Below are 112,263 nucleotides of genomic sequence, written 5' to 3' on the forward strand. Positions count from 1 at the left end.
AACGCGTTGGGCCCAACTTGAACACACCCCCACACACCCCCACACACCCCCCACACGCCCCCACACACACCAGAACTGCCATTTGAGAAGGCATCCAGAGTTTAGAAAAAAAATGTCTTCCCCTGGGCAATCATCTTTTGGGCTCTCTCCACAGTGAGTCCTGGTTGTGGGCCATGGGGCGTCTGGAGTGGCAAACCATTTCAGGCTATCGCTTCTCGGCCTTTTGGCTAAGATCAAGTGTAGTATCTGTTCTTATCAGTTTAATATCTGATACGTCCCCTATTTGGGGACCATATATTAAATGGATTTTTAGAACAGGGAGCTGGAAATGGAGCTTGCTCTGTCCACTCCACGCATTGACCCGTTATTGCAGTATCTCCGGGAACAGTGCACCCCTTCTCTGATCCGGTTTCCAAAAACAGATTGAATTGAAATCAGCCCAGCAAGTTGTCATTTAACACTTTCTGAGAATTCTTTTCAGGGTCAAAGAAGCACGTTTCAGGTGGCAAATGTAGCAATTTGCTCAGTTTCACTGGACCGTTTGCAACATTTCCTGTGCCTTGCTTTCACCTGTGCATGTTCAGCATTGGATTGCATCCAATATGCAATCAATCAATCAAGCAATCAAGCAATCTTTGCTGGTTGCAACAGGTGTGTTAAGATGTAGGCCCGAATGAGGCCTTTGTAACAGTGTTGCTAATATATTGTGCCATCTACAAAATTAGGCCCCTGCCTGCCTGCCTGCCTGCCTGCCTGCCTGCTGTCTGTCAGCATGAAGTGTTTAAATTGAAGTATCCTACGAGTAGTTCGGCCATACATACTACATTTGTGACCGCATGCACAAATTCCTTTGTAAAACATTGGCTCCCTCTTGTGGACCACTGACTTTTAATTATGTGGTGTATGATATGTATTTCAATAAAGAAGGAAAAATGGTGTCTGTGATGATCTTGAATGTGCTAGTCTTGTCTATTTTGTCTTGTACTGTGTGAGTAGTATTCTAATGCTTTTGACCAACTGGGTGCGCTGCTGCTGCTGCCTGCCTGCCTGCCTGCAGTAGATAGAATCTATGCACGGAACCTTCACCTGCTGCTGCTGTCACAATGGGGCCTTCAGCCATTGACTCCGGAACTCTCACGTGTCACAATGGGCTCTGGACTTATCTAAGGCAGAGAAAAATGGCGCCGTCTTCAGTCTGCTGCTGGAACAGCAGCAGACCACATGGCAGGGGGATTGTCTTTTTTTTTTTTAAAGGGGCAATTTGCAGACTTGCACTAATAGTTGCACTCTGGAGCGCCAAAGGGATGGAGGGTGTGTTCAGATGGGCGGAGTTATGCAGATCAGGCGGAGTTATGCAGATTAGGCGGAGTTAGGCAGATTTTTTAAAAACGCGTTGGGCCCAACTTGAACACACCCCCACACACCCCCACACACCCCCCACACGCCCCCACACACACCAGAACTGCCATTTGAGAAGGCATCCAGAGTTTAGAAAAAAAATGTCTTCCCCTGGGCAATCATCTTTTGGGCTCTCTCCACAGTGAGTCCTGGTTGTGGGCCATGGGGCGTCTGGAGTGGCAAACCATTTCAGGCTATCGCTTCTCGGCCTTTTGGCTAAGATCAAGTGTAGTATCTGTTCTTATCAGTTTAATATCTGATACGTCCCCTATTTGGGGACCATATATTAAATGGATTTTTAGAACAGGGAGCTGGAAATGGAGCTTGCTCTGTCCACTCCACGCATTGACCCGTTATTGCAGTATCTCCGGGAACAGTGCACCCCTTCTCTGATCCGGTTTCCAAAAACAGATTGAATTGAAATCAGCCCAGCAAGTTGTCATTTAACACTTTCTGAGAATTCTTTTCAGGGTCAAAGAAGCACGTTTCAGGTGGCAAATGTAGCAATTTGCTCAGTTTCACTGGACCGTTTGCAACATTTCCTGTGCCTTGCTTTCACCTGTGCATGTTCAGCATTGGATTGCATCCAATATGCAATCAATCAATCAAGCAATCAAGCAATCTTTGCTGGTTGCAACAGGTGTGTTAAGATGTAGGCCCGAATGAGGCCTTTGTAACAGTGTTGCTAATATATTGTGCCATCTACAAAATTAGGCCCCTGCCTGCCTGCCTGCCTGCCTGCCTGCCTGCTGTCTGTCAGCATGAAGTGTTTAAATTGAAGTATCCTACGAGTAGTTCGGCCATACATACTACATTTGTGACCGCATGCACAAATTCCTTTGTAAAACATTGGCTCCCTCTTGTGGACCACTGACTTTTAATTATGTGGTGTATGATATGTATTTCAATAAAGAAGGAAAAATGGTGTCTGTGATGATCTTGAATGTGCTAGTCTTGTCTATTTTGTCTTGTACTGTGTGAGTAGTATTCTAATGCTTTTGACCAACTGGGTGCGCTGCTGCTGCTGCCTGCCTGCCTGCCTGCAGTAGATAGAATCTATGCACGGAACCTTCACCTGCTGCTGCTGTCACAATGGGGCCTTCAGCCATTGACTCCGGAACTCTCACGTGTCACAATGGGCTCTGGACTTATCTAAGGCAGAGAAAAATGGCGCCGTCTTCAGTCTGCTGCTGGAACAGCAGCAGACCACATGGCAGGGGGATTGTCTTTTTTTTTTTTAAAGGGGCAATTTGCAGACTTGCACTAATAGTTGCACTCTGGAGCGCCAAAGGGATGGAGGGTGTGTTCAGATGGGCGGAGTTATGCAGATCAGGCGGAGTTATGCAGATTAGGCGGAGTTAGGCAGATTTTTTAAAAACGCGTTGGGCCCAACTTGAACACACCCCCACACACCCCCACACACCCCCCACACGCCCCCACACACACCAGAACTGCCATTTGAGAAGGCATCCAGAGTTTAGAAAAAAAATGTCTTCCCCTGGGCAATCATCTTTTGGGCTCTCTCCACAGTGAGTCCTGGTTGTGGGCCATGGGGCGTCTGGAGTGGCAAACCATTTCAGGCTATCGCTTCTCGGCCTTTTGGCTAAGATCAAGTGTAGTATCTGTTCTTATCAGTTTAATATCTGATACGTCCCCTATTTGGGGACCATATATTAAATGGATTTTTAGAACAGGGAGCTGGAAATGGAGCTTGCTCTGTCCACTCCACGCATTGACCCGTTATTGCAGTATCTCCGGGAACAGTGCACCCCTTCTCTGATCCGGTTTCCAAAAACAGATTGAATTGAAATCAGCCCAGCAAGTTGTCATTTAACACTTTCTGAGAATTCTTTTCAGGGTCAAAGAAGCACGTTTCAGGTGGCAAATGTAGCAATTTGCTCAGTTTCACTGGACCGTTTGCAACATTTCCTGTGCCTTGCTTTCACCTGTGCATGTTCAGCATTGGATTGCATCCAATATGCAATCAATCAATCAAGCAATCAAGCAATCTTTGCTGGTTGCAACAGGTGTGTTAAGATGTAGGCCCGAATGAGGCCTTTGTAACAGTGTTGCTAATATATTGTGCCATCTACAAAATTAGGCCCCTGCCTGCCTGCCTGCCTGCCTGCCTGCCTGCTGTCTGTCAGCATGAAGTGTTTAAATTGAAGTATCCTACGAGTAGTTCGGCCATACATACTACATTTGTGACCGCATGCACAAATTCCTTTGTAAAACATTGGCTCCCTCTTGTGGACCACTGACTTTTAATTATGTGGTGTATGATATGTATTTCAATAAAGAAGGAAAAATGGTGTCTGTGATGATCTTGAATGTGCTAGTCTTGTCTATTTTGTCTTGTACTGTGTGAGTAGTATTCTAATGCTTTTGACCAACTGGGTGCGCTGCTGCTGCTGCCTGCCTGCCTGCCTGCAGTAGATAGAATCTATGCACGGAACCTTCACCTGCTGCTGCTGTCACAATGGGGCCTTCAGCCATTGACTCCGGAACTCTCACGTGTCACAATGGGCTCTGGACTTATCTAAGGCAGAGAAAAATGGCGCCGTCTTCAGTCTGCTGCTGGAACAGCAGCAGACCACATGGCAGGGGGATTGTCTTTTTTTTTTTTAAAGGGGCAATTTGCAGACTTGCACTAATAGTTGCACTCTGGAGCGCCAAAGGGATGGAGGGTGTGTTCAGATGGGCGGAGTTATGCAGATCAGGCGGAGTTATGCAGATTAGGCGGAGTTAGGCAGATTTTTTAAAAACGCGTTGGGCCCAACTTGAACACACCCCCACACACCCCCACACACCCCCCACACGCCCCCACACACACCAGAACTGCCATTTGAGAAGGCATCCAGAGTTTAGAAAAAAAATGTCTTCCCCTGGGCAATCATCTTTTGGGCTCTCTCCACAGTGAGTCCTGGTTGTGGGCCATGGGGCGTCTGGAGTGGCAAACCATTTCAGGCTATCGCTTCTCGGCCTTTTGGCTAAGATCAAGTGTAGGATTTTCTTGCATTTGGTCGAAGTCCTTTAGGTGCCTGGGGTACCCCGCCTCTCGGCCTTGGGTGCGGGTCCCACTCTTGTAGTGGGATCCAATCCCTTGTTGCTATAGGGAGGTGGGCTTAGTCCCTAGGCAACGAGTTGCGATCGCCCTAGCCAGGTAGTCTTTGGATTACTTGGTGCCCTTTCCTTGTTGCGGAACACCCCCGTTTGTTGCGGAACACCCCCGTTTTTTTTTTTTTTTTTTCCTTATAGCCATGGACCCAGATCCTGGTGATGTTCCAACCTATGCTCTTCTAAAGCATACGGTTAGGATTTATTTTGAGAAAGGTGGAGGAGATGGCCGTGGACTAAAATTCGTGGTTGGCAATGTCCTGGAGAAGGCTCTTTCAGTCCGGAAACACGAAATCCTGGCCATCCAGGACTATCCAAGACGTGGTATCTATGATGTGACTTTTACCGGAGAAGGTATCCATCAGCATGTTTGTAACCAGGTCATCTCCCCTGATGTGATTATCCAGAAAAACCCTGAACTTAAAGGGGTTAAATTTGCTATTCATGATTTAGAAGAGACCAGGCTCTTGATTGTTAAAATTTATTCACCCCATATGCAAGAAAGCGAAATCGGAAGATACCTGTTGGGTTTCTTCAAAAAAGTCAATTGTTTGGGGAAGATTTTGAATGAATGCGGCATTTGGACCTCCAAATGGAGATATGTTGTAACCTGTGTCAAAAATGCCTCAAAACCTGGAGGAGTAGATTTACCACCAGCTCGTTTTAAAATTGGCAAAACGAATGGCGACCTCTATTTTAATGGCATGCCGTCCTTCTGTAGAAAATGTAAACTATATGGGCATTCAAATTGTGACCCGACCTGTGCAAAATGTGGGAGCCAGGAACATAAAACCGAGCAATGCCAGACAGAAAATATGTGTACAAATTGTCTTGCAAAAGATCATTCTTTTTCATTTTGTCCTAACAGGAAAAACACAAAAGGAGCACAACCCGAGAAGGAACAGCCTCCGGCCCCCTGCCAACCCTCGGCTGGTTCTGCTGTCCCCGAGACAAAGGAGGATGAGGAGGAGTCGATGGACGAGTCGAATGAGGTACCTGGTACAGGTAAGGATGGCTACACTGAAGTGAGAAACGAGAAAGCGAGACGCAGGAGGGAACGGCAGAAGGAGAGCAGGCAGCAGAAAGAGGACCCCGCAGAGGGTACAGCTGCTTCTGCAAAAAGCCAACCCTTGTCTCTGCGATCTTCCGGGACGGCTCTAGGGCGCGGAAAATCGGACTCAAAAAGGCGGAAAGTCCAGGAGAAAACAGGTGGTGCATCAAGGGAAGTACCCCCACAGGAACCCCCTGATGGAGGTGGGAAACCCGAAGAGATGCCCATGGAGGAGCGGGCAACCCCACCCTCTTCAGAGATGGAGAGGGGGTCTGGGGTGGCTACCTCAGCCATTCCTGTAACTCCGGTCAGAGGACAGCCGGCACCCGAGCTCGATCTGACCCCTCCGATTGGTCCCCTGGAGGGGGGGCCGGTGGGAGATCAGGAGCAGGGATGGGGGTCGGCCTACCTGACAAGTAAGGTCTTATTTATGGAGAGTGAGCTCGTCCCGGAAAGTGTAATGCCATCCGAAGCCCTGTCTGATGGAGAGTCCTCCGAGATCTCTTCCCTCATGACCGTCGCCGACAAGACCGAACCCTCCGATGAGGACATATAAGCCAGCTGAGGTAAGAGTTTTTGAATTTCGTACATCTTATTTTCTCTTATGGCGGGGATCTCTGGAATATCCCTCAACGCTAGAGGGATTAAAACAAAACCCAGGAGGTTGGCGCTCTTTGACTTTTTGTACACTTTGTCGGCATCAGTTATCTTCTTACAGGAATGCAATATTCCACACTCTTTAAATTATAACAAGTATAAAACAGATTGGACACATGGACCCTCAGTGTGGTCAGGATCAAATGAATCCAGGTCAGCAGGGGTCGCCATTCTTTTTAAAGGTAATGTTTTTATTGACTCAGTTCAAGAGGTTTTACCAGGCAGGATTTTATTGGTTAAAGCTTTTATTAATGGTTTTAAATGGCAGTTTTTAAATTTTTATGGATCTACTGAGAAAAATGAAAGAGCAAAAATGTTAGAAATGTTACCCCTTTTTATTAATGATTCTGATCCTCTTATTTTAGCAGGTGATTTTAATTGTATTATGGGTGGGGAGAAAAGATTCTCCAATGCGGTAAGCAGAAACTACGATAAAACCTCTTTTATGCTCAGAAACGTTGTGCATGATTTTAAACTTATCGATTGTTTTAAGGAATGCAATATGAATCTCCCTGCTGAAGAGTGGGTAACCTGGAGCAATGTGAACTGTAGCTCCAGAATTGATTTTATTTTTTGTTCTAATTCCATACTGCCTTTTAAATGTGAGCTTTTAACCAATGTCTTTTCAGACCATAAACTTTTACTTTTTAATGTTAATTATGATGATTTTAAGAAAAAAGGTAAAGGTGCCTGGAAACTAAATGTCTCTCTCTTAGATGATCCAGAAATTTTAACCAGTTTTACGGAATTTTATACAAATTGCAAACAAACTAGAGATCCCCGTACCCCTATTAGTAGGTGGTGGGAAAAAATGAAGAAAAATATTAAAGATTTCTTTATTAAAGTTGGAGTACAAAAAGCTAAAGAAAAGAGAGAGATTTACAACCTCCTAAATACCCGACTGCAAACCCTCTACAAACTACGTGAGCATGACATTGATGTGGATAAAGATATTTGTAATCTCAAAATTGAAATATCAAGATGCTTGGAACAAAGAGGGAAGCAATTAATCTTTCACTCAAAAGTCAAGCATATAGAAGAGAATGAAACTTGTTCCCGTTATTTCTTTAAAAATATGGTCGGAAAAAGGGTATTTATTAATTCTTTGGAGGGAGAAAATGAAATAGAGGGAATTTTAAAAAAAGTCCACCTATTTTATGCTGACCTTTTTAATAAAAAAGTTATAGACAATAGTTTTATGGAAAGCTCTATGGAAGAAATCACAACTATTTTAGACCCAGTGTCACAAAACTTTTTGTTACAGGACCTGAGCAAGGAAGAGGTGGCTGAAACAGTGAAAAGTTTTAAACCAGGAAAAGTCCCCGGGCCAGACGGTATCCCCATAGAATTTTATTCCAGTTTTTATGAGCTTTTACAAGAAGATCTTTTAAATATTTTAAGTGAGGTTTTTAATACAAAAACTCTCCCCACCTCTTGGAAAAAGGGTGAGGTTTCCCTTATATATAAAAAAGGGGACAAAACAGACATAAAGATTTGGAGACCAATAACCCTTTTAAACTGTGACTATAAAATAATGGCCAAAATTTGTGCAAACAGACTCAAAAAAGTGGTGGGAAACATAATACATCCTAACCAGGTCTGTGGTATACCAGAGAGAAGCATATGGGAAAACCTAAATTTAATTAAAGACATAATTGATGACACTAAATCAAGGGGAGGTGGAATGGCGGTCTTATCCCTTGATTTCGAGAAAGCTTTTGATAGAGTATCTCACGAGTTCCTTTTTAATGTTTTAAATAAAATGGGTATACCAGAAGGTTTTTTAGAGTCACTTAAGGCATTTTATAAAGACTGCACAAGCAAAATTGTGATAAATGGTTTTAAAACTAAAGACGTTGTTTTAAAATCTGGGGTTAAGCAGGGTTGTCCCCTGTCCCCACTTTTATTTATTTGTGCTCTTGAACCCCTGCTATGTGCCCTGAGGAGGGATAAACAAATCCGGGGAATCCCACTGCCTGGTGGAGGGGGTCTGGAGGCTAAAGTCACAGGGTATATGGATGATGTAGCCATAATATGCAGGGATTCTCCTTCCATACAAAAAGCCTTAAGGCAGGTGGAGTTTTTCTGCTGTGGGTCTGGTTTTAAATTAAATTTTAATAAAAGTTCTATTTTTAAGGTTGGCAAGGTGGTTTTAACAGATATCCAAGTTCCTGAGAGGGACTCTGTTCAAGTTTTAGGTGTTATTTTTAATGAAGAAAATAAAGGCACTGAAAGCTGGAATATGGTGGCTCAGAAGGTAAACCAAAAGCTGTGTATGTGGAATTTGAGGAAAATGACTATGGAGGGGAAAATTTTAATTATTAAAATGGTCATATTGCCGCTTTTATTATATTTAAGCCTGGTCTTCCCCCCTCCAAACGGCATTTTTAACAAAATAATTAAAGCTTGTTTTACCTTTTATTGGAGTTCCAAGATGGAAAAACTAAAGAGAGAGCTGGTGGTAAAATCCAAAGGTAATGGTGGCAAAGACTTCCCAGATTTTAGAGCTTTTGTTTTAATCCGTTTCTTTGTCCTGTGTTTTAATTCCCTTTTTAAAAATACTTACTGGTCATATTTTATACGTTTTAACATTGGTTTTTTTATGAGACGCCTTGGGTGGTTTGAAACAGTTTTAAATTCCCCATATGCTTTTAACACACCCGAAAACTATAAAATCTTAGGTACCATTGTTAACACATATGACCTAAAGGGCATAAACACAGAGGCCCTAGGGGATAGCAAAAAGATCCTAAAGGGCCTCAAAGGAAAAGAACAAGTGACGCAGATTGAAAACTTTAATGATCCTAAGTGTTTAGAGATTTGGAAAAATGTTAATGCCTCGTATCTTTTTAATTCCCAGAAGGACCTGGCCTGGAGCTGTGTGCATGATTGTCTTCCATGCCGGGCATTCCAGCACCGAAGAGGACTCGTGAGATCCGCCAAGTGCCCAAGAGAGGACTGCCAAAGGGAAGAAACAGTGCTGCACATTCTTTGGACTTGTCAATTCACAAGACAAATATGGACAAAATTTTTCCCTTTACTCCAGAAAATAACTGATTTGAAAGACTTAAGTTTTGAGACTGTTTTGTTTGGATGCATGGAATGCCCCAACGCAACTAAGAGGATCATCGCATGGAAGACAATCAGCACCATCAAAGAAGCTCTATGGAAGGCCAGGAACATCCTTCTTTTTAAACATGATGTTTTATCTGTGAAAGACGTTTTATCATTGGCTTTTAGTGAGATGTATATTTATTTTTTATTGGACAAGAAAAAGAATCTTTTATTGTCAAAGCAATGGATGGTAGAAGAGTGGAATACCATAATTTGAACGCTACCATAAATGCGAATTATTGGCCGATGCTTGTATATTACTTGTCTTTACTGCATGTAACATTGGAAAAAAAAAAAAAAAAAAAAAAAAAAAAAATTCTGATTGATATGTTATTAATGCTTTAAATATGTGATACACTGTATACATACGTCTTTTTTTTTTCTGTAATTGCTTTTAAAACCTTAATAAACGGGTGTACCTAAATGTGGGTACTTCCAAGTTAAAAAATCTGTTCTTATCAGTTTAATATCTGATACGTCCCCTATTTGGGGACCATATATTAAATGGATTTTTAGAACAGGGAGCTGGAAATGGAGCTTGCTCTGTCCACTCCACGCATTGACCCGTTATTGCAGTATCTCCGGGAACAGTGCACCCCTTCTCTGATCCGGTTTCCAAAAACAGATTGAATTGAAATCAGCCCAGCAAGTTGTCATTTAACACTTTCTGAGAATTCTTTTCAGGGTCAAAGAAGCACGTTTCAGGTGGCAAATGTAGCAATTTGCTCAGTTTCACTGGACCGTTTGCAACATTTCCTGTGCCTTGCTTTCACCTGTGCATGTTCAGCATTGGATTGCATCCAATATGCAATCAATCAATCAAGCAATCAAGCAATCTTTGCTGGTTGCAACAGGTGTGTTAAGATGTAGGCCCGAATGAGGCCTTTGTAACAGTGTTGCTAATATATTGTGCCATCTACAAAATTAGGCCCCTGCCTGCCTGCCTGCCTGCCTGCCTGCCTGCTGTCTGTCAGCATGAAGTGTTTAAATTGAAGTATCCTACGAGTAGTTCGGCCATACATACTACATTTGTGACCGCATGCACAAATTCCTTTGTAAAACATTGGCTCCCTCTTGTGGACCACTGACTTTTAATTATGTGGTGTATGATATGTATTTCAATAAAGAAGGAAAAATGGTGTCTGTGATGATCTTGAATGTGCTAGTCTTGTCTATTTTGTCTTGTACTGTGTGAGTAGTATTCTAATGCTTTTGACCAACTGGGTGCGCTGCTGCTGCTGCCTGCCTGCCTGCCTGCAGTAGATAGAATCTATGCACGGAACCTTCACCTGCTGCTGCTGTCACAATGGGGCCTTCAGCCATTGACTCCGGAACTCTCACGTGTCACAATGGGCTCTGGACTTATCTAAGGCAGAGAAAAATGGCGCCGTCTTCAGTCTGCTGCTGGAACAGCAGCAGACCACATGGCAGGGGGATTGTCTTTTTTTTTTTTAAAGGGGCAATTTGCAGACTTGCACTAATAGTTGCACTCTGGAGCGCCAAAGGGATGGAGGGTGTGTTCAGATGGGCGGAGTTATGCAGATCAGGCGGAGTTATGCAGATTAGGCGGAGTTAGGCAGATTTTTTAAAAACGCGTTGGGCCCAACTTGAACACACCCCCACACACCCCCACACACCCCCCACACGCCCCCACACACACCAGAACTGCCATTTGAGAAGGCATCCAGAGTTTAGAAAAAAAATGTCTTCCCCTGGGCAATCATCTTTTGGGCTCTCTCCACAGTGAGTCCTGGTTGTGGGCCATGGGGCGTCTGGAGTGGCAAACCATTTCAGGCTATCGCTTCTCGGCCTTTTGGCTAAGATCAAGTGTAGTATCTGTTCTTATCAGTTTAATATCTGATACGTCCCCTATTTGGGGACCATATATTAAATGGATTTTTAGAACAGGGAGCTGGAAATGGAGCTTGCTCTGTCCACTCCACGCATTGACCCGTTATTGCAGTATCTCCGGGAACAGTGCACCCCTTCTCTGATCCGGTTTCCAAAAACAGATTGAATTGAAATCAGCCCAGCAAGTTGTCATTTAACACTTTCTGAGAATTCTTTTCAGGGTCAAAGAAGCACGTTTCAGGTGGCAAATGTAGCAATTTGCTCAGTTTCACTGGACCGTTTGCAACATTTCCTGTGCCTTGCTTTCACCTGTGCATGTTCAGCATTGGATTGCATCCAATATGCAATCAATCAATCAAGCAATCAAGCAATCTTTGCTGGTTGCAACAGGTGTGTTAAGATGTAGGCCCGAATGAGGCCTTTGTAACAGTGTTGCTAATATATTGTGCCATCTACAAAATTAGGCCCCTGCCTGCCTGCCTGCCTGCCTGCCTGCCTGCTGTCTGTCAGCATGAAGTGTTTAAATTGAAGTATCCTACGAGTAGTTCGGCCATACATACTACATTTGTGACCGCATGCACAAATTCCTTTGTAAAACATTGGCTCCCTCTTGTGGACCACTGACTTTTAATTATGTGGTGTATGATATGTATTTCAATAAAGAAGGAAAAATGGTGTCTGTGATGATCTTGAATGTGCTAGTCTTGTCTATTTTGTCTTGTACTGTGTGAGTAGTATTCTAATGCTTTTGACCAACTGGGTGCGCTGCTGCTGCTGCCTGCCTGCCTGCCTGCAGTAGATAGAATCTATGCACGGAACCTTCACCTGCTGCTGCTGTCACAATGGGGCCTTCAGCCATTGACTCCGGAACTCTCACGTGTCACAATGGGCTCTGGACTTATCTAAGGCAGAGAAAAATGGCGCCGTCTTCAGTCTGCTGCTGGAACAGCAGCAGACCACATGGCAGGGGGATTGTCTTTTTTTTTTTTAAAGGGGCAATTTGCAGACTTGCACTAATAGTTGCACTCTGGAGCGCCAAAGGGATGGAGGGTGTGTTCAGATGGGCGGAGTTATGCAGATCAGGCGGAGTTATGCAGATTAGGCGGAGTTAGGCAGATTTTTTAAAAACGCGTTGGGCCCAACTTGAACACACCCCCACACACCCCCACACACCCCCCACACGCCCCCACACACACCAGAACTGCCATTTGAGAAGGCATCCAGAGTTTAGAAAAAAAATGTCTTCCCCTGGGCAATCATCTTTTGGGCTCTCTCCACAGTGAGTCCTGGTTGTGGGCCATGGGGCGTCTGGAGTGGCAAACCATTTCAGGCTATCGCTTCTCGGCCTTTTGGCTAAGATCAGGGTTTATTGCCCTGGTCTTGGCTGAGAGGTGCTTGGGGTACCCGGCTCCTTGGCCTGGGGGGATCGTCTCACCTCTGGTGGGACTTCACCCCCCTGCTGCTATTGGGGAGTCGGCTTAGTCCTCTTGCATCCGGTTGCGATCCCCCGGCTATAGGCCGTTTCCCTGTGACTTCCCTTGTGGGAGTACTTCTTCTATTTCCTGTGGTAGGATATACCGACAGTTCTGCATCATGAATTTCGTGAAGAACACCATCCGGTTGACCGTGGACCCGAGCAATGGAACCAAGAACAACGTCGTTTTCATGATCCGGGATCTTATTGAGGAAAAGGCTGGAGCAAAGCGTGAGGAGATCTTCAGCTGTAACGAGTTTCCTCGACAAGGTAACTACGATGTGACTTTTGTGGACCAAAATGTTTGCCTGAATGTGTTCGAGTGGCTTCGAGGCAATGCTGAGGATCCTCTTCTGGAAGGAGTTGGCTGGATACCGTTGTTTGGTCTGCAGGAAAAAGAGGTGACTGTAACTGTGTATAACCCCTTCACAGATCCTGCTTTGTTGCAGAGTTTTCTCTCACAGTATTGTGACTATGTGAAAGTAGGAGAACGGCAGGTGAACATTTTAGGAATCTTTAACTGTAAATATGTTTATCGTGTGAAATTGAAGAGGGACCCTGACTGTGTGGGTGGTTTCAGGCACCCCCCTGCAAATTTCTCTGTGGCAGGTCACAGAGGTTTTTTGACCTACCCAGGACAGCCTCGTTTTTGTAGGAGATGCTTTTGTTTTGGACATGTACAGGCAGAGTGTACTAAAGGACAGTGCTGTCGAAACTGCAGGAAAGAGGGGCATACCGCTAACCAATGTCCTTTGCCTAAGACCTGTGATGTCTGTGGGAGTAGTACGCATATGTACAAGGACTGTCCCATGAGTGCACCCAGACGGTCCGACAAGGAGCAAATGGAGGAAGAGTTGGCCAGGAGGGAAAGGGCAAAAGTTGTAAAAGAAGTTGCAAGGTTTGAGAGGGAGGAGGAAGAGAGAAGGAGGCGGAGTGCGAGTAGAGCCATGCCCCCTCCAGATTCAGAGAGTGTGAGTCTGAGGCCATGTTCTAGGGCAGAGAAAGAGGAGAAAAAGGAGGAAAAGAAGAAGAAAAAGAAGGAAAAAGAGTGGAGGAGGGAAGAGAAGGAGTTTTGGAGGGCAGCTGCAGAGGTGGAGGCGCATCTTCCTGAAATGGAAGTGCAGGGGCAGTTGCCTGAAATAATGACCTTTAGTGAGGCAATGGACGCCGCGGAGAGCGATGCGCAAATTTCGGAGGTGGATAGCCCTGAGCATTTGTCTAATCCTGAACATATTGAGGAGTTTGAGTCAGATGACGATAGAGCTGCAAAAAAGAGCCGGCGGGAGGATGATGGAGATGATGAGGAGGTGGAGAGTAGTACTCCTCAGAGAAAGATTGGCCCTGCAAGAAGGAGGACTGAGGGTGGTGAGATCAGTGGGTCAGACACTTGTTGTTCAATTCAGATGGTGGAGGAGGATAGTGGTGATGCTGGATAGTGTTACCATATACTGCACTAAATGTGTTGTTTTTTTTCTCTTGTGAGCTTTGGCTTAGGCCAAAGGCTTTTATTTTCTGTGTAGTTAGTTGAAGTGTGGATTTTGTAAATATGGGGTTTACCATAATTTCACAAAATGTTAGAGTGTTTAAAAGTAAAGTTAGGAGAGCTGCAATTTTTGAGTTTTTAGCTATGCAAAATGCATCTATTTTTTGTTTACAAGAGTGTGGGGTAGTGGATGGTGTGAAAGGGGATGAATGGTCTTATGGTGCGTCTGTGTGGTCAGGGAGTGCATGTAATAAGAATGATGGGGTGGGAATATTGGTTAAAGGGAGAGAGGTGGTTTTGAATGATTATCTGGTGATTGAGGTAGGGAGGTGTATTTTGGCTAATTTTGAGTATAGGAATGTAAAGTTTTGTGTTATTAATATTTATGCGCCGGTTGATAAGAATGAGCGTAAAGCTTTATTTGAAAAAGTTAAGCTTTTTGTTCCAGGGAGGATGCCTGTAGTGGTTGTGGGGGATATGAATTGTGATGTGGGGAAAGTGAATGTGGATGTGTCAGGGAAGGCTTTGTTGGAGTTAGTGAGTGATTTTGATCTGGGTGATATGCAGCGTGTGTGTAGTGTGAGTCCTGTGTTGAATACTTTTTTTTCTGAGAGTGGAAGGGTGCAATCTAGGTTGGATTATTGCTTTATTTCAAAAAATATAACTGCTGTTGATTATAAGCAAGAAAATGTTTTGTTTTCTGATCATGTGTGTATGAAGTGTGAGGTGGATATAAAGGTTGGTGGAGTGTTTGGGAAAGGGTTGTGGAAGTTAAATGTGAAGTTGTTAGAGAGTGAAGATGTGAGAAAGGAGTATGCAAGACGGTATGAAGGGTGGTGTAAGCGTAAAAATGGTTTTGGGAATGTTTGTGTTTGGTGGGATTGGGTGAAGAGACAAACAAAAATATTCTTTAAAAGTTTAGGGTATAAGTGTGCAGCTATTAAAAGAGAGAATTTTGTTAAATTGAATGCACGTTTGAGTGTATTGTATAAGTTGAGGGAAGGAGGAATGGAAGTGGAAGAAGAGATATTACAGGTGAAAAAGGAAATTAATGACTTTTTGTTAGAGAAAGGGAGGAGTATAGTTTTTAGAGCAAAAATTGACAAAATGGAACATGATGAGAAATGTTCACGTTTTTTCTTTAAAAAGGTGTTTGGGAAGAAACAGAGTATGAGTGTGCTGAATGGGGAGGATGGAAGAGAAGTGAGTGGTGAGGATATGTGTGAAGAGGTGGCTAAGTTCTATGAGGAGTTGTATGCAGTGAAGTGGAGGGATGAGGGTTTGGAGAGTGATGTGTTAAATATGTTAGAAAGTAAGTTGTCTGAGACGGAAAGGGAGAGTGTGATGTGTGAGGTGACTAGTGATGAGGTGTGGAAGGTGATGAATAGTATGGCGCTAAATAAGACGCCAGGGGAGGATGGTCTCCCAGTAGAGTTTTATCGAGTGATGTGGGATGTGATTGGTAATGACTTTGTGGAGGTGTGTAAGTATATGTGGTTAAATATGGAGGTGGCTGAGAGTATGCGTGCGGGAATGGTTGTGTTGATACCTAAAAAGGGGGATTTGAAGAGTTTGAGGAATTGGAGGCCGATAACGTTATTAAACTGTGATTATAAAATCTATGCAAAATTAATGGCGAATAGGATGCGTGATGTGATAGAGAGTGTGATTGGGGATGAACAGTGTTGTGCGGTACCTGGGAGGCGTATACATGATTGTGTGTGTATGCTAAGAGATTGTCTGTGGGACTGTATGGGGCGAAAGAAGAGTGCGTTTTTGTTGAGTTTAGATTTTGAGAAGGCGTATGATAGATTATCGCATGGGTTTTTGTTTAGTGTGTTGCTAAGAATGGGTTTTCCAGCTGATTTTGTTGGGAGAGTGAGGAGTTTATATAAGGATATTTACAGTTGTGTTTTGATGAATGGTTATGTGGGAAGGAGAGTGAATGTCTTTTCAGGGGTTCGTCAAGGGTGTCCTTTGTCACCTGTGGCCTTTATTTGTGCAATTGAGCCTTTGTTGTGTATGCTGAGGAAAGATAAGGTGGTTAGGGGCGTGCAAGTGCCAGGAGGAGGGGGTAGAGAGTGGAAAGTTAGTGGTTATATGGATGATGTGTGTGTATTGTGCGATTCAGAATGTTCGGTGAGGCGGGTGAAGTTATTAGTGTCCTTTTTTTGTGGTGCGTCTGCATTTAAGGTTAATTGGGAAAAGAGTGAGTGTAAGGTATTTGGAAATGGTGTTTTAAGTAGGGATGTTGGAGTGAATGTGGTTAATGGGCCTATTAAAATATTGGGTGTGAAGTTTTCAGAGAAGTTGGATGGGAAGGAAAGTTGGAATGATGCGAAAGAGAAGGTTGAGCGGAAGCTGTGTTTTTGGAGGTTGAGAAACCTTACGTTTTTTGGAAAGATCTTAGTTATAAAGAGTGTGGTGTTGCCGATTTTTTTGTATGTAGCAGTAGTGTTTCCACCAGGGTATATGTGTGTGAGGAGTTTGAATAGGATTCTGTTTGTGTTTTTATGGAATTCAAAGATGGAGAGGGCTAGGAGAGAAATTTTGGTGAAGAGATTGGAGAAAGGTGGGTTGGGTTTTCCAAATTTGGAAGTTTTTTTTGGTGTGAATATTGTTGTGTATGTGCTGAAAGTGATAAGGGCGGATGGGAAATTTTCATCTATGTGTAGGTATTTATTTGGAGCGTATCTGTTTAAGTTAAAATGGAGAGAAAGGGATTTGAGGTGTCCGGTTGCTTTTGAGGTTCCTGTATGGTATGTGTGGGTTTATAAGTTTTTGGTGAAGTATGAGTTGTGTGATGTGGATGTAAGACTAGTGGAAAAGAAGAAGGCTGTGTATAGAATGATTGAGTGTAGGGAGATAGAGTGTGATATCAATATGGTTAGAGGAGCTGATGTACAAAAGGTGTGGAAGAAAGTACGGATGGATGGTATGACAAACAGACAGAGTGAGATTGTGTGGCAGTCATTGCATGGAGTGTTACCAGTAAGAGAGTTTCAGAGAAATAGGGGTTTAGTGAGGAGTGAGAGGTGTCCGAGAGAAGGTTGTGGTGGGTGTGAAAGTGTAATACATGTGTTCTGGAATTGTCAGTACGCTAGAGATGTGATTGGAAGAATGGGTCCTTTGTGCAAAGAACTGTGTGGTGTGAATTTTTTATCCTTTGAGTTGTTCATGTTTGGTTTAGGGTTGTGTGATGGAGTGAAGGAGAGAGTGTTGTGGTTAATGCTTGCATGTATAAAGGAAGTGTTATGGGATGTGAGAAATGTGCATGTGTTCAAGAGGAAGAATATTGAGGTTAGAAATACCGTGAAGGTGATTTTGGGGAAGATATATGTTTGTTTTTTGTGGGATAAGAAAAGGAAGGGGGAGGTGGATGCGGAAGGAATTTGGAAAGTTAAAAAGTGGAGATATTTTGTTAATACTTCTTGATTTGTTCTTTTGTTATGTAAATATGTATTTTGAAAAAAGAAAGATTTTTCCGATGATGATGGGAACGGCTTTTTGTGTTTCAATTTTGACACAGCTGTTTGGGTATGTTTCTTCGGTTTTGGATTTCTAGACCGTGAAATTCCCCATCTGAGGGAGAAAAAAAAAAAAAAAAAAAAAAAAAAAAAAAAAAAAAAATCTGTTCTTATCAGTTTAATATCTGATACGTCCCCTATTTGGGGACCATATATTAAATGGATTTTTAGAACAGGGAGCTGGAAATGGAGCTTGCTCTGTCCACTCCACGCATTGACCCGTTATTGCAGTATCTCCGGGAACAGTGCACCCCTTCTCTGATCCGGTTTCCAAAAACAGATTGAATTGAAATCAGCCCAGCAAGTTGTCATTTAACACTTTCTGAGAATTCTTTTCAGGGTCAAAGAAGCACGTTTCAGGTGGCAAATGTAGCAATTTGCTCAGTTTCACTGGACCGTTTGCAACATTTCCTGTGCCTTGCTTTCACCTGTGCATGTTCAGCATTGGATTGCATCCAATATGCAATCAATCAATCAAGCAATCAAGCAATCTTTGCTGGTTGCAACAGGTGTGTTAAGATGTAGGCCCGAATGAGGCCTTTGTAACAGTGTTGCTAATATATTGTGCCATCTACAAAATTAGGCCCCTGCCTGCCTGCCTGCCTGCCTGCTGTCTGTCAGCATGAAGTGTTTAAATTGAAGTATCCTACGAGTAGTTCGGCCATACATACTACATTTGTGACCGCATGCACAAATTCCTTTGTAAAACATTGGCTCCCTCTTGTGGACCACTGACTTTTAATTATGTGGTGTATGATATGTATTTCAATAAAGAAGGAAAAATGGTGTCTGTGATGATCTTGAATGTGCTAGTCTTGTCTATTTTGTCTTGTACTGTGTGAGTAGTATTCTAATGCTTTTGACCAACTGGGTGCGCTGCTGCTGCCTGCCCGCCTGCAGTAGATAGAATCTATGCACGGAACCTTCACCTGCTGCTGCTGTCACAATGGGGCCTTCAGCCATTGACTCCGGAACTCTCACGTGTCACAATGGGCTCTGGACTTATCTAAGGCAGAGAAAAATGGCGCCGTCTTCAGTCTGCTGCTGGAACAGCAGCAGACCACATGGTAGGGGGATTGTCTTTTTTTTTTTTTAAAGGGGCAATTTGCAGACTTGCACTAATAGTTGCACTCTGGAGCGCCAAAGGGATGGAGGGTGTGTTCAGATGGGCGGAGTTATGCAGATCAGGCGGAGCTATGCAGATTAGGCGGAGTTAGGCAGATTTTTTAAAAACGCGTTGGGCCCAAATTGAACACACCCCCACACACCCCCACACACCCCCCACACACCCCCACACACACCAGAACTGCCATTTGAGAAGGCATCCAGAGTTTAGAAAAAAAATGTCTTCCCCTGGGCAATCATCTTTTGGGCTCTCTCCACAGTGAGTCCTGGTTGTGGGCCATGGGGCGTCTGGAGTGGCAAACCATTTCAGGCTATCGCTTCTCGGCCTTTTGGCTAAGATCAGGGTTTATTGCCCTGGTCTTGGCTGAGAGGTGCTTGGGGTACCCGGCTCCTTGGCCTGGGGGGATCGTCTCACCTCTGGTGGGACTTCACCCCCCTGCTGCTATTGGGGAGTCGGCTTAGTCCCCTTGCATCCGGTTGTGATCCCCCGGCTATAGGCCGTGTCCGAGTGACGTCCCTCGTGGGAAGTTTTCTTCTTTCTGCTGTGGTAGAATATACCGACAGTCCATCGCTATGAATTTTGTCAAGAACACCATCCGGTTGACCGTGGACCCGAGCAATGGAGCCAAGAACAACGTGGTATTCATCATCCGGGATCTCATCGAGGAAAAGGCTGGAGCAAAGCGTACGGAGATCTTCAGTTGCAACGAATTTCCTCGTCAAGGTAATTACGACGTGACTTTTGTGGACCAAAACGTTTGCCTGAATGTGTTTGAGTGGCTACGGGCTAATGCTGAGGATCCTCTTCTGGAAGGAGTTGGCTGGATACCACTGTTTGGGTTACAAGAAAAAGAGGTAACTGTGACTGTGTATAACCCCTTCACGGACCCGGCTTTGTTGCAGAGCTTTCTCTCGCAATATTGTGAGTATGTAAAGTTAGGAGAACGGCAGGTGAATATCTTGGGCATCTTCAACTGTAAATATACGTTTCGTGTTAAATTGAAGAGGGACCCTGATAGTGTGGGTGGTTTCAGGCACCCTCCTGCAAATTTCTCTGTGGCAGGTCACAGAGGCTTTTTGACATACCCAGGACAGCCTCGTTTCTGTAGAAAATGTTTTTGTTTCGGACATGTACAGACAGAGTGTACTAAAGGACAGTGTTGCCGAAATTGCAGGAAAGAGGGGCATGCTGCTAACCAATGTCCTTCGCCTAAAACCTGTGATGTCTGTGGGAGTAGTGCACATATGTATAAAGACTGTCCCAATAGTGCACCTAGGCGGTCCGACAAAGAGCAAATGGAGGAAGAGTTGGCCAGGAGGGAAAGGGCAAGAATTGTAAAAGAAGTTGCAAGGATTGAGAGGGAGGAGGAAGAGAGAAGGAGGCGGAGTGCGAGTAGAGCCATGCCCCCTCCAGATTCAGAGAGTGTGAGTCTGAGGCCATGTTCTAGGGCAGAGAAAGAGGAGAAAAAGGAGGAAAAGAAGAAGAAAAAGAAGGAAAAAGAGTGGAGGAGGGAAGAGAAGGAGTTTTGGAGGGCAGCTGCAGAGGTGGAGGCGCATCTTCCTGAAATGGAAGTGCAGGGGCAGTTGCCTGAAATAATGACTTTTAGTGAGGCAATGGACGCCGCGGAGAGCGATGCGCAAATTTCGGAGGTGGATAGCCCTGAGCATTTGTCTAATCCCGAACATATTGAGGAGTTTGAGTCAGATGACGATAGAGCTGCAAAAAAGAGTCGGCGGGAGGATGATGGAGATGATGAGGAGGTGGAGAGTAGTACTCCTCAGAGAAAGATTGGCCCTGCAAGAAGGAGGACTGAGGGTGGTGAGATCAGTGGGTCAGACACTTGTTGTTCAATTCAGATGGTGGAGGAGGATAGTGGTGATGCTGGATAGTGTTACCATATACTGCACTAAATGTGTTGTTTTTTTCTCTTGTGAGCTTTGGTTTAGGCCAAAGGCTTTTATTTTCTGTGTAGTTAGTTGAAGTGTGGATTTTGTAAATATGGGGTTTACCATAATTTCACAAAATGTTAGAGTCTTTAAAAGTAAAGTTAGGAGAGCTGCAATTTTTGAGTTTTTAGCTATGCAAAATGCATCTATTTTTTGTTTACAAGAGTGTGGGGTAGTGGATGGTGTGAAAGGGGATGAATGGTCTTATGGTGCGTCTGTGTGGTCAGGGAGTGCATGTAATAAGAATGATGGGGTGGGAATATTGGTTAAAGGGAGAGAGGTGGTTTTGAATGATTATCTGGTGATTGAGGTAGGGAGGTGTATTTTGGCTAATTTTGAGTATAGGAATGTAAAGTTTTGTGTTATTAATATTTATGCGCCGGTTGATAAGAATGAGCGTAAAGCTTTATTTGAAAAAGTTAAGCTTTTTGTTCCAGGGAGGATGCCTGTAGTGGTTGTGGGGGATATGAATTGTGATGTGGGGAAAGTGAATGTGGATGTGTCAGGGAAGGCTTTGTTGGAGTTAGTGAGTGATTTTGATCTGGGTGATATGCAGCGTGTGTGTAGTGTGAGTCCTGTGTTGAATACTTTTTTTTCTGAGAGTGGAAGGGTGCAATCTAGGTTGGATTATTGCTTTATTTCAAAAAATATAACTGCTGTTGATTATAAGCAAGAAAATGTTTTGTTTTCTGATCATGTGTGTATGAAGTGTGAGGTGGATATAAAGGTTGGTGGAGTGTTTGGGAAAGGGTTGTGGAAGTTAAATGTGAAGTTGTTAGAGAGTGAAGATGTGAGAAAGGAGTATGCAAGACGGTATGAAGGGTGGTGTAAGCGTAAAAATGGTTTTGGGAATGTTTGTGTTTGGTGGGATTGGGTGAAGAGACAAACAAAAATATTCTTTAAAAGTTTAGGGTATAAGTGTGCAGCTATTAAAAGAGAGAATTTTGTTAAATTGAATGCACGTTTGAGTGTATTGTATAAGTTGAGGGAAGGAGGAATGGAAGTGGAAGAAGAGATATTACAGGTGAAAAAGGATATTAATGACTTTTTGTTAGAGAAAGGGAGGAGTATAGTTTTTAGAGCAAAAATTGACAAAATGGAACATGATGAGAAATGTTCACGTTTTTTCTTTAAAAAGGTGTTTGGGAAGAAACAGAGTATGAGTGTGCTGAATGGGGAGGATGGAAGAGAAGTGAGTGGTGAGGATATGTGTGAAGAGGTGGCTAAGTTCTATGAGGAGTTGTATGCAGTGAAGTGGAGGGATGAGGGTTTGGAGAGTGATGTGTTAAATATGTTAGAAAGTAAGTTGTCTGAGACGGAAAGGGAGAGTGTGATGTGTGAGGTGACTAGTGATGAGGTGTGGAAGGTGATGAATAGTATGGCGCTAAATAAGACGCCAGGGGAGGATGGTCTCCCAGTAGAGTTTTATCGAGTGATGTGGGATGTGATTGGTAATGACTTTGTGGAGGTGTGTAAGTATATGTGGTTAAATATGGAGGTGGCTGAGAGTATGCGTGCGGGAATGGTTGTGTTGATACCTAAAAAGGGGGATTTGAAGAGTTTGAGGAATTGGAGGCCGATAACGTTATTAAACTGTGATTATAAAATCTATGCAAAATTAATGGCGAATAGGATGCGTGATGTGATAGAGAGTGTGATTGGGGATGAACAGTGTTGTGCGGTACCTGGGAGGCGTATACATGATTGTGTGTGTATGCTAAGAGATTGTCTATGGGACTGTATGGGGCGAAAGAAGAGTGCGTTTTTGTTGAGTTTAGATTTTGAGAAGGCGTATGATAGATTATCGCATGGGTTTTTGTTTAGTGTGTTGCTAAGAATGGGTTTTCCAGCTGATTTTGTTGGGAGAGTGAGGAGTTTATATAAGGATATTTACAGTTGTGTTTTGATGAATGGTTATGTGGGAAGGAGAGTGAATGTCTTTTCAGGGGTTCGTCAAGGGTGTCCTTTGTCACCTGTGGCCTTTATTTGTGCAATTGAGCCTTTGTTGTGTATGCTGAGGAAAGATAAGGTGGTTAGGGGCGTGCAAGTGCCAGGAGGAGGGGGTAGAGAGTGGAAAGTTAGTGGTTATATGGATGATGTGTGTGTATTGTGCGATTCAGAATGTTCGGTGAGGCGGGTGAAGTTATTAGTGTCCTTTTTTTGTGGTGCGTCTGCATTTAAGGTTAATTGGGAAAAGAGTGAGTGTAAGGTATTTGGAAATGGTGTTTTAAGTAGGGATGTTGGAGTGAATGTGGTTAATGGGCCTATTAAAATATTGGGTGTGAAGTTTTCAGAGAAGTTGGATGGGAAGGAAAGTTGGAATGATGCGAAAGAGAAGGTTGAGCGGAAGCTGTGTTTTTGGAGGTTGAGAAACCTTACGTTTTTTGGAAAGATCTTGGTTATAAAGAGTGTGGTGTTGCCGATTTTTTTGTATGTAGCAGTAGTGTTTCCACCAGGGTATATGTGTGTGAGGAGTTTGAATAGGATTCTGTTTGTGTTTTTATGGAATTCAAAGATGGAGAGGGCTAGGAGAGAAATTTTGGTGAAGAGATTGGAGAAAGGTGGGTTGGGTTTTCCAAATTTGGAAGTTTTTTTTGGTGTGAATATTGTTGTGTATGTGCTGAAAGTGATAAGGGCGGATGGGAAATTTTCATCTATGTGTAGGTATTTATTTGGAGCGTATCTGTTTAAGTTGAAATGGAGAGAAAGGGATTTGAGGTGTCCGGTTGCTTTTGAGGTTCCTGTATGGTATGTGTGGGTTTATAAGTTTTTGGTGAAGTATGAGTTGTGTGATGTGGATGTAAGACTAGTGGAAAAGAAGAAGGCTGTGTATAGAATGATTGAGTGTAGAGAGATAGAGTGTGATATCAATATGGTTAGAGGAGCTGATGTACAAAAGGTGTGGAAGAAAGTACGGATGGATGGTATGACAAACAGACAGAGTGAGATTGTGTGGCAGTCATTGCATGGAGTGTTACCAGTAAGAGAGTTTCAGAGAAATAGGGGTTTAGTGAGGAGTGAGAGGTGTCCGAGAGAAGGTTGTGGTGGGTGTGAAAGTGTAATACATGTGTTTTGGAATTGTCAGTACGCTAGAGATGTGATTGGAAGAATGGGTCCTTTGTGCAAAGAACTGTGTGGTGTGAATTTTTTATCCTTTGAGTTGTTCATGTTTGGTTTAGGGTTGTGTGATGGAGTGAAGGAGAGAGTGTTGTGGTTAATGCTTGCATGTATAAAGGAAGTGTTATGGGATGTGAGAAATGTGCATGTGTTCAAGAGGAAGAATATTGAGGTTAGAAATACCGTGAAGGTGATTTTGGGGAAGATATATGTTTGTTTTTTGTGGGATAAGAAAAGGAAGGGGGAGGTGGATGCGGAAGGAATTTGGAAGGTTAAAAAGTGGAGATATTTTGTTAATACTTCTTGATTTGTTCTTTTGTTATGTAAATATGTATTTTGAAAAAAGAAAGATTTTTCCGATGATGATGGGAACGGCTTTTTGTGTTTCAATTTTGACACAGCTGTTTGGGTATGTTTCTTCGGTTTTGGATTTCTAGACCGTGAAATTCCCCATCTGAGGGAGAAAAAAAAAAAAAAAAAAAAAAAAAATCTGTTCTTATCAGTTTAATATCTGATACGTCCCCTATTTGGGGACCATATATTAAATGGATTTTTAGAACAGGGAGCTGGAAATGGAGCTTGCTCTGTCCACTCCACGCATTGACCCGTTATTGCAGTATCTCCGGGAACAGTGCACCCCTTCTCTGATCCGGTTTCCAAAAACAGATTGAATTGAAATCAGCCCAGCAAGTTGTCATTTAACACTTTCTGAGAATTCTTTTCAGGGTCAAAGAAGCACGTTTCAGGTGGCAAATGTAGCAATTTGCTCAGTTTCACTGGACCGTTTGCAACATTTCCTGTGCCTTGCTTTCACCTGTGCATGTTCAGCATTGGATTGCATCCAATATGCAATCAATCAATCAAGCAATCAAGCAATCTTTGCTGGTTGCAACAGGTGTGTTAAGATGTAGGCCCGAATGAGGCCTTTGTAACAGTGTTGCTAATATATTGTGCCATCTACAAAATTAGGCCCCTGCCTGCCTGCCTGCCTGCCTGCTGTCTGTCAGCATGAAGTGTTTAAATTGAAGTATCCTACGAGTAGTTCGGCCATACATACTACATTTGTGACCGCATGCACAAATTCCTTTGTAAAACATTGGCTCCCTCTTGTGGACCACTGACTTTTAATTATGTGGTGTATGATATGTATTTCAATAAAGAAGGAAAAATGGTGTCTGTGATGATCTTGAATGTGCTAGTCTTGTCTATTTTGTCTTGTACTGTGTGAGTAGTATTCTAATGCTTTTGACCAACTGGGTGCGCTGCTGCTGCCTGCCCGCCTGCAGTAGATAGAATCTATGCACGGAACCTTCACCTGCTGCTGCTGTCACAATGGGGCCTTCAGCCATTGACTCCGGAACTCTCACGTGTCACAATGGGCTCTGGACTTATCTAAGGCAGAGAAAAATGGCGCCGTCTTCAGTCTGCTGCTGGAACAGCAGCAGACCACATGGTAGGGGGATTGTCTTTTTTTTTTTTTAAAGGGGCAATTTGCAGACTTGCACTAATAGTTGCACTCTGGAGCGCCAAAGGGATGGAGGGTGTGTTCAGATGGGCGGAGTTATGCAGATCAGGCGGAGCTATGCAGATTAGGCGGAGTTAGGCAGATTTTTTAAAAACGCGTTGGGCCCAAATTGAACACACCCCCACACACCCCCACACACCCCCCACACACCCCCACACACACCAGAACTGCCATTTGAGAAGGCATCCAGAGTTTAGAAAAAAAATGTCTTCCCCTGGGCAATCATCTTTTGGGCTCTCTCCACAGTGAGTCCTGGTTGTGGGCCATGGGGCGTCTGGAGTGGCAAACCATTTCAGGCTATCGCTTCTCGGCCTTTTGGCTAAGATCAGCTTTGGGAAACCTTTGCTGGTCTGGTTGAGGGGGTTGTGATCGGGGTCCCTGTAAGGGGGCCCCGGGTCGTGATTTGGGTTGCGATCGTGGGTTGGCCGTTATTGGAGAACCTGCTACCATGGATTCATCAGTGTCTCGTGGTGTCGAGGACACGGTTCGGTTGGTCGTGAAGAAGGAGTTTCTGGAGAAGATTGGATTGGATGACATCGTGATGGAGTTACTGAAGCCTCTACCTTGTGCACAGGTAAAAAATGTATTAGCGCTACAAGAGTTTCCAAGGAAGGGAATTTATGATGTTACCTTTTCTTCTGAGGGTCTGTGCCAGGAGTTTTATATGACTTTGGAAGAATGGAAAAGAGAGAAGAGTAAGCCGATTTTGGAGAAGATTGATGTGGACCCACTGTTTATGAGAAATTTTAAAGTGGTTATTGTACACATGTATAACCCCAAAGTGTCGGATAGTACGGTGCGTACTTTTCTGGACAGATACTGTGAAGAAGTAAGATTTTTGTACAGAATGGTTAACAAGTATGGATATCTAAATGGAAAGAGAAAATTTTTGGTGCGTTTTAAGATTGGAAGCAATATGGCGGAAGGAGTAAAGTCAATTCCTGCTTTTTTCTCAATTGGTGGGGAGAGAGGTTTTTGTTTTTATGAGGGGCAGCTTGAATTTTGCAGGAACTGTAACAAGTATGGACATGAGCGGAGTTGTTGTCCTCAGGAGGGGGAGGTGTGTAAAAATTGTGGTAGGACAGGACATAAAGTGAATGAATGTGCTGCAAAGAAGGTTTGTGATTTATGTGGAAGGGAGGGCCACTTTGCCAAGAAATGTGTGCTCTGGAAGACGGACAGATCCTTTGCTGATGTGGTGGGAGTTGGTCGGGAGTTTACACGTGCAAAAGGGGTTTATAGGGGCAGTATGAATAAGTCTGAGGGGAAACCAGGCGGGAGTGAGGTTAACAAAGCTGAGGGGGTTAAAACTCAGACTCTGACTCCCAGTGTGATTGTTGAGAATGTGGTGAAAGGTTTGGAGGAGGATGGGAGTGGTAGTAAGGCTAAAGAGGAAGACTGGCAGGTGGTGGGGAATAAAAAGTCAAGAAGGAGTCAGGGTGGAGCACGAAAAGGGTCTTCGGTGGCTTCTCAGAAGGTTGGGAGTGATAGTGTGACTGAGACAATATTTGGGGAAGTTTTGAATAGCTTCAATGATGGGGGTGATTGTCCTGACCCTGTTTCTAATGCAGATGAGATGGAATGCCAGGGGGAGGAAGATTCAGATGATGACCACACAATTACACCTGGACAAAGAGGAGATTCTAGTGAGGAGTGTTCAGATATGGAAGAAGTGTCTGAGTGGGATGATGTGGAGTCTTCCTCCAGTAAAAAATGCAAATGGGAAGAGGGAGATGTAGGTGCCCTGGGGAATTCTGGGACACCTGCTGATTTGCATGTTAACAGGGATTCTGGTGCAGAATCGCCTGACGTTGGTTTGGTATTGCAGAGAAAGGTGCTGGGTAGTCAAGGACAATCATAGGTTATTATGATGGCGTGTCTAAGTGTACTGCACCTTTTTGTGCTGATGAGTGTAATAGTTGCATCATGTAATGTGAGAGGAATTGGGTCAGTAGTAAGAAGAGCAGCAGTATTGGATGAGCTGAGGTCTGTGAAGGCTGATGTCATTTGTTTGCAGGAATGTGCAATAAAGTCAGCACCTTGTGAGGAGGAGTGGGCAGTGGGAAAAGCCTTTTGGTCTGTTTGCACTGATAATAAGAATGAGGGGATTGGAATTTTACTTAAAAATAGTTATTTTAATGTCATAGAGTGTAAAGTTTTAGTTCCTGGCAGATGCATGGTTTTAGTCCTGGAGTTCCTGGGACACAGGATAAGAGTTTTTAATGTGTATGCTCCAAGTGAGAGGCGGGCACGTGTAACCTTTTTAGAAACTCTTAAGTTTTTAATGCCGGGGCGAGATTTTACAGTGGTGGCCGGGGATTTTAACTGTATTAGGAATGTCAAGGATCGTGAGAGCTCTTCAGACGTAAAGTTGGATGTCACTTCCAATATGATAAATGAGATTGTGAAGGATTTGCATTTTACTGACGCGGGACTTATGGTGAACGCTGATGAACGTTTCACATATGTAGCGGATAGTGGGCGGTGGCAGTCCCGTTTGGATTATGTTTTTGTGTCCGAGGGAATGAAGGTGGTCCAGTGTGAACATGTGAGGAGAAGTTTTTCTGATCATAAGATGGTCATAACAGAGGTGAGCGTCACGGATTCAGTGAGTTTTGGTAGAGGAGTATGGAAGCTAAATATAAGCTTACTGGAGGATGAGGAAGTGACTGAGGGCTTTAAAAAATTGTTTGGAGATTGTGTGGCAAAACAAAATGGCTTTAAGAATATTCTGGAGTGGTGGGACTGGGCAAAGGAAAGGTTTGCTGGTTTTTTTAAGCATATTTGCTATCAGAAAGTGCGTGATAGGAAGGAAAGAGAAGCCAAGATGTTGAGTAGGTTGAATGTATTGTATAAATTTAAGAAAGCAGGGATGGAGGTGGAGGAGGAAATATGTAGGCTGAAAGAGGAACATAGGAAGTCATTATTGGAGAAGGGCAGAGCTATTGTGTATAATGCTAAAATTAAGCATATGGAGGAAGATGAAAAATGCACACGGTATTTTTTTAAAAAAGTTTTTTCTTCAAAAGGTTTTTTAAATCTGTTTTAACGCCTGATGGGAGTGAGGTGGAGGGTACTGAAATGATGGAACAGATCTGTGAGTTTTTTAAAAATCTTTTCAATAATGATAGTAGAGCCACACAAGAAGAGATGGTGGATTATTGTAGGGTTCTAAGTAATGACATTCCTGAATGCAATGCTGGTTTTTTATCTGATGATGTTAAGGAGGAGGAAGTCAAATGTGCGATGGATGGTATGGCAAAAGGGAAAACTCCAGGGGGAGATGGGCTGCCTGTCGAGTTTTACATGGCGTATTGGCACATTCTATGTAAAGAATTTTTTCGGGTTGTGCAATATGTTTTTGATACTGGGATCATGTCTCCCTCTATGTGTAAAGGGGTGGTAACTCTGATACACAAGAAGGGGGATAGACGAGATATTAAGAATTGGCGGCCGATTTCTTTGTTGAATGTTGATTACAAAATAATTGCAAAAATAGTTGCTAAACGGTTGAGTGAAGTAATTGGTTTTATGGTGGGTGACTATCAGGTCTGTGCAGTTCCTGGACGTAAAATCTCAGACAATTTAATTTTGTTAAGAGATCTGATTTTTTATGCTAATCTAAATAAGCAGGCATTGTTTGTAGAGTCAGTGGACTTTGAGAAGGCCTATGACAAGATCTCGCATCGTTACATGTTTTTAGTACTTGAGAGGCTGGGGGTTCCTAAGAAAATATTGAGAGTAATTAAAGGACTGTACACTGGGGCAAGTAGTCAGATTCTGGTGAATGGTCATGTGAGCCCTGGGTTTGGCATCCATTCGGGTGTTAGGCAGGGTTGTCCTCTCTCCCCATTGATTTTTATTTGTATGATTGAGCCTCTGCTGAAGTATGTACAGAAGGACAAACATGTGAGTGGAGCCTTTGTGCCTGGTGGAAATGGGAAGAATGTGAAGTCCTTAGGCTACATGGACGACGTGGCCTTTGTCTGTAGTTCTCAAGTGGATTTGAGAAGGAATAACTTGCACCTTAGAATTTTTTGTAGTATATCAGGGATGAGTATAAACTGGAACAAGTGCCAGCTATGCAATTTTGGAAGACAAGAAGATGTGGTGGTGGATGGAATCCGGGAAACAGAATGTGTGGAAATATTGGGGATGATTTTTGAGAAGGATCTGAGAGGAAAGGCGAGCTACAAAAAATTGGATGAAAGAGTGGAGACAAAGTTGAATTTTTGGAAGCTGAGGAGACTGTCTTTAAAAGGGAAAATTTTAATAATAAAGTCCGTTGTACTTCCATTGCTACTATACACCACAGTGATTTTTCCCCCTGGAGTTTTGTGGATTAGGAGGATGACAAGGAAGCTTTTTGTTTTCTTTTGGGGATCCAAGATGGAGAAGATAAGGAGGACGGTTGTCATGAGTAAAAAAGGCCTTGGAGGATATGACTTCCCCAATATTGAGACTTTTATTCGTTTACAGTATTTTTTAACAGTTTTTAAGATTTTACAGTGTAATAACCGGACAGCTGACATGTGCAGATATTTTGCAGGTTGGATGTTTGTCAAATGGGGCTGGTGTGAAAAAGACCTGAGGAGACCAGTGTCACAGATATTACCTTCATTTTATGTGTTTTTGAGGTCTTTTTATGATCAGAATAATTTGGGCCCTTTAGGCAAGCCTGATAAAAAGAGGATTATGCAGCATTTGAGAGACAAAGAAGTTTTAAGTGATGTGCCATATTGCACTTCTGCGCAGTCGCTGGAAGTATGGGAATTTTTTTGTGTACCTGGAGTTACTAATAGGCAAAAGGACATTGTGTGGCTCTCATTGCATCGTGTTTTACCTACAAAGTCTTTTTTGTGTGGAAGGGGGATTAAAGTGACGGAGCGGTGCCCAAGAGAAGGATGTGGAGGAAATGAAGATATTTGCCATGTTTTTTGGGAATGTTTTTTTGCAAAAGAAATTTTTATGCTTTTAAAGCGTTTTTTTTCTACACTGTGCGGGTTTAATGGCTTTGATTTTGAGCAAGCTTTTTTGGGACGAAATTTTAATGGACCCTCTAATGAGCGAATAACTTGGATACTGTGTGCGGTTTTTAAAGAAGTTTTATGGGATGTGAGGAACTTACTTATTTTTAAGACTGTTATTATTACTCCTGAAGAAGCTAAAAAGATTTTTTTATCCAGAGTTTTTTTGTGCTATCTGTGGGATAAGGATCGGTTGGGAGAAGAAGATGCTGAACGTTTTTGGTTTTTTTCAAGATGGCAACAGCTGATGTAAGTACCCTCACTTGTTTTATTAGTTTTTGGTTTTGTTTTTGAGGTTTTTCCGCATGATGATTAATTGATCCTTGTGAGTCACAATACGTGAAATGATTAAGTATTACGCTTGTATATAAGGATCTTTTATCTGAGGAAAAAAAAAAAAAAAAAAAAAAAAAAAAAATCTGTTCTTATCAGTTTAATATCTGATACGTCCCCTATTTGGGGACCATATATTAAATGGATTTTTAGAACAGGGAGCTGGAAATGGAGCTTGCTCTGTCCACTCCACGCATTGACCCGTTATTGCAGTATCTCCGGGAACAGTGCACCCCTTCTCTGATCCGGTTTCCAAAAACAGATTGAATTGAAATCAGCCCAGCAAGTTGTCATTTAACACTTTCTGAGAATTCTTTTCAGGGTCAAAGAAGCACGTTTCAGGTGGCAAATGTAGCAATTTGCTCAGTTTCACTGGACCGTTTGCAACATTTCCTGTGCCTTGCTTTCACCTGTGCATGTTCAGCATTGGATTGCATCCAATATGCAATCAATCAATCAAGCAATCAAGCAATCTTTGCTGGTTGCAACAGGTGTGTTAAGATGTAGGCCCGAATGAGGCCTTTGTAACAGTGTTGCTAATATATTGTGCCATCTACAAAATTAGGCCCCTGCCTGCCTGCCTGCCTGCCTGCTGTCTGTCAGCATGAAGTGTTTAAATTGAAGTATCCTACGAGTAGTTCGGCCATACATACTACATTTGTGACCGCATGCACAAATTCCTTTGTAAAACATTGGCTCCCTCTTGTGGACCACTGACTTTTAATTATGTGGTGTATGATATGTATTTCAATAAAGAAGGAAAAATGGTGTCTGTGATGATCTTGAATGTGCTAGTCTTGTCTATTTTGTCTTGTACTGTGTGAGTAGTATTCTAATGCTTTTGACCAACTGGGTGCGCTGCTGCTGCCTGCCCGCCTGCAGTAGATAGAATCTATGCACGGAACCTTCACCTGCTGCTGCTGTCACAATGGGGCCTTCAGCCATTGACTCCGGAACTCTCACGTGTCACAATGGGCTCTGGACTTATCTAAGGCAGAGAAAAATGGCGCCGTCTTCAGTCTGCTGCTGGAACAGCAGCAGACCACATGGTAGGGGGATTGTCTTTTTTTTTTTTTAAAGGGGCAATTTGCAGACTTGCACTAATAGTTGCACTCTGGAGCGCCAAAGGGATGGAGGGTGTGTTCAGATGGGCGGAGTTATGCAGATCAGGCGGAGCTATGCAGATTAGGCGGAGTTAGGCAGATTTTTTAAAAACGCGTTGGGCCCAAATTGAACACACCCCCACACACCCCCACACACCCCCCACACACCCCCACACACACCAGAACTGCCATTTGAGAAGGCATCCAGAGTTTAGAAAAAAAATGTCTTCCCCTGGGCAATCATCTTTTGGGCTCTCTCCACAGTGAGTCCTGGTTGTGGGCCATGGGGCGTCTGGAGTGGCAAACCATTTCAGGCTATCGCTTCTCGGCCTTTTGGCTAAGATCAGGGTTTATTGCCCTGGTCTTGGCTGAGAGGTGCTTGGGGTACCCGGCTCCTTGGCCTGGGGGGATCGTCTCACCTCTGGTGGGACTTCACCCCCCTGCTGCTATTGGGGAGTCGGCTTAGTCCCCTTGCATCCGGTTGTGATCCCCCGGCTATAGGCCGTGTCCGAGTGACGTCCCTCGTGGGAAGTTTTCTTCTTTCTGCTGTGGTAGAATATACCGACAGTCCATCGCTATGAATTTTGTCAAGAACACCATCCGGTTGACCGTGGACCCGAGCAATGGAGCCAAGAACAACGTGGTATTCATCATCCGGGATCTCATCGAGGAAAAGGCTGGAGCAAAGCGTACGGAGATCTTCAGTTGCAACGAATTTCCTCGTCAAGGTAATTACGACGTGACTTTTGTGGACCAAAACGTTTGCCTGAATGTGTTTGAGTGGCTACGGGCTAATGCTGAGGATCCTCTTCTGGAAGGAGTTGGCTGGATACCACTGTTTGGGTTACAAGAAAAAGAGGTAACTGTGACTGTGTATAACCCCTTCACGGACCCGGCTTTGTTGCAGAGCTTTCTCTCGCAATATTGTGAGTATGTAAAGTTAGGAGAACGGCAGGTGAATATCTTGGGCATCTTCAACTGTAAATATACGTTTCGTGTTAAATTGAAGAGGGACCCTGATAGTGTGGGTGGTTTCAGGCACCCTCCTGCAAATTTCTCTGTGGCAGGTCACAGAGGCTTTTTGACGTACCCAGGACAGCCTCGTTTCTGTAGAAAATGTTTTTGTTTCGGACATGTACAGACAGAGTGTACTAAAGGACAGTGTTGCCGAAATTGCAGGAAAGAGGGGCATGCTGCTAACCAATGTCCTTCGCCTAAAACCTGTGATGTCTGTGGGAGTAGTACACATATGTATAAAGACTGTCCCAATAGTGCACCTAGGCGGTCCGACAAAGAGCAAATGGAGGAAGAGTTGGCCAGGAGGGAAAGGGCAAGAATTGTAAAAGAAGTTGCAAGGATTGAGAGGGAGGAGGAAGAGAGAAGGAGGCGGAGTGCGAGTAGAGCCATGCCCCCTCCAGATTCAGAGAGTGTGAGTCTGAGGCCATGTTCTAGGGCAGAGAAAGAGGAGAAAAAGGAGGAAAAGAAGAAGAAAAAGAAGGAAAAAGAGTGGAGGAGGGAAGAGAAGGAGTTTTGGAGGGCAGCTGCAGAGGTGGAGGCGCATCTTCCTGAAATGGAAGTGCAGGGGCAGTTGCCTGAAATAATGACTTTTAGTGAGGCAATGGACGCCGCGGAGAGCGATGCGCAAATTTCGGAGGTGGATAGCCCTGAGCATTTGTCTAATCCCGAACATATTGAGGAGTTTGAGTCAGATGACGATAGAGCTGCAAAAAAGAGTCGGCGGGAGGATGATGGAGATGATGAGGAGGTGGAGAGTAGTACTCCTCAGAGAAAGATTGGCCCTGCAAGAAGGAGGACTGAGGGTGGTGAGATCAGTGGGTCAGACACTTGTTGTTCAATTCAGATGGTGGAGGAGGATAGTGGTGATGCTGGATAGTGTTGCCATATACTGCACTAAATGTGTTGTTTTTTTCTCTTGTGAGCTTTGGCTTAGGCCAAAGGCTTTTATTTTCTGTGTAGTTAGTTGAAGTGTGGATTTTGTAAATATGGGGTTTACCATAATTTCACAAAATGTTAGAGTCTTTAAAAGTAAAGTTAGGAGAGCTGCAATTTTTGAGTTTTTAGCTATGCAAAATGCATCTATTTTTTGTTTACAAGAGTGTGGGGTAGTGGATGGTGTGAAAGGGGATGAATGGTCTTATGGTGCGTCTGTGTGGTCAGGGAGTGCATGTAATAAGAATGATGGGGTGGGAATATTGGTTAAAGGGAGAGAGGTGGTTTTGAATGATTATCTGGTGATTGAGGTAGGGAGGTGTATTTTGGCTAATTTTGAGTATAGGAATGTAAAGTTTTGTGTTATTAATATTTATGCGCCGGTTGATAAGAATGAGCGTAAAGCTTTATTTGAAAAAGTTAAGCTTTTTGTTCCAGGGAGGATGCCTGTAGTGGTTGTGGGGGATATGAATTGTGATGTGGGGAAAGTGAATGTGGATGTGTCAGGGAAGGCTTTGTTGGAGTTAGTGAGTGATTTTGATCTGGGTGATATGCAGCGTGTGTGTAGTGTGAGTCCTGTGTTGAATACTTTTTTTTCTGAGAGTGGAAGGGTGCAATCTAGGTTGGATTATTGCTTTATTTCAAAAAATATAACTGCTGTTGATTATAAGCAAGAAAATGTTTTGTTTTCTGATCATGTGTGTATGAAGTGTGAGGTGGATATAAAGGTTGGTGGAGTGTTTGGGAAAGGGTTGTGGAAGTTAAATGTGAAGTTGTTAGAGAGTGAAGATGTGAGAAAGGAGTATGCAAGACGGTATGAAGGGTGGTGTAAGCGTAAAAATGGTTTTGGGAATGTTTGTGTTTGGTGGGATTGGGTGAAGAGACAAACAAAAATATTCTTTAAAAGTTTAGGGTATAAGTGTGCAGCTATTAAAAGAGAGAATTTTGTTAAATTGAATGCACGTTTGAGTGTATTGTATAAGTTGAGGGAAGGAGGAATGGAAGTGGAAGAAGAGATATTACAGGTGAAAAAGGAAATTAATGACTTTTTGTTAGAGAAAGGGAGGAGTATAGTTTTTAGAGCAAAAATTGACAAAATGGAACATGATGAGAAATGTTCACGTTTTTTCTTTAAAAAGGTGTTTGGGAAGAAACAGAGTATGAGTGTGCTGAATGGGGAGGATGGAAGAGAAGTGAGTGGTGAGGATATGTGTGAAGAGGTGGCTAAGTTCTATGAGGAGTTGTATGCAGTGAAGTGGAGGGATGAGGGTTTGGAGAGTGATGTGTTAAATATGTTAGAAAGTAAGTTGTCTGAGACGGAAAGGGAGAGTGTGATGTGTGAGGTGACTAGTGATGAGGTGTGGAAGGTGATGAATAGTATGGCGCTAAATAAGACGCCAGGGGAGGATGGTCTCCCAGTAGAGTTTTATCGAGTGATGTGGGATGTGATTGGTAATGACTTTGTGGAGGTGTGTAAGTATATGTGGTTAAATATGGAGGTGGCTGAGAGTATGCGTGCGGGAATGGTTGTGTTGATACCTAAAAAGGGGGATTTGAAGAGTTTGAGGAATTGGAGGCCGATAACGTTATTAAACTGTGATTATAAAATCTATGCAAAATTAATGGCGAATAGGATGCGTGATGTGATAGAGAGTGTGATTGGGGATGAACAGTGTTGTGCGGTACCTGGGAGGCGTATACATGATTGTGTGTGTATGCTAAGAGATTGTCTATGGGACTGTATGGGGCGAAAGAAGAGTGCGTTTTTGTTGAGTTTAGATTTTGAGAAGGCGTATGATAGATTATCGCATGGGTTTTTGTTTAGTGTGTTGCTAAGAATGGGTTTTCCAGCTGATTTTGTTGGGAGAGTGAGGAGTTTATATAAGGATATTTACAGTTGTGTTTTGATGAATGGTTATGTGGGAAGGAGAGTGAATGTCTTTTCAGGGGTTCGTCAAGGGTGTCCTTTGTCACCTGTGGCCTTTATTTGTGCAATTGAGCCTTTGTTGTGTATGCTGAGGAAAGATAAGGTGGTTAGGGGCGTGCAAGTGCCAGGAGGAGGGGGTAGAGAGTGGAAAGTTAGTGGTTATATGGATGATGTGTGTGTATTGTGCGATTCAGAATGTTCGGTGAGGCGGGTGAAGTTATTAGTGTCCTTTTTTTGTGGTGCGTCTGCATTTAAGGTTAATTGGGAAAAGAGTGAGTGTAAGGTATTTGGAAATGGTGTTTTAAGTAGGGATGTTGGAGTGAATGTGGTTAATGGGCCTATTAAAATATTGGGTGTGAAGTTTTCAGAGAAGTTGGATGGGAAGGAAAGTTGGAATGATGCGAAAGAGAAGGTTGAGCGGAAGCTGTGTTTTTGGAGGTTGAGAAACCTTACGTTTTTTGGAAAGATCTTAGTTATAAAGAGTGTGGTGTTGCCGATTTTTTTGTATGTAGCAGTAGTGTTTCCACCAGGGTATATGTGTGTGAGGAGTTTGAATAGGATTCTGTTTGTGTTTTTATGGAATTCAAAGATGGAGAGGGCTAGGAGAGAAATTTTGGTGAAGAGATTGGAGAAAGGTGGGTTGGGTTTTCCAAATTTGGAAGTTTTTTTTGGTGTGAATATTGTTGTGTATGTGCTGAAAGTGATAAGGGCGGATGGGAAATTTTCATCTATGTGTAGGTATTTATTTGGAGCGTATCTGTTTAAGTTAAAATGGAGAGAAAGGGATTTGAGGTGTCCGGTTGCTTTTGAGGTTCCTGTATGGTATGTGTGGGTTTATAAGTTTTTGGTGAAGTATGAGTTGTGTGATGTGGATGTAAGACTAGTGGAAAAGAAGAAGGCTGTGTATAGAATGATTGAGTGTAGAGAGATAGAGTGTGATATCAATATGGTTAGAGGAGCTGATGTACAAAAGGTGTGGAAGAAAGTACGGATGGATGGTATGACAAACAGACAGAGTGAGATTGTGTGGCAGTCATTGCATGGAGTGTTACCAGTAAGAGAGTTTCAGAGAAATAGGGGTTTAGTGAGGAGTGAGAGGTGTCCGAGAGAAGGTTGTGGTGGGTGTGAAAGTGTAATACATGTGTTCTGGAATTGTCAGTATGCTAGAGATGTGATTGGAAGAATGGGTCCTTTGTGCAAAGAACTGTGTGGTGTGAATTTTTTATCCTTTGAGTTGTTCATGTTTGGTTTAGGGTTGTGTGATGGAGTGAAGGAGAGAGTGTTGTGGTTAATGCTTGCATGTATAAAGGAAGTGTTATGGGATGTGAGAAATGTGCATGTGTTCAAGAGGAAGAATATTGAGGTTAGAAATACCGTGAAGGTGATTTTGGGGAAGATATATGTTTGTTTTTTGTGGGATAAGAAAAGGAAGGGGGAGGTGGATGCGGAAGGAATTTGGAAGGTTAAAAAGTGGAGATATTTTGTTAATACTTCTTGATTTGTTCTTTTGTTATGTAAATATGTATTTTGAAAAAAGAAAGATTTTTCCGATGATGATGGGAACGGCTTTTTGTGTTTCAATTTTGACACAGCTGTTTGGGTATGTTTCTTCGGTTTTGGATTTCTAGACCGTGAAATTCCCCATCTGAGGGAGAAAAAAAAAAAAAAAAAAAAAAAAAAATCTGTTCTTATCAGTTTAATATCTGATACGTCCCCTATTTGGGGACCATATATTAAATGGATTTTTAGAACAGGGAGCTGGAAATGGAGCTTGCTCTGTCCACTCCACGCATTGACCCGTTATTGCAGTATCTCCGGGAACAGTGCACCCCTTCTCTGATCCGGTTTCCAAAAACAGATTGAATTGAAATCAGCCCAGCAAGTTGTCATTTAACACTTTCTGAGAATTCTTTTCAGGGTCAAAGAAGCACGTTTCAGGTGGCAAATGTAGCAATTTGCTCAGTTTCACTGGACCGTTTGCAACATTTCCTGTGCCTTGCTTTCACCTGTGCATGTTCAGCATTGGATTGCATCCAATATGCAATCAATCAATCAAGCAATCAAGCAATCTTTGCTGGTTGCAACAGGTGTGTTAAGATGTAGGCCCGAATGAGGCCTTTGTAACAGTGTTGCTAATATATTGTGCCATCTACAAAATTAGGCCCCTGCCTGCCTGCCTGCCTGCCTGCTGTCTGTCAGCATGAAGTGTTTAAATTGAAGTATCCTACGAGTAGTTCGGCCATACATACTACATTTGTGACCGCATGCACAAATTCCTTTGTAAAACATTGGCTCCCTCTTGTGGACCACTGACTTTTAATTATGTGGTGTATGATATGTATTTCAATAAAGAAGGAAAAATGGTGTCTGTGATGATCTTGAATGTGCTAGTCTTGTCTATTTTGTCTTGTACTGTGTGAGTAGTATTCTAATGCTTTTGACCAACTGGGTGCGCTGCTGCTGCCTGCCCGCCTGCAGTAGATAGAATCTATGCACGGAACCTTCACCTGCTGCTGCTGTCACAATGGGGCCTTCAGCCATTGACTCCGGAACTCTCACGTGTCACAATGGGCTCTGGACTTATCTAAGGCAGAGAAAAATGGCGCCGTCTTCAGTCTGCTGCTGGAACAGCAGCAGACCACATGGTAGGGGGATTGTCTTTTTTTTTTTTTAAAGGGGCAATTTGCAGACTTGCACTAATAGTTGCACTCTGGAGCGCCAAAGGGATGGAGGGTGTGTTCAGATGGGCGGAGTTATGCAGATCAGGCGGAGCTATGCAGATTAGGCGGAGTTAGGCAGATTTTTTAAAAACACGTTGGGCCCAAATTGAACACACCCCCACACACCCCCACACACCCCCCACACACCCCCACACACACCAGAACTGCCATTTGAGAAGGCATCCAGAGTTTAGAAAAAAAATGTCTTCCCCTGGGCAATCATCTTTTGGGCTCTCTCCACAGTGAGTCCTGGTTGTGGGCCATGGGGCGTCTGGAGTGGCAAACCATTTCAGGCTATCGCTTCTCGGCCTTTTGGCTGCGATCGATCAGTTTAACTGTGAGATTGTAGTCAGGTCGGGTGCTTTCGGTACCCTCTCTCTCGGCCTGGGGGGATCGCTCCTCTTCGGAGGGGCTTCACCCCCCTGCTGCTATAGGGAGAGAGGATTAGTCCGGAGCAACGAGTTGCGATCGCCTTAAAAGGGCGCTAGCCTTTTTTTGTGTTTACAGCTGGAGTTCTTTCTCGGAAGGATGCCGGCTGCACTTACCTTTGCATCGGGTGAACCCCGGATGAGGAACACGGTCCGTATCGAGGTCTTGGAGAGATTCCGGAAGGAGAAAGAAATCCGCTACGTTTGCAACACCGTCCTTCTTGGGATCCTGGAGTTCGGCAGAGAGGACATCTTCTGTTTTCAGGACAATGAGCAGAAAGGTACTTATACTATTACCTTTAGGAGCCATGGTTGTTGTCAGCAGTTGGTCCAAAAGGTGAATGACAACATCTTTGCTGATGAACTGGAGGGCCTGGTCTTCTCCCTGCTTTTCGTCCAAGAGGAGGTACAAATGATTGTTTTCTTTCCAAATCCTTTTGTGGAAGTACTGGACATTTTAACCTGTTTGCGTCGCTATTGCGATGAAGTAACCTTTCAAGGGAATGTTAAAAACGCCGTTGGTTTCTGGTGTGGCAAGCGGAAATTCCTGGTGCGGCTGAAGAAAAATCCGGAGGGCTTTGGAGGAACAGAACATCCCCCCTCTACCATCACCATTGGGAAGAGCCGTGGCTACTTATTCTACACAGGTATGCCTATGTATTGCAGGAACTGTGGCAAGATGGGGCATACCCAAGGGAATTGTGTGGAAAGAAGGGCATTCCGCTGCAGCAATTGTGGTCAATTCGGACACTTCATGAAGGATTGCCCTCAAAAGAAGGCTTGTAACCTATGCGGGGAGGTTGGACATATGTTCCGAGGATGCCCACATAGGACTAAAGTCCGTACGTATGCAGAGGCGGCTGAGAGACCCGTGCCAAGGCAGGAACCAGCTATTGTCCCGGTCCATGCTGAGCTGAGTATCCCGGAGACCGGAGTAAGGCCTGAGCCAAGTCCCACTGTTCCTACAGCAGGGGAGGCGGCTGAGAAGGCCAAGGGCGCAGAGGAGAAGGTGGGGACGGAGCAGGAGTGTGGTGGCCCTCAGGGAGGCCCTCCTGTGTCGAAGTCCCGGAAAAAGGGCGGAGGGCGGACCACCCAGAGACTGGAGCAGGGGGACTCTCCCGTTGGGGGGGTAACCCTTGTGTCGAAGGTCTCGAATGAGGCTGGTGTGTTGGAGCAGAGCGCCCCCACTATGTTGGCGGTGGGGGGCACTGTGGCGAAGACCCCAGTCATTCCCAGGGACTCGAGCCAGCAGACCGCAGTTTTTTCTCCTACAGGTGATGGTGTGGATGAGGTCATTGTGCCAGATCCGGAGGCCCCCCAGGAAGTAAGAGGCCATGTAGCTATCACAGAGGACGACTGTACGAGTGAGCTGCCTGAGCCTTCTGGAAAGAAGCTGCGAGGGGATACTCTTCTGGAGGCCAATCCAGAGTCTCCGGATGTGTGTTTTCCCAGCGGAGACATGTGGCTGAACACGGACTCTTCTGGGTATCCATTACCGGGTTCCTCGGATCCCCAGAACATTGACTCTTTTTCCACACTGCCAGATGTGATTGAGGAGTTTATGGAAGTCATTGAGGATATCTCTCCTCCCTCATGACATAAATGCCATCCATGAGGTGTCTCTCACTTAATGTGAGATCTCTAAAGAGCCCTGTCCGCAGGGCTGCTCTTTTTGATTTTTTTGAAACATTAGACTTTGATATATGTTTTTTACAGGAGTGTGGTCTGCAGCATGGAATCCGGTATAACGAGATAAAAAAGGACTGGAAACTAGGGCCCTCTGTATGGTCGGGCTCGAACGAAAACAAGTCTGCTGGTGTGGGTCTGCTCTGCCGAGGTAATAACATCATCATCTCCTCTGTTACTGAGATTGTACCCGGCAGAGCTATCCTAGTGCATTTGTGTTTTAATAATTTTAATTTCCGTGTCATTAATGTGTACGCTCCACCAGATAAACAGGAGCGTATACGTTTGTTTGAAATTCTACCGGTATTCTGTGTAGGGTCATCTCCTCTCTTGGTAGCTGGGGACTTTAATTGCCTGAATGTGAATGAGCGCCGAGGAGGGGGTGACCCAATCCGTAAGTTAGATAAGTCGTGTTTTTTACTAAATAGCTTGCAGACTGATTTTAAGTTATGCGATGCCTGGAGGTCGCTTTCGCCGACGGACCCAGGATTTACTTGGTCCGGTCGGGGAGTGGCTTCCAGGATCGATTTTATGTTTTTATCTGAGGATTTTAGCCCTGTACAATTTGTTTTAATGCCTAATTTATTCTCTGATCATAAAATGTTAAGCGTAAAGATAGAGTATCAAGGAGAGCTGAGGATAAATAGAGGTTTGTGGCGTCTGGGGGTCCATTTGCTGGAAGACCCTCAGGTGAGGTCAGACTTCTGTAATGCCTACCAGGAATGGAGACAGTTAAGGCCTCCATATATTAAAATCCTATCCTGGTGGGAAGTGATCAAAGATAAAATAAGGTTTTTTTTTATCAGGGCTGGAAAGAGGAAGGCGCGGCGGAAAAAGCAGATTTATGTAAATTTAAATATGAGACTGCAAACTCTCCATAAATTTAAAGAGATAGGACTAGAGGTGGAAGATGATATTGCAAGCCTAAAAACTGAAATACAATTGTGCCTTGATCAAAAAGGTAAAGAAATAATTTTTAATTCCAAAGTGAAACATTTAGAAGAAGGTGAGAAGTGTACACGTTTCTTTTTTAAAAAAGTGATGGAGAAAAAGGAGACGATCACCTGTCTTGATGGAGAAACAACTGTGGAAGGTATGAAGAAGGTGGCTTTTAATTTTTATAGAGACCTTTTTAGTAAAAAAAGTGTAAATAATGTTTTTTTACAAGATGCTCTTAATATCCTGGATTTTAAGTTAAGTTCTGTAGACCAGGGGTTTTTAATAGAAGATCTTAGCATGGAAGAACTTTTTAGTGTTTTTAAAAGTTTTTCAAAAGGGAAAGCCCCAGGAGCAGATGGTCTACCTGTTGAATTTTATTTGACTTTTTGGGATGTTTTAAAGGAGGATCTTTTAGCACTTTTTAAAGAGGTTTTTATGTGTTCAGAGCTGCCTAAGTCATGGAGGAGGGGGATAGTGTCCTTAATTTATAAGAAAAAGGGCGCTCGTGATGACCTCAGGAATTGGAGGCCTATCACCCTCCTCAACATGGACTATAAAGTTTTAGCTAAAATTATTGCTTGTCGTTTTAAAACTGTGATTAATAAATTGATACAACCCGAACAAGTATGTGGAGTACCAGGGAGGAATATTGCTGAGATTTTAAATGTTATTAGAGATGCAATATGGTACTCTAGGGATAGAAGTCAGAGCCTGGCCCTGTTGGCGCTGGACTTTGAAAAGGCGTTTGACAGGGTCTCGCATGAGTATCTTTTTAAAGTTTTAAAACAAATGGCGATCCCCGACATGTTTTTATCTCGTATTATGATTTTATATAATAATGTGTTTTCTCAAATTTCTGTCAATGGTTTTTTAACAGATTTTATCCCGTTGGAATCCGGAGTGAAGCAGGGGTGTCCATTATCCCCAATTCTTTTTATTTGTGCTATGGAACCCCTGCTGTGTATGATCCGGAGAGATAAAGTGGTCCGAGGGGTTCCTATTCCGGGTGGAGGAGGGGCCCAAGTCAAAGTATTTGCCTACATGGATGATGTTACTGCCATCTGTACAGATCCTGCTTCACTCCGGAGAGTGGTAATGTGCACCAATTTTTTTAGTCAGGCTTCAGGTTTTAAAATGAATTTTAATAAAACTGAATGTTTGATTTTGGGTTCCTGGGATACAAATGACCTACCAGCAGTAAAATTGAGGCACGACGAGGTAAAAATTTTGGGTATAGTATTTGATGCTAAAAATGATGGACACGTGAGCTGGGAGGAGGTACAGCATAAAATGGTGAAAAAGCTCTCCTTCTGGAATTTGAGATGCTTGTCGATTGAAGGGAAAATTTTAATTATTAAATCTGTTTTATTGCCTATGATGCTTTATGTTGCCATGGTATATCCTCCTTCTGAGTTGATACTAAAAAAACTAACTCGATGTATTTTTATGTTCATTTGGGGATCAAAAATGGAAAAGCTGAGGCGAACGGAAATGTACAAGAAACAACAAAATGGAGGAAAAGATGTCCCTGACTTGCATTTGTATTTGTATGTAAATTTCTTTTGTTTTTGTTTTAAAGTTTTTAACACTAATTCTACTTTTAGTCTGTTTTTAAAATATACTTGCGGTTTTATCTTTAAAAAATGGTTCAGGCCATGTTTATCAGCACCCATTTTATTATGCCCGCCCAAGCATTTTATTGTTTTAGAAAAGGTGATAAGGACTTATAAATTAAAGGACTTGGATGCCGATCTCCTTCTGGACAGAAAAAAATTGATGGTTCATCTGAGAAGAGAAGAAGGAGTGTCCCCTGTGAGCAACTTCTCCTGGAGTAGATCCAAGCGTGTGTGGAGGAACGTTTTTGGGAAATTCTTGGCCAACATTCACAAAGACATCGCATGGATGGCTGCCCACCAGTGCCTCCCAACCAGAGACTTCCAGCACAGGAGAGGCCTGGTGGCGCGGGCAAAGTGCCCAAGAGACTCTTGCCGAGAGGATGAGACTGTTTTGCACCTTTTCTGGAACTGCTGTTTTGCACAAGAACTTTGGGGGAGATTGGGGATACTTTTAAAATGGGTTTGTGGTCTTAAAGATTTTAGCTATGAGTATGTTTTATATGGACTTTTTAATTGCCCCACTACACACCAGTTCAAAGTATGCTGGTGTATAATAAACTGTGCCAAAAATGCAATCTGGAAAGCGAGAAACATTTTACTTTTTAACCGTGATTTTATCTCTGTAAATGATTGTATTAAATTGGCTTTTAGTGAAATGTTTATTTATTTCTTAAAGGATGTTAAAGATGTGGGGAAGAAGGAAGCGAATCGTAGATGGTGTTTTTATATGTGGAATACTGTTTTATATTAAGTTGTTTCATGTTGTTGTATTTTATTATTGTAATTGTTTATGTTTCTTTTGCACAAAAGGTTTCATTTTTTCTTGTTGTTCTATGTCTTATGACTAAATAAAATTTTGTTGAAACCTTATCTGTTCTTATCAGTTTAATATCTGATACGTCCCCTATTTGGGGACCATATATTAAATGGATTTTTAGAACAGGGAGCTGGAAATGGAGCTTGCTCTGTCCACTCCACGCATTGACCCGTTATTGCAGTATCTCCGGGAACAGTGCACCCCTTCTCTGATCCGGTTTCCAAAAACAGATTGAATTGAAATCAGCCCAGCAAGTTGTCATTTAACACTTTCTGAGAATTCTTTTCAGGGTCAAAGAAGCACGTTTCAGGTGGCAAATGTAGCAATTTGCTCAGTTTCACTGGACCGTTTGCAACATTTCCTGTGCCTTGCTTTCACCTGTGCATGTTCAGCATTGGATTGCATCCAATATGCAATCAATCAATCAAGCAATCAAGCAATCTTTGCTGGTTGCAACAGGTGTGTTAAGATGTAGGCCCGAATGAGGCCTTTGTAACAGTGTTGCTAATATATTGTGCCATCTACAAAATTAGGCCCCTGCCTGCCTGCCTGCCTGCCTGCTGTCTGTCAGCATGAAGTGTTTAAATTGAAGTATCCTACGAGTAGTTCGGCCATACATACTACATTTGTGACCGCATGCACAAATTCCTTTGTAAAACATTGGCTCCCTCTTGTGGACCACTGACTTTTAATTATGTGGTGTATGATATGTATTTCAATAAAGAAGGAAAAATGGTGTCTGTGATGATCTTGAATGTGCTAGTCTTGTCTATTTTGTCTTGTACTGTGTGAGTAGTATTCTAATGCTTTTGACCAACTGGGTGCGCTGCTGCTGCCTGCCCGCCTGCAGTAGATAGAATCTATGCACGGAACCTTCACCTGCTGCTGCTGTCACAATGGGGCCTTCAGCCATTGACTCCGGAACTCTCACGTGTCACAATGGGCTCTGGACTTATCTAAGGCAGAGAAAAATGGCGCCGTCTTCAGTCTGCTGCTGGAACAGCAGCAGACCACATGGTAGGGGGATTGTCTTTTTTTTTTTTTTAAAGGGGCAATTTGCAGACTTGCACTAATAGTTGCACTCTGGAGCGCCAAAGGGATGGAGGGTGTGTTCAGATGGGCGGAGTTATGCAGATCAGGCGGAGCTATGCAGATTAGGCGGAGTTAGGCAGATTTTTTAAAAACGCGTTGGGCCCAAATTGAACACACCCCCACACACCCCCACACACCCCCCACACACCCCCACACACACCAGAACTGCCATTTGAGAAGGCATCCAGAGTTTAGAAAAAAAATGTCTTCCCCTGGGCAATCATCTTTTGGGCTCTCTCCACAGTGAGTCCTGGTTGTGGGCCATGGGGCGTCTGGAGTGGCAAACCATTTCAGGCTATCGCTTCTCGGCCTTTTGGCTAAGATCAAGTGTAGTATCTGTTCTTATCAGTTTAATATCTGATACGTCCCCTATTTGGGGACCATATATTAAATGGATTTTTAGAACAGGGAGCTGGAAATGGAGCTTGCTCTGTCCACTCCACGCATTGACCCGTTATTGCAGTATCTCCGGGAACAGTGCACCCCTTCTCTGATCCGGTTTCCAAAAACAGATTGAATTGAAATCAGCCCAGCAAGTTGTCATTTAACACTTTCTGAGAATTCTTTTCAGGGTCAAAGAAGCACGTTTCAGGTGGCAAATGTAGCAATTTGCTCAGTTTCACTGGACCGTTTGCAACATTTCCTGTGCCTTGCTTTCACCTGTGCATGTTCAGCATTGGATTGCATCCAATATGCAATCAATCAATCAAGCAATCAAGCAATCTTTGCTGGTTGCAACAGGTGTGTTAAGATGTAGGCCCGAATGAGGCCTTTGTAACAGTGTTGCTAATATATTGTGCCATCTACAAAATTAGGCCCCTGCCTGCCTGCCTGCCTGCCTGCTGTCTGTCAGCATGAAGTGTTTAAATTGAAGTATCCTACGAGTAGTTCGGCCATACATACTACATTTGTGACCGCATGCACAAATTCCTTTGTAAAACATTGGCTCCCTCTTGTGGACCACTGACTTTTAATTATGTGGTGTATGATATGTATTTCAATAAAGAAGGAAAAATGGTGTCTGTGATGATCTTGAATGTGCTAGTCTTGTCTATTTTGTCTTGTACTGTGTGAGTAGTATTCTAATGCTTTTGACCAACTGGGTGCGCTGCTGCTGCCTGCCCGCCTGCAGTAGATAGAATCTATGCACGGAACCTTCACCTGCTGCTGCTGTCACAATGGGGCCTTCAGCCATTGACTCCGGAACTCTCACGTGTCACAATGGGCTCTGGACTTATCTAAGGCAGAGAAAAATGGCGCCGTCTTCAGTCTGCTGCTGGAACAGCAGCAGACCACATGGTAGGGGGATTGTCTTTTTTTTTTTTTAAAGGGGCAATTTGCAGACTTGCACTAATAGTTGCACTCTGGAGCGCCAAAGGGATGGAGGGTGTGTTCAGATGGGCGGAGTTATGCAGATCAGGCGGAGCTATGCAGATTAGGCGGAGTTAGGCAGATTTTTTAAAAACGCGTTGGGCCCAAATTGAACACACCCCCACACACCCCCACACACCCCCCACACACCCCCACACACACCAGAACTGCCATTTGAGAAGGCATCCAGAGTTTAGAAAAAAAATGTCTTCCCCTGGGCAATCATCTTTTGGGCTCTCTCCACAGTGAGTCCTGGTTGTGGGCCATGGGGCGTCTGGAGTGGCAAACCATTTCAGGCTATCGCTTCTCGGCCTTTTGGCTAAGATCAGGGTTTATTGCCCTGGTCTTGGCTGAGAGGTGCTTGGGGTACCCGGCTCCTTGGCCTGGGGGGATCGTCTCACCTCTGGTGGGACTTCACCCCCCTGCTGCTATTGGGGAGTCGGCTTAGTCCCCTTGCATCCGGTTGTGATCCCCCGGCTATAGGCCGTGTCCGAGTGACGTCCCTCGTGGGAAGTTTTCTTCTTTCTGCTGTGGTAGAATATACCGACAGTCCATCGCTATGAATTTTGTCAAGAACACCATCCGGTTGACCGTGGACCCGAGCAATGGAGCCAAGAACAACGTGGTATTCATCATCCGGGATCTCATCGAGGAAAAGGCTGGAGCAAAGCGTACGGAGATCTTCAGTTGCAACGAATTTCCTCGTCAAGGTAATTACGACGTGACTTTTGTGGACCAAAACGTTTGCCTGAATGTGTTTGAGTGGCTACGGGCTAATGCTGAGGATCCTCTTCTGGAAGGAGTTGGCTGGATACCACTGTTTGGGTTACAAGAAAAAGAGGTAACTGTGACTGTGTATAACCCCTTCACGGACCCGGCTTTGTTGCAGAGCTTTCTCTCGCAATATTGTGAGTATGTAAAGTTAGGAGAACGGCAGGTGAATATCTTGGGCATCTTCAACTGTAAATATACGTTTCGTGTTAAATTGAAGAGGGACCCTGATAGTGTGGGTGGTTTCAGGCACCCTCCTGCAAATTTCTCTGTGGCAGGTCACAGAGGCTTTTTGACATACCCAGGACAGCCTCGTTTCTGTAGAAAATGTTTTTGTTTCGGACATGTACAGACAGAGTGTACTAAAGGACAGTGTTGCCGAAATTGCAGGAAAGAGGGGCATGCTGCTAACCAATGTCCTTCGCCTAAAACCTGTGATGTCTGTGGGAGTAGTGCACATATGTATAAAGACTGTCCCAATAGTGCACCTAGGCGGTCCGACAAAGAGCAAATGGAGGAAGAGTTGGCCAGGAGGGAAAGGGCAAGAATTGTAAAAGAAGTTGCAAGGATTGAGAGGGAGGAGGAAGAGAGAAGGAGGCGGAGTGCGAGTAGAGCCATGCCCCCTCCAGATTCAGAGAGTGTGAGTCTGAGGCCATGTTCTAGGGCAGAGAAAGAGGAGAAAAAGGAGGAAAAGAAGAAGAAAAAGAAGGAAAAAGAGTGGAGGAGGGAAGAGAAGGAGTTTTGGAGGGCAGCTGCAGAGGTGGAGGCGCATCTTCCTGAAATGGAAGTGCAGGGGCAGTTGCCTGAAATAATGACTTTTAGTGAGGCAATGGACGCCGCGGAGAGCGATGCGCAAATTTCGGAGGTGGATAGCCCTGAGCATTTGTCTAATCCCGAACATATTGAGGAGTTTGAGTCAGATGACGATAGAGCTGCAAAAAAGAGTCGGCGGGAGGATGATGGAGATGATGAGGAGGTGGAGAGTAGTACTCCTCAGAGAAAGATTGGCCCTGCAAGAAGGAGGACTGAGGGTGGTGAGATCAGTGGGTCAGACACTTGTTGTTCAATTCAGATGGTGGAGGAGGATAGTGGTGATGCTGGATAGTGTTACCATATACTGCACTAAATGTGTTGTTTTTTTCTCTTGTGAGCTTTGGTTTAGGCCAAAGGCTTTTATTTTCTGTGTAGTTAGTTGAAGTGTGGATTTTGTAAATATGGGGTTTACCATAATTTCACAAAATGTTAGAGTCTTTAAAAGTAAAGTTAGGAGAGCTGCAATTTTTGAGTTTTTAGCTATGCAAAATGCATCTATTTTTTGTTTACAAGAGTGTGGGGTAGTGGATGGTGTGAAAGGGGATGAATGGTCTTATGGTGCGTCTGTGTGGTCAGGGAGTGCATGTAATAAGAATGATGGGGTGGGAATATTGGTTAAAGGGAGAGAGGTGGTTTTGAATGATTATCTGGTGATTGAGGTAGGGAGGTGTATTTTGGCTAATTTTGAGTATAGGAATGTAAAGTTTTGTGTTATTAATATTTATGCGCCGGTTGATAAGAATGAGCGTAAAGCTTTATTTGAAAAAGTTAAGCTTTTTGTTCCAGGGAGGATGCCTGTAGTGGTTGTGGGGGATATGAATTGTGATGTGGGGAAAGTGAATGTGGATGTGTCAGGGAAGGCTTTGTTGGAGTTAGTGAGTGATTTTGATCTGGGTGATATGCAGCGTGTGTGTAGTGTGAGTCCTGTGTTGAATACTTTTTTTTCTGAGAGTGGAAGGGTGCAATCTAGGTTGGATTATTGCTTTATTTCAAAAAATATAACTGCTGTTGATTATAAGCAAGAAAATGTTTTGTTTTCTGATCATGTGTGTATGAAGTGTGAGGTGGATATAAAGGTTGGTGGAGTGTTTGGGAAAGGGTTGTGGAAGTTAAATGTGAAGTTGTTAGAGAGTGAAGATGTGAGAAAGGAGTATGCAAGACGGTATGAAGGGTGGTGTAAGCGTAAAAATGGTTTTGGGAATGTTTGTGTTTGGTGGGATTGGGTGAAGAGACAAACAAAAATATTCTTTAAAAGTTTAGGGTATAAGTGTGCAGCTATTAAAAGAGAGAATTTTGTTAAATTGAATGCACGTTTGAGTGTATTGTATAAGTTGAGGGAAGGAGGAATGGAAGTGGAAGAAGAGATATTACAGGTGAAAAAGGATATTAATGACTTTTTGTTAGAGAAAGGGAGGAGTATAGTTTTTAGAGCAAAAATTGACAAAATGGAACATGATGAGAAATGTTCACGTTTTTTCTTTAAAAAGGTGTTTGGGAAGAAACAGAGTATGAGTGTGCTGAATGGGGAGGATGGAAGAGAAGTGAGTGGTGAGGATATGTGTGAAGAGGTGGCTAAGTTCTATGAGGAGTTGTATGCAGTGAAGTGGAGGGATGAGGGTTTGGAGAGTGATGTGTTAAATATGTTAGAAAGTAAGTTGTCTGAGACGGAAAGGGAGAGTGTGATGTGTGAGGTGACTAGTGATGAGGTGTGGAAGGTGATGAATAGTATGGCGCTAAATAAGACGCCAGGGGAGGATGGTCTCCCAGTAGAGTTTTATCGAGTGATGTGGGATGTGATTGGTAATGACTTTGTGGAGGTGTGTAAGTATATGTGGTTAAATATGGAGGTGGCTGAGAGTATGCGTGCGGGAATGGTTGTGTTGATACCTAAAAAGGGGGATTTGAAGAGTTTGAGGAATTGGAGGCCGATAACGTTATTAAACTGTGATTATAAAATCTATGCAAAATTAATGGCGAATAGGATGCGTGATGTGATAGAGAGTGTGATTGGGGATGAACAGTGTTGTGCGGTACCTGGGAGGCGTATACATGATTGTGTGTGTATGCTAAGAGATTGTCTATGGGACTGTATGGGGCGAAAGAAGAGTGCGTTTTTGTTGAGTTTAGATTTTGAGAAGGCGTATGATAGATTATCGCATGGGTTTTTGTTTAGTGTGTTGCTAAGAATGGGTTTTCCAGCTGATTTTGTTGGGAGAGTGAGGAGTTTATATAAGGATATTTACAGTTGTGTTTTGATGAATGGTTATGTGGGAAGGAGAGTGAATGTCTTTTCAGGGGTTCGTCAAGGGTGTCCTTTGTCACCTGTGGCCTTTATTTGTGCAATTGAGCCTTTGTTGTGTATGCTGAGGAAAGATAAGGTGGTTAGGGGCGTGCAAGTGCCAGGAGGAGGGGGTAGAGAGTGGAAAGTTAGTGGTTATATGGATGATGTGTGTGTATTGTGCGATTCAGAATGTTCGGTGAGGCGGGTGAAGTTATTAGTGTCCTTTTTTTGTGGTGCGTCTGCATTTAAGGTTAATTGGGAAAAGAGTGAGTGTAAGGTATTTGGAAATGGTGTTTTAAGTAGGGATGTTGGAGTGAATGTGGTTAATGGGCCTATTAAAATATTGGGTGTGAAGTTTTCAGAGAAGTTGGATGGGAAGGAAAGTTGGAATGATGCGAAAGAGAAGGTTGAGCGGAAGCTGTGTTTTTGGAGGTTGAGAAACCTTACGTTTTTTGGAAAGATCTTGGTTATAAAGAGTGTGGTGTTGCCGATTTTTTTGTATGTAGCAGTAGTGTTTCCACCAGGGTATATGTGTGTGAGGAGTTTGAATAGGATTCTGTTTGTGTTTTTATGGAATTCAAAGATGGAGAGGGCTAGGAGAGAAATTTTGGTGAAGAGATTGGAGAAAGGTGGGTTGGGTTTTCCAAATTTGGAAGTTTTTTTTGGTGTGAATATTGTTGTGTATGTGCTGAAAGTGATAAGGGCGGATGGGAAATTTTCATCTATGTGTAGGTATTTATTTGGAGCGTATCTGTTTAAGTTGAAATGGAGAGAAAGGGATTTGAGGTGTCCGGTTGCTTTTGAGGTTCCTGTATGGTATGTGTGGGTTTATAAGTTTTTGGTGAAGTATGAGTTGTGTGATGTGGATGTAAGACTAGTGGAAAAGAAGAAGGCTGTGTATAGAATGATTGAGTGTAGAGAGATAGAGTGTGATATCAATATGGTTAGAGGAGCTGATGTACAAAAGGTGTGGAAGAAAGTACGGATGGATGGTATGACAAACAGACAGAGTGAGATTGTGTGGCAGTCATTGCATGGAGTGTTACCAGTAAGAGAGTTTCAGAGAAATAGGGGTTTAGTGAGGAGTGAGAGGTGTCCGAGAGAAGGTTGTGGTGGGTGTGAAAGTGTAATACATGTGTTTTGGAATTGTCAGTACGCTAGAGATGTGATTGGAAGAATGGGTCCTTTGTGCAAAGAACTGTGTGGTGTGAATTTTTTATCCTTTGAGTTGTTCATGTTTGGTTTAGGGTTGTGTGATGGAGTGAAGGAGAGAGTGTTGTGGTTAATGCTTGCATGTATAAAGGAAGTGTTATGGGATGTGAGAAATGTGCATGTGTTCAAGAGGAAGAATATTGAGGTTAGAAATACCGTGAAGGTGATTTTGGGGAAGATATATGTTTGTTTTTTGTGGGATAAGAAAAGGAAGGGGGAGGTGGATGCGGAAGGAATTTGGAAGGTTAAAAAGTGGAGATATTTTGTTAATACTTCTTGATTTGTTCTTTTGTTATGTAAATATGTATTTTGAAAAAAGAAAGATTTTTCCGATGATGATGGGAACGGCTTTTTGTGTTTCAATTTTGACACAGCTGTTTGGGTATGTTTCTTCGGTTTTGGATTTCTAGACCGTGAAATTCCCCATCTGAGGGAGAAAAAAAAAAAAAAAAAAAAAAAAAAATCTGTTCTTATCAGTTTAATATCTGATACGTCCCCTATTTGGGGACCATATATTAAATGGATTTTTAGAACAGGGAGCTGGAAATGGAGCTTGCTCTGTCCACTCCACGCATTGACCCGTTATTGCAGTATCTCCGGGAACAGTGCACCCCTTCTCTGATCCGGTTTCCAAAAACAGATTGAATTGAAATCAGCCCAGCAAGTTGTCATTTAACACTTTCTGAGAATTCTTTTCAGGGTCAAAGAAGCACGTTTCAGGTGGCAAATGTAGCAATTTGCTCAGTTTCACTGGACCGTTTGCAACATTTCCTGTGCCTTGCTTTCACCTGTGCATGTTCAGCATTGGATTGCATCCAATATGCAATCAATCAATCAAGCAATCAAGCAATCTTTGCTGGTTGCAACAGGTGTGTTAAGATGTAGGCCCGAATGAGGCCTTTGTAACAGTGTTGCTAATATATTGTGCCATCTACAAAATTAGGCCCCTGCCTGCCTGCCTGCCTGCCTGCTGTCTGTCAGCATGAAGTGTTTAAATTGAAGTATCCTACGAGTAGTTCGGCCATACATACTACATTTGTGACCGCATGCACAAATTCCTTTGTAAAACATTGGCTCCCTCTTGTGGACCACTGACTTTTAATTATGTGGTGTATGATATGTATTTCAATAAAGAAGGAAAAATGGTGTCTGTGATGATCTTGAATGTGCTAGTCTTGTCTATTTTGTCTTGTACTGTGTGAGTAGTATTCTAATGCTTTTGACCAACTGGGTGCGCTGCTGCTGCCTGCCCGCCTGCAGTAGATAGAATCTATGCACGGAACCTTCACCTGCTGCTGCTGTCACAATGGGGCCTTCAGCCATTGACTCCGGAACTCTCACGTGTCACAATGGGCTCTGGACTTATCTAAGGCAGAGAAAAATGGCGCCGTCTTCAGTCTGCTGCTGGAACAGCAGCAGACCACATGGTAGGGGGATTGTCTTTTTTTTTTTTTAAAGGGGCAATTTGCAGACTTGCACTAATAGTTGCACTCTGGAGCGCCAAAGGGATGGAGGGTGTGTTCAGATGGGCGGAGTTATGCAGATCAGGCGGAGCTATGCAGATTAGGCGGAGTTAGGCAGATTTTTTAAAAACGCGTTGGGCCCAAATTGAACACACCCCCACACACCCCCACACACCCCCCACACACCCCCACACACACCAGAACTGCCATTTGAGAAGGCATCCAGAGTTTAGAAAAAAAATGTCTTCCCCTGGGCAATCATCTTTTGGGCTCTCTCCACAGTGAGTCCTGGTTGTGGGCCATGGGGCGTCTGGAGTGGCAAACCATTTCAGGCTATCGCTTCTCGGCCTTTTGGCTGCGATCGATCAGTTTAACTGTGAGATTGTAGTCAGGTCGGGTGCTTTCGGTACCCTCTCTCTCGGCCTGGGGGGATCGCTCCTCTTCGGAGGGGCTTCACCCTCCTGCTGCTATAGGGAGAGAGGATTAGTCCGGAGCAACGAGTTGCGATCGCCTTAAAAGGGCGCTAGCCTTTTTTTGTGTTTACAGCTGGAGTTCTTTCTCGGAAGGATGCCGGCTGCACTTACCTTTGCATCGGGTGAACCCCGGATGAGGAACACGGTCCGTATCGAGGTCTTGGAGAGATTCCGGAAGGAGAAAGAAATCCGCTACGTTTGCAACACCGTCCTTCTTGGGATCCTGGAGTTCGGCAGAGAGGACATCTTCTGTTTTCAGGACAATGAGCAGAAAGGTACTTATACTATTACCTTTAGGAGCCATGGTTGTTGTCAGCAGTTGGTCCAAAAGGTGAATGACAACATCTTTGCTGATGAACTGGAGGGCCTGGTCTTCTCCCTGCTTTTCGTCCAAGAGGAGGTACAAATGATTGTTTTCTTTCCAAATCCTTTTGTGGAAGTACTGGACATTTTAACCTGTTTGCGTCGCTATTGCGATGAAGTAACCTTTCAAGGGAATGTTAAAAACGCCGTTGGTTTCTGGTGTGGCAAGCGGAAATTCCTGGTGCGGCTGAAGAAAAATCCGGAGGGCTTTGGAGGAACAGAACATCCCCCCTCTACCATCACCATTGGGAAGAGCCGTGGCTACTTATTCTACACAGGTATGCCTATGTATTGCAGGAACTGTGGCAAGATGGGGCATACCCAAGGGAATTGTGTGGAAAGAAGGGCATTCCGCTGCAGCAATTGTGGTCAATTCGGACACTTCATGAAGGATTGCCCTCAAAAGAAGGCTTGTAACCTATGCGGGGAGGTTGGACATATGTTCCGAGGATGCCCACATAGGACTAAAGTCCGTACGTATGCAGAGGCGGCTGAGAGACCCGTGCCAAGGCAGGAACCAGCTATTGTCCCGGTCCATGCTGAGCTGAGTATCCCGGAGACCGGAGTAAGGCCTGAGCCAAGTCCCACTGTTCCTACAGCAGGGGAGGCGGCTGAGAAGGCCAAGGGCGCAGAGGAGAAGGTGGGGATGGAGCAGGAGTGTGGTGGCCCTCAGGGAGGCCCTCCTGTGTCGAAGTCCCGGAAAAAGGGCGGAGGGCGGACCACCCAGAGACTGGAGCAGGGGGACTCTCCCGTTGGGGGGGTAACCCTTGTGTCGAAGGTCTCGAATGAGGCTGGTGTGTTGGAGCAGAGCGCCCCCACTATGTTGGCGGTGGGGGGCACTGTGGCGAAGACCCCAGTCATTCCCAGGGACTCGAGCCAGCAGACCGCAGTTTTTTCTCCTACAGGTGATGGTGTGGATGAGGTCATTGTGCCAGATCCGGAGGCCCCCCAGGAAGTAAGAGGCCATGTAGCTATCACAGAGGACGACTGTACGAGTGAGCTGCCTGAGCCTTCTGGAAAGAAGCTGCGAGGGGATACTCTTCTGGAGGCCAATCCAGAGTCTCCGGATGTGTGTTTTCCCAGCGGAGACATGTGGCTGAACACGGACTCTTCTGGGTATCCATTACCGGGTTCCTCGGATCCCCAGAACATTGACTCTTTTTCCACACTGCCAGATGTGATTGAGGAGTTTATGGAAGTCATTGAGGATATCTCTCCTCCCTCATGACATAAATGCCATCCATGAGGTGTCTCTCACTTAATGTGAGATCTCTAAAGAGCCCTGTCCGCAGGGCTGCTCTTTTTGATTTTTTTGAAACATTAGACTTTGATATATGTTTTTTACAGGAGTGTGGTCTGCAGCATGGAATCCGGTATAACGAGATAAAAAAGGACTGGAAACTAGGGCCCTCTGTATGGTCGGGCTCGAACGAAAACAAGTCTGCTGGTGTGGGTCTGCTCTGCCGAGGTAATAACATCATCATCTCCTCTGTTACTGAGATTGTACCCGGCAGAGCTATCCTAGTGCATTTGTGTTTTAATAATTTTAATTTCCGTGTCATTAATGTGTACGCTCCACCAGATAAACAGGAGCGTATACGTTTGTTTGAAATTCTACCGGTATTCTGTGTAGGGTCATCTCCTCTCTTGGTAGCTGGGGACTTTAATTGCCTGAATGTGAATGAGCGCCGAGGAGGGGGTGACCCAATCCGTAAGTTAGATAAGTCGTGTTTTTTACTAAATAGCTTGCAGACTGATTTTAAGTTATGCGATGCCTGGAGGTCGCTTTCGCCGACGGACCCAGGATTTACATGGTCCGGTCGGGGAGTGGCTTCCAGGATCGATTTTATGTTTTTATCTGAGGATTTTAGCCCTGTACAATTTGTTTTAATGCCTAATTTATTCTCTGATCATAAAATGTTAAGCGTAAAGATAGAGTATCAAGGAGAGCTGAGGATAAATAGAGGTTTGTGGCGTCTGGGGGTCCATTTGCTGGAAGACCCTCAGGTGAGGTCAGACTTCTGTAATGCCTACCAGGAATGGAGACAGTTAAGGCCTCCATATATTAAAATCCTATCCTGGTGGGAAGTGATCAAAGATAAAATAAGGTTTTTTTTTATCAGGGCTGGAAAGAGGAAGGCGCGGCGGAAAAAGCAGATTTATGTAAATTTAAATATGAGACTGCAAACTCTCCATAAATTTAAAGAGATAGGACTAGAGGTGGAAGATGATATTGCAAGCCTAAAAACTGAAATACAATTGTGCCTTGATCAAAAAGGTAAAGAAATAATTTTTAATTCCAAAGTGAAACATTTAGAAGAAGGTGAGAAGTGTACACGTTTCTTTTTTAAAAAAGTGATGGAGAAAAAGGAGACGATCACCTGTCTTGATGGAGAAACAACTGTGGAAGGTATGAAGAAGGTGGCTTTTAATTTTTATAGAGACCTTTTTAGTAAAAAAAGTGTAAATAATGTTTTTTTACAAGATGCTCTTAATATCCTGGATTTTAAGTTAAGTTCTGTAGACCAGGGGTTTTTAATAGAAGATCTTAGCATGGAAGAACTTTTTAGTGTTTTTAAAAGTTTTTCAAAAGGGAAAGCCCCAGGAGCAGATGGTCTACCTGTTGAATTTTATTTGACTTTTTGGGATGTTTTAAAGGAGGATCTTTTAGCACTTTTTAAAGAGGTTTTTATGTGTTCAGAGCTGCCTAAGTCATGGAGGAGGGGGATAGTGTCCTTAATTTATAAGAAAAAGGGCGCTCGTGATGACCTCAGGAATTGGAGGCCTATCACCCTCCTCAACATGGACTATAAAGTTTTAGCTAAAATTATTGCTTGTCGTTTTAAAACTGTGATTAATAAATTGATACAACCCGAACAAGTATGTGGAGTACCAGGGAGGAATATTGCTGAGATTTTAAATGTTATTAGAGATGCAATATGGTACTCTAGGGATAGAAGTCAGAGCCTGGCCCTGTTGGCGCTGGACTTTGAAAAGGCGTTTGACAGGGTCTCGCATGAGTATCTTTTTAAAGTTTTAAAACAAATGGCGATCCCCGACATGTTTTTATCTCGTATTATGATTTTATATAATAATGTGTTTTCTCAAATTTCTGTCAATGGTTTTTTAACAGATTTTATCCCGTTGGAATCCGGAGTGAAGCAGGGGTGTCCATTATCCCCAATTCTTTTTATTTGTGCTATGGAACCCCTGCTGTGTATGATCCGGAGAGATAAAGTGGTCCGAGGGGTTCCTATTCCGGGTGGAGGAGGGGCCCAAGTCAAAGTATTTGCCTACATGGATGATGTTACTGCCATCTGTACAGATCCTGCTTCACTCCGGAGAGTGGTAATGTGCACCAATTTTTTTAGTCAGGCTTCAGGTTTTAAAATGAATTTTAATAAAACTGAATGTTTGATTTTGGGTTCCTGGGATACAAATGACCTACCAGCAGTAAAATTGAGGCACGACGAGGTAAAAATTTTGGGTATAGTATTTGATGCTAAAAATGATGGACACGTGAGCTGGGAGGAGGTACAGCATAAAATGGTGAAAAAGCTCTCCTTCTGGAATTTGAGATGCTTGTCGATTGAAGGGAAAATTTTAATTATTAAATCTGTTTTATTGCCTATGATGCTTTATGTTGCCATGGTATATCCTCCTTCTGAGTTGATACTAAAAAAACTAACTCGATGTATTTTTATGTTCATTTGGGGATCAAAAATGGAAAAGCTGAGGCGAACGGAAATGTACAAGAAACAACAAAATGGAGGAAAAGATGTCCCTGACTTGCATTTGTATTTATATGTAAATTTCTTTTGTTTTTGTTTTAAAGTTTTTAACACTAATTCTACTTTTAGTCTGTTTTTAAAATATACTTGCGGTTTTATCTTTAAAAAATGGTTCAGGCCATGTTTATCAGCACCCATTTTATTATGCCCGCCCAAGCATTTTATTGTTTTAGAAAAGGTGATAAGGACTCATAAATTAAAGGACTTGGATGCCGATCTCCTTCTGGACAGAAAAAAATTGATGGTTCATCTGAGAAGAGAAGAAGGAGTGTCCCCTGTGAGCAACTTCTCCTGGAGTAGATCCAAGCGTGTGTGGAGGAACGTTTTTGGGAAATTCTTGGCCAACATTCACAAAGACATCGCATGGATGGCTGCCCACCAGTGCCTCCCAACCAGAGACTTCCAGCACAGGAGAGGCCTGGTGGCGCGGGCAAAGTGCCCAAGAGACTCTTGCCGAGAGGATGAGACTGTTTTGCACCTTTTCTGGAACTGCTGTTTTGCACAAGAACTTTGGGGGAGATTGGGGATACTTTTAAAATGGGTTTGTGGTCTTAAAGATTTTAGCTATGAGTATGTTTTATATGGACTTTTTAATTGCCCCACTACACACCAGTTCAAAGTATGCTGGTGTATAATAAACTGTGCCAAAAATGCAATCTGGAAAGCGAGAAACATTTTACTTTTTAACCGTGATTTTATCTCTGTAAATGATTGTATTAAATTGGCTTTTAGTGAAATGTTTATTTATTTCTTAAAGGATGTTAAAGATGTGGGGAAGAAGGAAGCGAATCGTAGATGGTGTTTTTATATGTGGAATACTGTTTTATATTAAGTTGTTTCATGTTGTTGTATTTTATTATTGTAATTGTTTATGTTTCTTTTGCACAAAAGGTTTCATTTTTTCTTGTTGTTCTATGTCTTATGACTAAATAAAATTTTGTTGAAACCTTATCTGTTCTTATCAGTTTAATATCTGATACGTCCCCTATTTGGGGACCATATATTAAATGGATTTTTAGAACAGGGAGCTGGAAATGGAGCTTGCTCTGTCCACTCCACGCATTGACCCGTTATTGCAGTATCTCCGGGAACAGTGCACCCCTTCTCTGATCCGGTTTCCAAAAACAGATTGAATTGAAATCAGCCCAGCAAGTTGTCATTTAACACTTTCTGAGAATTCTTTTCAGGGTCAAAGAAGCACGTTTCAGGTGGCAAATGTAGCAATTTGCTCAGTTTCACTGGACCGTTTGCAACATTTCCTGTGCCTTGCTTTCACCTGTGCATGTTCAGCATTGGATTGCATCCAATATGCAATCAATCAATCAAGCAATCAAGCAATCTTTGCTGGTTGCAACAGGTGTGTTAAGATGTAGGCCCGAATGAGGCCTTTGTAACAGTGTTGCTAATATATTGTGCCATCTACAAAATTAGGCCCCTGCCTGCCTGCCTGCCTGCTGTCTGTCAGCATGAAGTGTTTAAATTGAAGTATCCTACGAGTAGTTCGGCCATACATACTACATTTGTGACCGCATGCACAAATTCCTTTGTAAAACATTGGCTCCCTCTTGTGGACCACTGACTTTTAATTATGTGGTGTATGATATGTATTTCAATAAAGAAGGAAAAATGGTGTCTGTGATGATCTTGAATGTGCTAGTCTTGTCTATTTTGTCTTGTACTGTGTGAGTAGTATTCTAATGCTTTTGACCAACTGGGTGCGCTGCTGCTGCCTGCCCGCCTGCAGTAGATAGAATCTATGCACGGAACCTTCACCTGCTGCTGCTGTCACAATGGGGCCTTCAGCCATTGACTCCGGAACTCTCACGTGTCACAATGGGCTCTGGACTTATCTAAGGCAGAGAAAAATGGCGCCGTCTTCAGTCTGCTGCTGGAACAGCAGCAGACCACATGGTAGGGGGATTGTCTTTTTTTTAAAGGGGCAATTTGCAGACTTGCACTAATAGTTGCACTCTGGAGCGCCAAAGGGATGGAGGGTGTGTTCAGATGGGCGGAGTTATGCAGATCAGGCGGAGTTATGCAGATTAGGCGGAGTTAGGCAGATTTTTTAAAAACGCGTTGGGCCCAAATTGAACACACCCCCACACACCCCCACACACCCCCCACACACCCCCACACACACCAGAACTGCCATTTGAGAAGGCATCCAGAGTTTAGAAAAAAAATGTCTTCCCCTGGGCAATCATCTTTTGGGCTCTCTCCACAGTGAGTCCTGGTTGTGGGCCATGGGGCGTCTGGAGTGGCAAACCATTTCAGGCTATCGCTTCTCGGCCTTTTGGCTAAGATCAAGTGCAGTATGTCTTGGTCTGGCCATAAGGCTGTGCTGTAAGGAGTGGAGGAAAGAGAAGGCGATCTTAAGGAAGATGGGAGTGGTAGTCCGCTTCGCAGGGACCGGTGACGCCCGGGTCCGTAATGGATTTCGTATTGATGTCGCGCAGGAGAAGAGGATGCATTTCTCGCTGGGATATTTGGTAAATATGATCCTTTATGACACGCTGAAGGTGAAGAAGGAGGACATTGTCTGCCTGCAGGAGTTCAGGAAAGATGGACGGTATGTACTGATTTTCTCATCTGCTGGAGCCTGCCAGAACTTATACAGAGCACTGAGAGACCATGCTGATAATGCCCTACTCACAGGACTGACATTTACTGTCCTTTATTCTAGAGGGGACATACCCCTAGTAGTTTTCATGCACAATCCTTTTGTGCCCCTGGAGGAAATTGTGAAATTTCTGAAAAGACACTGCTCCTATGTCCAGTACGCCCACAGAGTCATCAGCATGGAGTCTGGGCTCTGGACAGGGAAGCATAAATTTTTTGTCCGTTTTGGTGTGGACCCTCAGGGCCCTGGGGGGATCCATTATCCCCCTCTGAACTTCTCTATTGGGAGGGATAGTGGGTATTTGTTTTTCCCTGAAGCCCCCTTCTACTGCAGGAGATGCAATGAATATGGACACATTGTGGATAACTGCCCCACTGCAATGCTCTGCAGAAAATGTAATTTGCCTGGACATTATGCAAAAGACTGCCCTAACCCCATAGTGTGTAATGGCTGTGGGGAGGCAGGACATATGTACAGGGAATGTAGAGCAAACAGTGCTGCTGGAGCCAGGCTGTATGCCCAGGTAGCGTCTGCCAGCCCTACATTCTCTGGTGGCAATGCTCTGCAGGAACGCCGACCTCATGGCATTATTACTGAGAGAAAAATCTCCCCTGCAGCTGCAGGTAATCAGCTTACCTCAGGTAATCAGCAGCCAGCTGTGTGTGACTCACCCAGAGCTCCAGACACTGAGGGGAGAGCGGGGGGCGTGGCTACAGAGGCTGAGGAATCTGTGACTGCACAGGAGGTGTCAAAGGGGGCGGAGCTAGAAACGGAGCTCAGCTCCCAGCTCCCAGGACATCTCTCTGCCTGCGGGGAGGGAGACATGGAGGTGTCACTGAATAAAACACCTCACTGGGACACAATGCAGACAGAGGAGGAGGAGGAGGATGGCAGTGACAGTGAGTGTGAAGTGAAGGAGCAGGGGGATTTCACAGCAGCAGTGAGGCCAGCACATGAAGCCAGTGGCCAAGCTGTGAAGAAGCCCCGCCTGGCATACCATTATGCAGATGAGAACAGTGCAAGTCCCATCAGTGACAGGGAGTACCCTGACATCAGCTTCTCCCCTGACATGGCTTTTTTAGAGGGGGTTCCTTCTCCCAGCTGTTATCAGTCCGCCTGCCTGCCTCCAGAAGGACAAGGCTGACACAGAAGTGGTGGGTATGTAAAAACTTGCATAAAAAAGTGCTGATATGGCTGCCAAAGCTGCACTTAATGTCGTATCCCTGAATGTGAGGCAGATAAAATCTAAAGGACGCAGGTCTACTGTGCTGAAATATATGAAAAATCTGGGAGCCGACATTTACTGCCTGCAGGAGTGCGGATTATCGGAAGTTCCGAATGATCAGGACTGGCCTCATGGACAGCACATATGGTCTGGGTCACATGTAAATAAAAATGATGGTGTGGGGATCCTGCTGGGGAACAAGCAGTACTGTATGGACAGTTATACAGTGGTGGAGGTGGGGCGGTGTATTATAGCTGTAATTAGGTATAGGGGGCTGCGGGTCAGAGTGGTGAATGTATATAGTCCTACTGCAAAGGAAGAGCGTCTTGCTCTGTTAGAGAAATTATCTTTGTTTTTGCCAGGAAAGATTCCTACAATTTTTGTTGGTGACTTTAATTGTGTCACAGATGATACCGGTGATGTAACCGGTAAAAAATTATCTCATTTAATTTCTGATTTTTCCTTTTTAGATGCCGCAATGGTAAGTTCAGACAATCCTCCACCTACGTACAGGGCAGATAGAGGGGGGATTGAGTCAAGAATTGACAGGATGTTTTTTTCCAAAAATTTTGAATGTTTTAAGTTTGAACAAGGTTCGGTCCCTTTTTCAGACCACGAGTACTTGAGGGGTCTGTTCCAAGAGAAGGGGAGTTTTGTGCATGGCAGGGGTGTATGGAAGCTGAATGTGAGGCTGCTGGAGGATGAAAGAGTGATGAGTGATTTTAAGAAGAAGTATGAAAGATGGGGGTACTGTAAAAATAGGTTTGCATGTGTGTTGGAATGGTGGGATTGGGTAAAGCAGGAAATAAAAAAATTCTTCAGAAAATGGGGCTATAAAAAAGCTGCCATGTATAGAAATAAATTCAAAGATTTAAATATGCGGATTGAATGGCTGAGAAAATGCAGTATGTCTGGGATTGATGTGAATGACCTATTAGTGGAAGCAAAAAATGAGCTAAAATGTCTGATTGAGAGAAAGGGAAAAGAAATTATGTACAGGACAAAAATAGAACATCTGGAAAAAAATGAAAAATGTACCAGATATTTCTTCAAAAAAATGAATGGTAAAAAAACGGACATGGATGAGTTATTGGACGAGAATGATAAGAGTGTAACTGGAGAGGGTGTGATGAAGGAGGTAAAGGGTTTCTATGGCAGACTATATGACAAAAAATGGATTGACTCTGGATTGATGATTGAGGTGTTAGGCAGTATGGAGAGAAAATTAGATAAGGATGAATGTGAGGATCTGTGTGATGATGTGATTCTGGATGAGGTCAAAAAGGTGGTGTTTAGTGCTCAGAAAAATAAAACACCAGGAAAAGATGGATTACCAATAGAATTGTATGTGAAAGCGTGGGAGTGCATGGGTGCGGATCTGACTGAAGTATGCAAGTATATGTGGGAGAATGGAGAATTGTGTGAATCAATGAAGGAAGGTGTGGTTGTGCTCATCTATAAAAAAGGGGAAAAGAAAAAATTGGGGAATTGGAGGCCAATTACACTGCTAAATTCGGACTATAAAGTGTATAGTAAAATACTAGCGAATCGTATGCGTGAAGTAATTGGTAAAGTTGTGGAAGATGACCAAGTATGTGCTGTGCCTGGGAGATGTATAAATGATAACCTGATGTTGTTGAGAGATATACTGGGTGACTGCAAAGATAGGAAGCAGAAGTGTATGGTGTTGGCTTTGGATTTTGAGAAAGCTTTCGATAGAGTGTCGCATGTGTTTATGTTCGAAGTGCTGAAAAAAATGAGTTTCCCCAAAAAATTCTTAGATGGTGTGAGATGTCTGTATGAGAAGGTGTCGAGTGAAATTTTAGTGAATGGATGGTTGAGTGATAAATTCCTGATCAGATCAGGAGTCAGACAAGGGTGCCCTATGTCCCCTGTACTGTTTATTAGTGTCATTGAACCACTGCTATGTTTGATTAGAAGAGAGAAACTCATAAGAGGAATGTTAATACCTGGAAGTAAAGGAATGAATGCTAAAGTACTGGGATATATGGATGATGTGGTGATTGTGAGTGAAAGTATTGCGTCAATGAGTAGAGTGAAATTATTATTGGATTTTTTCTGTGGTGCGTCTGCTTTTAGGGTAAATTGGGATAAATGTTGTTTTAAATGTTTTGGCGATAGGAGAATTAGGATGGATGGTGTGACATGTATGGAAGGACCAATAAAAGTGCTGGGTGTATGGTTTAATGAGGATCTAAGGGGTACAGAAAGCTGGGATGAGTGTGGTTCACGAATAGAGAAAAAGTTGAATTTTTGGCGTATGCGTGACCTGACATTGAATGGGAAGGTACTCATAATTAAGGCAGTGATACTGCCCATTTTGCTGTATGTGGCTGGAGTTTTTCCATCTCCATACAAAAAAATAAAAAGAGTACAAAAATTAATATTTACATTCTTTTGGGGAAGTAAAATGGAAAAATTAAAAAGAGAACACCTATATAAAACATGTGAGAATGGTGGTATGGATTTCCCAGACATTGAAATTTTTTTGAGCCTCAATTATATTAAAACAGTGGTAGTCTTAATGGGGAAAAGAAACAAAGGGGCGTATATGGTACGATATATGGCTGGATGGATGTTGTATGGGTTATGTTGGGTGAAAAGAGATGGAAGCGTGCCTGTCGCATTTAAGTGTCCTGTGTGGTATGATGTGATTGAGAGGTTTATTAGGAAGAATGATCTGTTGGCTGTGACTATGAATGAGTTTAAGAAACCAAAAGAAGTAAGGAAGAAAATGAGAGCAAATGAGATTGAATGTAACATCAACGATTTGAGGTTCAATGAGGTAACGGATACATGGGAAAAGTTGGGTACAAGTGGAATGTCAAATAAACAGAAGGATGTAGTATGGATGGCCATGCATGATATACTGCCTGTAAGAGAGGTGCAAAAAAGAAGGGATCTGATTAGAACGAATGTATGTCCGAGAGATGGGTGCGGTGCGAGTGAAACTGTGAGACATGTGATGTGGGACTGTGATTATGCGTATAGTGTGTGGAAAGGTGTGGGTGGTCTTTGTAAAGAACTAGCAGGTGTAAATTACATTAATTGGAGGGTAGCAATGTTTGGAATGGGGGCATGTGGTAAGATGAATGAAAGAATTTTATGGCTGATAATGGTATGTGTAATGGAAAGCTTATGGGATGTGAGAAATTTGGGATTATTCAAGAGAAAAATGATCCCTGTAAATGATTGTATAAGGTTAATACTATCTAGACTATATGTGATATACAAATGGGACAAGAGTAGAGGTGGTGAAGGATTGGACGCCGAAGGCATCTGGAAGGTCATGAAATGGCATTATCTGGTGAAGTACCAGTAACTCTAGTGTGTTCATTGTTTATCATACATGTTATTTCTATCCCTGTTTTTGGAAATATTCTTGAGTTAAAAAAATAAAGAATAACCATGATGATGAGTTATATTTAAGCAACAACAATGAGTTTTTCGGAAGACTTACATACTGTTGTTTATAAAACAACCTGAATGGTTTTAAAAAAAAAAAAAAAAAAAAAAATCTGTTCTTATCAGTTTAATATCTGATACGTCCCCTATTTGGGGACCATATATTAAATGGATTTTTAGAACAGGGAGCTGGAAATGGAGCTTGCTCTGTCCACTCCACGCATTGACCCGTTATTGCAGTATCTCCGGGAACAGTGCACCCCTTCTCTGATCCGGTTTCCAAAAACAGATTGAATTGAAATCAGCCCAGCAAGTTGTCATTTAACACTTTCTGAGAATTCTTTTCAGGGTCAAAGAAGCACGTTTCAGGTGGCAAATGTAGCAATTTGCTCAGTTTCACTGGACCGTTTGCAACATTTCCTGTGCCTTGCTTTCACCTGTGCATGTTCAGCATTGGATTGCATCCAATATGCAATCAATCAATCAAGCAATCAAGCAATCTTTGCTGGTTGCAACAGGTGTGTTAAGATGTAGGCCCGAATGAGGCCTTTGTAACAGTGTTGCTAATATATTGTGCCATCTACAAAATTAGGCCCCTGCCTGCCTGCCTGCTGTCTGTCAGCATGAAGTGTTTAAATTGAAGTATCCTACGAGTAGTTCGGCCATACATACTACATTTGTGACCGCATGCACAAATTCCTTTGTAAAACATTGGCTCCCTCTTGTGGACCACTGACTTTTAATTATGTGGTGTATGATATGTATTTCAATAAAGAAGGAAAAATGGTGTCTGTGATGATCTTGAATGTGCTAGTCTTGTCTATTTTGTCTTGTACTGTGTGAGTAGTATTCTAATGCTTTTGACCAACTGGGTGCGCTGCTGCTGCCTGCCCGCCTGCAGTAGATAGAATCTATGCACGGAACCTTCACCTGCTGCTGCTGTCACAATGGGGCCTTCAGCCATTGACTCCGGAACTCTCACGTGTCACAATGGGCTCTGGACTTATCTAAGGCAGAGAAAAATGGCGCCGTCTTCAGTCTGCTGCTGGAACAGCAGCAGACCACATGGTAGGGGGATTGTCTTTTTTTTTTTTTAAAGGGGCAATTTGCAGACTTGCACTAATAGTTGCACTCTGGAGCGCCAAAGGGATGGAGGGTGTGTTCAGATGGGCGGAGTTATGCAGATCAGGCGGAGCTATGCAGATTAGGCGGAGTTAGGCAGATTTTTTAAAAACGCGTTGGGCCCAAATTGAACACACCCCCACACACCCCCACACACCCCCCACACACCCCCACACACACCAGAACTGCCATTTGAGAAGGCATCCAGAGTTTAGAAAAAAAATGTCTTCCCCTGGGCAATCATCTTTTGGGCTCTCTCCACAGTGAGTCCTGGTTGTGGGCCATGGGGCGTCTGGAGTGGCAAACCATTTCAGGCTATCGCTTCTCGGCCTTTTGGCTGCGATCGATCAGTTTAACTGTGAGATTGTAGTCAGGTCGGGTGCTTTCGGTACCCTCTCTCTCGGCCTGGGGGGATCGCTCCTCTTCGGAGGGGCTTCACCCCCCTGCTGCTATAGGGAGAGAGGATTAGTCCGGAGCAACGAGTTGCGATCGCCTTAAAAGGGCGCTAGCCTTTTTTTGTGTTTACAGCTGGAGTTCTTTCTCGGAAGGATGCCGGCTGCACTTACCTTTGCATCGGGTGAACCCCGGATGAGGAACACGGTCCGTATCGAGGTCTTGGAGAGATTCCGGAAGGAGAAAGAAATCCGCTACGTTTGCAACACCGTCCTTCTTGGGATCCTGGAGTTCGGCAGAGAGGACATCTTCTGTTTTCAGGACAATGAGCAGAAAGGTACTTATACTATTACCTTTAGGAGCCATGGTTGTTGTCAGCAGTTGGTCCAAAAGGTGAATGACAACATCTTTGCTGATGAACTGGAGGGCCTGGTCTTCTCCCTGCTTTTCGTCCAAGAGGAGGTACAAATGATTGTTTTCTTTCCAAATCCTTTTGTGGAAGTACTGGACATTTTAACCTGTTTGCGTCGCTATTGCGATGAAGTAACCTTTCAAGGGAATGTTAAAAACGCCGTTGGTTTCTGGTGTGGCAAGCGGAAATTCCTGGTGCGGCTGAAGAAAAATCCGGAGGGCTTTGGAGGAACAGAACATCCCCCCTCTACCATCACCATTGGGAAGAGCCGTGGCTACTTATTCTACACAGGTATGCCTATGTATTGCAGGAACTGTGGCAAGATGGGGCATACCCAAGGGAATTGTGTGGAAAGAAGGGCATTCCGCTGCAGCAATTGTGGTCAATTCGGACACTTCATGAAGGATTGCCCTCAAAAGAAGGCTTGTAACCTATGCGGGGAGGTTGGACATATGTTCCGAGGATGCCCACATAGGACTAAAGTCCGTACGTATGCAGAGGCGGCTGAGAGACCCGTGCCAAGGCAGGAACCAGCTATTGTCCCGGTCCATGCTGAGCTGAGTATCCCGGAGACCGGAGTAAGGCCTGAGCCAAGTCCCACTGTTCCTACAGCAGGGGAGGCGGCTGAGAAGGCCAAGGGCGCAGAGGAGAAGGTGGGGATGGAGCAGGAGTGTGGTGGCCCTCAGGGAGGCCCTCCTGTGTCGAAGTCCCGGAAAAAGGGCGGAGGGCGGACCACCCAGAGACTGGAGCAGGGGGACTCTCCCGTTGGGGGGGTAACCCTTGTGTCGAAGGTCTCGAATGAGGCTGGTGTGTTGGAGCAGAGCGCCCCCACTATGTTGGCGGTGGGGGGCACTGTGGCGAAGACCCCAGTCATTCCCAGGGACTCGAGCCAGCAGACCGCAGTTTTTTCTCCTACAGGTGATGGTGTGGATGAGGTCATTGTGCCAGATCCGGAGGCCCCCCAGGAAGTAAGAGGCCATGTAGCTATCACAGAGGACGACTGTACGAGTGAGCTGCCTGAGCCTTCTGGAAAGAAGCTGCGAGGGGATACTCTTCTGGAGGCCAATCCAGAGTCTCCGGATGTGTGTTTTCCCAGCGGAGACATGTGGCTGAACACGGACTCTTCTGGGTATCCATTACCGGGTTCCTCGGATCCCCAGAACATTGACTCTTTTTCCACACTGCCAGATGTGATTGAGGAGTTTATGGAAGTCATTGAGGATATCTCTCCTCCCTCATGACATAAATGCCATCCATGAGGTGTCTCTCACTTAATGTGAGATCTCTAAAGAGCCCTGTCCGCAGGGCTGCTCTTTTTGATTTTTTTGAAACATTAGACTTTGATATATGTTTTTTACAGGAGTGTGGTCTGCAGCATGGAATCCGGTATAACGAGATAAAAAAGGACTGGAAACTAGGGCCCTCTGTATGGTCGGGCTCGAACGAAAACAAGTCTGCTGGTGTGGGTCTGCTCTGCCGAGGTAATAACATCATCATCTCCTCTGTTACTGAGATTGTACCCGGCAGAGCTATCCTAGTGCATTTGTGTTTTAATAATTTTAATTTCCGTGTCATTAATGTGTACGCTCCACCAGATAAACAGGAGCGTATACGTTTGTTTGAAATTCTACCGGTATTCTGTGTAGGGTCATCTCCTCTCTTGGTAGCTGGGGACTTTAATTGCCTGAATGTGAATGAGCGCCGAGGAGGGGGTGACCCAATCCGTAAGTTAGATAAGTCGTGTTTTTTACTAAATAGCTTGCAGACTGATTTTAAGTTATGCGATGCCTGGAGGTCGCTTTCGCCGACGGACCCAGGATTTACATGGTCCGGTCGGGGAGTGGCTTCCAGGATCGATTTTATGTTTTTATCTGAGGATTTTAGCCCTGTACAATTTGTTTTAATGCCTAATTTATTCTCTGATCATAAAATGTTAAGCGTAAAGATAGAGTATCAAGGAGAGCTGAGGATAAATAGAGGTTTGTGGCGTCTGGGGGTCCATTTGCTGGAAGACCCTCAGGTGAGGTCAGACTTCTGTAATGCCTACCAGGAATGGAGACAGTTAAGGCCTCCATATATTAAAATCCTATCCTGGTGGGAAGTGATCAAAGATAAAATAAGGTTTTTTTTTATCAGGGCTGGAAAGAGGAAGGCGCGGCGGAAAAAGCAGATTTATGTAAATTTAAATATGAGACTGCAAACTCTCCATAAATTTAAAGAGATAGGACTAGAGGTGGAAGATGATATTGCAAGCCTAAAAACTGAAATACAATTGTGCCTTGATCAAAAAGGTAAAGAAATAATTTTTAATTCCAAAGTGAAACATTTAGAAGAAGGTGAGAAGTGTACACGTTTCTTTTTTAAAAAAGTGATGGAGAAAAAGGAGACGATCACCTGTCTTGATGGAGAAACAACTGTGGAAGGTATGAAGAAGGTGGCTTTTAATTTTTATAGAGACCTTTTTAGTAAAAAAAGTGTAAATAATGTTTTTTTACAAGATGCTCTTAATATCCTGGATTTTAAGTTAAGTTCTGTAGACCAGGGGTTTTTAATAGAAGATCTTAGCATGGAAGAACTTTTTAGTGTTTTTAAAAGTTTTTCAAAAGGGAAAGCCCCAGGAGCAGATGGTCTACCTGTTGAATTTTATTTGACTTTTTGGGATGTTTTAAAGGAGGATCTTTTAGCACTTTTTAAAGAGGTTTTTATGTGTTCAGAGCTGCCTAAGTCATGGAGGAGGGGGATAGTGTCCTTAATTTATAAGAAAAAGGGCGCTCGTGATGACCTCAGGAATTGGAGGCCTATCACCCTCCTCAACATGGACTATAAAGTTTTAGCTAAAATTATTGCTTGTCGTTTTAAAACTGTGATTAATAAATTGATACAACCCGAACAAGTATGTGGAGTACCAGGGAGGAATATTGCTGAGATTTTAAATGTTATTAGAGATGCAATATGGTACTCTAGGGATAGAAGTCAGAGCCTGGCCCTGTTGGCGCTGGACTTTGAAAAGGCGTTTGACAGGGTCTCGCATGAGTATCTTTTTAAAGTTTTAAAACAAATGGCGATCCCCGACATGTTTTTATCTCGTATTATGATTTTATATAATAATGTGTTTTCTCAAATTTCTGTCAATGGTTTTTTAACAGATTTTATCCCGTTGGAATCCGGAGTGAAGCAGGGGTGTCCATTATCCCCAATTCTTTTTATTTGTGCTATGGAACCCCTGCTGTGTATGATCCGGAGAGATAAAGTGGTCCGAGGGGTTCCTATTCCGGGTGGAGGAGGGGCCCAAGTCAAAGTATTTGCCTACATGGATGATGTTACTGCCATCTGTACAGATCCTGCTTCACTCCGGAGAGTGGTAATGTGCACCAATTTTTTTAGTCAGGCTTCAGGTTTTAAAATGAATTTTAATAAAACTGAATGTTTGATTTTGGGTTCCTGGGATACAAATGACCTACCAGCAGTAAAATTGAGGCACGACGAGGTAAAAATTTTGGGTATAGTATTTGATGCTAAAAATGATGGACACGTGAGCTGGGAGGAGGTACAGCATAAAATGGTGAAAAAGCTCTCCTTCTGGAATTTGAGATGCTTGTCGATTGAAGGGAAAATTTTAATTATTAAATCTGTTTTATTGCCTATGATGCTTTATGTTGCCATGGTATATCCTCCTTCTGAGTTGATACTAAAAAAACTAACTCGATGTATTTTTATGTTCATTTGGGGATCAAAAATGGAAAAGCTGAGGCGAACGGAAATGTACAAGAAACAACAAAATGGAGGAAAAGATGTCCCTGACTTGCATTTGTATTTATATGTAAATTTCTTTTGTTTTTGTTTTAAAGTTTTTAACACTAATTCTACTTTTAGTCTGTTTTTAAAATATACTTGCGGTTTTATCTTTAAAAAATGGTTCAGGCCATGTTTATCAGCACCCATTTTATTATGCCCGCCCAAGCATTTTATTGTTTTAGAAAAGGTGATAAGGACTCATAAATTAAAGGACTTGGATGCCGATCTCCTTCTGGACAGAAAAAAATTGATGGTTCATCTGAGAAGAGAAGAAGGAGTGTCCCCTGTGAGCAACTTCTCCTGGAGTAGATCCAAGCGTGTGTGGAGGAACGTTTTTGGGAAATTCTTGGCCAACATTCACAAAGACATCGCATGGATGGCTGCCCACCAGTGCCTCCCAACCAGAGACTTCCAGCACAGGAGAGGCCTGGTGGCGCGGGCAAAGTGCCCAAGAGACTCTTGCCGAGAGGATGAGACTGTTTTGCACCTTTTCTGGAACTGCTGTTTTGCACAAGAACTTTGGGGGAGATTGGGGATACTTTTAAAATGGGTTTGTGGTCTTAAAGATTTTAGCTATGAGTATGTTTTATATGGACTTTTTAATTGCCCCACTACACACCAGTTCAAAGTATGCTGGTGTATAATAAACTGTGCCAAAAATGCAATCTGGAAAGCGAGAAACATTTTACTTTTTAACCGTGATTTTATCTCTGTAAATGATTGTATTAAATTGGCTTTTAGTGAAATGTTTATTTATTTCTTAAAGGATGTTAAAGATGTGGGGAAGAAGGAAGCGAATCGTAGATGGTGTTTTTATATGTGGAATACTGTTTTATATTAAGTTGTTTCATGTTGTTGTATTTTATTATTGTAATTGTTTATGTTTCTTTTGCACAAAAGGTTTCATTTTTTCTTGTTGTTCTATGTCTTATGACTAAATAAAATTTTGTTGAAACCTTATCTGTTCTTATCAGTTTAATATCTGATACGTCCCCTATTTGGGGACCATATATTAAATGGATTTTTAGAACAGGGAGCTGGAAATGGAGCTTGCTCTGTCCACTCCACGCATTGACCCGTTATTGCAGTATCTCCGGGAACAGTGCACCCCTTCTCTGATCCGGTTTCCAAAAACAGATTGAATTGAAATCAGCCCAGCAAGTTGTCATTTAACACTTTCTGAGAATTCTTTTCAGGGTCAAAGAAGCACGTTTCAGGTGGCAAATGTAGCAATTTGCTCAGTTTCACTGGACCGTTTGCAACATTTCCTGTGCCTTGCTTTCACCTGTGCATGTTCAGCATTGGATTGCATCCAATATGCAATCAATCAATCAAGCAATCAAGCAATCTTTGCTGGTTGCAACAGGTGTGTTAAGATGTAGGCCCGAATGAGGCCTTTGTAACAGTGTTGCTAATATATTGTGCCATCTACAAAATTAGGCCCCTGCCTGCCTGCCTGCCTGCCTGCTGTCTGTCAGCATGAAGTGTTTAAATTGAAGTATCCTACGAGTAGTTCGGCCATACATACTACATTTGTGACCGCATGCACAAATTCCTTTGTAAAACATTGGCTCCCTCTTGTGGACCACTGACTTTTAATTATGTGGTGTATGATATGTATTTCAATAAAGAAGGAAAAATGGTGTCTGTGATGATCTTGAATGTGCTAGTCTTGTCTATTTTGTCTTGTACTGTGTGAGTAGTATTCTAATGCTTTTGACCAACTGGGTGCGCTGCTGCTGCCTGCCCGCCTGCAGTAGATAGAATCTATGCACGGAACCTTCACCTGCTGCTGCTGTCACAATGGGGCCTTCAGCCATTGACTCCGGAACTCTCACGTGTCACAATGGGCTCTGGACTTATCTAAGGCAGAGAAAAATGGCGCCGTCTTCAGTCTGCTGCTGGAACAGCAGCAGACCACATGGTAGGGGGATTGTCTTTTTTTTTTTTTAAAGGGGCAATTTGCAGACTTGCACTAATAGTTGCACTCTGGAGCGCCAAAGGGATGGAGGGTGTGTTCAGATGGGCGGAGTTATGCAGATCAGGCGGAGCTATGCAGATTAGGCGGAGTTAGGCAGATTTTTTAAAAACGCGTTGGGCCCAAATTGAACACACCCCCACACACCCCCACACACCCCCCACACACCCCCACACACACCAGAACTGCCATTTGAGAAGGCATCCAGAGTTTAGAAAAAAAATGTCTTCCCCTGGGCAATCATCTTTTGGGCTCTCTCCACAGTGAGTCCTGGTTGTGGGCCATGGGGCGTCTGGAGTGGCAAACCATTTCAGGCTATCGCTTCTCGGCCTTTTGGCTAAGATCAGGGTTTATTGCCCTGGTCTTGGCTGAGAGGTGCTTGGGGTACCCGGCTCCTTGGCCTGGGGGGATCGTCTCACCTCTGGTGGGACTTCACCCCTCTGCTGCTATTGGGGAGTCGGCTTAGTCCCCTTGCATCCGGTTGTGATCCCCCGGCTATAGGCCGTGTCCGAGTGACGTCCCTCGTGGGAAGTTTTCTTCTTTCTGCTGTGGTAGAATATACCGACAGTCCATCGCTATGAATTTTGTCAAGAACACCATCCGGTTGACCGTGGACCCGAGCAATGGAGCCAAGAACAACGTGGTATTCATCATCCGGGATCTCATCGAGGAAAAGGCTGGAGCAAAGCGTACGGAGATCTTCAGTTGCAACGAATTTCCTCGTCAAGGTAATTACGACGTGACTTTTGTGGACCAAAACGTTTGCCTGAATGTGTTTGAGTGGCTACGGGCTAATGCTGAGGATCCTCTTCTGGAAGGAGTTGGCTGGATACCACTGTTTGGGTTACAAGAAAAAGAGGTAACTGTGACTGTGTATAACCCCTTCACGGACCCGGCTTTGTTGCAGAGCTTTCTCTCGCAATATTGTGAGTATGTAAAGTTAGGAGAACGGCAGGTGAATATCTTGGGCATCTTCAACTGTAAATATACGTTTCGTGTTAAATTGAAGAGGGACCCTGATAGTGTGGGTGGTTTCAGGCACCCTCCTGCAAATTTCTCTGTGGCAGGTCACAGAGGCTTTTTGACGTACCCAGGACAGCCTCGTTTCTGTAGAAAATGTTTTTGTTTCGGACATGTACAGACAGAGTGTACTAAAGGACAGTGTTGCCGAAATTGCAGGAAAGAGGGGCATGCTGCTAACCAATGTCCTTCGCCTAAAACCTGTGATGTCTGTGGGAGTAGTACACATATGTATAAAGACTGTCCCAATAGTGCACCTAGGCGGTCCGACAAAGAGCAAATGGAGGAAGAGTTGGCCAGGAGGGAAAGGGCAAGAATTGTAAAAGAAGTTGCAAGGATTGAGAGGGAGGAGGAAGAGAGAAGGAGGCGGAGTGCGAGTAGAGCCATGCCCCCTCCAGATTCAGAGAGTGTGAGTCTGAGGCCATGTTCTAGGGCAGAGAAAGAGGAGAAAAAGGAGGAAAAGAAGAAGAAAAAGAAGGAAAAAGAGTGGAGGAGGGAAGAGAAGGAGTTTTGGAGGGCAGCTGCAGAGGTGGAGGCGCATCTTCCTGAAATGGAAGTGCAGGGGCAGTTGCCTGAAATAATGACTTTTAGTGAGGCAATGGACGCCGCGGAGAGCGATGCGCAAATTTCGGAGGTGGATAGCCCTGAGCATTTGTCTAATCCCGAACATATTGAGGAGTTTGAGTCAGATGACGATAGAGCTGCAAAAAAGAGTCGGCGGGAGGATGATGGAGATGATGAGGAGGTGGAGAGTAGTACTCCTCAGAGAAAGATTGGCTCTGCAAGAAGGAGGACTGAGGGTGGTGAGATCAGTGGGTCAGACACTTGTTGTTCAATTCAGATGGTGGAGGAGGATAGTGGTGATGCTGGATAGTGTTACCATATACTGCACTAAATGTGTTGTTTTTTTCTCTTGTGAGCTTTGGCTTAGGCCAAAGGCTTTTATTTTCTGTGTAGTTAGTTGAAGTGTGGATTTTGTAAATATGGGGTTTACCATAATTTCACAAAATGTTAGAGTCTTTAAAAGTAAAGTTAGGAGAGCTGCAATTTTTGAGTTTTTAGCTATGCAAAATGCATCTATTTTTTGTTTACAAGAGTGTGGGGTAGTGGATGGTGTGAAAGGGGATGAATGGTCTTATGGTGCGTCTGTGTGGTCAGGGAGTGCATGTAATAAGAATGATGGGGTGGGAATATTGGTTAAAGGGAGAGAGGTGGTTTTGAATGATTATCTGGTGATTGAGGTAGGGAGGTGTATTTTGGCTAATTTTGAGTATAGGAATGTAAAGTTTTGTGTTATTAATATTTATGCGCCGGTTGATAAGAATGAGCGTAAAGCTTTATTTGAAAAAGTTAAGCTTTTTGTTCCAGGGAGGATGCCTGTAGTGGTTGTGGGGGATATGAATTGTGATGTGGGGAAAGTGAATGTGGATGTGTCAGGGAAGGCTTTGTTGGAGTTAGTGAGTGATTTTGATCTGGGTGATATGCAGCGTGTGTGTAGTGTGAGTCCTGTGTTGAATACTTTTTTTTCTGAGAGTGGAAGGGTGCAATCTAGGTTGGATTATTGCTTTATTTCAAAAAATATAACTGCTGTTGATTATAAGCAAGAAAATGTTTTGTTTTCTGATCATGTGTGTATGAAGTGTGAGGTGGATATAAAGGTTGGTGGAGTGTTTGGGAAAGGGTTGTGGAAGTTAAATGTGAAGTTGTTAGAGAGTGAAGATGTGAGAAAGGAGTATGCAAGACGGTATGAAGGGTGGTGTAAGCGTAAAAATGGTTTTGGGAATGTTTGTGTTTGGTGGGATTGGGTGAAGAGACAAACAAAAATATTCTTTAAAAGTTTAGGGTATAAGTGTGCAGCTATTAAAAGAGAGAATTTTGTTAAATTGAATGCACGTTTGAGTGTATTGTATAAGTTGAGGGAAGGAGGAATGGAAGTGGAAGAAGAGATATTACAGGTGAAAAAGGATATTAATGACTTTTTGTTAGAGAAAGGGAGGAGTATAGTTTTTAGAGCAAAAATTGACAAAATGGAACATGATGAGAAATGTTCACGTTTTTTCTTTAAAAAGGTGTTTGGGAAGAAACAGAGTATGAGTGTGCTGAATGGGGAGGATGGAAGAGAAGTGAGTGGTGAGGATATGTGTGAAGAGGTGGCTAAGTTCTATGAGGAGTTGTATGCAGTGAAGTGGAGGGATGAGGGTTTGGAGAGTGATGTGTTAAATATGTTAGAAAGTAAGTTGTCTGAGACGGAAAGGGAGAGTGTGATGTGTGAGGTGACTAGTGATGAGGTGTGGAAGGTGATGAATAGTATGGCGCTAAATAAGACGCCAGGGGAGGATGGTCTCCCAGTAGAGTTTTATCGAGTGATGTGGGATGTGATTGGTAATGACTTTGTGGAGGTGTGTAAGTATATGTGGTTAAATATGGAGGTGGCTGAGAGTATGCGTGCGGGAATGGTTGTGTTGATACCTAAAAAGGGGGATTTGAAGAGTTTGAGGAATTGGAGGCCGATAACGTTATTAAACTGTGATTATAAAATCTATGCAAAATTAATGGCGAATAGGATGCGTGATGTGATAGAGAGTGTGATTGGGGATGAACAGTGTTGTGCGGTACCTGGGAGGCGTATACATGATTGTGTGTGTATGCTAAGAGATTGTCTATGGGACTGTATGGGGCGAAAGAAGAGTGCGTTTTTGTTGAGTTTAGATTTTGAGAAGGCGTATGATAGATTATCGCATGGGTTTTTGTTTAGTGTGTTGCTAAGAATGGGTTTTCCAGCTGATTTTGTTGGGAGAGTGAGGAGTTTATATAAGGATATTTACAGTTGTGTTTTGATGAATGGTTATGTGGGAAGGAGAGTGAATGTCTTTTCAGGGGTTCGTCAAGGGTGTCCTTTGTCACCTGTGGCCTTTATTTGTGCAATTGAGCCTTTGTTGTGTATGCTGAGGAAAGATAAGGTGGTTAGGGGCGTGCAAGTGCCAGGAGGAGGGGGTAGAGAGTGGAAAGTTAGTGGTTATATGGATGATGTGTGTGTATTGTGCGATTCAGAATGTTCGGTGAGGCGGGTGAAGTTATTAGTGTCCTTTTTTTGTGGTGCGTCTGCATTTAAGGTTAATTGGGAAAAGAGTGAGTGTAAGGTATTTGGAAATGGTGTTTTAAGTAGGGATGTTGGAGTGAATGTGGTTAATGGGCCTATTAAAATATTGGGTGTGAAGTTTTCAGAGAAGTTGGATGGGAAGGAAAGTTGGAATGATGCGAAAGAGAAGGTTGAGCGGAAGCTGTGTTTTTGGAGGTTGAGAAACCTTACGTTTTTTGGAAAGATCTTGGTTATAAAGAGTGTGGTGTTGCCGATTTTTTTGTATGTAGCAGTAGTGTTTCCACCAGGGTATATGTGTGTGAGGAGTTTGAATAGGATTCTGTTTGTGTTTTTATGGAATTCAAAGATGGAGAGGGCTAGGAGAGAAATTTTGGTGAAGAGATTGGAGAAAGGTGGGTTGGGTTTTCCAAATTTGGAAGTTTTTTTTGGTGTGAATATTGTTGTGTATGTGCTGAAAGTGATAAGGGCGGATGGGAAATTTTCATCTATGTGTAGGTATTTATTTGGAGCGTATCTGTTTAAGTTGAAATGGAGAGAAAGGGATTTGAGGTGTCCGGTTGCTTTTGAGGTTCCTGTATGGTATGTGTGGGTTTATAAGTTTTTGGTGAAGTATGAGTTGTGTGATGTGGATGTAAGACTAGTGGAAAAGAAGAAGGCTGTGTATAGAATGATTGAGTGTAGAGAGATAGAGTGTGATATCAATATGGTTAGAGGAGCTGATGTACAAAAGGTGTGGAAGAAAGTACGGATGGATGGTATGACAAACAGACAGAGTGAGATTGTGTGGCAGTCATTGCATGGAGTGTTACCAGTAAGAGAGTTTCAGAGAAATAGGGGTTTAGTGAGGAGTGAGAGGTGTCCGAGAGAAGGTTGTGGTGGGTGTGAAAGTGTAATACATGTGTTTTGGAATTGTCAGTACGCTAGAGATGTGATTGGAAGAATGGGTCCTTTGTGCAAAGAACTGTGTGGTGTGAATTTTTTATCCTTTGAGTTGTTCATGTTTGGTTTAGGGTTGTGTGATGGAGTGAAGGAGAGAGTGTTGTGGTTAATGCTTGCATGTATAAAGGAAGTGTTATGGGATGTGAGAAATGTGCATGTGTTCAAGAGGAAGAATATTGAGGTTAGAAATACCGTGAAGGTGATTTTGGGGAAGATATATGTTTGTTTTTTGTGGGATAAGAAAAGGAAGGGGGAGGTGGATGCGGAAGGAATTTGGAAGGTTAAAAAGTGGAGATATTTTGTTAATACTTCTTGATTTGTTCTTTTGTTATGTAAATATGTATTTTGAAAAAAGAAAGATTTTTCCGATGATGATGGGAACGGCTTTTTGTGTTTCAATTTTGACACAGCTGTTTGGGTATGTTTCTTCGGTTTTGGATTTCTAGACCGTGAAATTCCCCATCTGAGGGAGAAAAAAAAAAAAAAAAAAAATCTGTTCTTATCAGTTTAATATCTGATACGTCCCCTATTTGGGGACCATATATTAAATGGATTTTTAGAACAGGGAGCTGGAAATGGAGCTTGCTCTGTCCACTCCACGCATTGACCCGTTATTGCAGTATCTCCGGGAACAGTGCACCCCTTCTCTGATCCGGTTTCCAAAAACAGATTGAATTGAAATCAGCCCAGCAAGTTGTCATTTAACACTTTCTGAGAATTCTTTTCAGGGTCAAAGAAGCACGTTTCAGGTGGCAAATGTAGCAATTTGCTCAGTTTCACTGGACCGTTTGCAACATTTCCTGTGCCTTGCTTTCACCTGTGCATGTTCAGCATTGGATTGCATCCAATATGCAATCAATCAATCAAGCAATCAAGCAATCTTTGCTGGTTGCAACAGGTGTGTTAAGATGTAGGCCCGAATGAGGCCTTTGTAACAGTGTTGCTAATATATTGTGCCATCTACAAAATTAGGCCCCTGCCTGCCTGCCTGCCTGCCTGCTGTCTGTCAGCATGAAGTGTTTAAATTGAAGTATCCTACGAGTAGTTCGGCCATACATACTACATTTGTGACCGCATGCACAAATTCCTTTGTAAAACATTGGCTCCCTCTTGTGGACCACTGACTTTTAATTATGTGGTGTATGATATGTATTTCAATAAAGAAGGAAAAATGGTGTCTGTGATGATCTTGAATGTGCTAGTCTTGTCTATTTTGTCTTGTACTGTGTGAGTAGTATTCTAATGCTTTTGACCAACTGGGTGCGCTGCTGCTGCCTGCCCGCCTGCAGTAGATAGAATCTATGCACGGAACCTTCACCTGCTGCTGCTGTCACAATGGGGCCTTCAGCCATTGACTCCGGAACTCTCACGTGTCACAATGGGCTCTGGACTTATCTAAGGCAGAGAAAAATGGCGCCGTCTTCAGTCTGCTGCTGGAACAGCAGCAGACCACATGGTAGGGGGATTGTCTTTTTTTTTTTTTAAAGGGGCAATTTGCAGACTTGCACTAATAGTTGCACTCTGGAGCGCCAAAGGGATGGAGGGTGTGTTCAGATGGGCGGAGTTATGCAGATCAGGCGGAGCTATGCAGATTAGGCGGAGTTAGGCAGATTTTTTAAAAACGCGTTGGGCCCAAATTGAACACACCCCCACACACCCCCACACACCCCCCACACACCCCCACACACACCAGAACTGCCATTTGAGAAGGCATCCAGAGTTTAGAAAAAAAATGTCTTCCCCTGGGCAATCATCTTTTGGGCTCTCTCCACAGTGAGTCCTGGTTGTGGGCCATGGGGCGTCTGGAGTGGCAAACCATTTCAGGCTATCGCTTCTCGGCCTTTTGGCTGCGATCGATCAGTTTAACTGTGAGATTGTAGTCAGGTCGGGTGCTTTCGGTACCCTCTCTCTCGGCCTGGGGGGATCGCTCCTCTTCGGAGGGGCTTCACCCCCCTGCTGCTATAGGGAGAGAGGATTAGTCCGGAGCAACGAGTTGCGATCGCCTTAAAAGGGCGCTAGCCTTTTTTTGTGTTTACAGCTGGAGTTCTTTCTCGGAAGGATGCCGGCTGCACTTACCTTTGCATCGGGTGAACCCCGGATGAGGAACACGGTCCGTATCGAGGTCTTGGAGAGATTCCGGAAGGAGAAAGAAATCCGCTACGTTTGCAACACCGTCCTTCTTGGGATCCTGGAGTTCGGCAGAGAGGACATCTTCTGTTTTCAGGACAATGAGCAGAAAGGTACTTATACTATTACCTTTAGGAGCCATGGTTGTTGTCAGCAGTTGGTCCAAAAGGTGAATGACAACATCTTTGCTGATGAACTGGAGGGCCTGGTCTTCTCCCTGCTTTTCGTCCAAGAGGAGGTACAAATGATTGTTTTCTTTCCAAATCCTTTTGTGGAAGTACTGGACATTTTAACCTGTTTGCGTCGCTATTGCGATGAAGTAACCTTTCAAGGGAATGTTAAAAACGCCGTTGGTTTCTGGTGTGGCAAGCGGAAATTCCTGGTGCGGCTGAAGAAAAATCCGGAGGGCTTTGGAGGAACAGAACATCCCCCCTCTACCATCACCATTGGGAAGAGCCGTGGCTACTTATTCTACACAGGTATGCCTATGTATTGCAGGAACTGTGGCAAGATGGGGCATACCCAAGGGAATTGTGTGGAAAGAAGGGCATTCCGCTGCAGCAATTGTGGTCAATTCGGACACTTCATGAAGGATTGCCCTCAAAAGAAGGCTTGTAACCTATGCGGGGAGGTTGGACATATGTTCCGAGGATGCCCACATAGGACTAAAGTCCGTACGTATGCAGAGGCGGCTGAGAGACCCGTGCCAAGGCAGGAACCAGCTATTGTCCCGGTCCATGCTGAGCTGAGTATCCCGGAGACCGGAGTAAGGCCTGAGCCAAGTCCCACTGTTCCTACAGCAGGGGAGGCGGCTGAGAAGGCCAAGGGCGCAGAGGAGAAGGTGGGGACGGAGCAGGAGTGTGGTGGCCCTCAGGGAGGCCCTCCTGTGTCGAAGTCCCGGAAAAAGGGCGGAGGGCGGACCACCCAGAGACTGGAGCAGGGGGACTCTCCCGTTGGGGGGGTAACCCTTGTGTCGAAGGTCTCGAATGAGGCTGGTGTGTTGGAGCAGAGCGCCCCCACTATGTTGGCGGTGGGGGGCACTGTGGCGAAGACCCCAGTCATTCCCAGGGACTCGAGCCAGCAGACCGCAGTTTTTTCTCCTACAGGTGATGGTGTGGATGAGGTCATTGTGCCAGATCCGGAGGCCCCCCAGGAAGTAAGAGGCCATGTAGCTATCACAGAGGACGACTGTACGAGTGAGCTGCCTGAGCCTTCTGGAAAGAAGCTGCGAGGGGATACTCTTCTGGAGGCCAATCCAGAGTCTCCGGATGTGTGTTTTCCCAGCGGAGACATGTGGCTGAACACGGACTCTTCTGGGTATCCATTACCGGGTTCCTCGGATCCCCAGAACATTGACTCTTTTTCCACACTGCCAGATGTGATTGAGGAGTTTATGGAAGTCATTGAGGATATCTCTCCTCCCTCATGACATAAATGCCATCCATGAGGTGTCTCTCACTTAATGTGAGATCTCTAAAGAGCCCTGTCCGCAGGGCTGCTCTTTTTGATTTTTTTGAAACATTAGACTTTGATATATGTTTTTTACAGGAGTGTGGTCTGCAGCATGGAATCCGGTATAACGAGATAAAAAAGGACTGGAAACTAGGGCCCTCTGTATGGTCGGGCTCGAACGAAAACAAGTCTGCTGGTGTGGGTCTGCTCTGCCGAGGTAATAACATCATCATCTCCTCTGTTACTGAGATTGTACCCGGCAGAGCTATCCTAGTGCATTTGTGTTTTAATAATTTTAATTTCCGTGTCATTAATGTGTACGCTCCACCAGATAAACAGGAGCGTATACGTTTGTTTGAAATTCTACCGGTATTCTGTGTAGGGTCATCTCCTCTCTTGGTAGCTGGGGACTTTAATTGCCTGAATGTGAATGAGCGCCGAGGAGGGGGTGACCCAATCCGTAAGTTAGATAAGTCGTGTTTTTTACTAAATAGCTTGCAGACTGATTTTAAGTTATGCGATGCCTGGAGGTCGCTTTCGCCGACGGACCCAGGATTTACATGGTCCGGTCGGGGAGTGGCTTCCAGGATCGATTTTATGTTTTTATCTGAGGATTTTAGCCCTGTACAATTTGTTTTAATGCCTAATTTATTCTCTGATCATAAAATGTTAAGCGTAAAGATAGAGTATCAAGGAGAGCTGAGGATAAATAGAGGTTTGTGGCGTCTGGGGGTCCATTTGCTGGAAGACCCTCAGGTGAGGTCAGACTTCTGTAATGCCTACCAGGAATGGAGACAGTTAAGGCCTCCATATATTAAAATCCTATCCTGGTGGGAAGTGATCAAAGATAAAATAAGGTTTTTTTTTATCAGGGCTGGAAAGAGGAAGGCGCGGCGGAAAAAGCAGATTTATGTAAATTTAAATATGAGACTGCAAACTCTCCATAAATTTAAAGAGATAGGACTAGAGGTGGAAGATGATATTGCAAGCCTAAAAACTGAAATACAATTGTGCCTTGATCAAAAAGGTAAAGAAATAATTTTTAATTCCAAAGTGAAACATTTAGAAGAAGGTGAGAAGTGTACACGTTTCTTTTTTAAAAAAGTGATGGAGAAAAAGGAGACGATCACCTGTCTTGATGGAGAAACAACTGTGGAAGGTATGAAGAAGGTGGCTTTTAATTTTTATAGAGACCTTTTTAGTAAAAAAAGTGTAAATAATGTTTTTTTACAAGATGCTCTTAATATCCTGGATTTTAAGTTAAGTTCTGTAGACCAGGGGTTTTTAATAGAAGATCTTAGCATGGAAGAACTTTTTAGTGTTTTTAAAAGTTTTTCAAAAGGGAAAGCCCCAGGAGCAGATGGTCTACCTGTTGAATTTTATTTGACTTTTTGGGATGTTTTAAAGGAGGATCTTTTAGCACTTTTTAAAGAGGTTTTTATGTGTTCAGAGCTGCCTAAGTCATGGAGGAGGGGGATAGTGTCCTTAATTTATAAGAAAAAGGGCGCTCGTGATGACCTCAGGAATTGGAGGCCTATCACCCTCCTCAACATGGACTATAAAGTTTTAGCTAAAATTATTGCTTGTCGTTTTAAAACTGTGATTAATAAATTGATACAACCCGAACAAGTATGTGGAGTACCAGGGAGGAATATTGCTGAGATTTTAAATGTTATTAGAGATGCAATATGGTACTCTAGGGATAGAAGTCAGAGCCTGGCCCTGTTGGCGCTGGACTTTGAAAAGGCGTTTGACAGGGTCTCGCATGAGTATCTTTTTAAAGTTTTAAAACAAATGGCGATCCCCGACATGTTTTTATCTCGTATTATGATTTTATATAATAATGTGTTTTCTCAAATTTCTGTCAATGGTTTTTTAACAGATTTTATCCCGTTGGAATCCGGAGTGAAGCAGGGGTGTCCATTATCCCCAATTCTTTTTATTTGTGCTATGGAACCCCTGCTGTGTATGATCCGGAGAGATAAAGTGGTCCGAGGGGTTCCTATTCCGGGTGGAGGAGGGGCCCAAGTCAAAGTATTTGCCTACATGGATGATGTTACTGCCATCTGTACAGATCCTGCTTCACTCCGGAGAGTGGTAATGTGCACCAATTTTTTTAGTCAGGCTTCAGGTTTTAAAATGAATTTTAATAAAACTGAATGTTTGATTTTGGGTTCCTGGGATACAAATGACCTACCAGCAGTAAAATTGAGGCACGACGAGGTAAAAATTTTGGGTATAGTATTTGATGCTAAAAATGATGGACACGTGAGCTGGGAGGAGGTACAGCATAAAATGGTGAAAAAGCTCTCCTTCTGGAATTTGAGATGCTTGTCGATTGAAGGGAAAATTTTAATTATTAAATCTGTTTTATTGCCTATGATGCTTTATGTTGCCATGGTATATCCTCCTTCTGAGTTGATACTAAAAAAACTAACTCGATGTATTTTTATGTTCATTTGGGGATCAAAAATGGAAAAGCTGAGGCGAACGGAAATGTACAAGAAACAACAAAATGGAGGAAAAGATGTCCCTGACTTGCATTTGTATTTATATGTAAATTTCTTTTGTTTTTGTTTTAAAGTTTTTAACACTAATTCTACTTTTAGTCTGTTTTTAAAATATACTTGCGGTTTTATCTTTAAAAAATGGTTCAGGCCATGTTTATCAGCACCCATTTTATTATGCCCGCCCAAGCATTTTATTGTTTTAGAAAAGGTGATAAGGACTTATAAATTAAAGGACTTGGATGCCGATCTCCTTCTGGACAGAAAAAAATTGATGGTTCATCTGAGAAGAGAAGAAGGAGTGTCCCCTGTGAGCAACTTCTCCTGGAGTAGATCCAAGCGTGTGTGGAGGAACGTTTTTGGGAAATTCTTGGCCAACATTCACAAAGACATCGCATGGATGGCTGCCCACCAGTGCCTCCCAACCAGAGACTTCCAGCACAGGAGAGGCCTGGTGGCGCGGGCAAAGTGCCCAAGAGACTCTTGCCGAGAGGATGAGACTGTTTTGCACCTTTTCTGGAACTGCTGTTTTGCACAAGAACTTTGGGGGAGATTGGGGATACTTTTAAAATGGGTTTGTGGTCTTAAAGATTTTAGCTATGAGTATGTTTTATATGGACTTTTTAATTGCCCCACTACACACCAGTTCAAAGTATGCTGGTGTATAATAAACTGTGCCAAAAATGCAATCTGGAAAGCGAGAAACATTTTACTTTTTAACCGTGATTTTATCTCTGTAAATGATTGTATTAAATTGGCTTTTAGTGAAATGTTTATTTATTTCTTAAAGGATGTTAAAGATGTGGGGAAGAAGGAAGCGAATCGTAGATGGTGTTTTTATATGTGGAATACTGTTTTATATTAAGTTGTTTCATGTTGTTGTATTTTATTATTGTAATTGTTTATGTTTCTTTTGCACAAAAGGTTTCATTTTTTCTTGTTGTTCTATGTCTTATGACTAAATAAAATTTTGTTGAAACCTTATCTGTTCTTATCAGTTTAATATCTGATACGTCCCCTATTTGGGGACCATATATTAAATGGATTTTTAGAACAGGGAGCTGGAAATGGAGCTTGCTCTGTCCACTCCACGCATTGACCCGTTATTGCAGTATCTCCGGGAACAGTGCACCCCTTCTCTGATCCGGTTTCCAAAAACAGATTGAATTGAAATCAGCCCAGCAAGTTGTCATTTAACACTTTCTGAGAATTCTTTTCAGGGTCAAAGAAGCACGTTTCAGGTGGCAAATGTAGCAATTTGCTCAGTTTCACTGGACCGTTTGCAACATTTCCTGTGCCTTGCTTTCACCTGTGCATGTTCAGCATTGGATTGCATCCAATATGCAATCAATCAATCAAGCAATCAAGCAATCTTTGCTGGTTGCAACAGGTGTGTTAAGATGTAGGCCCGAATGAGGCCTTTGTAACAGTGTTGCTAATATATTGTGCCATCTACAAAATTAGGCCCCTGCCTGCCTGCCTGCCTGCCTGCTGTCTGTCAGCATGAAGTGTTTAAATTGAAGTATCCTACGAGTAGTTCGGCCATACATACTACATTTGTGACCGCATGCACAAATTCCTTTGTAAAACATTGGCTCCCTCTTGTGGACCACTGACTTTTAATTATGTGGTGTATGATATGTATTTCAATAAAGAAGGAAAAATGGTGTCTGTGATGATCTTGAATGTGCTAGTCTTGTCTATTTTGTCTTGTACTGTGTGAGTAGTATTCTAATGCTTTTGACCAACTGGGTGCGCTGCTGCTGCCTGCCCGCCTGCAGTAGATAGAATCTATGCACGGAACCTTCACCTGCTGCTGCTGTCACAATGGGGCCTTCAGCCATTGACTCCGGAACTCTCACGTGTCACAATGGGCTCTGGACTTATCTAAGGCAGAGAAAAATGGCGCCGTCTTCAGTCTGCTGCTGGAACAGCAGCAGACCACATGGTAGGGGGATTGTCTTTTTTTTTTTTTAAAGGGGCAATTTGCAGACTTGCACTAATAGTTGCACTCTGGAGCGCCAAAGGGATGGAGGGTGTGTTCAGATGGGCGGAGTTATGCAGATCAGGCGGAGCTATGCAGATTAGGCGGAGTTAGGCAGATTTTTTAAAAACGCGTTGGGCCCAAATTGAACACACCCCCACACACCCCCACACACCCCCCACACACCCCCACACACACCAGAACTGCCATTTGAGAAGGCATCCAGAGTTTAGAAAAAAAATGTCTTCCCCTGGGCAATCATCTTTTGGGCTCTCTCCACAGTGAGTCCTGGTTGTGGGCCATGGGGCGTCTGGAGTGGCAAACCATTTCAGGCTATCGCTTCTCGGCCTTTTGGCTAAGATCAAGTGCAGTGGCTTAATTGTTGCTGTACTTGGTCTGGTCTAAGGTGTCTGGGGTACCCGGTTCGTCGGCCTTGGGGGATCGTCCTCACTTAACGGTGGGGACTTCACCCCCTTGCTGCTATAGGCGTCCGGCTTAGTCCCCAGACAACGAGAGGCGATCACCTTGCCTGGTACTTCGGTACTGAAGGTTTCCTGCGATTGGGGTTACCGTTTGTTGGCGAAATGGAAGGCATCCAAGAATACATGCGGATCCGGAACGCTGTTCGTTTTTGCTTTGGAGAAATGGCGAGGAAGGAAAGAGAGCTGGAATTCCTGATGGACACTTTGTTGCTGGGCCTATGTAAGGTGAGCAGAGAGGACATCCTATCTGTGATGGACTATCCCCGTCGGGGATATTATGACATTACTTTTGGAGGGGAAGAACCTTTGTTAAAATTTTTGGATTCATGGTGTAAGTTGAAGGAAGAGCCAGTAGTGGCTGGAGTCGTGGTGATACCTCACTATGACTCTGGATGGAAGCTTTTTACGGTGAAGTCTTACTCACCGTATGTAAGTGAAGAAGACGTTGTTTGTTTTTTGGAGAAATATTGTAAGAATGTGACCAGCAAAGGTAAAGTTTTTAACCAGTGTGGGTTCTGGACATGCAAGTGGAAGATGCGCTGTGAGTTGAACAGAGATGGAAGCGGCAAGTTTGTTCTACCCCCAGCCCGTTTTAAAATTGGCGCGGCTACGGGTGATTTGTTTTTTGCTGGAATGGGTGTGTTTTGCTTTAACTGTAAAGAATATGGTCACATTAGAGAGGATTGTACTAAGATTTTTTGTTCTAAGTGTTACCAAGAGGGACATGAGTACAAAGACTGCAGTAAGGAAAAGCATGTAATATGTGTGGTGGCCTAGGGCATGTTTTTAAAACATGTCCTAAGAGGAAGAGGAGCGAAAAATCTGAAGAAAAAGAGGAAAGAGTTCAGAAACGGGAAAAGAAGGTGGAGGAGAAGAAGAAGAAAGAGAAAGGTGAGAGCAAATTAGAAAAAATGGAGGTGGGAGCGGCAGAATCTTCGCCGGGGGAGAGGGGAACACTTGACCTTGTCTCTCTGCAGGGAAAGGTGGATAAAATCATCAAATCAAAAAAAGCAGCTGCATTAAGGTTGAAGGTTAGGAAGCATTTGGAGAAGGACAAGGAGAGATTTTTGGAAACATATCACATTCCGTTGTGGTTGAGGGAAAAAGTTTTTGCTATTAAAGATGTACATTTTTTGAATATTGTATGTATAGACTACCTAATGGCATATGCAGTAGATTATGGATTAGTGGAGTAACTGATACAAGTTTTGTTTTTCTTCTGTTATAAATGTATGAGTTGTAATATGGTTTTTTTTTTTTTGCAATTAAAAAAGGTGAATTAAAACCTAAATGATGATTTAAGTTGGAGTCCACATCTTGTCTCCCTTGTGGAGAAGAGGATTGTGGAGTGGACTTTAATTTTAAACCTGAATGGTTTTATAAAAAAAAAAAAAAAAAAAAAAAAAAAAAAAATCTGTTCTTATCAGTTTAATATCTGATACGTCCCCTATTTGGGGACCATATATTAAATGGATTTTTAGAACAGGGAGCTGGAAATGGAGCTTGCTCTGTCCACTCCACGCATTGACCCGTTATTGCAGTATCTCCGGGAACAGTGCACCCCTTCTCTGATCCGGTTTCCAAAAACAGATTGAATTGAAATCAGCCCAGCAAGTTGTCATTTAACACTTTCTGAGAATTCTTTTCAGGGTCAAAGAAGCACGTTTCAGGTGGCAAATGTAGCAATTTGCTCAGTTTCACTGGACCGTTTGCAACATTTCCTGTGCCTTGCTTTCACCTGTGCATGTTCAGCATTGGATTGCATCCAATATGCAATCAATCAATCAAGCAATCAAGCAATCTTTGCTGGTTGCAACAGGTGTGTTAAGATGTAGGCCCGAATGAGGCCTTTGTAACAGTGTTGCTAATATATTGTGCCATCTACAAAATTAGGCCCCTGCCTGCCTGCCTGCCTGCTGTCTGTCAGCATGAAGTGTTTAAATTGAAGTATCCTACGAGTAGTTCGGCCATACATACTACATTTGTGACCGCATGCACAAATTCCTTTGTAAAACATTGGCTCCCTCTTGTGGACCACTGACTTTTAATTATGTGGTGTATGATATGTATTTCAATAAAGAAGGAAAAATGGTGTCTGTGATGATCTTGAATGTGCTAGTCTTGTCTATTTTGTCTTGTACTGTGTGAGTAGTATTCTAATGCTTTTGACCAACTGGGTGCGCTGCTGCTGCCTGCCCGCCTGCAGTAGATAGAATCTATGCACGGAACCTTCACCTGCTGCTGCTGTCACAATGGGGCCTTCAGCCATTGACTCCGGAACTCTCACGTGTCACAATGGGCTCTGGACTTATCTAAGGCAGAGAAAAATGGCGCCGTCTTCAGTCTGCTGCTGGAACAGCAGCAGACCACATGGTAGGGGGATTGTCTTTTTTTTTTTTTAAAGGAGCAATTTGCAGACTTGCACTAATAGTTGCACTCTGGAGCGCCAAAGGGATGGAGGGTGTGTTCAGATGGGCGGAGTTATGCAGATCAGGCGGAGCTATGCAGATTAGGCGGAGTTAGGCAGATTTTTTAAAAACGCGTTGGGCCCAAATTGAACACACCCCCACACACCCCCACACACCCCCCACACACCCCCACACACACCAGAACTGCCATTTGAGAAGGCATCCAGAGTTTAGAAAAAAAATGTCTTCCCCTGGGCAATCATCTTTTGGGCTCTCTCCACAGTGAGTCCTGGTTGTGGGCCATGGGGCGTCTGGAGTGGCAAACCATTTCAGGCTATCGCTTCTCGGCCTTTTGGCTAAGATCAAGTGCAGTGGCTTAATTGTTGCTGTACTTGGTCTGGTCTAAGGTGTCTGGGGTACCCGGTTCGTCGGCCTTGGGGGATCGTCCTCACTTAACGGTGGGGACTTCACCCCCTTGCTGCTATAGGCGTCCGGCTTAGTCCCCAGACAACGAGAGGCGATCACCTTGCCTGGTACTTCGGTACTGAAGGTTTCCTGCGATTGGGGTTACCGTTTGTTGGCGAAATGGAAGGCATCCAAGAATACATGCGGATCCGGAACGCTGTTCGTTTTTGCTTTGGAGAAATGGCGAGGAAGGAAAGAGAGCTGGAATTCCTGATGGACACTTTGTTGCTGGGCCTATGTAAGGTGAGCAGAGAGGACATCCTATCTGTGATGGACTATCCCCGTCGGGGATATTATGACGTTACTTTTGGAGGGGAAGAACCTTTGTTAAAATTTTTGGATTCATGGTGTAAGTTGAAGGAAGAGCCAGTAGTGGCTGGAGTCGTGGTGATACCTCACTATGACTCTGGATGGAAGCTTTTTACGGTGAAGTCTTACTCACCGTATGTAAGTGAAGAAGACGTTGTTTGTTTTTTGGAGAAATATTGTAAGAATGTGACCAGCAAAGGTAAAGTTTTTAACCAGTGTGGGTTCTGGACATGCAAGTGGAAGATGCGCTGTGAGTTGAACAGAGATGGAAGCGGCAAGTTTGTTCTACCCCCAGCCCGTTTTAAAATTGGCGCGGCTACGGGTGATTTGTTTTTTGCTGGAATGGGTGTGTTTTGCTTTAACTGTAAAGAATATGGTCACATTAGAGAGGATTGTACTAAGATTTTTTGTTCTAAGTGTTACCAAGAGGGACATGAGTACAAAGACTGCAGTAAGGAAAAAGCATGTAATATGTGTGGTGGCCTAGGGCATGTTTTTAAAACATGTCCTAAGAGGAAGAGGAGCGAAAAATCTGAAGAAAAAGAGGAAAGAGTTCAGAAACGGGAAAAGAAGGTGGAGGAAAAGGAGGAGAAGAAGAAGAAAGAGAAAGGTGAGAGCAAATTAGAAAAAATGGAGGTGGGAGCGGCAGAATCTTCGCCGGGGGAGAGGGGAACACTTGACCTTGTCTCTCTGCAGGGAAAGGTGGATAAAATCATCAAATCAAAAAAAGCAGCTGCATTAAGGTTGAAGGTTAGGAAGCATTTGGAGAAGGACAAGGAGAGATTTTTGGAAACATATCACATTCCGTTGTGGTTGAGGGAAAAAGTTTTTGCTGTTAAAGATGTACATTTTTTGAATATTGTATGTATAGACTACCTAATGGCATATGCAGTAGATTATGGATTAGTGGAGTAACTGATACAAGCTTTGTTTTTCTTCTGTTATAAATGTATGAGTTGTAATATGGTTTTTTTGCAATTAAAAAAGGTGAATTAAAACCTAAATGATGATTTAAGTTGGAGTCCACATCTTGTCTCCCTTGTGGAGAAGAGGATTGTGGAGTGGACTTTAATTTTAAACCTGAATGGTTTTATAAAAAAAAAAAAAAAAAAAAAAAAAAAATCTGTTCTTATCAGTTTAATATCTGATACGTCCCCTATTTGGGGACCATATATTAAATGGATTTTTAGAACAGGGAGCTGGAAATGGAGCTTGCTCTGTCCACTCCACGCATTGACCCGTTATTGCAGTATCTCCGGGAACAGTGCACCCCTTCTCTGATCCGGTTTCCAAAAACAGATTGAATTGAAATCAGCCCAGCAAGTTGTCATTTAACACTTTCTGAGAATTCTTTTCAGGGTCAAAGAAGCACGTTTCAGGTGGCAAATGTAGCAATTTGCTCAGTTTCACTGGACCGTTTGCAACATTTCCTGTGCCTTGCTTTCACCTGTGCATGTTCAGCATTGGATTGCATCCAATATGCAATCAATCAATCAAGCAATCAAGCAATCTTTGCTGGTTGCAACAGGTGTGTTAAGATGTAGGCCCGAATGAGGCCTTTGTAACAGTGTTGCTAATATATTGTGCCATCTACAAAATTAGGCCCCTGCCTGCCTGCCTGCCTGCCTGCTGTCTGTCAGCATGAAGTGTTTAAATTGAAGTATCCTACGAGTAGTTCGGCCATACATACTACATTTGTGACCGCATGCACAAATTCCTTTGTAAAACATTGGCTCCCTCTTGTGGACCACTGACTTTTAATTATGTGGTGTATGATATGTATTTCAATAAAGAAGGAAAAATGGTGTCTGTGATGATCTTGAATGTGCTAGTCTTGTCTATTTTGTCTTGTACTGTGTGAGTAGTATTCTAATGCTTTTGACCAACTGGGTGCGCTGCTGCTGCCTGCCCGCCTGCAGTAGATAGAATCTATGCACGGAACCTTCACCTGCTGCTGCTGTCACAATGGGGCCTTCAGCCATTGACTCCGGAACTCTCACGTGTCACAATGGGCTCTGGACTTATCTAAGGCAGAGAAAAATGGCGCCGTCTTCAGTCTGCTGCTGGAACAGCAGCAGACCACATGGTAGGGGGATTGTCTTTTTTTTTTTTTAAAGGGGCAATTTGCAGACTTGCACTAATAGTTGCACTCTGGAGCGCCAAAGGGATGGAGGGTGTGTTCAGATGGGCGGAGTTATGCAGATCAGGCGGAGCTATGCAGATTAGGCGGAGTTAGGCAGATTTTTTAAAAACGCGTTGGGCCCAAATTGAACACACCCCCACACACCCCCACACACCCCCCACACACCCCCACACACACCAGAACTGCCATTTGAGAAGGCATCCAGAGTTTAGAAAAAAAATGTCTTCCCCTGGGCAATCATCTTTTGGGCTCTCTCCACAGTGAGTCCTGGTTGTGGGCCATGGGGCGTCTGGAGTGGCAAACCATTTCAGGCTATCGCTTCTCGGCCTTTTGGCTAAGATCAAGTGCAGTGGCTTAATTGTTGCTGTACTTGGTCTGGTCTAAGGTGTCTGGGGTACCCGGTTCGTCGGCCTTGGGGGATCGTCCTCACTTAACGGTGGGGGCTTCACCCCCTTGCTGCTATAGGCGTCCGGATTAGTCCCCAGACAACGAGAGGCGATCACCTTGCCTGGTACTTCGGTACTGAAGGTTTCCTGCGATTGGGGTTACCGTTTGCTGGCGAAATGGAAGGAATCCAAGAATACATGCGGATTCGGAATGCTGTTCGTTTTTGCTTTGGAGGAATGGCGAGGAAGGAAAAAGAACTGGAATTCCTGTTGAACGATTTGTTGTTGGGCCTCTTTAAGGTGAGCAGAGAAGATATTTTGTCCGTGATGGATTATCCCCGTCGGGGTTTTTATGACATCACATTTGGAGAAGAAGCATCTTTGTTAAAATTTTTGGATTTGTGGAATGGGATGAAGGAAGATCCCAGAGTGGCTGGAGTCACGGTGATACCTCACTATGACTCTGGATGGAAACTTTTTACGGTGAAGTCTTACTCTCCGTATGTAACTGAAGAAGATGTTGTCTGTTTTCTAGAAAAATATTGCAAGAGTGTGAGTAGTAAAGGAAAAGTTTTCAACCAGTGTGGATTTTGGACAAGTAAATGGAAGATGAGTTGTGAATTGAACAAGGATGGAAATGGTAAATTTATATTACCCCCGGCCCGGTTTAAAATTGGCGCGGCCACGGGTGATTTGTTTTTTGCTGGAATGGGTGTTTTTTGCTTTAATTGTAAAGAGTATGGTCACAGTAAAGAGGATTGCACGAAGATATTTTGTACTAAGTGTTATCAAGAAGGACATGAGTACAAAGACTGCAGCAAGGAGAAAGTATGTAATCTGTGTGGTGGTTTAGGGCATGTTTTTAAAATGTGTCCTAAGAGGAAGGGGAGCAAGAAGTCAGATGAGAAAGAGGAAAAACGACAGAAACAAGTGGAGATAGGGGAGGAAAAGGAAAAGGAGAACGGAAAATGCGAGAGTAAATCAGTAGAAATGGAGGTAGGATCAGAATCCTCACCAGTGGTGAAGGGAAATGTCAGTGTAGTTTCTGTTCAGAAGAATAATGAAGATAGTGTAAAGCCGGAAGTTGAGAGTGCTGTGGAAGGAGTAAGTCAAGTGAAGGATACTATTGAGGGAGAGGAAGTACAAGTGGTGAAGAAGAAGAAGAAGAAAGAAGTTAGACAGACCAGGGTTTGGAAAGGGATAGAGTATTATAATATACTATTAAGGAAGTTGTATGATGAAAAACGTCTTGATTATTTAATAGTTAGTGTTAGGAAAGAATTAGACAGAGATAAAAACGAGTTTTTTAGGGAATATGGTATACCAAAATCGTTATATGAACAATTAGATAGACCTGATCTGGGTGATGGGATTTTGAATAGTATTGCAGTTATGGCTTATGATAATGGTTTTAAGTATTATACATGAAAGTTATTGTTATTTGAGGTTGAGAATGCTTAATTTGTTTATTGTAAACTTATATATGTGTTAATGTTTTTTTTTAGAAAGGGTTTCAAGATGATGAAGTCGAACTCAAGTTTAATGTCGTTTTAATACGAGAAATTTTATTTTTGAGTATTTGACACTGATGAAACCTTATAAGATCAAGTGTAGTATCTGTTCTTATCAGTTTAATATCTGATACGTCCCCTATTTGGGGACCATATATTAAATGGATTTTTAGAACAGGGAGCTGGAAATGGAGCTTGCTCTGTCCACTCCACGCATTGACCCGTTATTGCAGTATCTCCGGGAACAGTGCACCCCTTCTCTGATCCGGTTTCCAAAAACAGATTGAATTGAAATCAGCCCAGCAAGTTGTCATTTAACACTTTCTGAGAATTCTTTTCAGGGTCAAAGAAGCACGTTTCAGGTGGCAAATGTAGCAATTTGCTCAGTTTCACTGGACCGTTTGCAACATTTCCTGTGCCTTGCTTTCACCTGTGCATGTTCAGCATTGGATTGCATCCAATATGCAATCAATCAATCAAGCAATCAAGCAATCTTTGCTGGTTGCAACAGGTGTGTTAAGATGTAGGCCCGAATGAGGCCTTTGTAACAGTGTTGCTAATATATTGTGCCATCTACAAAATTAGGCCCCTGCCTGCCTGCCTGCCTGCCTGCTGTCTGTCAGCATGAAGTGTTTAAATTGAAGTATCCTACGAGTAGTTCGGCCATACATACTACATTTGTGACCGCATGCACAAATTCCTTTGTAAAACATTGGCTCCCTCTTGTGGACCACTGACTTTTAATTATGTGGTGTATGATATGTATTTCAATAAAGAAGGAAAAATGGTGTCTGTGATGATCTTGAATGTGCTAGTCTTGTCTATTTTGTCTTGTACTGTGTGAGTAGTATTCTAATGCTTTTGACCAACTGGGTGCGCTGCTGCTGCCTGCCCGCCTGCAGTAGATAGAATCTATGCACGGAACCTTCACCTGCTGCTGCTGTCACAATGGGGCCTTCAGCCATTGACTCCGGAACTCTCACGTGTCACAATGGGCTCTGGACTTATCTAAGGCAGAGAAAAATGGCGCCGTCTTCAGTCTGCTGCTGGAACAGCAGCAGACCACATGGTAGGGGGATTGTCTTTTTTTTTTTTAAAGGGGCAATTTGCAGACTTGCACTAATAGTTGCACTCTGGAGCGCCAAAGGGATGGAGGGTGTGTTCAGATGGGCGGAGTTATGCAGATCAGGCGGAGCTATGCAGATTAGGCGGAGTTAGGCAGATTTTTTAAAAACGCGTTGGGCCCAAATTGAACACACCCCCACACACCCCCACACACCCCCCACACACCCCCACACACACCAGAACTGCCATTTGAGAAGGCATCCAGAGTTTAGAAAAAAAATGTCTTCCCCTGGGCAATCATCTTTTGGGCTCTCTCCACAGTGAGTCCTGGTTGTGGGCCATGGGGCGTCTGGAGTGGCAAACCATTTCAGGCTATCGCTTCTCGGCCTTTTGGCTAAGATCAAGTGCAGTGGCTTAATGGTTGCTGTGCTTGGTCTGGCCTAAGGTGCTCAGGGTACCCGACTTCTTGGCCTGGGGGGATCGCTGCATTTGACAGTGTGGCTTCACCCCCCTGCTGCTATTGGGAGTCGGATTAGTCCCTGGGCAACGAGAGGCGATCACCCTTGCCACTACATCTTTAGTGGGCAACTGTTCCAACACATAGCTGTTGGGGCAACATTGGAGATATGGAGTTTTGGAGGAAGAGGAGCTGCTTGCGGTTCTTTCGAAAGCCAGGCATGGAGGACGTTTTGTTGGATGAAAAGCGGATTATGGATTTTTTTGTGGATTTTGGAGCAATCTGGAAAGAAGATATTTTGTGTATGCAAGAAGCAAGATACAGAAGGAGCTTTGACGTGACTTTAAAGTCAGAAGGTAAATGTTTGGATTTCTTTAAGTGGTGGAATGGAGAAAACTTTGGAGATATTGGTCTGATGGTATCATGTATGGGAAAACCAAGAAGTGTTGTTGTATGTATGGATGACCCTTTTGTAGACACTGAAGAGGTGTTGAGTTATTTGAAGACAAATTATGTGGAGGCAAAGTTTGAGAAAATTTTTTTGAATACTATTGGTGTATGGAATGGGAAAAGACGTTTTTTGGTATGGACAAAGGAAGATGAAGCGTTGTTGGTAGGAAAAATTATGATAAACGGGAAGTTTGGGTTTTGTTATGTGGAAAGAGAGAAAACTTTTCCAGTGAATTTTGAACATTTGGAAAGAGTTTTTGAAGAAATGAAGAGAAGGGAATGTATGGAGGAGCTTAAGGAGAGATTTATAATGGATAAAGATGAAGACAAAGTTAGAAAGGTTGAAAGTGCGGAGAAAAGAGTTAATAAAAAATGGAAACGGAAGATAATTCAAAAGGAGAAAAGGGAGACTGTGTGTAAAGAGAAGGAAAAGACATTGGGAAAAATAGAGTTTCAGGGAGAGGAAGATTTTTTTGAGTATTGGGAGGAGGGAGTTCAAAAAGAAAAAAAAGAGACTGGGAGTAAAGAGAAGGGGAAGGAAAAAGGGAAAAAATGGTGATTCAGGAAGATATAATATTGGACTATAGAGAGATTTTGTTACATAAGGAGTACAAATAGGATAGTTTGTTTTTGTTTATAAAGATACTCTATAGGAATATTGGGTTTTGTATTATGTATATGATGTGATTTGTATTTTATTTTTAACAGAAGTGGTTTCAAAATGATGATGTCGAACTCATGTTTAAGTCGTTTAATACGATTAATTTTATTTTTGAGCTTTGATACTGATGAAACCGTATCTGTTCTTATCAGTTTAATATCTGATACGTCCCCTATTTGGGGACCATATATTAAATGGATTTTTAGAACAGGGAGCTGGAAATGGAGCTTGCTCTGTCCACTCCACGCATTGACCCGTTATTGCAGTATCTCCGGGAACAGTGCACCCCTTCTCTGATCCGGTTTCCAAAAACAGATTGAATTGAAATCAGCCCAGCAAGTTGTCATTTAACACTTTCTGAGAATTCTTTTCAGGGTCAAAGAAGCACGTTTCAGGTGGCAAATGTAGCAATTTGCTCAGTTTCACTGGACCGTTTGCAACATTTCCTGTGCCTTGCTTTCACCTGTGCATGTTCAGCATTGGATTGCATCCAATATGCAATCAATCAATCAAGCAATCAAGCAATCTTTGCTGGTTGCAACAGGTGTGTTAAGATGTAGGCCCGAATGAGGCCTTTGTAACAGTGTTGCTAATATATTGTGCCATCTACAAAATTAGGCCCCTGCCTGCCTGCCTGCCTGCCTGCTGTCTGTCAGCATGAAGTGTTTAAATTGAAGTATCCTACGAGTAGTTCGGCCATACATACTACATTTGTGACCGCATGCACAAATTCCTTTGTAAAACATTGGCTCCCTCTTGTGGACCACTGACTTTTAATTATGTGGTGTATGATATGTATTTCAATAAAGAAGGAAAAATGGTGTCTGTGATGATCTTGAATGTGCTAGTCTTGTCTATTTTGTCTTGTACTGTGTGAGTAGTATTCTAATGCTTTTGACCAACTGGGTGCGCTGCTGCTGCCTGCCCGCCTGCAGTAGATAGAATCTATGCACGGAACCTTCACCTGCTGCTGCTGTCACAATGGGGCCTTCAGCCATTGACTCCGGAACTCTCACGTGTCACAATGGGCTCTGGACTTATCTAAGGCAGAGAAAAATGGCGCCGTCTTCAGTCTGCTGCTGGAACAGCAGCAGACCACATGGTAGGGGGATTGTCTTTTTTTTTTTTTAAAGGGGCAATTTGCAGACTTGCACTAATAGTTGCACTCTGGAGCGCCAAAGGGATGGAGGGTGTGTTCAGATGGGCGGAGTTATGCAGATCAGGCGGAGCTATGCAGATTAGGCGGAGTTAGGCAGATTTTTTAAAAACGCGTTGGGCCCAAATTGAACACACCCCCACACACCCCCACACACCCCCCACACACCCCCACACACACCAGAACTGCCATTTGAGAAGGCATCCAGAGTTTAGAAAAAAAATGTCTTCCCCTGGGCAATCATCTTTTGGGCTCTCTCCACAGTGAGTCCTGGTTGTGGGCCATGGGGCGTCTGGAGTGGCAAACCATTTCAGGCTATCGCTTCTCGGCCTTTTGGCTAAGATCAAGTGTAGTATCTGTTCTTATCAGTTTAATATCTGATACGTCCCCTATTTGGGGACCATATATTAAATGGATTTTTAGAACAGGGAGCTGGAAATGGAGCTTGCTCTGTCCACTCCACGCATTGACCCGTTATTGCAGTATCTCCGGGAACAGTGCACCCCTTCTCTGATCCGGTTTCCAAAAACAGATTGAATTGAAATCAGCCCAGCAAGTTGTCATTTAACACTTTCTGAGAATTCTTTTCAGGGTCAAAGAAGCACGTTTCAGGTGGCAAATGTAGCAATTTGCTCAGTTTCACTGGACCGTTTGCAACATTTCCTGTGCCTTGCTTTCACCTGTGCATGTTCAGCATTGGATTGCATCCAATATGCAATCAAGCAATCAAGCAATCTTTGCTGGTTGCAACAGGTGTGTTAAGATGTAGGCCCGAATGAGGCCTTTGTAACAGTGTTGCTAATATATTGTGCCATCTACAAAATTAGGCCCCTGCCTGCCTGCCTGCCTGCCTGCTGTCTGTCAGCATGAAGTGTTTAAATTGAAGTATCCTACGAGTAGTTCGGCCATACATACTACATTTGTGACCGCATGCACAAATTCCTTTGTAAAACATTGGCTCCCTCTTGTGGACCACTGACTTTTAATTATGTGGTGTATGATATGTATTTCAATAAAGAAGGAAAAATGGTGTCTGTGATGATCTTGAATGTGCTAGTCTTGTCTATTTTGTCTTGTACTGTGTGAGTAGTATTCTAATGCTTTTGACCAACTGGGTGCGCTGCTGCTGCCTGCCCGCCTGCAGTAGATAGAATCTATGCACGGAACCTTCACCTGCTGCTGCTGTCACAATGGGGCCTTCAGCCATTGACTCCGGAACTCTCACGTGTCACAATGGGCTCTGGACTTATCTAAGGCAGAGAAAAATGGCGCCGTCTTCAGTCTGCTGCTGGAACAGCAGCAGACCACATGGTAGGGGGATTGTCTTTTTTTTTTTTTAAAGGGGCAATTTGCAGACTTGCACTAATAGTTGCACTCTGGAGCGCCAAAGGGATGGAGGGTGTGTTCAGATGGGCGGAGTTATGCAGATCAGGCGGAGCTATGCAGATTAGGCGGAGTTAGGCAGATTTTTTAAAAACGCGTTGGGCCCAAATTGAACACACCCCCACACACCCCCACACACCCCCCACACACCCCCACACACACCAGAACTGCCATTTGAGAAGGCATCCAGAGTTTAGAAAAAAAATGTCTTCCCCTGGGCAATCATCTTTTGGGCTCTCTCCACAGTGAGTCCTGGTTGTGGGCCATGGGGCGTCTGGAGTGGCAAACCATTTCAGGCTATCGCTTCTCGGCCTTTTGGCTAAGATCAATCAGGTTTACCTGTGCGATCTGGTCGGGTTAGGTGCTCTCGGTACCCTCTCTCTTGGCCTGGGGGGATCGTTCCTCTTCGGAGGGACTTCACCCCCCTGCTGCTATTGGGAGAGAGGATTAGTCCGTGGGCAACGAGAAGGGTTCCCCTAAAGGTTTATGCCTTTTCTTACAGTCGGTGTGGTTTTCCTTGTGAAGGATGCCGGCTTTGCTATCCTATGCATCGGGGGAATCCCGGATGAAGAATACCGTGAGGATTGAAGTCAGTGAAAGTGCTCGGAGGGAGAAGAACCTGTCTTTCATCTGCCATAAGATCTTGCTTGGAGTCTTGGAGTTTGAGAGGAGTGACATCTTCTGTTTCCAGGACAATGAATTTAAAGGAACCTACACCATCACCTTTAAGACCCAGGGATGCTGTCAACAACTGGTGCAAAAGGTAAATGAGAACTCTTACATGGATGAGCTTGATGACCTAACCTTTTGTCTCCTATTTGCCTATGATGAAATCCCTGTGGTGGTTCACTTCCCCAACCCTTATGTGGACGTAGATGACATCGCCACCTACTTAAAGCGGTACTGTGATGAGCTACGATACCAAGGAGAAGTGATGAACGGAGTTGGTTTCTGGTGTGGGAAAAGGAGGTTCTTAGTTCGTCTGAAAAGAGACCCCAATGGTTTCGGAGGAATGTTACACCCCCCATCAACCTTTGTTATTGGTAAGAGCAGGGGGTATTTGTTCTATCCTGGAATGCCAATGTCATGCAGGAACTGTGGAAAGATGGGACATACGCAGGCATCCTGCAAGGACAGAAAGGTGGACCGCTGCAATAATTGTAGTAATTATGGGCACCAAATGAAGGACTGTCCTTTGGGCAGGAGATGCAATCTCTGCGGTGATAATGGACATGTGTTCCGGAACTGCCCCAATAGAGCAAAGACTTATGCAGAGGCTGCTGGGTCCTCTGTGGGGGCTGGGAGAGCCCAAGAACCCAGTACCTCCTCTCATGGTTTGCCTATCCATCTTTTAGCCCCTTCTGGTGAGCGGGCTGTGGAGTCGGAGGTTCGGGAGTCGAGGCCAAGGGGTCCTGCCGCTCTTGCAGCGGAGGCCAAAACCCCTGGCCATGTTCATGAGTCTGTTGGGTTGGAGCAGGGTGCCCCCAGTATGTTGGCGCTGGGGGGCCCTGCTGCGAAGGCCCCAGACATTCCTCGGGAGTCGAGCCAGCAGAACGCAGTGTGTTTTTTTCCAGGTGATGTCGTGGAGGAGAGAGGTCACGTCGCAGTGGCCGAAGAGGATTGTTTCAGTGACCTGCTTGAGCCTAGCGGGAAGAAGATTCGGGCAGAGGTTATCCCAGAGGTCAATCCAGAGTCGCCTGATGTCGCCTTAGAAGAAGGAGAGATATGGTTGAGAAAGACGGGGTACCCAGTCTCGTCCTCAGACCCTTGTCACATCATTTCTTTTGACTCCCCGTCACCTGGAATCCTGGAGGAGGTTGTGGGTCAAAATCCAGAAGAGGACGATATGATTACGGATGCTGCTTTATGATTACGGATTTGCATGCCATCTATAAGATGCGTCTCACTAAACGTGAGGTCTTTAAAGAGTCCTGTCCGCAGGGCTGCTCTTTTTCAGTATTTGGAGACAGTAGATTTTGATGTATGTCTATTGCAGGAGTGTGGCCTACAGCATGCACTACAATATGAAGAGTTAAAAAAGGACTGGAAGTTGGGCCCGTCAGTATGGTCTGGCTCAAATATTCACAAAGCTGCTGGAGTAGGTTTGCTCTGTCGTGGTAACAATATTGTAATCTCTTCTGTTACGGAGATTGAGCCAGGCAGGGCAATATTAGTTCATGCACACATAAATGGCTTCAACTTCCGTATAATTAATGTGTATGCATCTCCTTATAAGCAGGAGCGTATCCAGTTATTTGAGTTATTGCCTGTGTTTTGTGTTGGGTCTTCTCCTCTCCTGATAGGTGGGGACTTTAACTGCCTCCATGTGAACGAGCGCCGAGAGGGAGGAGACCCGCTCTGTAAACTGGATAAATCTTGTTATATGCTCAAAAACATCCAGGCTGATTTTAAGTTGTGCGATGCCTGGAGGTCGCTTTCGCCGACGGACCCAGGTTTTACATGGTCCGGTCGGGGAGTGGCCTCCAGGATCGATTTTATGTTTTTATCTATGGATTTTAAGCCGGTAACGTTTGATCTTATGTCTAATTTATTTTCCGATCATAAAATTTTAAAATTACAGGTTGAGTACCAAGGAGAGCAGAGAATAAATAAGGGACTGTGGCGTTTGGGGACTCATCTGCTGGAGGATCCTCAAATAAGGTCGGATTTTTGTGTAGCCTACCAAAAGTGGAGGCAGCATAGGCCTCCTTACATAAAGATGCTGTCTTGGTGGGAAAATATTAAAAATAAAATTGGGCTTTTCTTTATTGCGGCAGGTAGGAAAAAGGCAAGGCAGAAAAAATGTTTTTATTCTAATTTAAATACTGAACTGCAAACACTTTATAAATTTAAAGAAATAGGATTTGAAGTAGATGCTGATATTGCTAGCCTAAAGGCGCAGATATGTACAGTATTAGAGCAAAAGGGGAGAGAAATAATTTTTAATTCAAGAGTGCAGCAATTAGAAGAAGATGAAAAATGTACCCGCTTCTTTTTTAAAAAAGCAATGGAGAGAAAGGAGATAATTACCTGCCTTGATGGAGAGTCTACTATAGAAGGGATGAAAAAAGTGGCAACTGATTTTTACCAACTTCTTTTTAGCGAGAAAAGCATAGATCTTTCTTTTTTACGTGATGCTCTTAATATTTTAGATGTCAAACTTTGTCAGTCAGATCAGGACTTTTTAGCTCGGGATTTTAGCCTAGAAGAACTTTTTAGTGTTTTTAAGAGTTTTTCAAAGGGCAAAGCCCCAGGTGCGGATGGTCTTCCTGTAGAATTTTATCTGACTTTCTGGGATATTTTAAAAGATGATCTTTTAGAAATTTTTAAAGAAGTGTTTGTGTGTGAACAGTTGCCGAAGGGATGGAGGAGGGGGATAGTGTCCTTGATTTTTAAGAAAAAAGGGACCCGTGAGGACCTCTCAAATTGGAGGCCTATAACCCTACTTAATATGGACTATAAGGTGTTTGCTAAAATTATTGCATGCCGGCTTAAAACAGTAATTGACAAGTTAATACAACCTGAACAAGTGTGTAGTGTGCCAGGAAGGAGTATTACTGAAGTTTTAAATGTTATTAGAGACACAATATGGTATTCTAAAGACCGTGGTCAAAATGTAGCCCTGTTGGCGCTGGACTTTGAGAAGGCGTTCGACAGGGTATCACATAAGTATCTTTTTAGTGTTTTAAAGAAGATGGCGATCCCAGATTTTATTGTGTCTCGTATTATGGTTTTATACAAGAATTCTTTTAGTCAAGTCTCTGTGAATGGTTTTTTAACAGGTGAGATACCGCTGGAATCCGGAGTGAAGCAAGGGTGCCCGCTCTCCCCAATCCTGTTTATTTGTGCAATGGAGCCTTTATTATGCCAGATCAGGAAAGATAAAGTAATTCGAGGGGTCCCTGTTCCCGGTGGAGGAGGGGCTCAAATTAAAGTCTTTGGATACATGGATGATGTCACCGCCATCTGCACGGACCCTGCTTCTCTCCGGAGGGTGGTGAGGTGTACCAGTTTTTTTAGTCAGGCCTCGGGTTTTAAGTTAAATTTTAATAAAACAGAGTGTTTGACAATCGGTACTTGGGATGTTGTTGACCTACCAGCGGTCAAAATGAAACAGGATAATGTAAAGATTTTAGGTATCACTTTTAATAAAGAAAATGATGGGAAGGAAAGTTGGGAGGAGGTACAAGGAAAAATGGTGAAGAAATTATCTTTCTGGAACTTGCGGAGTTTGTCAATCGAAGGGAAAGTTTTAATTATCAAGTCCATTTTATTACCAATGATGTTATATGTTGCGATGGTGTACCCTCCCTCTGATTTAATGCTTAGAAAACTGACCCGTTGTATTTTTATGTTTATTTGGGGCTCCAAGATGGAGAAATTAAAGCGCACAGAAATGTATAAGAGACATCAAAATGGTGGCAAAGATGTCCCAGATTTGACCAGGTTTTTATACATAAATTTCTTCTGTTTCTGTTTTAAGCTTTTTAATTCAAATAGTGTTTTTAGTCAGTTTTTAAAGTATACTTGTGGTTATGTTTTTAAGAGATGGCTTCGGCCATCTCTATCCTCGCCTGTTTTATTACGCCCACCTAAGCACCTTAGTATTTTAGAGAAAGTATGCAGGAAATATGATTTAACGAACTTGGACTCGGACCTTTTAAAAGATCGCAGGAGATTAATGACTCATCTAAGGAGAGAAGGAGTGTCGGAGGTAATCAACTTTTCATGGAACAGATCTAAGCGCGTGTGGAGAAACGTGTATGGGAAATTTCTTGCAAATGTGCATAAAGATCTTGCCTGGATGTCCGTACACCAGTGCCTCCCTACTAGAGACTTCCAGCACCGAAGGGGCCTGGTGGCACGAGCAAAATGTCCAAGGGACTCATGTGCGAGCAGTGAGACTGTGCTACACCTGTTCTGGGACTGCTGCTATGCTCAAGAACTGTGGAAAAAATTAGGGGTGCTTTTAAAATGGGTTTGTGGGTTGAGAGATTTTAATCACGAGTATGTTTTATATGGACTTTTTAATTGCCCCACCTTGCATCAAAACAAGATATGTTGGTGCATAATAAATTGTGCAAAGAGTGCTTTATGGAAGGTCAGAAACATTTTATTGTTTAAACGTGATTTTATTTCCATAAATGACTGTATCAGAATAATTTTTAGTGAAATGTATATTTATTATTTAAAAGATATCAAAGATGTGGGTAGACAGGAGGCAAATAAGAGATGGAATTTTTATATGTGGAACACTATTTTGTACTGAATGATTTATTCTTTCTGGAATGGTTTTTATACTCGCTGTAAATAATGTTATGTCATGTTCTTTGTATATGACTTAATAAATATCATGATGAAACCTTATCTGTTCTTATCAGTTTAATATCTGATACGTCCCCTATTTGGGGACCATATATTAAATGGATTTTTAGAACAGGGAGCTGGAAATGGAGCTTGCTCTGTCCACTCCACGCATTGACCCGTTATTGCAGTATCTCCGGGAACAGTGCACCCCTTCTCTGATCCGGTTTCCAAAAACAGATTGAATTGAAATCAGCCCAGCAAGTTGTCATTTAACACTTTCTGAGAATTCTTTTCAGGGTCAAAGAAGCACGTTTCAGGTGGCAAATGTAGCAATTTGCTCAGTTTCACTGGACCGTTTGCAACATTTCCTGTGCCTTGCTTTCACCTGTGCATGTTCAGCATTGGATTGCATCCAATATGCAATCAATCAATCAAGCAATCAAGCAATCTTTGCTGGTTGCAACAGGTGTGTTAAGATGTAGGCCCAAATGAGGCCTTTGTAACAGTGTTGCTAATATATTGTGCCATCTACAAAATTAGGCCCCTGCCTGCCTGCCTGCCTGCCTGCTGTCTGTCAGCATGAAGTGTTTAAATTGAAGTATCCTACGAGTAGTTCGGCCATACATACTACATTTGTGACCGCATGCACAAATTCCTTTGTAAAACATTGGCTCCCTCTTGTGGACCACTGACTTTTAATTATGTGGTGTATGATATGTATTTCAATAAAGAAGGAAAAATGGTGTCTGTGATGATCTTGAATGTGCTAGTCTTGTCTATTTTGTCTTGTACTGTGTGAGTAGTATTCTAATGCTTTTGACCAACTGGGTGCGCTGCTGCTGCCTGCCCGCCTGCAGTAGATAGAATCTATGCACGGAACCTTCACCTGCTGCTGCTGTCACAATGGGGCCTTCAGCCATTGACTCCGGAACTCTCACGTGTCACAATGGGCTCTGGACTTATCTAAGGCAGAGAAAAATGGCGCCGTCTTCAGTCTGCTGCTGGAACAGCAGCAGACCACATGGTAGGGGGATTGTCTTTTTTTTTTTTTAAAGGGGCAATTTGCAGACTTGCACTAATAGTTGCACTCTGGAGCGCCAAAGGGATGGAGGGTGTGTTCAGATGGGCGGAGTTATGCAGATCAGGCGGAGCTATGCAGATTAGGCGGAGTTAGGCAGATTTTTTAAAAACGCGTTGGGCCCAAATTGAACACACCCCCACACACCCCCACACACCCCCCACACACCCCCACACACACCAGAACTGCCATTTGAGAAGGCATCCAGAGTTTAGAAAAAAAATGTCTTCCCCTGGGCAATCATCTTTTGGGCTCTCTCCACAGTGAGTCCTGGTTGTGGGCCATGGGGCGTCTGGAGTGGCAAACCATTTCAGGCTATCGCTTCTCGGCCTTTTGGCTGCGATCTTGTGTCGCGGTCAGGGGGTGCGAGTGATTCCTGGCAGCGTGCTGCTGATTTGCTACTGCGGTCTTTGTACCGGCAGAGAAGACTGAAGAGGTGAAGATGTTCATCAAGAATACCATTCGTGTGGTCGTGGAAGGAAGTGCCCGAAATAATGTGGTTTTCGTGGTTCGTGACCTGCTGGAGGAAAAGGCTGGAGCCCACCGGACGGACATTTTCAGCGTTAACGAGTTCCGGAATCAAGGTACATATGATGTTACCTTTGTGAGTGAGGCAGTTTGCTTAACTATCTTTGAGTGGCTCAGAAGTCATGATGGTGATCCATGCCTGGAGGGAGTGCGGGTGGAGCCTTTGTTTGGGCTAATGGAGAAAGTTGTAACTGTGACGGTGTATAACCCTTACACTGAAGTAAGTTTGCTGGAGCAGTTCCTGGCTCGTTATTGCGAGTATGTGAAGGGTGGAGAAAAGCAAAAAAATTGCTTGGGGATCTTTAATTGTAAATACGTGTTTCGTGTGAAACTGAGGAGAGACCCAAGTTGTTTGGGAGGTTTCGCCCATCCCCCGGCGAACTTTTCGGTAGCAGGGCAAAGGGGCTTCCTGACATATGCAGGGCAGCCTCTGTACTGTAGAAAGTGTTTTCAGTTTGGGCACCTACAGAGTACCTGTGAGAAAAGTATGGTTTGCCGCAATTGTAAACAGGAGGGCCATATGGCGGCTCAGTGTCCAATGCCACGTGAGTGTGACCAGTGTGGAGACATAGGGCATCTGTATAAGGACTGTCCGTATGCTGGGCCGAGGAGGCCAACCAGAGAGGAGGAGAGGCGGGAGGAGGAAGGAAAAAAGCGTGAGGAGCGGAGGCAGGAGGAGGAGAAAAAGAGAGAGGAGGAGGTAAAGAAACGGGAAGAGGAAAGCAAGTCTTCTGCGCAGCAGAGCGCTGAAATAATTCCGCCCTCTATGGTTGAGAGACGGCGGGATAGAAGGCAGGAGGACAAGGAGGCTGAAAGGAGGAAGGAGGAGCTGGAGGACAAATTATTTTGGAGAGCCGCAAAGCAGGAAGAGCGTGCTATGACTAATAAAAGTAAGAAAAAAAAGGAGGTTCCAGTTATTAATACAGAGGAGTTGAGTGCGCTGATGGATTTTGATACTTCTGGGGCGGAGGAGTTGGTTGATCCTGTGATTCCTGAATCGGACCCGAGAAATATAGGTGCTTTTTCCTCACAAGAGGAGCCTGGAGGTCGAAAGTGTCCCAGGGAGGGTGGTGGGGAAAATTTTGACTTTGAGGTTCCAGAAGCAGGAGTGCCCCAGAGGAAGGTTGGGCGGAAGAAGTCACGTGTGGAGGAGTGTATGGAGGTCAGCGGCTCTGAAAGCTGCGCGGCGCAGATGGTGGAGGAGGACAGTGGCGACACTGCTTAGCTATGTGCTTTTTTTTTCTAAGGTTTTTTGTACATAGCTTTTGCCGTTAAAATGTGTTTTGTATATTGCAGTTGCTTTAAAATGTTTTTTTTTTTTTTTTTTTTTTTTTTTTTTCATATAAGTTGTTTAATGTCCTTTTTGTAGGTTGTTTGCTTTAGTGTTTTGGTTCTGTGTATATTATGGGGTTTATAATTATATCACAAAATGTGAGGGTTTTTAAAAATAGGTTGCGGCGGGCGGCTATTTTGGATTTTTTTGCAACACAAAATGCAGGAATTTTTTGTTTGCAGGAGTGTGGGATTGTGGATGATGTGAAGGGGAGTGAATGGCCTCATGGTGCGTCTGTGTGGTCAGGGAGTGCTTGTAATAAAAATGATGGTGTGGGTTTTTTAGTGAAGGGAAGTGATGTGAGTTTGTGTGACTATATGGTGATTGAGGTTGGAAGGTGTGTGTTGGCTAATTTTGAGTTTAGAAATGTTCGTTTTTGTGTTATTAATGTATATGCGCCTGTGGAAAAACAGGAGCGTAAAGTTTTATTTGAAAAAATTAAGTTTTTTATTCCTGGGAGAGTGCCTGTAGTGTTAGTGGGTGATATGAACTGTGATGTGGGAAGTGTGAATGTGGATGTGGCAGGGAAAGTGTTAATGGATATGGTGAGTGATTTTGGTTTAAGGGATATGCAGTGTGCATGCAAGATAGCACCGTTGTTAAATACCTTTTTTTCTGATAGTGGGAGGGTGGCGTCTAGGTTAGATCATTGTTTTGTGTCTAAAAATATGATTCCTGTTAGTTATGCACAGGAGAGTGTGGTTTTTTCGGACCATGTGTGTATGAAGTGTGAATTGGATTTGCATGTTAATGAGGTGGCTGGGAAAGGTGTGTGGAAGCTGAATGTGAGTTTGCTGGAAGGAGGGGGTGTGAGAGAGGAGTATAAAAGAATTTATGCAGATTGGTGTGGATGCAGGAGTGATTTCAGAAGCGTGTGTGAATGGTGGGATTGGGTTAAATGGAAAACCAAGAGTTTTTTTAAAAAACTCGGGTACAAGTGTGCGGCTGCAAAGAGGAAAAGGTTTGTTTTTTTAAATGCAAGATTGAGTGTGTTGTATAAGTTGAGGGCCGGAGGGATGGATGTGAGTGAAGATTTGGTGAAAGTGAAAAAAGAAGTGGATGATTTTTTGTTAGAAAGAGGGAGGAGTATTGTGTATAGGGCCAAGATAGAGAATTTGGAGAAGAATGAGAAGTGTTCGCGTTTTTTCTTTAAAAAAGTTTTTGGGAAAAGACAGAGTATGAGTGTTTTGAATGGGATGGATGGAAATGAAGTGAGTGGTGTGGACTTGTGTGAGGAAGTGGCAAAGTTTTATGATGATTTGTATGCTGTGAAATGGAGGGATGAAGGTTTGGAGAGTGAGGTGCTGAGTGGTTTGGAAAATAGTTTGAATAAGATAGAAAGAGAAAGTTTGATGGGTGATGTGACAGATGAAGAAGTATGGAAGGTGGTGTGTAGTATGGCGTTGAATAAAACACCGGGGGAGGATGGTTTACCGGTGGAATTTTATCGTGTGATGTGGGATGTGATTGGGAAGGATTTTGTGGATGTATGTAAGTATATGTGGGCGAATGCAGAGATAGCAAATGGTATGCGTACAGGGGTGGTTGTGTTATTGCCAAAAAAGGGTGATTTGAAAAATCTTAAAAACTGGAGGCCGATCACATTGTTGAATTGTGATTATAAGATTTATGCGAAGCTTTTGGCCAACAGGATGCGTGGCGTGGTTGGGAGTGTGGTGGGTGAGGAGCAATGTTGTGCGGTGCCTGGAAGACGAATACATGGAAGTTTGTGTATGTTGAGAGATTGTTTATGGGACTGCATGAGTCGTAAGAAGGGGGTTTATGTGTTGAGTTTGGACTTTGAGAAGGCGTATGATAGGTTGGCGCATGGTTTTTTGTTTAGTGTGTTGGTGAGGATGGGATTTCCTTCTGAATTTGTTGAGAGAGTGAGAAGTTTGTATAAGAATATTTATAGTTGTGTGTTGTTGAATGGAAATGTGGGGAGGAGAGTAAATGTGTTTTCGGGTGTTCGGCAGGGGTGCCCTTTGTCCCCTATCGTATTTATTTGTGCAATTGAGCCATTGTTATGTCTGTTGAGAAGAGATAAGGTGATTCGGGGTGTGCAAGTACCGGGGGGTGGGGGGAGAGAGTGGAAGATGAGTGCTTATATGGATGATGTGTGTGTGTTGTGTGATTCAGAGTGTTCGGTACGGCGTGTGAAGTTGTTGGTTTCTATTTTTTGTGGAGCTTCTGCTTTTAAAGTGAATTGGGAGAAGAGTGAGTGTAAGAATTTTGGGGGGAGGAGTCTGAGCGATGATGTTGGAGTGAATGTGGTGAGTGGACCGATAAAGGTTTTGGGCGTGAAATTTTCGGAGAAATTGGATGGAGAGGAAAGCTGGGTGGATGTGAGAGAGAGAGTGGAGCGTAAGTTAAATTTTTGGAACTTGAGGGATCTTACGTTTTTTGGTAAAATTTTAGTTATTAAGAGTGTTGTGTTACCTATTTTTTTGTATGTTGCGTTGGTTTTTCCACCAAGCTACATGTGTGTCAGAAGGTTAAATAGGGTTTTGTTTGTCTTTTTTTGGGGTTCATGTATGGAGCGTGCTAGGAGAGAAATTGTTATGAAGAGTTTGGATAAGGGGGGACTGGGTTTCCCAAATTTGAATGTATTTTTTGGCGTGAATATTATGGTGTTTGTATTAGGTGTGATTAGGATGGATGGGAAGTATGCATGTATGTGCAGGTTTTTGTTTGGAAATTTCTTGTTTCGTTTGAAATGGCGTGAAAGAGATCTTAGGAGCCCAGTGGCTTTTGAGGTTCCTGTGTGGTATGTGTGGGTTTACAAATTTTTAGTGAAGTATGAACTCTGTGATGTGGATGTGAGATTGTTAGAAAAGAAGAAAGCTGTATATAAGATGATTGAGTGTAGAGAGATGGAATGTGACATTGGACAAGTTTACAGGCTGTCCTTACCAGATCTTAAAGTGGTAAGAGGGGATGATGTGCAGAAAGTATGGAAGAAGGTACGGATGAATGGTATGACAAACAGGCAGAGTGAGATTGTATGGCAGTCATTGCATGGGGTGTTACCGGTGAGGGAGTTTCAGAAAAATCGGGGTTTAGTGAGGAGTGAGAAGTGTCCGAGGAGTGGATGTGGTGGAAGTGAGAGCGTGGTGCATTTGTTTTGGAATTGTCAGTACGCTAGAAGTGTGATTGCAGGGTTGGGTCGTTTGTGTAAGGAGCTGTGTGAGGTGAATCTGTTGTCTTTTGAGCTTTTTATGTTTGGATTGGGTATGTGTGGGGAAAAGGAGAGAGTATTGTGGTTAATGATGGCATGTATAAAAGAGGTTTTGTGGGATGTGAGGAATATATATGTGTTTAAAAGGAAGGAGATTGAAGTTAAAAATTGCATAAAAATTATTTTGGGAAAATTGTATTTTTGTTTTGTGTGTGATCAGAGGAGGAGAGGGGAGGTGGATGCAGAGGGAGTTTGGAAAACCAAAAAGTGGAAACATTTTGTTTAATGTATCTTGAGTTTTTTTTGTGTTGTTAACAAATATATTTTGTTGTGTTTTCCAGTGATGATGGGAATGGCGGTTACATTGTGTATGTGGCTTGCTGTTTTGGGAGATGAGTTCCATAAAGTTGTGGAGTCTTGACTGTGGAACTTCCCATCTGAGGGAAAAAAAAAAAAAAAAAAAAAAAATCTGTTCTTATCAGTTTAATATCTGATACGTCCCCTATTTGGGGACCATATATTAAATGGATTTTTAGAACAGGGAGCTGGAAATGGAGCTTGCTCTGTCCACTCCACGCATTGACCCGTTATTGCAGTATCTCCGGGAACAGTGCACCCCTTCTCTGATCCGGTTTCCAAAAACAGATTGAATTGAAATCAGCCCAGCAAGTTGTCATTTAACACTTTCTGAGAATTCTTTTCAGGGTCAAAGAAGCACGTTTCAGGTGGCAAATGTAGCAATTTGCTCAGTTTCACTGGACCGTTTGCAACATTTCCTGTGCCTTGCTTTCACCTGTGCATGTTCAGCATTGGATTGCATCCAATATGCAATCAATCAATCAAGCAATCAAGCAATCTTTGCTGGTTGCAACAGGTGTGTTAAGATGTAGGCCCGAATGAGGCCTTTGTAACAGTGTTGCTAATATATTGTGCCATCTACAAAATTAGGCCCCTGCCTGCCTGCCTGCCTGCCTGCTGTCTGTCAGCATGAAGTGTTTAAATTGAAGTATCCTACGAGTAGTTCGGCCATACATACTACATTTGTGACCGCATGCACAAATTCCTTTGTAAAACATTGGCTCCCTCTTGTGGACCACTGACTTTTAATTATGTGGTGTATGATATGTATTTCAATAAAGAAGGAAAAATGGTGTCTGTGATGATCTTGAATGTGCTAGTCTTGTCTATTTTGTCTTGTACTGTGTGAGTAGTATTCTAATGCTTTTGACCAACTGGGTGCGCTGCTGCTGCCTGCCCGCCTGCAGTAGATAGAATCTATGCACGGAACCTTCACCTGCTGCTGCTGTCACAATGGGGCCTTCAGCCATTGACTCCGGAACTCTCACGTGTCACAATGGGCTCTGGACTTATCTAAGGCAGAGAAAAATGGCGCCGTCTTCAGTCTGCTGCTGGAACAGCAGCAGACCACATGGTAGGGGGATTGTCTTTTTTTTTTTTTAAAGGGGCAATTTGCAGACTTGCACTAATAGTTGCACTCTGGAGCGCCAAAGGGATGGAGGGTGTGTTCAGATGGGCGGAGTTATGCAGATCAGGCGGAGCTATGCAGATTAGGCGGAGTTAGGCAGATTTTTTAAAAACGCGTTGGGCCCAAATTGAACACACCCCCACACACCCCCACACACCCCCCACACACCCCCACACACACCAGAACTGCCATTTGAGAAGGCATCCAGAGTTTAGAAAAAAAATGTCTTCCCCTGGGCAATCATCTTTTGGGCTCTCTCCACAGTGAGTCCTGGTTGTGGGCCATGGGGCGTCTGGAGTGGCAAACCATTTCAGGCTATCGCTTCTCGGCCTTTTGGCTGCGATCGATCAGTTTAACTGTGAGATTGTAGTCAGGTCGGGTGCTTTCGGTACCCTCTCTCTCGGCCTGGGGGGATCGCTCCTCTTCGGAGGGGCTTCACCCCCCTGCTGCTATAGGGAGAGAGGATTAGTCCGGAGCAACGAGTTGCGATCGCCTTAAAAGGGCGCTAGCCTTTTTTTGTGTTTACAGCTGGAGTTCTTTCTCGGAAGGATGCCGGCTGCACTTACCTTTGCATCGGGTGAACCCCGGATGAGGAACACGGTCCGTATCGAGGTCTTGGAGAGATTCCGGAAGGAGAAAGAAATCCGCTATGTTTGCAACACCGTCCTTCTTGGGATCCTGGAGTTCGGCAGAGAGGACATCTTCTGTTTTCAGGACAATGAGCAGAAAGGTACTTATACTATTACCTTTAGGAGCCATGGTTGTTGTCAGCAGTTGGTCCAAAAGGTGAATGACAACATCTTTGCTGATGAACT

At 43.6% G+C, this 112,263-nt stretch overlaps 14 non-coding genes and 10 pseudogenes across 14 annotated transcripts; all 24 read left to right on the forward strand.

Moving 5' to 3' along the window:
- The first annotated feature begins 207 nt into the window (after positions 1-207).
- Positions 208-398, forward strand: LOC138667926 (U2 spliceosomal RNA). The gene has a single exon (XR_011318966.1). It is a non-coding gene; the product is annotated as a U2 spliceosomal RNA (small nuclear RNA).
- A 1,196-nt stretch (positions 399-1,594) lies between these two features.
- On the forward strand, positions 1,595-1,785 carry LOC138667927 (U2 spliceosomal RNA). Its single transcript, XR_011318967.1, has one exon. It is a non-coding gene; the product is annotated as a U2 spliceosomal RNA (small nuclear RNA).
- A 1,196-nt stretch (positions 1,786-2,981) lies between these two features.
- LOC138667929 (U2 spliceosomal RNA) lies at positions 2,982-3,172 on the forward strand. The gene has a single exon (XR_011318968.1). It is a non-coding gene; the product is annotated as a U2 spliceosomal RNA (small nuclear RNA).
- Positions 3,173-9,752: 6,580 nt separating this feature from the next.
- Positions 9,753-9,938, forward strand: LOC138668054 (U2 spliceosomal RNA). The gene has a single exon (XR_011319056.1). It is a non-coding gene; the product is annotated as a U2 spliceosomal RNA (small nuclear RNA).
- A 1,196-nt stretch (positions 9,939-11,134) lies between these two features.
- On the forward strand, positions 11,135-11,325 carry LOC138667930 (U2 spliceosomal RNA). The gene has a single exon (XR_011318969.1). It is a non-coding gene; the product is annotated as a U2 spliceosomal RNA (small nuclear RNA).
- A 6,366-nt stretch (positions 11,326-17,691) lies between these two features.
- Positions 17,692-17,928, forward strand: LOC138668150 (U2 spliceosomal RNA; annotated as a pseudogene).
- Positions 17,929-24,279: 6,351 nt separating this feature from the next.
- LOC138668142 (U2 spliceosomal RNA) lies at positions 24,280-24,503 on the forward strand (annotated as a pseudogene).
- Positions 24,504-30,786: 6,283 nt separating this feature from the next.
- On the forward strand, positions 30,787-30,984 carry LOC138668073 (U2 spliceosomal RNA). The gene has a single exon (XR_011319068.1). It is a non-coding gene; the product is annotated as a U2 spliceosomal RNA (small nuclear RNA).
- Positions 30,985-37,335: 6,351 nt separating this feature from the next.
- On the forward strand, positions 37,336-37,560 carry LOC138668144 (U2 spliceosomal RNA; annotated as a pseudogene).
- A 6,377-nt stretch (positions 37,561-43,937) lies between these two features.
- Positions 43,938-44,138, forward strand: LOC138668028 (U2 spliceosomal RNA; annotated as a pseudogene).
- A 1,183-nt stretch (positions 44,139-45,321) lies between these two features.
- LOC138667931 (U2 spliceosomal RNA) lies at positions 45,322-45,512 on the forward strand. Its single transcript, XR_011318970.1, has one exon. It is a non-coding gene; the product is annotated as a U2 spliceosomal RNA (small nuclear RNA).
- Positions 45,513-51,863: 6,351 nt separating this feature from the next.
- On the forward strand, positions 51,864-52,088 carry LOC138668145 (U2 spliceosomal RNA; annotated as a pseudogene).
- A 6,377-nt stretch (positions 52,089-58,465) lies between these two features.
- Positions 58,466-58,666, forward strand: LOC138668029 (U2 spliceosomal RNA; annotated as a pseudogene).
- A 6,248-nt stretch (positions 58,667-64,914) lies between these two features.
- On the forward strand, positions 64,915-65,098 carry LOC138668081 (U2 spliceosomal RNA). Its single transcript, XR_011319073.1, has one exon. It is a non-coding gene; the product is annotated as a U2 spliceosomal RNA (small nuclear RNA).
- Positions 65,099-71,467: 6,369 nt separating this feature from the next.
- Positions 71,468-71,668, forward strand: LOC138668030 (U2 spliceosomal RNA; annotated as a pseudogene).
- Positions 71,669-78,019: 6,351 nt separating this feature from the next.
- Positions 78,020-78,237, forward strand: LOC138668129 (U2 spliceosomal RNA; annotated as a pseudogene).
- Positions 78,238-84,614: 6,377 nt separating this feature from the next.
- On the forward strand, positions 84,615-84,815 carry LOC138668031 (U2 spliceosomal RNA; annotated as a pseudogene).
- A 2,700-nt stretch (positions 84,816-87,515) lies between these two features.
- LOC138668097 (U2 spliceosomal RNA) lies at positions 87,516-87,710 on the forward strand. Its single transcript, XR_011319080.1, has one exon. It is a non-coding gene; the product is annotated as a U2 spliceosomal RNA (small nuclear RNA).
- A 2,700-nt stretch (positions 87,711-90,410) lies between these two features.
- On the forward strand, positions 90,411-90,601 carry LOC138668091 (U2 spliceosomal RNA). Its single transcript, XR_011319078.1, has one exon. It is a non-coding gene; the product is annotated as a U2 spliceosomal RNA (small nuclear RNA).
- A 2,845-nt stretch (positions 90,602-93,446) lies between these two features.
- On the forward strand, positions 93,447-93,624 carry LOC138668009 (U2 spliceosomal RNA; annotated as a pseudogene).
- A 2,480-nt stretch (positions 93,625-96,104) lies between these two features.
- Positions 96,105-96,290, forward strand: LOC138668044 (U2 spliceosomal RNA). Its single transcript, XR_011319049.1, has one exon. It is a non-coding gene; the product is annotated as a U2 spliceosomal RNA (small nuclear RNA).
- A 1,182-nt stretch (positions 96,291-97,472) lies between these two features.
- On the forward strand, positions 97,473-97,663 carry LOC138667932 (U2 spliceosomal RNA). Its single transcript, XR_011318971.1, has one exon. It is a non-coding gene; the product is annotated as a U2 spliceosomal RNA (small nuclear RNA).
- Positions 97,664-103,863: 6,200 nt separating this feature from the next.
- Positions 103,864-104,058, forward strand: LOC138668018 (U2 spliceosomal RNA). The gene has a single exon (XR_011319046.1). It is a non-coding gene; the product is annotated as a U2 spliceosomal RNA (small nuclear RNA).
- Positions 104,059-110,392: 6,334 nt separating this feature from the next.
- LOC138668120 (U2 spliceosomal RNA) lies at positions 110,393-110,583 on the forward strand. Its single transcript, XR_011319093.1, has one exon. It is a non-coding gene; the product is annotated as a U2 spliceosomal RNA (small nuclear RNA).
- The last annotated feature ends 1,680 nt before the right edge of the window (positions 110,584-112,263 follow it).

This window comes from Ranitomeya imitator, chromosome 2 (assembly GCF_032444005.1).
Source record: "Ranitomeya imitator isolate aRanImi1 chromosome 2, aRanImi1.pri, whole genome shotgun sequence".
Taxonomy (NCBI): Eukaryota; Metazoa; Chordata; class Amphibia; order Anura; family Dendrobatidae; genus Ranitomeya; species Ranitomeya imitator.